Source organism: Equus quagga, chromosome 16 (genome assembly GCF_021613505.1).
Source record: "Equus quagga isolate Etosha38 chromosome 16, UCLA_HA_Equagga_1.0, whole genome shotgun sequence".
Taxonomy (NCBI): domain Eukaryota; kingdom Metazoa; phylum Chordata; class Mammalia; order Perissodactyla; family Equidae; genus Equus; species Equus quagga.
This window is the reverse complement of record NC_060282.1, coordinates 35,117,141-35,261,319: the sequence shown is the minus strand read 5'-3', so window position 1 is coordinate 35,261,319 and position 144,179 is coordinate 35,117,141. Positions and strand designations below refer to the sequence as shown.

Here is a 144,179-nt window from a genome sequence, read left to right as displayed (position 1 = left end):
CAGGGAGCCCTTGGAAAGAGGCTAGTGGTATATGAAAGGGATAGCAACCCTGTTGTTCTCATCAGTGATACATTGACATGGATCTTACTTCTTCGTGAGCCCAGTGGCACCACTCTGTGGGGCAACTGGCCCAGGGAGAAGGGAGTGCAGTCAAAACCCAAGCTCCTCCCTCTCGCCTGGCGCTCCCATGTCTGCCCCTTGCTCCTCTCTCTCACCCTTTGCGCCCAGGCACTCAAGCTCCCCGCCCCTCCCCTCCCAGCCCTCCTCTCCCTAGTCTATTTCAACAGCCTCCTGACCGGCCTTCTTGTCCCGCTCTCTGCTCACCTTCAGTTCACCCCAGCTCCGCTGCCAGAGGAATGTCAAGTCACTGCTCACAAAGCCTGAAGAGCTCCTCATTTACCCACAGAAGAAAGTCCCTTTGTTCAAATTGCATTTTTTTTCCTCCTTTTTAATTTAGCTTCTCCATGTCTTTTCTGAAAGCAGAATATTGTTTAATGTTTATTTTTTAATTTGACCAGAGTCTCTTCAATGGGGGAATATACACTATGGACATTTGTTATGAACGCTGTAGTGGTCTGCTTTTCTCTTCTGGCCCCTCAGAGCTGCCATGTCTGCCAGGGTCAGATCTGTGCTCTCTCCTGGTGTGATCTTGGACAGCCTGACATCCTGGGGTCTGAACTGGTTTCCTCATCTGTAGAAGAGGGATAATTATGATATCATCGGATTATTGGGAGGATTGAACCTCATGGTATGTACAAATTCTGGCAAGGTCCATGGCACAGAGGAGGATTTGACATGGTAACTGCTATTTTTATGGTTAGTATTATCCTTTTTTATACTATTTGATTTTCATTTCTTTTTTGCTTTTTTCTGTGTCTTATATGAATTGAAGTTAGTTTCCCTTTAATTAAATCTATTTAGAAGGCAAATAGCCCCATTAAAAACCCACCAGGATCATATGGCCATCAATTCCACTCCAAGATATATATCCAAGAGAACTGAAAACATACATCCACACAAAACTAGTACAAGAGGTTCATGGCAGCATTCTCTACAGTAGCCCAATAGTGGAAACCACCCAAGTGTCCATCAGCTTATAATGAATGCATGGATAAACAAAATGTGGTACATTCACACAGTAGAATATTATTCAGCCATAAAAAAGAATGAAGTCTCCATCCATCCCACAACATGGATGAATCTTGAAAACATTATGCTAAGTGAAAGAAACCAGACACAAAAAGGCCCCATATTGTATGATTCCATTCATATGAAATGTCAGGAATAGGCAAAACCAAAGATACAGAAAGAAGATAAGTATCAGGCAGGGACCAGGAAGAGGGAGGGGTGTGGGAGTGACTGCTAATGGTACCCGGTTTCTTTCCGGGGGAATAAGAATGTTCTGGGATCAGATAATGGTTGCACATCTTTGTGAATAGACCAAAAAACATTGAATTGTGCACTTTAAAGGGGTGAATTTTATATCTGTGTTATTTCTCAATTTAAAAACCTACCAGGGATTAAGTTTTTTACAAATTCTCTCAATTCTTTGCTCATATGTTTATATATCAATGTAGTTTTTAAAAATTAATTTGAGGGCCAGTCCCAGCGGCCTGTTGGTTAAGTTCAGCGTGCTCTGCTTTGGCAGCCTGGGTTCAGTTCCCGGGCAGAGACCTACACCACTGTGTTAGCAGCCATGCTGTTAGCCGGCCATGCTGACCCACATGCTAAAAATAGAGGAAGATTGGCACGGATGTTAACTCAGGGCAAATCTTCCTCAGCAAAAAAAACCCAAACTCACTCTTGCCCAAAATCCCTCAAGAAGAGTGCTCCACTGTGTGTGAGGCACTGCCCTCCGCCAGTCCATGGATTGCTTTCCCTTGAATAAAGAACATCAAACTCGTTACTAATTTTTTTCTTAAGAAAAAAACTTAATTTGAATTCCCCTTTGTGAGGAGTTTTGCACTTTAGTGTTTTACTCCTTTCAATACCCTTGCTATTTTTTCTGAGGTTTTATGGTCTCCTTTTCTGTCCTTTATTAAAAAAAAAAAAATTTATGTTTTCCTTCGTTCCACTCGTCATCCCAGTTAGGCTTGGCTGCAGCGGTCCTCAGACCCTCCTTTCCAGCAGTTACCCCTCTGGTTCAGGGAGCTCGCGTGTCACTGGCAGTCAGGTCCGCCGTCAGCACTCACTCCCAGCAGTGTCGGGGAGAAGATAAAGTGTCTGGGACTGCAGTGCTCTGAGGATCCCTTCCCGCTGCGTTAGTGTATATGGCACCGACGGCTTGTCTAGGCGAAAGTATCCATAGTTCCTTCCTTCCTTCAACAACCAGTTACTAAATGTGAACGTTACAAGTTCCTCGAGGGCGAATCCTCATAACTCAGCAAATATTTATTAGTTGCTGAATTCCTAGGTGCTGGGGTGAGAGCATTTAAATAAGGAAAGGGAACCTGCCCGCAGGCCACTTCCCCAATAGTGATTGATAGGCAACTGACATGTAACAAACAAGACCTTTCACCTCTGAACCTGTGACGTGATAGACAGTGACCTGAACTGGTAGGGATGGTGAGTTGTGCCCTGGAAGATGCCAGCCATGTGAAGATCTAGGGAAAGAACATCCCTGGCTGAAGAGAGAGCAGATGCAAAGGCCCCTGAGAGGGAACCAGCTCAGAGGCTTTGAACAGCAGAAGGTCCGCATGGCACCAGCTCAGTGAGGGAGGGGTGTAGAAAGTGCAGCAAATGCGAGTGAGGCAGGATCTTCTAGACCATGGGGAAGAGTTTAGATTTTGTTCTAATGACAAAGAGAACCCATTGTGGGGTCTGATTTACAGTTGTGACGAACCACCCAGCAGGGGTCTGACTCGTGTTTGTAACCCCAGTTTCTTAACATCGTGTTTGGCACCTTCATAGGAGGCCCTGGTTCATCCAGGGGGTGGGTTTATTGAGTATATCCTGTGCCGGGAAGTGTGCCGGACTCTGCACCCGCAAGCTCTCCACCTTGTCACTCGTTGAGTGTTTTGCAAACACGTTTAATGCTCTCCTGCAAATGCTCATAAAGATCCAGGGAGAATTCAGTAATTTGTACACTTTATTACTGATTTCTTTTGCAGCTGCCCTGATTTCTTTGAAATCATAGTCATTTCATGTTTATGAAATTAGTTGGCATTTAAATCATATTTGGTACCTAACTGGCTAATTGTAGCCCTAAACTAGTCCCACAGTAGTCCTTTTAGAATAGCAAACATATGACAACAGGGTTTTGGGGGGTAGGGGCATTCTGGTTTCCCTCTCATTTTCCCAGTATGTCTGTGTTTCTCAGTTCTGCATTCCTTAGAGGAGAAAGTTGTCTTTTTGCTTCGGACTCTTATGGCCGTTTGCTGGGAGAAAAGAGGCAACACACTCTAATGATCAGCTCAATACGAAAAGTGTAAATCTGTCATGTAAATTGTTGCTACTCCAACTTCCCTCGTGCTTCTGCCTCTTAAGTCATTTAAGGTGTCCGTTTGGCTCGGCCACATCAGATCCCTAACATTCTTTCAGGGGAAATACTGCAACCTGGGAGAGACGGGAACATTGTGCTGTATGAGTTGACTGCCTGAGAAGCGTTAGTGTCAGCTCTGGAATGGGGCCCATGTAATTAGGTCCTTAAGTTGAAAGGAAGCGTCAACTTTTCCATAGTCAGAGCTTTCCAGATTTTAATTGGCAGCTTGCCCTTGCATCAGAATTTCTTTTCTAAAATAAATGATTTGGAAGGCTCTTATCTTTACACCCAGACACGCAGCTTCAGTTCCTCCTGCCTGGGAAAGTTAACTCTCCAGCTATAATATGGGATGCAGTGCTGTTCCTGTTTAATCAGCCTCCAAAAACTCACTAATTCCCACATTTAAATTGTAAGGCCACAGTAACATTTATTAGACTCTTCTTCCCACCGTCACCCTCCTGTGATGCCATTGTTTATTTTGCCTTTTTTGGTTTCCTAGTTTCCCCCCCTATTTTTTGCTTCTTCATTTTGTTTGGTCAGAATCTTTTAACATTCGGGGTCCCTTTTGACTGGTTGACCCTGGTAATTCTTCTGTTTATTCTCTCTTCTTTTTTTCTCCCTTTGTTTCAGAACCCCTTTCCAGTGAACGTGCTTTTTCTCCTGTCAGGATTGCAGTTTAAAAGGAAGCCTACTTGCCTGAAATTCCATGTTGCTAAGCAGCCATTTCAAATCCTTTCTGAAGTTATATAAATATCTATATATATCACATGATGAGATTTATTATAATGAATTGGCTCACACAATTATGGAGGCTGGAAAGTCCAGAATCTCCACAGCTGATGTCCCGGTTTGAGTCTGAAGGCCAGAAGCTGCTATAGAGCTGGGAAGAGCTGCTGTCCAGTGCAAAGGCCATCAGGCAGGAGAATTCTCTCTCCCTTGGGGGAGGTCAGCCGGTTGTTCTAATCAGGCCTTCCACTGTTTGGACGAGGCCCACTCACCTTAGGGAGGGCAGTCTGCTTTACTCAAGTCCACCAATTTAACTATTAATCTCACCCAAATATGTCCTCACAGAAACACCCAGAATAACATTTGACCAACTATCTGGGCACCTGCTGGTCCAGTCAAGTTGATGCATGTAGTTAACCCCTCACAGGCAGCTCTTGCTTTCTCAGGAACTACACACACCTGGGCTTGGGCTGCTTTGTTGTTTGATATACACAGAAGTTGAACCAAAAGAAAAAGGACTGAAATCTCAGTTGAGCACTGTGACTATGAACGTTATTATTTTTTAAGTTGTATACCACTTTGGTTTTACATCCTGGTTATATACCTTTTATCATGTTCTCTGCATGGGTTTTTTACTGGCCTCTGGTCAACTGTCTCCCATTCCCCACAGGAATTGTTCCAAATCTCCTCCTTTCTCAAGGCCCCTTCCCGACTCCTGCCCCTTTGCTCTCCACTTAAGACCTGGCCTCCTCTTTCACAGATGGGCAAAACAGACTCAGAGTTACTGTGCGTGAGGTCACACAGCTGTCGATGGTCAAACTGGGCTTTAATTGGAAGCAGTTGGGCTTGCTAGTTCTGGGAGCCTGCTGGGTACTCAGCACTGTGCCAAGTGCTAAAAGCCCTCGTTTTCCCAACACCTCCAGACTTCTCCCTGCCTCTGTTCTTCCCGTTTCTGGAAAGGTACATCCTGCTCCACCAGTACTTCCCTGCCCCCCCACAGGCAGGGCTCCGCTCGGACCTTACCGCGCAATGCCCGCCCCTCGGTGCACGGGCCTCCTGCGCTTGGTTTGCTCCTGTAAGTTTCTCCTCTTTCCTGGTTTTCCACTTTACATTTGTATTCTATAAGCATAATTCTGTTCTTTCATCATAAAATCTCTCCCTTGACCCTGTGTCCCTCTCGAGCTACTACCGATCCCTCCTTTTGAAAAGCTTTTACTCCCCATTCTTTATTCTTTTTAACTCCAAATAAGCCCTCCGCTTGCTGAAAGCCACTTTCCACCTGTCCACTGGAACTGTTCTTGGAGAAGTCGCGGAAGCATCCTATGTAGTCAGGTGTAGTGCCTGCCCTACTTGATGCCATAGCCTTCGTCCAGAAACTGTCCTCCTTTCTTGCGCCGCCCTCCTGTGTTTTCTGTCCAGCCCTTCCACCAGTGGTTCTCACACCTGACTGAGCTTCAGGATCACCTGGAGGGCTTGTCACACCACAGCTTGTTGGCCCCACCCCAGAGCTTCTGATTCAGCAGGTCTAGGGTGGGGCCCAAGGTTTTTCTTCTAAATAGATTCCAGGTGATGCTGATGGATTCCAGGCAATGCTGATGGGTCCCAGGTGATGCTGATGCTCCAGAGACCACACTTTGACACTGATATCACTAGTTTTTCAGAATGTTCTCTTATTGTGAGCTCTCCTGAGTGTCATCCTGTCTGTCTCATGGATTCTGTTATCATCTATTTTCTGAAATTGTTGCTTACTACCACATCTCTCCAATCTGGCAGGTGGATGTCCTTTGAGATTGTCTTCAGTATTTGTCGGAAGGGATACTTGGCATCTGGGAAGTGACAGTTCTCTGTGGAGTGGGACTGTCCTATGCCTTGAAGGGTGTTTGGCCCTACCTAGTCACTGGAACAACCAAAACAACGCCCGCCCCACCCCCCCCCCCACCCCCGGAATTCCAAGTGCCCCCAGGGGTGTGATGCTGTCCTGGTTGAGAAGCACCAGCTTCGCCCCTTGCCTGCCTCCTGTGTCCTAGCACACGCCTAGTCCATCAAGCAGAGACCTCTCCCTCGTACCTCAGCCTTCCTCACTTTTAATTGGTTACTAAATTCCATCCATTTATTTCTAAAATAGCTCTTAATTCTGTTCCCTCCTCTGCATTATCCATAGCATAGTCAAAAGCATAGATTTTAAAGTCTGGCTCCTTGACAGGAGTTCAAATTAAAATCCCAATTTGGGCATTTAGCAGCTGTGTGACCTTAGGCAAGCTAACTAACCTCTCTGAGTCTCAGTTTCTCCAATCTGTAAAGAGAAGGTAAGAACTCCTTCATACAGTTATTGTGAGGATTAGTAGTGAGAAGCACTGAGCACTTTTTCCTTGACCCAGGTGGGCCCTCAGTGAATAATAGCTCTCTCTGTGGGCTTGACAATTGCCACCTCAGACTACTGCAGCTGCCCCCTTCCTGCTTCCAGGCTCAGTGCCCCAACCCTTGCTTGGTACTGCTGCAGAAAGTAGCTTTCTAGAACGCAACCTGGCCAGGTCACCCTCTGCTTAGGAATCTTCCTGGATCCCCATTGCTCGTAGTAAACTTAAACTCCTTAGCGTGGCCTGCACAGCTCTGTGGAAATACGATTCCAACCTAGTTTTCCAGCCTTACTCATGTCTGTCGAAGCTCCTTCAGCTCACCCACCTCCCCCAGCACTCTCTCTCTGAAGGATTCACAGCCCTCCCGCTTCGCCTCCTGTCTGTCCTCCTTTGCCTAGGAGGCGCCTGTTCCTCCGAGGGCAGCTCCAGGCGCCTTTCTCTTCTCCATGGCACCTTTTCCCTCTCTGTCTCCTTTTGCTCTCGGCCCCCACTGTGTGATGTCTCTTTTGGCGTGTGTGTTGTCTTTAGCTGATTTCGGGTTTCTCCTTCACTTGCTGACTGTGATGTGGTGGAAGGAGCCCGGGACGACACCCACCTTGGGCTGCACCCTGCCTCAGCCCCTCTGGAGGCGTGAGACGTAGGCACGCAGCCCCTTGGTGAGAAGCGTGTGGGTTCTCCTGTCTGCCTCTCAGGTCAGAGGAGATCACATTAAGGCACCTGATACACTTCTCGGGGTGAATACGTTTAGAAAAACACTTCTAGGGACTCAGACCTTTCTCCTTTGAGAGTCACTAGCCAGGGCCATGCCTGTTGAATTAGTTCTCTGTCACTGCCATAACCAATTACCACTAATTCAGTGGCTTTAACAACATGAGTTTATCCTCTTACAGTTCGGTAGGTTGGAAGTCTGACACAGTCTCATCCACTAGATCCAAGGTGTCGGCAGGGCTGCGTTCCTTTTCGGAGGTTGTGGGGACCATCCGTTTCCGTAGTCATTTGGGTTGTTGGCAGAATTCAGTTCCATGAGGTTGTAAGACTGAGGTCTGAGGTCCCCATTTCCTTGCTGGCTACTGGCTGAGCGCCCCACCCACCCCTCCCCCTTAGCAAATAGCAGTTTCTCTCTGATCCTTGCATGTGGTCCCCTAGAACTTAGAACCAGCAAAGGAGGGTATCAAATTCTTCTCACTCTGCCACCTCTGATCCACCCTTCTCTCCCTCTTCTACTCATACGGACCCTTGTGATTACTTTGGGCCCACCTGGATATTCCAGGCTAATCTCCCGATCTCAAGGTCCATAACCTTAATCACATATGTAAAGTCCCTTTTGCCATGAAAGGTAACATAGTCACAGGTTCCAGGGACTTTGGTGTAGACGTCTTTGAGGGGCCCCTACTCTGCCCGCCACATTTCTCATTTCTCTAAACTCTGCAATATCACTATGAACATTATTCCCTTCTTTGACTATCCTGTAGTCATTTTTTCCGAAGAATCCTTTCTTTCTGTGACACCAGACTGCTCTTGTGCGTGGTGAGTGAGGTGGTTATTGGCAGCCCAGATCTGGTCCTCCTTTTTTGGGTAATGGTACCCCAATTCTCCTTGGAGGAACTTCCCAGCCCCCTTTCTCAGTGTAGTTGAGGTGCTGTTGACCCAGCAGGCTAGCTCAGAGGTGGGCCCTGACAACGAAGCTTAAGAGTTATTGGGCCAGGAATAGGGGACCTGACCCACACCCGGTCAATAAGATGCAGTCCTGGGACTTTTGCTGGAATTGTTGGGAAAGAGGCCTTTCTCCTTCCTGTGGGATAGACAGCTGGATAGAATGTCAGCCCAGAGATGGAGGTGGTTATCTTGACATCACCAGGGTAGAAGAGAGCATGCCAGAGAACTCGGACAACACAGATCAAAGCAGACCTAAATAATGGAAACTGGTAGATTCCTGCTGAGTTGGTTTGAGCCCCTGGATTCAGAATTGCCTGAAGCCTAATGAGCACCTGGACTTTTAAGTTACATGTGCCACTAAATTCCATTTTTAGTAGGTTTAAGTTGGGTTTGTGATGACCGGGTGTCCTGACTAAAACAGTGAGTGGAGGTGGAATTACAGGATTTATGTGTTCAGGTAATGTAGCTCTGTCTTCCAGGTCTTCACTGAGATTTTGTTGAATGACCTTATACTGTTTGTGGTGCTTGTTATTATTTCTCTGGAGTTCATCTGAGGATCAACAGCTCCTATAACTTAGTGGAAGAACCTCTTTATTCCCTGCTCCAGCCCAGGTAGAATTTTTTAAATTTTTTGATGAATTTTTAAATTTTTAAATTTCTTGATGAATAATTCTGTGCCAAGCTCAGGAAGGAGATGTGTCTGCTTCTGGGGCACTGTCAGCAGGGCAATGAATGCTTGTACCCATGAGGCAGGGCAGGGTTCTGAGGGGCTGTCACACCCAGCAAGAGGAGAAAGGTGTCCTGCCCACTCCCCCCACTGCCTGTTCCCAAGGCTGTCGCTAACCAGAGGCGGCACTCACATGCACACCTGGAGGGACGCTCAAGTATAAAGATAACATCCATCCAGGAATCTCCCACTGTGTGAGGAAAACCAACATGGTATATGGGAGGCACCAAACGAAATGAACAGCAGGGAAGAAAACATGAATCGCTTAAGTAGAGTAAGACTTTTGAATATGTATAAGAGGATATCACATTTATGTTTATGGGCAAAAGCTAGGTTTCTTGGGAAGTGTTAAACATTAAAAAGTGTTGATTACTAAGAAATAATTTACTCTCAATCTAATTTAACATTTTAACAAATCCTCCAAAAGCATGTGGACATAGTGTGCTTGGCATGGTGGTTTGCACACATGCTCCATAAACATTGGCCATTATTCAAGTTAATAAATTTAAAAAAGCAAGTTGAAGAACAATATTGTAAATGTGACGATATTATTAAAACATAGAGCAAAACTCCAACTTTCTATGTAAACCCCTGTGTGTGTAAAGGCTAGGAAAGACCTGGAAAGAGTCAGTGTCGGGGAGAGGCCCCGGGTGGGAGTGGAGTGGGCCACGAGGACCTTGCCTTTAGCTGTATGAGCACAATGCCACTGGATTCAAGTCCAGTATAATTATTATTTTAAAGAGTTGTTTTGTTTAAGTAAAGGAGTAAGTAATAAAATCCCACAAAAGTCTGCTCTTAGAGTATAGTCTATAACCTGGGAATTAGTTTATCCCCTTAGCACCAGTATTATAAGTGACTTAAATATCCTTTGTGTTAATCCTTGTTAATTTATAATCACCATTTGATCCAGTGTTTTTAAGATGCAGGCCAAGATCCATTAGAGGCTCGTGACAGCAGTGTAGGGGTTTCAATCAGCACTTGCTTAAAAAAAAAGAAAAAGGAAAGAGAGAGAAGGAGGGAAAGGAGGGAGGGAGGAAGGAAAGGAGGAAGGAATAAAAGAACAGGATAGAATAAAGTAAAAACCATTAGCACGCTTCACAATCGTAAAGGTAAACACTGTTTTGTGAAACTTTATGATGTGAAATGTATTTCTTGCTATGGCTCGTGGCCCAAAAAGTTTGAAAAACACTCATTTAACCCATTTTTTCCTGACTCTGTAAAGTGGCTAAACAAGACTGAATTTTTTCCTTGGCGTTTTTGCAGTCTACGTTATCCTGAATAATTAAATACTGAAGGGAAAAGCAAGCACTGCAGATATCTTCTTGCCATTTTCTTAGTAAGTTCAACTTTGAAGGGCAGGGGGCAAAGGAAGTTGTGACTGTTGACGTTGGAACGTAGACTGCCCCTTACACGTGCTCACAGACGCCCTCAAAGCTTCTCCCTGTCGAGGCTCAAGAGGCTTCTTCTGGATTCTAAAGTGAATCATTCCTTTGTAACTCAGTGAGGAGCGAGCCAGCAACTAAATGACCTGCCAAGGTTTCTGTTAGCCTCAATTCCCTATTGCAGAACATCAAAGAGACATTCAGAATCACGAGTATTTCAGATTTGTCAATAAAGGATCAAGAAGTCATAGCACATAGATGGAAGCATTTAGAAGGTGATTTTCTGAAGTCATGTGTCAGGACAGGCATACAGTTTGTCTTTGTTGTGCAACAATATAGTTATATTCATGTGAATATGAGTATGGTTAGTAAGAGAAATTTCCAAGCTGACACACATGACATGCATTTAAACAGGAGATTGAACTGTGCCTTCTCTTGCTGCTTTCCGTGATCCCAGTGGCTCACCTTACTCGTCCTCCCTTGGAGCTCGGTCAGCTGTTGACAAGTCCACTGCAGTGCAGGACTCGAACCTGGGGCCTGCAGAGCCCCGGTGTGAGGGAGGGGAGGAGGCCCTAGCAGAAGCTTGCTCCAGTATGTCTGCAGCCAAAGTCATTTAGTTGTCTGTCATTTCTGTTTTCCACAAAAGAGAACAGCTTAAATAATCCATAAGCCCACATACCTGTATTATTTTCACATATTATATATGATACATGTATGTGTGTGTGTATGTATAGTGTAGTTGTGATTATTTTTTATGGCCTGTTAGGTGTTCTATTTTCACTTGTCTAATGCATTCTTATTTAGTGTGCTTAATTATCCTCTCTTAATTTTACTGCGAGTGTTTGGGCTGTTTCCTTTTAATAGAAAAGGAAACGGAACTAGAGATGATCATGTTATTCAAACCTATTCTTACTTACTGAAGCAGTGCTCCTGCTGTTTGGCTCTAAGAAACAGTGAGTCCTACATAGAAAAGCAACAACTCGTCTTGCCTTCTTTCCTGCTGAAGTAAATTCCACGTACCAGCATTCTTAGAATCAAGTTCTATTTCCAGTCCATATTATTCCTTGGGATATTCTACTTATTCTGGTGATTGGAAACAAACTTTGGGGAAAACCTTCAATTCTGAATTCGCACTTCTCATGGTATTTTGCTCGTGGTCATTTTGATGGCAGACCTCACATGGCTAAGAGCCTTCGATGTTCTGATATGATTGTTTGCTTAGACAATGGGAGCTGGGGCGCCCCTGTCTTGGCTTGAAGGTGTAGCAAGGAGTTGAATCTAGAGCAAATGCTCGAGTTAGCCCTGCCCAGGTACACGTGTGGAACGTGTCCCTCCCCCAGTGCCATCACCTTGATAGGTGTCTAGAGACCTCCGTTTCTCGAAGAGGCTTTATGTGTGTCCTGAGACATTATAATGTAAGTTATAAAGGGTCCAAGTCTTGGGCCCAGACAGGTGCCACCTGTCTAATGGTACATGGAGGATGGCTAATGGATGGCAGCCAGCCTGGTATCAGAGAGGCTGGTCATACACTGTTGGTTGTCTCTCAGTAGTGTAGTCCAATTCCTTTTCTCTGCATACCCTGTTGGAAGAGCTCATCTCCCACAATAGAGACTGAATATGCCAGATATTCTCAGCTTCCATTGCAACTAGGAGAGGGCATGTGACCCAGTCTTAACCGATGAGGTGTAAGGAAAATCTGCTGGAGACAGTCTAGGAAAGATTTTCCTCTCTGCTGAAAAGAAACATGCACAAGAAGAACTCTTCTTCCCTGTCTCCTTTCATTCTGTCTTTGGATGCAGTTAAATGAAGATGTGATGCTTGGAGCTCTGGCAGCCATCTTGAATCCATAAGGTAACAAGCCTAGGAAAAACTCCAATCCTATGAGACAGCAGAAGAGAGCCTGGGTCTTTGATGATACTAAGCTGCCAAACCAACCTTAAGACATCTTTCTTAAGACTTCATATGTGATGATTAAGTGTCTCTATTGTTAACCTATCTTTAGACAGATGTATTACTTGCAGGCAAAAGTGTGGTAACAAGAATTCAATGAGAAGGACATCTGAGAACTCCTCAGCCCTGGTGGTGTTTGGTGCTCACTGGGGTGGAGGCTGAGGGTACCGACTTAGCTCCTAAACCAAAGGCCCTTTCGGGTATAAGGGCCCCTTGTTCTGGGCTCCGATACCTCTCCCTTTGTTCCCCTCATTCCTGTTGCTCTCCTCATCTCCACCCCCAGCAGCCTGGGTGATCTTTTTGTGGTTTGAGGGTGTAAAAATCTGGCCTATTCTCATGATGAATTTTCTGTGCTCTGAATTTTCTCAGAGGCTAGTCTTTTAAAAGTAAAAACAGACTCCTTTTTTTCCTTCCACTGTAGCATTTTTCAATTTACAAAGTAGTGTAGATGCTTAAATGGGGAAAAAGCCAAGACGACGTAGGAGGCTGGAGGCTCCCAGGCCCTGCCCCTCCCTCAGAGAACAGCAGGGTGGTGACAATGAGGCTTCTGCCGTGGCTAGTTCTGGTTGGTATCCGTGTAGCCAAGGGCTCCAAAGAACCTCAGGTACAGAGGTGCAGCGAGAGGAGGCTCGACCCTTCGTGAGGAGATGAGGAGGATGGAGGCTCTTTTCTGGGGAGGCGGCTCTAGAATAATCAAGAAGCATCAAGAAATCCCAACTTACCCCACTCTTGGAGAGCATGCCCTGTTACTGTAGAGAAGACAGATCTTCTCCTGTTCTTAGCCGTGTGGGACTTATTCTCCTGGGTTAACCAATCCTTCTGAGCCTAGAAGGCTCCAAGGAGTTCGTCTGGAAATTGGATGGAAAAAAACCCAAAAACCGTGTAGTTGGGGCTCCTCCGACAGTAGGGGGCTCCAGTTGCCCATACGACAAATGTAAAATAAATATTTTCACCAAAGGAAGTTTGTTTTGGTAGCATATTGGACATAGAATTTGACATACATGCTTAAATATCTTTTACAAAGGGAATCTTAACAGACTGTCATTATAGACGGTGCTTAAAAAGTAAGACCAGAGCCATTACTTACAGTATCCAGTATCAGATATGTAGCGTGAGATAATTATTGAAAATTTAGAATATTATCGGCAACATTTATAGAGGGTGAATAAGCGTCAGGCGCAGTGCGCGGTGCTCTGCATCCGTTATCTCGTTTACTCCTCATAACAATCCGGTGATGATGACCGTGGTCACCTGCCCAGACAGGGCTCTTCCCCAAGCCTGCCTTGGCCCCAGAGCTGTGTTCGTAGAACCACTTGAACTCACTACTTGGGAAATCATTCTTTTCCTTATAAGTGGTCACAGGTGTTCTGGAAACCAGCCACGCCTTTTACAAGAAGGCTTTTGTTTTGGACTTTGAGGGGCAGCGAGAGAATGTTTATCACAGTCTGAGGTATAAGAAAAAAAGAAATGTTCTCATTTGTTCTGAAATCTGAAATCAAATGTCCAGTGGTCGAATCATTTCAGCCAAAGAAGATTTTTGTCCTGTTTACTTGGCCTGCTTCAGGTGTATTTTAGAGATCCGTGTGTTCAGATCCAAAGGTCCTTTTCCCTCTCTCGTTGGTTCAGGATTAGGCCAGGAGGCAGGAAACCTTGGATTCTGGCCCAGCCTGCTCTCCGGCTACCTTGGGTCAAGTCCCTCAGCTGGTAGAATCTTAGTTTTCCTGTGTGTGAAGGGGGGCACCAGAACCGCCTCCCTCAGAACTCGGGTTGGAAATGTCAAGTCTACGCAAACATGCAGCATCACTGTTGTCAGGAAGACGCGGCGAGGGGGGGCGTTGGATTCAGGCACCTGATGGAGAAGTAGCTGTGCGCAAGATCCACGAAGGCTTCCTTTTAAGGGGCCTGAGTGAGGGAACGGGCACGCTGCTGAGAGTGGAAAACCCTGCAGAGGTATATTTTTGAGACTGATGCAAAATCCTAGGCAGTGACGTTCCAGTGACTCAGCCCAGTGGGTGGAAGTGATTTTAAATAATGACAGTATCAACCGTCTTCCTCCTCCCTCGGTGTCACACATCACCAAACACAAACTCTCCAGCCCTGCACCCACTGAGTCAGCTACTCTCTGCAGGGCTGCAACAAAGTGAACGACGCGTGTATGTCACAGCGCATCCCTCTGAGCCAGTGGGGTAAAATGACGCATCTGTGGAGCACTGTCCTTCTCACCCCCAGAAACAAGTCCAGATAAACAAGGGGTGACACAAAGGTCACCTTATACATCCCCCACTTTTAAACAGAACTCTCGGAGTTAAGTGAGGCATAATTATAGCTGCCACCATCAGGAAAGAGGCCATTTGAGTTAATTAGAAAGGGAAGCCACCCAATTTCAGTTAAAAACATTTAGAAAATGGTAGCATTTTAGAGAGAAAGAAACTGTAGTAACTGGATGGGGCAGCTTACAGACATCTCTTTTCTGACAGAACAATGGGGGCATCAGCTCAGGAAAGACAACGCAGGTCATGGCTGGGTTTGGATCTAAGGAGCTTCTCTGTGAGGGGCGCAGAGGTTGACTCATGGAGCCAAATGGGCTCCCGGCCGCTGTGTGAATCTTGTGTTGTCCTCGACCCCGGGTGCCTCCAGAGTGAGGGGTCAGTTAGGGATTTGCTGGGGCTTCTGAAGGATTGCAGGGGCCCAGGCAGAAGTCAAAGCCCTGGAGCTAGCAGTGGGGGGAAGGAGGAGGGGGGTTTCTTAGCAGCAGCCACTTCATGAATAAAAATGAGCCGGAGATGGGAAGGGTTGGATGGAAGAGAAATGCTGAGCATGGAGTCCACCACGTGAGCCAAAGGTTGCAGGGGTTGGAGCCTTTGGGTCCGTCTCTCACCTTTGCTCACCCCAAGGCCTGAGGCTCCAGACTGGGAGCTGGGACCAAAAATGATTTATTTTATGTGCATCATTTTAAGGAACATTCATTATGTATTGTCAGGACAAATATAAATTAAAAACAGGTTCAATTCTCCCTGTTGAAAATAAGGAAGAGATCGCTCTCCTTTTTCTCTGAGCATTGATTTTAGGAAACTTATCATTGTAAGTACCTTCTCCCCTCTTTGAAAGATATATAAATCCTTTTGAAGATTGGATTGGCATTTTGTCAGCTCCCAGGTCCCCGGGAAGACATGCCTGGGTCAAAAAGCTATCTCTTTGAAGTGTAAACATCAAGGGAGAGAGCACCCCTGTCTCCCAGCTCAGGCGGGGGGGTGGGGGGGGCGGGATAGGAGCCAACTTCCGTGTGTGCCTCCTCCCACCTGCAGAATGGCCTCCTGTCATGAAGCAGAAGTTTGTTTTTCCTCTGGATAACGCCAATTAGCTAACACACGTGGTCACTCTAATTCCAGGCAAAGTGAGAATGAGCTATGTGTGACCAATGGTGCCGTCAAGTGGTAGTTGAGGACTAGTGATGGTTTATCTTCAGAATATGTATGGAAAGGGTGGTATCTGCTTGGATCTATAAGAGGGTGAGGTTTCTTTCTGTCTGTGCAATTTTTAGTGTGTTGTCTGTGCTGTGCATCACATTCTGATTTAATGCTTATTCTGTTATCTTTGTGGAGAAGATTTCTGGGTTGGGAGAAGATTTTGTTTTTAATTGTATTTCCCTAACAGTACCCATCGTGTGTGTGTTCTGTGCCTGACCTCCTGCACTTGGTCCATATTTGTAAGTACAATGTATGCCACCTTGACTTTTTATAGCTAAAGTTCTCTTAAGGGACTCAGACATTTTCCAAGAGGTGATCTTAAAGCTCAGCGAAGTAAGAATCAGCTATTACTACTTTCATTTCGAGGTGGTTCCAGAAGGTAAGAGGCTTGTCCAAGCTCATGCAGACTGGAGAAAAGCAAGGAATTGTTAAATTCCTGTGCTCCAGGACTTTCCACACCTGCTGGCATGTCACCCATCCTACAGGAACCCACCCCATTTGAATTTTTACAGTATTATAATTTTCTTTTCTAATCACCTGCAGTGTTCACATTTCCTCCCAATTCCTGGTCATATCTGCATCATCACGTTTGATGACTTCTTAAAAAGGCAGTTTGCTCTACTTCTAGGATGTGTGCAAGAGAAATAAGTGCACATTTCCACAGAAAGACTTGTACGTTAATATTCACAGCAGTTTTATTCATGATAGCCAAAACCTGGAAACAACCCAAACCCCTATCAATAGGTGAATGGATAAACCAATTGTGATACAGCTGTACAATGGAATACTACTCAGCCGTGAAAAGAAATAAACTACTGATACATGCAATAACGTTCATGAATCTCAAAAACATCACATTGAGCTAAAGAAGCCAGACATGAAAGAGTACACACTGTGTGATTTCACTTACATGAAATTCTATAATAACCAGAACTAATCTATACTGATAGCAGCTCAGTGGTTGCCCGGGTGGGGGTGGGAGCGATTGACTGTGAACGGGCATGAAGGAACTTTTTGGGATGGTGGAAATATTCTATGTCTTGATTAGGGTGGAGTTTGCACAGGTGTATCCATTTATCAAAACTCAAACTGCATTCGTAAAATGGGTGTAGTTAATTGTACATAAATTATACTTCAGTGAAGTTTATTCAAGAAATACTAAATTTTTTCTTTATGCACAAACATTGAAATAAAAAATAAATGCAGTCTGCTTTCCTCAGCCAAGGTGGCCTGGTTCATATGGTGATGGAAGAGTGGATCTTCCGCAGAGCACTCTGAATATGTCATGACCTCAAAGCTGGTGTTCAGGGGCAGGCCTGGTGGCACAGCGGTTAAGTTCGTACGTTCTGCTTTGGCAGCCTGGGGTTCACCAGGTTGGAACCCCGATGTGGACCTACACACCACTTGTCAAGCCATGCTGTGATGGCATCCCACATATAAAATGGAGGAAGATGGGCATGGATGTTAGCTCAGGGCCAGTCTTCCTCCCCAAAAAGAGGAGGATGGTGGCAGATGTTAGCTTAGGGCTAATCTTCCTTAAAAAAAAAAAAGCTGATGTTCAGGTTGTCCTAGTCTGTGCCTCATCTCTGAAAAGAAGTAAACAGAGGGCTGGTTCATAACAACATGCAGCTGGGAGTGGCGTGTTCCCAGAGTTCTTCTCTGGGGAAGGCCGGCACTGTCAGAAGAATCATGTGCAGCCCACAGCTGGCAGGGCTTGTGATGAATCATGATGTTTTTATAGGAGTGAAAGGGCTGTGATTCACACGTATCAAAGTTGATGGAAATGTTAAGGCTACCTTCGCCAAGGTGGGGGACATAGAAAACTCTCTCTTTAAATATTACCTTTCTCTTTTTAAAAAATGTCACTTCAGGGGCCTACGCTGTGGCATATTGGTTAAGTTCGGCAGACTCTGCCTCAGCGACCCGGGTTCACAGGTGCAGATCCTGGGCACAGACCTATACCACTCATCAGCCATGCTGTGGCAGTGACCCACATAGAAAGCAGAGGAAGATTGGCACAGATGTTAGCTCAGTGACAAGCTTCCTCAAGCAAAAAGAGGGATCGGCAACAGCTGTTAGCTCAGGGCTAATCTTCCTCAGCAAAACAAAAAAAGGTCACTTCAGCTCCTCCCCACTGATTCACTTGGGAGAAATACCTGTTAGGTTTTGTATTTGGTTAAGTCAGATCCTCCCTCAGAACAAGACAGTGAAGGGTGTAGGAAAATCACCTGACTCTTGTCAGTGTTTACTAATGTGGAGAGAAAACCTGCTTCTCTTTGTCATTCAAGTCGTGGCTCTTGCTAGATGAAGGCAGCAACATCATCCTCCTCTGACAGGTTTTCCCACCTTCAGTGAGGGGTCGGGCACAGGACCATGAGCCTGAATTGTGATTCAGTGTTTTATTTATTTATTTGCTGGGAAAGATTGGCCCTGAGCTAACGTCTGTTGCCAATCTTCCTCTTTTTTTTCCTCCCTAAAGCTCCAGTACATAGTTACCATTGTTCTCTTTCATTAATTTTATTTAGACTGAATCTTGAGTTAGCAATAAAAAAGTGGGTCTCCATTTAAGAAATGCTATTTGCATTCAAAGGAAATGAGACTATTCCTTAAATTGTACTTGGCCGTGATGTTTGTGAATTGAGATGACTGGAAGAGATTACATTTCAGTTATATAGGTCTTTAGGCACTTTGAAATTGATAGGAATGCGTTAAATTGTAAAATATTGTTAGAACAGCTGCATAGTTTACAAAGAATCCAATGTATCTTGAGTCCCACAAATTCTAGTGCTTGAATCTGATACATATTGCTCTCGGTGTTAGGACTTCTGTTATTAGAAATGACAGAAGTCCAACTCGGACTAGCTTGAGCTAAAAGAGAATGCATTGGTTCATATAACTGGGAAGTCCAAAGATGGATTGGGTTTCAGACGTGGCTGGATATGGGGCTGCTTCTCTGTCTCTCAGCTCTGCTAGTTATGTTCCACTTCATTCAACAAACTTTCCTCATACGGGGGGCAAGATGTCTCCTGGCCCCCTCTGTCTCCCACACTCCCTTCTTCCCAGCTCAGCAACCACAGTCTCATCAGTGTCCACATAGACATAAACCTCAAAGACAACTCAGGTCATATTTCACCCCTGAACCAACCTCTTTGGCTAAGAGAGGGGAAGCTCTGATTGGCCATCTTGGGTCATGTGGCCATCTCTATGGAGGGAGGCTACTGCTGCATGGTTGACAGTCCCATTAGGACCTCCCAGAGTGGGCAAGCAGTTCCTCCAGAGGAACTAGTAGAAGGAGGTGGAAGAGCATGCTGTCTTAGCACACTACAAGCTCCATTTTTTTCTCTATTCACAAAGAGTATTCAGTTGGCACTTTCTAGGCCTGGAGTTGAAGTGATACCCCTTCACCCTGTGCCACTATTCTCCCCTCCATTCAGAGTCAGCCTACCTGTCTGAGCCCAGATCATGGAACTACTGGCCTGGAAAGAGAACCTATTTTAAGTGTGTGTAGCTTTCTCCTTAAGGCAGCAGAGTTTATGTTTTTTAATCCATATATCTATTTCTTTACAAGTTATCTATACGTTATTTGCTTCTGGAGAGGATCTAAGGCATCTTATAAAAGCACAAATAGAATATAACCAGTAAGGTGAAGGCAAAAACAGCAAACACCAAGTAAGAAAGGCAGTGGAGAGAGAATCATAAAAAAACGCTAGCTAAAGATGACTCTTGCAATAATATACTTGATAAGGAGTTAATATCCAATATCTATAAAAGAACTCATACAACTCAGCAACAACAAAATAAACAAGTTAAAAATGGCCAGAGGACCTGAACAGACATTTTTCCAGAGAAGACATACAGATGGCCAACAGGCACGTGAAAAGATGTCCGACATCACTAATTATTAGGGAAATACAAATCAAAACCACAATGAGATCTCACCTCACATCTGTCAGAATGGCTGTTATTAAAAAGACAAGAAATAGCAAGTGTTGGAAAGGATGTGGAGAAAAGGGAACCCTCATACACTGCTGGTGGGAATGCAAACTGGTGCAACCACTATGGAAAACAGTATGGAGATTCCTCAAAATATTAAAAATAAAACTGCCATATGATCTAGGTATCCCACTTCTGTGTATTTATCCAAAGAACACAAAAACACAAATTCAAAAAGATATATGCACCCTTATGTTCATCACAGTATTATTCACAATAGCCAAGACTTGGAAATAACCTGAGTGCCCATCAACAGATGAATGGATAAAGATGTGGTGTATACACACACACACACACACACACACACACACTGAAATACTACTCAGCCATAAAAAAAGTGAAATCCTGCCATTTGCAACAAAATGGATGAAGCTTGAGGGCATTATGCTAAGCAAAATGAGTCAGACAGAGAAAGACAAATACTGCATGATTTCACTCATATGTGGAAGATAAACAAACAGACAAACACATAGATCCAGAGAACAGAGTGGTGGTTACCATGGGGGAAGCGGGATCGGGGGAGTGTGAAAGGGGTAAAGGAGGACATTTGGCAATTAGACTTTTGGTGGTTAACATAATGTAGTCTATACAGAAGTCAACATATAATGATGTACACCTGAAATTTATACAATGTTATAAACCAATGTGACCTCAATTAAAAAAAATAAAACAAAAATGACTACTTGCAGTTCTACTTCTGATAATGGTTGAGTAAGCTCTTACCAGACCAAGCCTTCCACATATTGCACCTATAAACTTTGGACAAAGTACAAAAACAATTACCTGAAAGAACTGGAAGGGAACCAATACTTGGAAGATAGGAATGGCATGTGGTGAGTTTTCGGTTTTTATGACTTCTAGACTAAGGCCTCAGGCTGCCCCATGAGAGGTGGCTAAAATGCCAGTAGAAAATCTGAAGTCCTTCTGGCCTGAAGAATCAGATGATAGAGTTCAGGGAAACGGCAACCCCTGGAAAGTGAGAGGGGGAGGATATCCAGGAATGGAGAGAGCTAGAGAGCCTAAATTCTGTATATAAATTTTGCCCAAATATCTGATTGGTTCCTAAACCATACATACACAGGGAAGATTTCAAGAAGCCCAGTGAAAGGTATAAGAACTGAACTGAGATTTGAGCTACAGCCCAAGAAACAGAGTTTGCAGTCTGAATCCAACCAAGTTTATTTCCCTGCAAAAACAAAATTGACACTGATTGAAGGGGTGTAGCAGAATCCAGAGTCTCCACAATGTAGCCTTCACAATGCCAAGGTACAATCCCAAATCACTTAACACACCAAGAAATAGGAAAATATACCCCATTCTCAAGACAAAAAATCATCAGTGAAGGCTGACCCAGAGATGACCCAGATTTTGGAATGAGCAGACAAGGCTTTTAAAGCAGTTATTATGACTATGCTCAATGACATAAAGGAAAATATGCTTATAATGATTTATAAGATAGGAAATCTCAATAGAGAAATAGAAACAATAAAAAGAACCAAATGGAAATCATAGAACTGAAAAATCCAATATTTGAAGTAACTAAGTTCACCGATAGGCTTAACAGCAAAATGGAGATGAAAGAGGAAAAAATTTGTGAGTTTGAATATAGTCCAGTAGAAATTATTCAATCTGAAGACGATTACTTCCACTTTGCAAAGTATAGCTAAGTTTACTGTCAACTAAAGCACAAAGGGAAATGGGATGGGTTACCAACTGAATTACTTGCCTGAAGAGTTGTCACATGTTGCAAGGGGTTCTCACAGCCAGTTCCCTCCATATTCTGAAACACACTGTGTGGCGATTATTAATCTATAGTCTCTCAGCTAGAATGCTTTTCTATACTATGTTCTATGATGCTGGGGTGGGTACTCTGCGAACTCCATTTCTTTTTTGCCGGCTGGTTTCTTGTTGGGTTCTGCCTCTAGGGAGCATGAGAGAGAGACTGGAAGGCTGGCAGATGGAGAAGGGACTTCTTTTCTGTTTGCTCACCATTCCTGTTAGCATTTCTCCTGGCCCTCTCCCCTGGCAGTTGCAATTTCTTGGCTCTGACTTCTTTCAACATTCCACCAGCTGGGCAGTGTCTCCTTCTTAGAGGCCTATTGTTCCAGTTTTGTGGGGCCCCTCTTCTAAGCACGTAATTTCTAATAACTCCAAACTCTTCTCTTTGTTCTCCTAACATTAGGGGTGATAGCCACTGCCTGCACTTACTATCTCTGTGTAACCTAAGTTTTTCTTTTGAAATTTTCATTCTTCTAATACTTGTTTTAAATTTTCTGTTAGAACAACTCATGTGGTTTCTGTTTTCCTGACTGGCCACCAACTGATCCACATCCCTTTGAGACTGATCACCACATGCAAGGCTGGCTGTGGAAGATGAAGTTTGTTCTTGGATCCAGGACATCTTCTTTCAAGGCTCTGACTCCAAGATACTGCAATTATGTGATGTCCCAGGTTCCACACCATCCTGCCAGCCTTAGACCCTTTCCTTTCTGTCATGCACACCCTCAGGGACTGCATTCTGATAGGTAGCAATACATAGTCATGGATTTTGATATGCAAGCTAGTTAAAATGTTTCCGTACCAGATAACCTCTTCCTTGGCTTAGAAAAGCATGCTGCTTAAGAAGATCTTCAGGGAATGTCATAAATGGAGGAAATCTCAGGCCCAGTGGCTGACCAATAGTTTGTATGCACACGGACACAGTCATCTACTCTGTCCATGTGTAAGGTGACATGGCGGTGCTTGGATGTTCCATCTTCCCTTGGGCCGTCTGGGCCGGTGGAAAGATTAAAGGAACTCATGAGTAAGGGCAAAATCAGACTAATGCATTCCAACATTGCTTGGTGTAACAAAGGGAGGCTGCCAGAGCCTCAAAGATGCTGTTTGTTAGAAATACAGCAAGTCATTTTTAGCTGGTACAGATAAATTAGTTTAATTTCTCAAGTAGTCAGTTTAAATGTAATTTGCTAAGCTTTGCTTTGAGTAATTGAATGCAATTTGAGTTATGAGGTGTGTGTAACTCATATATTTGATAATGAACAACTATCCCTACTTCCCCTCACTGTGGAAAAGGACTTTATTTTCTGTGATTCTTTCAGATCCTCCATATTATGTATATTTCCATGCTCAGCTCCTAAACCTACAATCTAATCAACAAATCCAGTTTCAGTATAATACGTGGAAGTCACAAGGCATATGGCAGGTGATCAGTAAATGGTAACTATAATAATACTGTGTCAGATTATATTTTCCCAAAATGGTCCTGATCTTTTCCACCGCATATACTCCTTTAGAACTTTGCCTCTCCCGCATCAAGAGGTGGAGTCTATGTTCCCTTCCCTTGAGCCTGCATCAGCTTTTGTGCCTGCCTTGCCCAACAGATTATGGAGGAAGTGATGCTCTCAGACTTCTGATGCTAGGTCATAAAACGTCTCTCTCTCTCTCTTTCTCTTTCTACCTCTCTATCTCCTTTCTCTCCACTTTCTTTGGAGCCCTGAGCCTCTATGTAAGAAATCTGGCTATTTGAAGCCACCGTGCTGGAGAGTCCATATAGCAAAATGACATAGAGATAGAGAATGATGCTCAAGGATCCCTACTATTTGACTATTGGCTTTGTGAGATGTGGCGGCCTGGAATTGGCCACCCCAAGATATGTCTCTTTGGCATGAGGATTATTTGGGGCTGATTGCTTTTAATAAACTGCAGATGGGAAGAAGGCTCTGAGGAGTGGAACTTGCTTGCCCTTTGTTAGGAGACATTTACATTGTAAAGGAAATCTCCATCTGTAAAGTTGTCTCCCTCTCTGTACCAGGAAGAAGGGGGATGACCTTATCTCTAGAAACTCCTATCAATACAGAATGCAAGGACTTAAATCTGCATAATAATCTTACTCCTGTTTATTGTGCTTGTCTGGTAACCTCCTGTAACTGACTCCCCTTACCCCCAACATCCTCCTTTGTCTTTAGCTGAATATGATATTTAAGGTGGGGGCTTCAGCCATTTTGGCAAGTTGCTCAGCTTGCCTGAGCCTCTCCCATGTATACATGTTATAAAGCTTTGTTTAATTTTCTCCTGCTATTCTGTCTCATGTGAATTTAATTCATTCTCTGGCCAGAAGAACCCAGAGAGGATAGAGGAAATGTCTTCCTCCCCTACAGAGACTTCTCAGCCCGGGTGCCAGACATACAAGTGAATCTTCAGATGGGTCTAGCCCCACTCCCCATCTGACTGTAATTGCGTGAGAAACCCTGAGGGAGAGCCCCCAGATCCATGAGGCAATAATAAATTATTCTTATTGTTTTAAGCCACTGAGTTTTGGGGTGATTTGTTATGTCTCAATAGCTAACTGATACAATATTTAATATTTGGCAAGTACTGTCTATGAGTCAAGCAGTATGATAAATGCTTTTAGGGATTACCTCATTTAATCCTAACTATCCCTATTAGATAAGCATTTTCACTCAGTCTTAGAGAAGTTAAGTGACCTGTCCAAGGTCACACAACAGTGAACCTGGGGTTGCAATCCAGAGACAGTCTGATCTAGGGCCCAAGTACCCAACCAGTAAGACCTCCCAGGTGCAGTGTTCCCTTACTGACGACTTTTCTGCTGGGTAACAGCACCTCCCCTGGTCCTGGCACACCTATTGCTCTGTCCCCCAGTAGCAGAGAAGTGGAGCCAGTGAGCAGAGGAGGGGCCAGCAGGACCTCACAGATCTAAGATGATCACTTCCAGCCAATGCCTGAACCCCAATGTTATAGTTTTATTCCTTTAGCTTTAAGACTGTGCATTGTGTTTAAACAAATCCGCACTGGTGCTGGTGATGGTGGGAGGAGACATATTATGTCTTATTACTCATTTATACTTAGTGAGGATGAGTTTATAGGAAGCTTTCCTATTGGAAGATTTTAATGGCAGCTGGGGTAGCAGAGGGAAAGAAAAAGAAAGAAGGAAGGAAGGGAGGGAGGAGGGAAAGAAGGAAGGAAAGAAAGTCAGCAGTGAAAATGTACAGACACCCAGAAGGAAAAGGGTTCAGAGGAGGTAGGTGCCAGAGGCAAACATTCATTTGTGTACGGACGCATTCATTCATTGTCATTCAAAAATTGTACTGAATGTCCACAACATGCCAGGCCCTGCATTAAATGCAAAGGCCGGGTATTTCCTACCCTCAGTTAGCTCATAGGAATAGGGATGCATACAGTGTATTACAGGAACACTTACTCCTCAATGGGTGGAGAGATCAGGGAAAGCTTCCTGGAATAGGTGACAACCGAGCTGAGGTTTAAAGGACAACAGTTAACCAGGCAAACAGGAGGTGGAAGGCATGGGGTGGAGGGAACAGCATGAACAATGGCCTGGAATGGTATATGTGGAGGTGAGGAGCAGTTTTGCGGTACTGGAAGGTAAAGTGCAAGTCAGGTTGTGCTGAGGATGAGCCCGGCCCAGAGGTCACAGAGAGGCTGTGGTGGTCATCACAGACTTTGAATTTTGTCTTGTAGGCAATGCGGAGCCACTGAGGGTCTTCAGGAGGCTGCGAGAAATCGCTCATCGCCAGCCCTCCCTCCTGCCAAGCTCTGCCCAGCAGGATTTGTTGTTTAAATCCTACAGGTTGAAGACCTCACCTTAAAACCAAACTTGTTCAGATTCTGGTGGCAAAATCAGAGGTGGGAAATGCCTGCCAGGATGAGGAAAACTTCCCAATGGTGTCCATGGGCTCAGCAAGCCCAGCTGGGTGTTCTCCTGGCAGAGTCGTCATTGGTGCCACGGCCAGCTCCATCTAAGGGCAGGACTTCATTGACTTTAACAGCATTCAAATCCTCAGTTAGAAAAACAAAAAAGTTATTAAAAACCAGCAGTGGAAGTGAGATGAGGAAGAGCTTGTCTGTGTCAGGCTGGGATGTGGGTCCAGAGAGTCAGCCACACGCCACACAGGGAGGGCTGGGCAGAGGGAGGGAAGGCCCTGGCTGCAGGCCCCAGCTGCTCAGGGGCTGGGAGGGGAGGGAGAGAGAGGTGGGCCAAGGGAGGGAAAGGCTTAGGGTCTCAAGACTGGCGAGGCCTGAGACTGGCGAGGCCTGAGACTGGCGAGGCCTGAGACTGGCGAGGCCCGAGACTGATGAGGCCCGGTTCTCCAGGAGTTTGGGAGGAGTGAGCAGCCTCCTGATGCAGTCCCCACACTGGGGTAGCTTGCTCGGCTCCTGTCACTCCTCCTAAGGCGTGGGGGCGAGGTTTCCTGGGCTCCCTTCCCCAACTGTCCCTTCTTTGAATTCCTTTGACAATACCCCAGTCACTCATTTGGGACTTACATTGTGTCAGCTTGTATGGTTAATTGATTTTTACTGTATAAACACTAACTCTTGGACTAGACCATAAACTCCTTCAAGGTTGGAGTCTTGCTTTGATCATTTTGTGTCCCCATTTATCATTTCTTCAAAATAAGGTAGGCCAGGTAAGGTGCTCGGGGCTGGATGTGGAGGTAAGCGACCTGGCCCACCTCGGGGACTTCACAGCTGGCCTGGGGAGCTAGGTAAGTAAGCAGAAGGTTTGGGGTGTTTGCTGTGGGTTATAAGCTGGCGATTTGGGTCATCCTGTATCTATCCCCTCACCTTTCATCTCGGGAACCATACCCTACCTGAGAGGCCGCCTCCTCCCAACTTCCCAGGTGGCACGTGTGGTCTAGGCCACAGGTGTTAACAGTTCTGTACTCATTTCCTCAGCTACAGTGATGAGGCATGTGACCAATGAGAGGGGCCTGCTGAGGGAGCCAGGTGTCTGCTTTTCTGCTGAACTTGGACCTGGGAGGGAGTTAAGGCAGGAGCTGCTACAACAGATGCCTCCGGTGCCTGAGCCTGTAAATTCTCCTTCAGCTCTGTCAGTCTGAGCTGAATTTTCTATCCACCGTAGAAAATGCAGAAAGGTGTTATGAGCAAGGGGTGTTATGGGATCATATACGATTGCATGTCACAAATGTGTGTATGTGTCTGTCGGTCTGTCTGATGGCTTCTAGGAGGAAATTACACCTGAACCAAATCTTGACAGACCAGCAGGAGTTAACCAAAGCTGTTCCAGGCAGAGGGTGGCAGGTCTGCGCTTGCATCTTGACATCAGAGTAGGTGAAATTTCAGAAGCCTTGAGGGCCTCTGCACTCTATTCCAGTGCTTCCCCAAACATCTGTGGAGGGAAAACTCTTTCAGAAGATGTTACTGCATAGACATGCAAAGAGAAAACTGTGAACAAAATTCCTAAGAACAAAATCACTCTACTTTCTGCATTGCTGGTTTGCTGTGAGCCGTTACTATGTAAATGTGCATATGACAAAATCCTTTGTCGTCAGAGCAAATTATGCCCTCTGTTGAACAGTTTTGGAAAGTTTATGAAGTGCACTTCTCTGTGAGGTGTGGAGTAGTGAATCATTCAGTAACACTCTCATCCTGCCAGCCTGGGTCTAACTGGTTACACTGGCATAAAACCAAATTACATGGTACCAAAGACAGTACAAACACAATTTGTTGGGTAAACAATAGCATGATAGATTACTGTAGTCTTGCCAATAGTTTCTGCATCTTTCAGCCTTTCTCTGTTTGGCATGTGAATGGCTCTCACGCAGGCATTATTCTGCAGTTCACTGGAGTCCAGTATACACGGCCTGGATCAGTGCAATGAGCGATGAGAGTGTATGCATATTGGCTCAGCTAGTGGGAGGGAGCCAGGCTCTGAGAGATGAGCCCATTTTTATTAATGAGGCCACGGGTATTTGCAAAGACCCAGCAAGAGGGCACCTGGATGGGCGGGCCGTGGCAGGAACAGGGAGTTGGGATTTCATTCACACGGTCATAGGAAGCCTTTGGAGGCTCTTAATCGGTGCAGTGCAATGATCAGGTATGTTTTAGAAAGCTCATTCACAGTGGGAGAGGATTCGAAGTGGGGTTGTTGTAAAGGCAAAGAAATGAGCCAGGAAGCTAGTTCAGTCACGCAGGAGAAATAACGTAGGGGCTGAACTAAGGGGGTGGAGATAAGAAGGGAGAGAAGGCTCAACCTGAGAACCAGCTAGGAGGCAGATTTGGTTGACTTGGCTCTGGAGTAGCTGTGGGGGTGAGGGGGTGGAGTTGGGGAAGGATGACCCGTGACTTCTGGCTTGTTCAACAGAGAACAGCTGTGGCTCTACAGTTCACAGACCGCCTAGGACAGCGGGAGCCATGCAGAATAGAGCTCAGTTTGAATCCTGGCTCTGTCAACTACTCAGTGCCATGGTCTTGTGCAAGTCGGGTAACGTCTCTGAGTTGGTTTTGTCATCTGTAAAATGGAATGATAATACCCCCATCTTGCCAGTTTAAAGTGACTGGCACATGGTCTGTGCTTAAGAAGTGGAAGCTACTGCTACTGAGATGGAGAACACAGAAGAAGCAGTTTAAGGAGAAAGACAGTTTCATTTTAGAAACGTCGCACTTGAGGTGACTTAGGCAGTCACATGGAGGTGCCCAGTAGGATATTAGTTATATGGGTATGGAACTCAGGAGAAAGATCTGAGCTGCAGAGAGAAAGTGGGGACTATCAACCTTCTGGAATTAGACCAAGGCAAGGAAGTAAATGTGAACAACTGGAGAGAGTACAGAGAGGGAGAGAAATGGAGGAACTGAGAGAGAACTTCGGGAGCATCAACATTCGGGAGCTGGGTGGGGGGCGGGGAGGAGCTGGCAAATAGGCATGCAGGGATGAGGAATTAGAAGGAGGCACACACGGACTCAGAAGACCTGGGTTTGAGTCTCAGCTCCTTTGCTTATTGGCTATGTGATCCTGGGCAATCCATGTAACCTCTCTAGGCCTCAGTTTTCTTGTCTGTAAAATGGAAATGCTACTGATAATGCCTACTTCAGGAGCTAAGGTATGTGGAATTGTTTTTTAACCTAGAAAGCCTTATAAGAGGCTCCATGTGGCCATTTTTTCCCCAGACTAAATCAGCCTGGGTCAAAAGACAAGGCAACTTTTGGAAGGATTCAATGACTCTAGCCTCACTTGCTTGGCAGGAGTTCCAGCCCACACCTTCCTAGAAGTTCTGGGATTCCTGGGCAGGAGGTACCGCCGAAGAGTCTGTTTTGCTCTGAGCAAGGGGCTCAAGCCCCTGCTGAGGAAGTGGGCCCACAGGTACAGCTCCTCCCACTTTCTCCTACTTAACCCCACCACCTTGGCTACACCCGGTGGGACTAGGGCTAGGCCCTGCTCCCGGGGCAGCTGACCGGCCAGCAGCTCCCCAAGTCTGCCGAGGGGGCCATGCGCTTGGAGACCCTGCCCCCTTCCTGTGCAGAGGTTTGGACTCAGGTGCACCAGAGGAGCCCAATAACTGATAGGGGTGGGAGCCGAGGTGGCAGCGTGAGGGTAGCTGAGGATGTACCTCCCAGTGGGTGAGGGCCAAGGGCCGGATGCCAGGGCAGAGCTCACTGCCTCCTGCCTCTCTCCAGCTGTTTGCAGTTTCCTTTCTTTCCTGCCTTCACAATAAACCCCCACTGGTCAAGGTAACCTGAGAGTGTTGCCATGTCTTGCAGCTTAGAGGAGCCTAACTGTCATAGGGAGAATCTCAAGATCCCTCTGGAGGGACTGGACTCGCTCAGGGTAAAGCACAGTGGCTACCTACTCAAAGAATGGAAATGCAGTTCAGTCTATTGACCAGGGACTCCTAAACAGGATCAGGGCATCCACCTAACAGTGGAATCCTGCAGCCGGAAAACCAAACAAGGAAGCTGTTTGTGTGCTGACATGGAGAGATCCACAGGACATCTTCCTAAGTGAAAAGTGTGAGGTTCAGAACAGTGTATGTAATCTGCTCTCACTCGGGTAGCAAAACGAAATTCATAAAGTATCTCTAGAATATCATACACAATCTAATGATGCTGGCTGCCTGTGAGGCGGGGGGCTGCGTGTCTAGCAGCAGTGGTAAGAGAAGGAATTTTCACTGACTTTCTTGTAATAACTTCTAAATCTTGAACTGTGAAATTAAATCACCTACTTAAACAATCAAATCAGAAAAAAATTTTTAAGAACTTGGCCCATGAAGTTGAGCAGTCCTGGGTTCAAATTTGGCTCCATAATTTATTGTTGTGTGATGTCAAAAAAGTTACTCAACCTCTCTGAACTTGGTCTTCTCATCTGTAAAATAACAGTAATGCCTGCCTGACAGGACTTATAACACTACCGTGTGGGGCCCATAGTAGCCATTCAACTTTAATTGGCTGTTGTTGTCCTGGCCAATTTTCTCACAAGGCATTTTCTATTTCCCTCTTAGCCTGTCCCATGCTGCTTAAGCTACAACACTTCAAAGCACTGGTATCTTTTGTTTGCATTTTTGCTCTTTTTTTGTTTTTTTGTCCAAAATTCTCTCTAAGATAAAGGCTATGGGGGTTGGGCCAAGTAAATCAGAATCAGCCTCTGCCCTACTCAAAATTAGCTCTTCTCTTTGAAACAGCTCATTGTCTTTGTACCCAGCCTATGCCTGACTCTCTCTTCCTTCTTCCTTTAGAGTGAGTTCTTCTCCCAGCCTCAATTGGTCCCTCCTGCAAAGAGTCTCCTGACAGCCCACCCGTGGATTCTCTGAGCTTTTCTAAATTCCCGCTGAACAGCCTACATTAAGCTATTATATTAGTCATTATTATGGCTGCCACTCCCTATCTTCTTCCATCACAGTAGTTTGTGCATTGTAGTCACTGAAGTGTGACCAGGATTCCAGCACAATGATGACTCCAGGGCACAGGGGCTGGACAGACTAGGGCCATGCTATGTTCTGACAGGAGACAGACAGCACCCAAGCCAACTCTGTCCCTATGTCTTGCTGGCACTAGGGCGTGCTGTCTTGTTTAGCTATTGTCTCAGTTTTGCTTTAGCATTTCAGTGGATGGGCCTGCTGTGTTTATACCTTGATGAGTGGAGAGTAAGATCTACAGGAATAGGATCGTGGAAAGGAAAGCCGGGTCCTATGTGTCTGGTTTTCCCTTTGTGGGGAGTGAGTGTTAATGCAGATTCCCAGACTCAACCCCAGAGCCTAGGCTCTGCAGGTCTGGAATGGGACCCAGGAATGTGCATTTTAGTAAGCGCTCAGGTGATAGTGGTACATGTGTTCCAAAGGCCGGACTTGGGAAAGCAGCACATAGGTTTTTTTAATCTCCTTTTCCTATCTTCTTGTTAAAATGTGTCTGCTGACTCACTCATGATGGCGTTGCCCCTCCTGGGCCTGCTGATCTCTGAGTGTGTGCTCATGTTTGTTAGATCTTCATCCGTGGGAACCTTCCAGGTTTAAATTGGGGGTGTTCTCTTCAGGGAAGATTTGTATCTGCTTCTGCCAAGAGCCAGGGGGCGCTACCAGCTTGGCACCACCTAGACCTCTTGCAGAGTTCTGGCTTAATGGGAGAGTCTGGGGTTCCTCCCTCTCCTTGCTGCTTGCCCAAGGGTTAGTATCTGGATCACGCCACTGCTGCCATCGTTTGCTCCCAGGGCTGTTGTTCCTCCCTTCGTGATCACTGCTTCCAGCTCTAATTGCCACTTATAGTTTGCTCGTTTTGGGGGTGAGGTCTCTTGGCAATTTCCCCTATTTCCTAAAAGCCCAACATCGCGTCAGTAAGCATGCTTTATCTGGGATGTGGTTGTTTTGCAGCATGGGGGGCCCACCAGGAGATTGAATCCAACATGTCACCAGTGGAAGCCTTTTTGCTTTCAAATGCAGATGTTCTTATCTCTGTGAGATGAAAGGCTAATACATCCATTGTGGGAGACTTATTCATCAAGCAAGCAGAGGCAGTGTGGCATCCCACACTGGCGGAGGGTTGAAGGAACACGCCTGGTTATGGTTTGTGTTACTTCTCATATAATTGCTGGTGTATTGCATTGTGTTCTGCTCTGGGTATCTTGTTGAGGCCTGACAAGAAGCAGTCATGACGAGTTCTACAATTCTATTTGTGTCTGCACCTATCTTTTTCTTCCTTCTTGTTTCAGTGAAGGACATGTTCCTCCCATATCAAAGTCCATGCCCACTCCCTCCACTGCACCATCAATTTCTCCCTCTCAGGTAGACAGTTCTCATCCCAAATGTGCTCTATTTTCCATCTTTAAAAAACCCGCCTTTGACCCAAACTACCCTAACTCACTTTTCTATTTTCCATTTGGAACCAATATCTCAAAACATTGGTCTATACCTGCCACCATTACTTCTTCACTTTCCATTTACCCCTGTTTTCACATGGTTTCTATTCTTAGCGAGGTGCTTCACATAATATTTTAAAGAGTCAAGTAGTTCTAGAAGACTTGTTATGAAAAGCAGGAGTCCCCTGCTCTGCTTCCCCCATCAGAGACTACTTATAACTCTTTTAGCTGATTTTTCTTTTTGGCATTTAGCTCTGTGTTTTTAAATAAAATGCTACTATTGTGCTATTTCTTGATGCCTCAGTTTTAAGTAGTATCCACTGGTCTCCCCTTAGAGAGCATGAGGATTTAACTCTCCTCTCCCACAGCACGCAGGCATCCTCTTCCCACCCCTTTACACACTGCACAGTTACATCATCATTTTGCTCGGTTCAGTAATGAGTGTTTACTTTATTGATCATATAGTGATATTGAGAGCTGGGCCATGTAGTAAATCTAGATTACTTTTTCTTTCTTATACAACTTTTAATTTTCCTTGGGAATAACTTTTTTTATTTGCTTAGTTTTCTATTTACTTATCACCACTTCAAATTCGAATTCAAGGTCAACTTCAAATTGTCGTTATTTCACTCTCCTCTCAAAATGTGTAGATTTAGCTATCAATTTTATCCTCTTGAAGAAATCTCTTCCAGAGCCTTCAGACCTTTTCCAATTTAGGGCTTCTCTAGTCCACCCTCCAGACCTGGGACAGCACTACCTCTTAGGTGGGCCCTTCACCGTCATCCTGGGGATCCTCTTCATCTTTTTTTGGGGTCCTGACTCCAAACTCTTTCCTGTTTTTGTGGAATACATCTTCCAGTTACTTCTTGAGAAAAGTGTATGGGAGGCCATTTTTTTGACACCTTGCAAGTGAAACTGCCTGTATTCTAACCTTTTACTTAATTGATGGTTAGGCTGGAAATAAAAAAACCTCTAGGTTGGAAATAACTTCTTCAGAATTTTGAAGGCAATGTTCCACTGTGTTCTAGCCTCTAGTATTTTGATTGAGAAGTCCAAAGACATTCTGATTCTTAATCCTCTGTATGTCACCTATTTTTCTCTTTGGAAGCCTTCAGGAGCTACTCTTTGTCCCCAGTGCTCTGAAATGCTACAATGTGCTTTGGGATAGGTTTACCTTCATCCATTTGACAGTTCAATTCTAGAAAATTTTTTTGAATTATTTCATTGATGATTTCTTTCTCTCTCTGTTTTCTTATCTCTTTCTGTGACTCCTTTTTTTGGGGGGTATTGGACCTCTTAGACAGGTCCTCTCATTTCCTTCTCTTTTCTCTCCTGTATTCCATCTCTTTGGCTTTTTAGCCTCAGTTTTGTTTTTCTAACCTTTCTACTAAGTTTTTCATTTCTGCCATCATATATTTAATTTCCAAGGGCTTTTGGTTGTTGTTGTTTGTTCTCTGAGGGTCCTATTTTACTTGCATCTGTTCTTTTTTTCATGATTGCAATATCTCCCCTAATCTCTCTGAGGATATTAAATATAATTTTTTGGAAGTTTTCTTCCTCTTGTATAGTCTCTATGTTTTCCAAGTAGCTCTTTCATATTAAAGGCCTTCTTCAGATATCTTAGAATATTGCTCTCTGCTTATACTTGACAGCAGGGACCAGATAGCTGATTTGAAGCTTTGTTCTCCAGTGGAGCTTTTCAATGGTGGGCTTCACAGGAGGGCAGTTTGGCTTGGCTGTTTCCTTGGGTAACCCTGATGTAAGTATCTTCCCTCCGGACTAGTTCATTTCCCAAGAGAATTGTCCCTGTCTGTGCTCTGGAAGGCGAGGCGGGGAAGAGCCTTGAGGAGTCTTGGCAAAGTAAGCATGCAGTCTCTCAGTCTTCCCACTGGGTACCCCAGTCTAGGGGCTCGTTTTATCTTTCCAGAGAATAAATCCAGTCTTCTGCCAGGATGGGGAAGAGCAGTTAAAAGACTATTCAGGGTATGGTGGGGTTTCTGCAGATATGATTACTTCTTAAACTGCTTTCAATCAGTTCTCCTTGCTTCAATGCCAATTCCCAGCCCCCTTGCCTCTCCCCCTCTTTTAAGATTTCCTGGTGCCACCAATTCCTGAGACTTTGAAGGTATAAATTGTGTTGGTTTTAAGTTTCCTCACTACTGACTTAGGATTCAGCTTTCTTCAGTCTGCTCGGTTACAACTTACCTAAATGGTTTTTAGCTTTCAAAATTTTGTGGTTGTTTTGTCCTCACCTCTTCTCACCATCCTTCCGGGTTTATGTTAAAGACAATCACTTTATTGTTGTTTTTGTGGGGTTTCAAGAAAGAGTAAAATTAGATGCATGTGTTCACTCGCTCATAAACCCACTCGCTCCAGCTCTGACTCCACCCCTCCGCTGAGATCCCTCTCACCACGTTCACCAGTGACCTCCATGTTCTCAAAACCAACAGACTGTTTCTCATCCTTGACTTACATGCCTTCTCAGCAGCCTTAGTCAAAACTGAGCACTCTCTTCTTGGCAAGTACTCTTCTCTTTGCTCCTGGGACACCACACTGTTAGGTTTTCCTCCTGCTTCTCTGAGTTCCCCTTCTGAGTTTTCTTCTCAAGTTCATTTTCCTCTATCCGTCCTCTATAGAGTGGTTTCCTCTGGGCTTGATGCCAGACCATCCTCTCTTCTCTCCCTCAATACTTCTACTTTAGGGAGTCTCACACTTTCTTCATGGCTCTGCTGACCTTCCTTTGATTTCTTATCTTCTCTATCCAATTGTCTCCTTAACTCCCAGGCATGTTTAACCTTAAAATATCCAAGACAGAACTGCTGATTTTTCCTCTAAATTTATTCCTCATCAAGTTTTCCTCACCTACTCAGATATATAAGCAGAAATCAGAGAGTCCTCCTTTTCTCCCTCTCTCTTACCCTTGACATCCAAAACATGAGTTGCCTTCCTGAGTCTACCTTCATAATATGGCTCAAATCTATCCATTTTCTCCATCTTCTCTGCCACCTTCCTCAGTCTATAAGCCACTGTCAGCTGTCTCTTGCCTTGACTATTGCAACAGTCTTCAAACTTGACTCCCTTCTTTTTCTCTCAGCTCCCTAAAATCAGTCTTGCACACAAGCAATCTTTTAAAAACTGAAAACCAGATTATTCTCTCTTCTGATAAAAATACCTTTCATTGCTCTTAAAGCAAAATCCGAGCTTGTTATCATGGTGTACACCAGACACCATGGCTTATCTACTGGGCACCTCTGTCATTTCCCCGGGTGCCACCACTTCTTCTGGGTACTGCAGTCTCCTGCTGGGACATGGATCCTAGAGGTGCCAAAGCACATCTCTCTCCTATTTCTGTATGTGTCTCATTTGGTTGGAAGAGTGCCAAGGGAGTGAAATCTGTGCTCTAAAATCAAACAGCATAAAAACTCTTTTAAAATTTTATTTATTGAGGTATAATTGACATATTATATTAGTTTCAGATGTACAATATTATGATTCCATATTGGTATATATTGTGAAATGATCACCACCATAAGTCTAGTTATCATCCATTTACTCTCTTAGCAACTTTCAAATATGCAGTACAGTATTGTTGACTGTAATCACCATGTTGTTAATTACATCCCCATGGTTTATAACTGGGTTTCATAACTGGAAGTTTGTACCTTTTGACCCCCTTTACCCATTTTGCTCACTCCCCAATCCCCTGCCTCTGGCAACCACCACAAACAGCTTTGAGTGAAACTATTTTCTAGTTTTGCTTACAGCCTGCTCCTTTCTATAGGATTTGGACACAAGTTCACAGAGGAAGGGAGTTTGGAAGACTGGAGGCCTGAGTGAGGCAGGAGGTGAATCTGAATAACCTGCTCTAGGCTGCACTGAGAACGTCCCTCTTTCTGACAGTGAAGACCTTGCTTTTTGAGCAAGCTTGCTTCCCCAAATCTTCCTCCCAGAGGCTTCTCAGTCTCTCAAGCAAAGAGAGCCCACCTGAGCCCTTGTCCAGACAAGTTGGATATATTTGAACAATTTAGCCTTAACTTGTTCCCCCCTACCACTGCCACCTACTCTTCTTTAATTCTCTAATACCCACCCTCCCCACACCTTTTCCCGCAAGAATGTCTACATATGTTCTATAGCGACGAAAAGAAATACACTGTTCTTTCCGTATAGGGCTTATTCAGTAAGGAGTTTTTTGTTTTTTGGGTTTTTTCCCCCATGATCCTAAAATTCTGTTCTTATTTGAGATGCTTTGATAAGAGTGAAACCACCTGCTGCCTGGCCTGGGTGATGCAGCGATTCTCTGAGATTCGAAAGTGATTTGCCTCCTGGTAGCTGAGAACTTAAAATGCACATCAGTTAATTTAACCTTATGAAGGAATATATCCGGAGGTAAAATCAACAATGCAGATAATTTGAAACGTTCTCTCAGCCCACACATAATTTTCACTCGCTCATTTCTCCCCAGCACTGTGAGGGTAACACCCTATGCAACATAGATAATAAACAAAATCAAATCATCCTTCTTATATTCATGGCTTGTTCCTGGATTTGGTCATATGATTGTTTATGAGGGAGTTCTAAAGTGTAGAGGAGTATTTTTCACCCTATTTCCAGTAACTGTTCTATTTTTCTCAATTCTGAATAGGATTACTCACAGCATAGACACTCCTTGGAACTGGAAAATTACTTCCAAGCCCTTAATAATCCTCAGTTTTCCCTCCTGTGAGCAGTAGGAGAGCACATGTAGCTACCCCACAATGGGGTTGCCCCTGGAGAAGAACTCACGGGTTCTCCATCTGAGTCTGTGACATGTGCAGCTCCTTAGATGTTGGCCAGTAACTAGTCCCAGGGAACCAGCTCTCAAATGGGAGATTGACATTGCGATCAGTGGTGTCCTATAGAACTGGGTTTAAATCCTGGCTCTAGTGTTATGGTTGACATTGGATAAGTCACTTAACCTCCCTAAGTTTCAGGGTTCTCATTATGAAAATGGGGCTTTTAAGAACACCTACCTTCTAGCATTGGTGTGAAGATTAAATGAGCTAATCTGTGTTCAAAGTGCTTATTATACAGAGACTGGGACGTATAAGTGCTCCATAAATGTTGGCTATTATTAGTCATCGTAGCTGGGTGGAGGACCACCTCCTCCCTCTGAGTGTTCCTGTTCCAGCCTGGGAACCCTGTCCGTGTGCATCAAAGGTCCATCTGATCTCTGTTTATCAGAAAGGGGGTCCTTGCAGGACTGGACACCCTCCAGTGTCCCCTGTTGGTTTCCATGGTCACCTCTGGTGCAAAACCCAGCTGCATCTGTGCAGAATCCTGGTTCTGCTTGTGAGCTCTGTCTCTCTAGCCAGAGGTGGAGACACAAAGAAAGGGAGGGGGCCTCCACATCTTTGGAGCCCCATTGGGGATTAACTTAGCTTGTCCACACATTTTATCTTGCTCTGAGGTTGTCAGAGTGTTAACGATGTTGTGAGATAGAGCACGCAAGGTCAGCCCTGGAACGTCAAAAGCAGGACAGAAAGAAGACCTGGCCGTCCCAGTCAGTCAAGGAATAATAAACATTTTATTTTATTGTTATTGTTACTTAAAAAATAAAACATTTTTAAAGAGTGAAATAATAGCTACCATCGACTGAAAACTTGCTGTGTGTTAGGACTGTGTTCAGAACTTTCCACGCACTGCCCACTCTTCTCAGCAACACTGTGAAGCAAGTACCATGCTTACTTCCATGTCACAGATGAGACTAAGGCACAGAGAAGTGCCTATGGTCTCACAGGAAGCGTCAGAGTCAGAATTTGAACACAGGTTTGTTTGAGGGGGAAAAAATGCAAAAGACATTGAAAATCATTGATTTATTATCCCCAAATACAGGCAGAGTCAGATCAACCCCGCTAACAGGCAGTGTCCCGGGATCTTCCTGCATATGGACAACTTCCACCTTCAAAATGCTCTGCCGGCTGCCTCGTCTTCTTTTCCATCAGCTCCTGAACGACTGGCTCTCTGAGGGGGCAGTGTTTTCACTGGGGAATTACAAATGACAGACCTGGTTGTCTGCCCTTCTCATTTTTTCTCTTCCCCCTGTTTACTATAATCAGGAAGTCATGTTTTTCATTTAGGATAAGGCAATTACTTTTCCGTTGACTGAAGACTAGTGGAAAGCAAACTGAGCCTCATTTCCACAATAATTTTACGGGGACAGGATTGAGAATGGCTTGACTTCCCAGCATCTCACCCCCTCTCTTCTGTATCTACACCTTATCTGATGAAGGCACCAATCACAATAGCAACAGCCAAAGAGGCATTGACAGTGTAAATGACTGTGGTCCTTTCCCTTTGTCTGGGAAATGATGAGTGAAAGTCACCACCTGTTCCCCTGAGCTTTGCTGTGGCGTGGTCTAACTTACACAGTTAACACCTACCACACCCTAAGGAGTCTAATAAACGTGAAAATAAATTTGTATATTTTTACTTGCCTGACACTCATTTTTATTTGCTCTGACTGAGTACGCAAGCGACTCTTTGCAAAGGGAAATGAGTAAGATATACCACATCTCTTTAATAATGGGAGGTCCAGGTTAATTGTCGTGTAATTAAGGAAACAGCAAACAAAAATTGTCTGAAAGTGCTTTCTTTTCTTTCAAAGAATCTCAATTATCTGGCCTATTTTGTGCTACACAAACATTTCTGAGAACCTTCAAGAGCCCCAAGAAACAGTTTGCCTCCATGTGCCAGGCCATGGAGGCAAATGGGGAGAACATTCTGTTCCACTCCGCAGGCTTTGCCTTAGAGACCCAAGCCCTGCCCTCCTGGGCCCCTGTGCAGGAGAGAGCATCTTACTCTGTGACTTTGGGTGATTCCACAAACTTCTCTGAGCTGTGATTTCCTAGTGGGTAAAATTAAAGGACTGGACCAGCTGATCTCTAAGTTTTTCTAGGTTCAAAATTTCTCTGAATTTATGGTGTTGTATAGTAGCAAGAAGAGATTACATGAAAAAATAGACTATTGCTCTGTCAATAATGATTATCGACATTGGGAATGGTGGTAAGAAATTTTATTTGCAGGAAGGTTATCGGCAGTACCATCACAAAGGAAGGAAGAGGGAAGCAGGGAGAAGAAAAAGACTACCATTTACCAAACTTCTGCTGTGTGCTGAGCAAACTCACAGACATTATCTCATGTGAAAACACATAATTTCAGAAATTTCCTCTTTAAGGGAGAGAGAGAGCATTGTCTTTGCCCCCAAAGTGCAGTGATAGCCAACATTGATTGAGGGCCATGTGCCAGGCACTCTTTCGAGCACTTTACACACACTCACACAATGAACTATCCCCATTTGCAGATGAAGAAACTGAGGCACAGAGGTTAAGTAACTTGCCCAAAGTCACCCTGCTGGTGAGTGGCAGAGCCAAACTCCAAACTCAGAGAGTCAGGCTCTAGAATCCATGCTTTTAACCACCTCCCCATATTGTCTCTTGTCATTCACTCATTAAGCAAATCTTTGATGAGCACTAACTATATGAAGGCATTGAATTAATCCTTTTTAAGGATTCCAAGCTGAATGAAACAATGTCCTTGTCCTTGAGAAGCTTAAAATATATGTGGCAGATGTTCAGAAATGTGTGTGGAATGAGTGACCACACTCAACCCAAGAACTTTACAGCTTTCTCCTGTATTCTGGAAGTGTTCACACTTCCATTCAAATCAGTGGACAGTGCCTGGCAAGAGGGACCCCTGCTCCAGGCCCCTGCTCTAGAGGCCCCACTTTGGTCCTCCCTATCGGCAAGGAATCCAGGGGCCATAGGAGGCACCCACCTGGATTCTGATCCCCAGCCCCTTCTAATCTCCCTGCTAAGCACCTGAGGTCTTTCAATTCCCTGCCCCAGACTTACTTCCAGGGCTTGCATTGGGAAGCAAGCCTTTTGAGGGCAGACCGCATCACCCAGGCACAGATTCCTCAGCCAGAGGAGTGGCCAAGGGTAGCTATTTATAGGAGGGGAGTGTAGATGGAGCTTGGACTTGTGGGCTCACAAGGACATGTGTCCACAAGGACCCTGGCAGAGCAGGACAGACGTGGGGGCAGGAAGAGGAGTCATAGATTGGGTCAACTCTGCCTGCTCTGCTACCTTCAGTGCAGAACTCCAAGACTCAGAGAGCCTACATTAGAACCTGGCCTTTCAGGTCATTATGAAGACAATTTGTCAAGGTAAGAGGGTAGAACATATCTTCCTTGAATTTGTTAACTTAGTTTATAAACTTTGAAAATGTGGATATATGGTACACGGGTTTCCACTTGTATGCTTGTCCAGGCCCCTCAGGCCTGCCCGCAGGTATCGAATGAGCAGTTGCCTGATCTCAGCACTTCTCAGCGCTCCTTCTACAAGGGGCTTCAAAGGCCTGCTGCTGCTGGCTCTAGTCATCACCCCCTCTGCTCCCAGCCTGCTGCCTAAGGGGCCCCACAGTGAAAGCTCCTTGGCCTCCGTGTGGCCTCAGGACCATGGCTCTCACCGCATCCTCCTCCTCCAGCAGCTCCCTCCCATCCAGCCTGGGTTTCCTGTGCCACCATTTCAATCACTTTCTGGCCCCTCTGTCCTTCCTCATTACCTCCTCCTAGGCTTCGCTGAACCCTCACTCATCTGGAACTTGTACCCAGGTAGCCGAACGCTGCTGAGGAAGCTCCACAGTCGGCAGAATAAAGTCACCGGCCTCAACTGGTCTGAAGACCGCCCCCAAATCTTACAGCTTGGTCTCCCCGTCTCTGCAATAATGATAGAACTCTTCTCTACTTTCCTCAGTCTCTGAAACCCCCTCCACCTCACTCTCAGGGGCCAACTTTGCTTCTTACTTCACAGAAAGAATAAAACCCATCCCTCTGGAAAACTCTCAACATCTTAGTTCTACATCTGAAAACTCTTCCAGCCCAGCCTCACACTGTTCCTGTTCTGATAGTGCAAGTAGAGATGGCCCCTTCCCCTGGGGGCCAATCCCGTTGTACTTCTGCAGCTCTCCCCCTTCTGCTCACACACTTCAGTATCCTCACTCCCTCCCTTAGCCCTAAACATGTTCTAGTTTCTTCAATTAAAAAAACTCCTTCCTTGGACTTTCTCTCCAGCTGCTACACTGATGTCTAATTCCTGGCCTCTCCTTCACTGTTAAACCCACTTCAGTTTGGCCTCCACTCCCAACACTGCGCTAAAACTTGACCTCCCTGATGCTAGATCCCACGGCCACTTCTCAGTCCCATGTTATGCAATCTGCATTGTGTGGACGCACAGTTGAAACTGTCTCCTCTCTCAGAGCCTTTGACATGCCACTCTCTGCAGATTGTTTCACCTCAATTTCCTTTTCTGGCTCTTTCCCTCTACTCACCCTCCGAATGTTGAAGATGCTTCGTGCTCACTCCCAACCTTCTTCTCTTCTCATACTATCTCCCTAGGATCTCATTGACTCCTGTGGCCCCAGCCTGGACCTCTCCTCTGTGCTCCAACTTTATACTTCTCTAACTGCTGACTTGACATCTTCTTTCAGACATAACCGGGTCAGCTTAAAGTCAACATAATCAAATTTCACCACACCCGCTCCCTACCCTGGCTGTGACAACCCACATTCTCCTGATACTCCCTGTTTTCACACTCACCACTCCAGCTCAGTCTTATTTTCACTCTCCTCCCAGAGCCTCAGGAAGGCTGGGCTGGAAGAGCACCTTTCTGAGGTGCCAGTCTACATGGGGCACTGGAGCATCGCTGGAAGAAATCAGAAATGTGGTGCTGGCGTATGTAGGTTTCCAGTCCTGTCTCCTGTAACTGGCAAAATGTCAACTCATCCCATTCCAATTGGTACATACATTAAATATCTTATTTTGAATTTGAATATGTGACAAGAAAAAATGATTGTTATATATTATCCTCCACTGCCTCGTAATGGAGGATCTTTCAAAGGTGAGTGTGGACAGGATCTTCATCCTTCAAGTCTCTGACACACTTGAGGAAAGAGTTAAGCAGTGGTTGGAATGTCAAAGTTGGAGTCAGATGCTGGGACAGAGAAAAATTGCTTTTTATAAGAAAGGGAGCAGGCTGGGGACAGGAGAGACTGAGCTGGAAGCCAGGAGGCAGGAATTGGGAAGGTTGAGCACTAGAAAACAAAAGCAGGAAAAGCCATGATATTTGGGAAAAGAGACATTTCCTCAAATATCTTTCATATGCTGATGCCTCTGAAATTGATTTTTCTAGCTGAGACGTCTCTCTTGAGTTCCAGACTTGGAGCCGTGTGATAATGAAAACTTGCATTTATAAAACTACTTTTGCTGCCTTCTGGCAACTAAGCTAAATACTTTACATATGTGAACACAAGTCTCACAGGCATCTCAAATTCAGCCCAAACAGCCCACCATTTCCAGACCTTTCTGCCCTACCACGTTCTCTAGTATCCCTCTCCTCAGTGTTGGCAATCCTATCCACCCAACTCCTTGCATCCTCCATCATTGCCTCTCCCTCTCCAGGAGCCTCTTAATGCCCTCAGAACCCACCCTGGCCTCTGTGCCCACCCGTTCTCCACCTGCCTCCAGAGTGAAGGTTTGCTAAAGCAGATCTGATGCTGGAAGTGTGTGGCTTAAAGCCCTCCAGCACTTCCCACTGCTTCTAGGCTGGAGTCCAGATCCTTTTCTATGGTCCTATCCATGCATGCACTGGCCCAGCCTGCTCCTCCACCACCTCTCGTGCTCACCTCATGTCATTTCCTTCACTCACCGTGCTCCAGCTCCCAGGGTTTTCATTCATTTTCTAGAACTCCCTAGCACCTTCCCAACTCAGGCACTCTTTCTGCGTGGAGTGCCCTTCAGGTGGTGACATTAAAGTAGCTGGTTATGAAAGGAGCCCTTCATCCTAGACTTGAGGGAAGCAGAGGCTCCGCGAGAGATGCTGAGAATTCTCTTCCCAGAGAGCTAGTTCTTCTTAAACCAAAATATTCAGGGGGTACAAAAGGGCACAGGACAATTGAATTCCAATGGGCTGGGGAAACTACCACATGCTGGATAACTGCACCACCTCCACCTCACACAAAGGGGCAAAGAGATCTGCTGGGGCCTCCTTAAAAGGAGAAGCAAAGGGGCCAGACTGGCGGCATAGTGGTTAAGTTCCCGTGCTCCACTTCAGCGGCCTGGGGTTCATTGGTTTAGATCCCAGGCGCAGACTTACACACAGCTCATCAAGCCATGCTATGGTGGCATCCCACATACAAAGTAGAGGAAGATTGGCACAGATGATAGCTCAGGGACAATCTTCCTCACCAAAAAAAGAGAGAGAGAGAAGCAAAGTCTGCAGGGGAAGGGTCAGCGTGGGCCCTAGGGTGGGAGGGAGCTCTGGGCTCAGCATGAGGGGGAGGAGCCCCCTTCTTGGCTAGTGGGCCTTTGCTGACTTTGCATTACAGAATCTGATTAGTGCCACCAGAAGGATGCCTAACAGCTCTGCCCTAAACTGGATCTTCTGTAGCCCAAATTGCAGTAATTAAAGTGAATTGAATTACCACAAAAAGATTATTTTTCATTCAGTGGACCTACTGTGTGCCAGGAATGTAAATGTTATAGACAATGGACTGTAGCCTACACTATACATTATATAGGATGTAATGAATACCTATGTTCTGAAGACTTTATATGATGTATTAAACAGTACACACTACAGTCTATATACAGTGGGTAATATACACAATATATTAGATGGATATTATATCTACCAGCAGCATTTTGCCATAATAGGTACTTAGTAAATATATGTTGAATGAATGAAAATAATACTTATTCAACATTCAACCTCAGAGCCTGGTCATTGAGGATTTACTCTTCCCACACTTCTCCTTTCTTAGCTGTCTCTTTAAGGCAGTTTCCCTCTTTTAGGGCGTTCTGGCTTTTCTGGGACAGGTAAATTCCTTGGCCCACCTAAGTCTGAGCTCTAGTGTGCTCACATGGAGCACACGGCGCTGTGTGCACCAGGGAATGAAAAGCTGACAGCAGGGCAGTGGACCCTGGGAAGGTTAAGGCCACCCCTGGGCTTAGGGCAGACGGCCATGCCTTCCAGCCCCACGCAGAGACTGTGGCCTCCCAGGTGTCCCTTGGTTCCTCGTCCTATTTTTCATTCTTGAGAACAAAGTTCGAAGTCGCAGAATTAGAAAGGATGTTAGTGACAAAGAGTCAGCCCAACTCTCTCAGAAATCATAGGCCCTACTTCCTACTCCCCAAACCAGCTAAGATAGGCACAGGCTCTGACTGCTCCTTAATTCTTAAAGGCAATACTTTCTCCTCAGTTTTCTGCGTTGTCTCCAGCTTCACTGCTGTTGAAACAAGTGGCCCAAAAGCTTGGGGTCCCTTCCTAAGCGCTCCACTTCTCTCCAGGATGGATGAATGCAACAAAGGAGGAAGGAAGGAAGGATGGAAGGAAGCTTGGATGGATGATTGGATGAAGGGGGTTGCGGGGTATAGACGGAGGGATGCGCAAGAGCCTAGGAGCGGTACCCCAGGCCGGCCGGGCCGAACCCCTCGCGGGACTCCCCACTGTGGGTCCCAGGCTGCCGCTCCGGCGCCCCTACGCGGGCTCGGGTGCACCGCGGGAGGGTGCAGGGTTGCTGGGGGACTTGGGGCAGGGTGGGGGAGCGGCGAGGGCCAGGGGAGGTGGGAAAGGAGCGGTGGGGAAGGGGAGGGCCTTGGAGGCGGAGAGGAGGGGCGCGCGGGGAGAGGGCGCGGCGGGAGCTCGGCGCCTCGTTGCGGACGGGCGGGCGCGGGGACGCGATGGCGCCGCCGCCGCCTCCTCGCCGGCCAGGGCTGCACCGCCGGGGCTGAGCCGCCGCCCGAGCCGTGAGCAGAGCGGCCGCGGGGCGCGCCCGCATCGCGGGAGGATGGGCTGTGGCGGGAGCCGGGCCGATGCCATCGAGCCCCGCTACTACGAGAGCTGGACCCGAGAGACCGAGTCCACCTGGCTCACCTACACCGACTCGGACGCGCCGCCCAGCAGCGCCGCCCCGGACAGCGGCCCCGAGGCGGGCGGCCTGCAGGCGGGTGAGTGAGCCCGGCGCCCGCAGACCCCCCCAGGCGCTGGGAGGCCGGGGTCACAGGAGGGGGAAGCAGGAGGGATGGGGGGCGCCAGGGGCAGCCCCATCCCCCAGAGAATTGAGGGGCAGGGAAAGGAGAGAGATAGACAGACAGACAGACTGACAGACCCAGGCCCAGGGAGCCCGGTCAACGAGAGACCCTTAGAGACCCTAAGGCTGAGCTAATCTGAGGCTCGAGGAAACTCAGCGCTCCTTTGCCTCTGCCAGTGCAGGTTGATGGGCCGGGGACGGATGAGGTGGGACGACAGCCCATCCGGCACGCACACCTGTCCCTCAGCCTGCCCACGTCCCCGGGCCCCCTGGGTTCGCCTCCGCCGCGCTTTGGACCATTTCTCTCTCTGGAACCCTGGGTCACTTCTCCACCCACTGGCCACCTGGCCCCTCTCTCCCTTGACTTATAGACACGGCGCCTGACCCAGATTGCCTGGGTGGAGTCTTCCTCGTCGCTTCCCCTTGTCTCCCTGCTGGGAAGGAGTCCTCTCGCGGGCTTCCAAAACCAGAATTCTGGTTCAGGGCAAAATAAATGCCCGCTAGCCCTATCACTAGCTCTGCACTTAAGCTGACTTTTCAAGGAGCTGTTTCATCGTAAGGACTTCCCTCCCTACCCCTTGGGGCCCCGATGCTTTACATGAGGCAGGGCAGAATAGTGGATTATGACTGTAAATTAAATACTCCTACCATTGTCCCTCTAGCAGAAATCTGATAGAAGGATATGCAAAGAACTTTCTGGTCCAGTTACAAATCAGGATTTCTATTTCTTAAGCAGACACTAATAATTGTAGGATAGAGATGAAAATAGACTAACTGTTGCCACAGACTGACCTTTAATCATAAAGGTGTGGGTGATGTTAAAAGGAAAAAACCTCACTACTTATTATATGGATGTTGTCAAAAGCCAGATCAATATTCGGATAAAAATGTTTTAACTATCTCCTGAACCCTTTATGTGGTTGGCATTTTTGAATAATGAAATCTAAAATGAAGACTGAGGCTAATTTGAAGCATAATGTATATTGTAAGGAGGAGGAGAGAGATGTGAACTACTCTTAAAAGATCAATAATCCTAAATCCACGCCTCCTAAATAAGAGCTGTCTCTTTAATCTTGAGAATAGGTTTCTCCATCTTTTAGGACCAAAGCGGCTCCTTTTTCACAGGAAATTTGCAAGTCCCTTTTATGCAAAGCAAGAACAGTCAGTGAAAGCTGTACAAGGCATAACACTATATTTGTCTCTAATTTTTCTGACTCACAGTAGCAGTCGTAATGGCTATTTTGTGTTGCTGATGCTTTCAGCAAGTTTCCAAATGATGTATTAGCTGAATTCGGTGTCAGAATGTGGATAAGACATAAGCCTTCAAAAGGGACCTGGTAAATGTTAGACGTAACAGCATTTCCCAAGGAGGTGTGGTACTTCTCAGCAGAGAGTCAAAGGCCAGAGCGGCACTCCAAGGAAAGAAGGTTAAAGAGACCTAGTATGAAAAAGAACAAAGTACACCTCCAGGGAATGGTTGCCTTGGTGATGGAGTATATGGGGTGTGTGTGTGTATGTGTGTGCACGCACACACATAAGTATGGGTATTAGAGTTATTAGGGGATGGCTAAATATGTACAAAGTTATTCGTTTACAATGCTGATTCATTTATTACTCTGTCATCCAGAGTCATATCCCATCATGCATCATGAGATCTGGTTCCTGCAACAGGTGGGACCTGGGACAAGCATGCTTATTTATAGTCCTCTGCCAAACATGGGACAGCCCTGCCATGAAGGTGGCCTGAAGACCTGCGTCTTTCACAGGAAAGGCTCAGCTCCATCCTAGTACAGTGCCCTAAAATTGGCTAGAATCTTAGATGAGAAGGTTCATTTCAATTCTCTAGAAATTTCCATCAGCCTCAGGGGAGAGGGACATTTCTGAAGATGAAGATGGAATCAAGGCTGCTCTTGGAGTGCATTGGCATTCCCTAGGGCCTTTAGAAAAGTGGCTTGATTCCCATGGATGTTTCAGACTGGGAACTGGACGTCTTTAGTCAGAGTGGGTCATCGGAGGAAGCTACAAATCTCCTGGGTTTCAGCCACCCTGGGAGATTGGCCAGGGTTCTTTCTTCTTTTCTTCCTCCCTGCTCCCCGGCCTCACCCACCCCCTGCCAGTGCTGCACCCGTGAATTCCACCCCAGCCTTCTAGGGGCACCTAATGGTCCACAGTGACTGTGTTGTGATAGGAAGCCAGAATATCACTTTTTCCTGTTTCCATGAATGCTTTTCTGATGGAGGAAGAAGGAAAGGCTAGATTCAGGAGAGTCCAGATTGTAAAAAATCACAAAAATGGCTTCATTACTAGAATTCTGGAGCTGGAGAGGGTCTCTGGAGGTCACCTATTCAAGGCAGATGGGACTCAGTTAAATTGCCCTGGTCTGGATGTTCTCTCGACCACGTCACAGCTCTTACTTACCTGCAGTTCCCTCAGTCCTCAAGAGTCCTTTCTCTCTGGGCCCCTGGTCACTCTCCTTCATGTCTAATTGAAGCCACCGTTCTTCTGGTCAGCCAACCTCAGGAGCTACGAGGGCAGGCAGTAGACTAATTCATGTTCATGTCTTCTGTGCTAGCACCCTGCAGAGTGCGTGTGTGACCCCTGGTCGGGATTTTATGAAGGTTTTCTGAATGAATAGGCGCTGTGTCTAAACCTGCCCTTCATTCCCATCAGCTCTTCCTAGATTCCCTCCTCCTTTTCTCTTCCTTGCAGCCCTTGCTATGGAAGTTTTCCCACTTAAGTCAGTTTAACCAAGATTCCTCCAAGTGCCTTTTGGATGCCACAGCTTCTCTTTAAAAAGTCCCTTCAACTTTACCCTATCCATGGAAACACCCGGCCCAGCTCAAGGATCCCATTTCTTCTGTAGCACACACCCTCCCCAAACTCCACACCCATGTCTGCTGAGAAGCCCCATTTAAGCATATCTGCTGGTAAATCTCACTTCCGTTTCTCTTAGTCCAATGCAGATTGAGGGCATAGCACATGACAGGTGTTCTGTCAATATTTGTTGGAGGAATTTTGTGTTTTACTGCAGGAAAAGGGGCATGTTTTTCTACCAGTCCCACAAAAGAAAGAGTTTCTTGCCTCCTCCTTATTCAGCGATCCTTAGCCTCTGGTTCCTGTTTTTGGAGATCATCTACACTAGCCAGCAAATTCAATTAAGTTTTGACATTCAGCTATTATGTAGGTTGGAATTAAAGACTTAACTGAAACCACAGTGTCTGATATCCATCGCTACCCTGTGTCACTGAAGCCTGTCTCTCTGTCACAGGAGGAAATTAAATTGGTTTGGCATGATTTTTTCCTCATAAAATCAGTTTGCTGGATTGATTTTTGCTTCTGTGGTCTGATGGGGGTCTCCCAAGAAGAAAGGGTCTCTGAGGTTGCCGTGCCCCAGCTTAGCTCAGCCATTCCGTGCAGTAACAACATCCTGGCTTCACCTCCATTCAATCACAAGTCCTTTAAATTACATCCTTAAATATCTCCTTTTGTACTGTTAGTTTTTTTCCTAATTTCTCTACAGAGTAAAACATTTCAAATTTCTCTGAAGTGCTTCTACTTTATCATTTTAAATCGCTGTAATAATTGCTGTAGTGAATGCAAGATGGAAGATTGCAGAATTAGAGACTCCCAGCAAAATGATTTACCTAAGTAAATTGAAATATGTCAGATAAAATGACGAGCACTTAACATTACTGTTAGCTAACATTTATTGCTGGCTTACCACAGGCCAGGCGCTGTCCTCGGCGGCCCTTTGTGTAAACCATCTCGTTGAATCCTCACAGCTGGGATGAGGTAGGAACTTTTACTATCCTCCTCTACCAAACGTGGGAATGAGGCTTAGAGTGTGCAGGAATTTTCCCTTCCAGGACTGAGATCCAGCTCTGTCTGAATCCAAAGCCCAAAATGCTGCCTGCCTGACTGATGGGGAATTAACTATAGAATTCCTTTTTTTTTTTTTTGAGGAAGATTAGCCCTGAGCTAAGATCTGCTGCCAATCTTCCTCTTTTTGCTGAGGAAGACTGGCCCTGAGCTAACATCCATGCCCATCTTCCTCTACTTTATATGTGGGACGCCTGCCACAGCATGGCTTGTCAAGTGGTGCCATGTCCACACCAGAGATCCAAACCAGCGAACCCCAGGCCCCCGAAGCGGAACATGTGAACTTAACCACTGCGCCACCGGGCCGGCCCCTAGAATTCTTGATTTTACAGCTGATGAGACTCAGAGTCTAGTCTGATCTCTTGATATTCAAGGCTGGTCTCAGACAGCACAGTTTTTTTCCGCAGCATCCCTGAGGATGGGATATCTCTTCCTTAGGGAAAGAGGCCCCCCATACCTTTGTAGAACAGTTCCCCTTGCGAGAAACTCTTCCTGCTGCCTTGTAATTTCTTCCTGGTGAACTCTGGGCCCTTAGAATCAAGTCTTGCACAGACAGCTCTTTCAATATTTGAAGACTGCTGTTGCGTCTGCTCTCACCATTGGCCCTTCAGGCCAAACACATGCAATTCCTTCAGTCATTTCTCAGACCTCTGTGGGCTTAACCATCTTCCTCCAAACACACTGTTGGGTTTGTCAGAGTCCCTCTTGATACAAGGGACCTATGATTAGCTCCAAATTACTGATGTCAGCCGAGCAGCGTAGGGCGACACGAGGCACATTGTGATGTGGGCACTGACCCTCTCCTGGTGCAGGTGAAACCAGGTTAGGATGTGTTTGTTTTCCTGCTGTTGTTGCTATATTACCCGGATGGCTCACATGAAGCTTGTGATTAGTTAAACCCTTAGATCTTTTTTTCTAGTCGAATTTAAGTTCTGTGACATCATGGACGTTGTCTCTGTTTTCACTGCTATATAGCCAGCACCTGGAACATGACTGGAATATAGGTGGCACTCAATAAAAATTTGTTGAATGAATTTTTCCCCCGTGAATCCTGCATTGGTACTATTGATTTTAGTAACCCAAATTTGGAGTTTTTGTATTTATTCTTGTTAAAAGTAATCCTGTTGGTTTCAGTTTAATGTTTAAACTTGCTGACCTTGATTCATTTTGATAGTGCCACGAAAACAATATTCTAGATCTTTATTTCCCTATGTTGACAGGCTAAAGGTAAAAGACATTTATTTGCTCTTTTGCTCACTTAATATACATTTGGCACAAAGATAATAATCATACAGGGGAGACAGACAGAAAGGTGGACACACTTCAGGGCAGCATGGTCCGTACTGGAACAGCAGGAGGGAGAGTTCCTGGTGGAGTGCAGGAGACTGAGCACTTGGTTCTGCCTGGGGCGGGGCCTGTGTGTGTACAAACCTGCAGGAGCCCAGCGGAGGAAGCAGGACTGTTGCCGCAGGCCCTCACAGCCCGGAGACGTAAGGGAAGCTCAGCCTGATTCCTGCCCTCAGAGGGACAGGACCTGCGGAGCGCCCACCTGGGGCTTCCTGAGGGATAAGCCTCCTGCCACCCCAGCTCCTTCTATGCCTGCCACACTTGTGGTTATATTTTCTTTTTTTTATTTAATTAATTTTTTATTTGAGGTAACATTGGTTTATAACATTATATAAATTTCAAGTGTACATCATTATATTTCGATTTCTGTGTAGACTATATCATGGTTACCACCCAAAGTCTAATTGCCATCTGTCACCATATACATGTGCCCTTTAACCCATTTGCCCCCCTCCCCCTTTCCCTCCAGTAACCACCAATCTACTCTCTGTGTCTATGTGTTGTTGTTTTATTTTCCACTTATGAGTGAGATCATACTGTATTTGGCTTTCTCTGACTTATTTTGCTTAGCATAATGCCCTCAAGGTCTATCCATGTTGTCCCAAATGGCAAGATTTCACCTTTTTATGGCTGAGTAGTATTCCATTGTATATACGTGTATACCATATCTACTTTATTCATTCATCCATGATGGATGCTTAGGCTGTTTCCAAGTCTTGGCTATTGTGAATAATGCTGCACTGAACATGGGGTGCATATATCTTTTTGGGTTAGTGTTTTTATGTTCTTTGGATAAATAGCCAGAAGTGGAATAGCTGGGTCATATGGTAGTTCTATTTTTAATTTTTTGAGGAGTCTCCATACTGTTTTTCATAGTGGCTGTACCAATTTACATTCCCACCAGCAGTGTATGAGTGTTCCCTTTTCTCCACATCCTCTCCAACACTTGTTATTTCTTGTCTTTTTAGTAATAGCTATTCTGACAGGCGTGAAGTGATATCCCATTGTGGTTTTGATTTGCATTTCTCTAATAATTAGTGATGTTTAACATCTTTTCACATGCCTGTTGGCCATCTGTATATCATCTTTGGAAAAATGTCTGTTCAGATCCTCTGCCCATTTTTAATTGAGTTGTGTTTTTGTTGTTGAGTTGTATGAGTTCTTTATATATTTTGGAGATCAACCCTAACAAGATATATGATTTGCAAATATCTTCTCCCAATTCTTAAGTTGTCTTTTTGTTTTGTTGATGGTTTCCTTCGCTGTGCAGAAGCTTTTTTGTTTGATGTAGTCCCATTTGTTTATTTTTTCTGTTTCCCTTGCCTGAGGAGATGTACTCAAAAAGATCCTGCTAAGACCAATGTCAAAGTACATACTGCCTATGTTTTCCTTTAGGAGTTTTTTGTTTGTTTGTTTGAGTTTTGGTGAGGAAGATTGGCCTTGAGCTAACATCTGTGCCAATCTTCCTCTATTTTGTATGTGGGACACCACCACAGCATGGTCCCATGAGTGGTCTGTAGGTCAGTGCCCGGAATCTAAACCTGCAAACACCAGGCCACCAAAGCAGAGCCGGTGAACTTAACCTCTATGCTACCAGGCCAGCCCCTCTTCTAGGAGTTTTATGGTTTCAGGTCTTATATTCAAGTCTTTAATCCATTTTGAGTTAATTTTTGTGTATGATGTAAGATAATGGTCTACTTGCATTCTTTTGCATGTGGCTGACTAGCTTTCCCAACACTGTTCATTGAAGAGATTTTCCTTTCTCCATTCTATGTTCTTGGCTCTTTTGTTGAAAATTAGCTCTCCACACACGTGTGGGTTTCTTTCTGGGCTCTCATTCTGTTGCATTGACCTGTGTGTCTGTTTTTGTGCCATGTTGTTTTGATTACTATAGCTTTGTAGTATACTGTGGTTATATTTTCAAATAATTATTGACTAATGTCTGCCCCTTTGAGGATGTCAAGCTCTGCTAGTTAGGTAAGGGGTCTTTCTGTTCACCACTGTATCCCTGTTTCTACCCCTACTATAGCTGTCCTGGCTATAGTAGGACCTCAGGTGATCTCTCTTGAATGATAAATCTCCTAAAGCTTCTATGTGTCCATCTCTTTCTTCCTCTAGTCCCCAGAGATGATGTTTTCTTTACTCAATTGTTCCATCGGCTCATCCTTTTTGGATTCTTGTCTACCTGATTGGTTGCATAGTAAGAAAACTTCCACCTCTCTATATCCTCTTTTGCCAAACACAAGCCTCTTTGTTATAAGGGTTTTTTTTGCAAAAATAACTACAAAAAAACAGTGGGTAACAAACCTAAGCAGTTTATAAAGGTTTAGGAAGTCTCATGTTCTCATGGCCCTTGTGTTCCGGGCAGAGTTATCATGTACTGCCACAGGCTCTCGGGGTCATTCATGCCTCTGTCACTCTCTCTAGTTAGTCTGTGAGTTCTGCCAGGTTGGGGACCACGTTATTGACATTTGCAGACTTGCCATCTGCCACGTTTGTTGAATGACTGTAAAAATGAATAGATGGATGAATGATCCAGCTATGCAAATGAAGTTTTATCTGTCTGTCTTGTACTCTCTTTCCTGAGTCTTATCTTAGATGACTTTGCCTTAGACATCAGTCCACTGAATTATGTCTTTGTTGGACACTAGGTAAAGCTATTCTGACTCTAACCAGGGATGAATTTAAGGTTCCAGGCTTGGGCCCCGGTGGGAGGAAGATAGTCCCCGCTCAGTCGGCAAGGAGTATTTTCCTGGGTTGTCCTGCACTCAGCAATCTCTCAGGCTTGGACCCCTGGAGGTCCTGCCTTCACCCTGGGCTCTGTGCACCGATGACCCACAGCACATTCCTGCTGAGAAGGCCGTTCTGTCCTTTAGTGAGGTTGGGTGTCTGAACTGTTGTTCCTGGCCAGTAGTGCCTGGGCTTTCCTCCCAGGAGCATTTCCATGTCAGGCCCATGACCTCCAGCCACTCTCAGAAGACCATTTGGTTTGGTTCTCTGGCCAGTCTGAATGCCAACTTTGTTTCCAGCTGTAGAGCAGACAGTGGGTGTACCTGGAGTCACATTGTGACCTAGCCCTTTCTAGCTTAGCTACCAGCAGCATTTACTTCCTCACATGCTCTCCTCCCACCCTGTCCCCCCGCCCAACCACCTCCATCTCTCTGGAGATGAAGCTCTTTTAGAATGTTGTTGTGGGCTAATTGTGTCCCCAAAATTTATGTGTTGAAGTCCTAACCCCCAGTACATCAGAACGTGACCTTATCTGGAGATAGGGTCTTTACAGAGGTAACCAAGTTAAAATGAGGTCATTACGGTGGGCCCTAATCCCATATAACTGGTGTCCTTATAAAAAGAGAAATTTGGACACACGGGGACACACATGGGAAGAACGCTATGTGAAGATGAAAGCAGAGACCAGGGTGACGCTTCTACAAGCCAAGGGACACTAAAGATCGCCAGCAAACCACCAGAACATAGGAGAGAGCATGGAACAGATTCTCCCCTACAGCCCTCAGAAGAAACCAACCCTGTCGACGTCTTGATTTTGGACTTCTAGCCACCAGACTGTGAGACTAAATTTCTGTGGTTTAAGCCACCCAGTTTGTGGTACTTAGTTACAGCAGCCCTAGAAAACGAATATAAATGTGTTTATGTGCACAAACACTGAGCATTTGGAAATAACGAGACAGGATTTCTATTGTCACTACCTACCTCACACTTCCTTCTGAGATTGGTCTATTTCCTTATCATTTAAATTCAAATAGTATTTATTGAGCACCTTCTGAATGTGAGAATTTTTCTTTTGGACATTAGTCTACATAACTCTCTAAAATAACCTCATAAACTGTTGTCATCACCTTTTATCAGATGAGAAAACTGAGGTTCAGTGAGATTAAGAGGCTGAGCGAGGTCACCCAGCTGGGGAGTCTAAGAGCCTGGATTGGAATTCAGCTGGTGTCTTGTTTCTAAATCCAGGGCAGTGTCCTTTTACTGTAACTGCTAAGCATGAATTTAGTACCCTCCTCCACCCCATCTGCCTTTGGCTTTTTTGGAAATATGAAGCACTGGGGTGGGAGCCTCCTGCCAGCATTTACAAGGCTGAGGACACAGTCCTCGAGGAGACACCAGCAGCCCTGCAGCCTTGATGCCGCCCCCACCCTGTGCTGAGTGCCCCTGCAGGACTGCGAGGGGTGCTCAGAAAATCACCTGCATCCTGATCAGCTGACGAGCTTGTTAAAGGTGAACAGTCTTTGGGAAGAAGAATATTTTTTTCTGGTTTCAAATGCAATGCATGTTCCTTATAGAAAATTTAGAAAGTATAGAGAGGCACACAGAAAGAAAGAATGCCTCTGTCGGCTTTCAGGTTTCATCCGTCAGCTCCTGGGTCTAGATGTATAGGGTGCACGTTGCATCTTCTGTGGAGATTATGTTTAAAGTTTGAGGGGTATGGGGAAAATCCCTGAAATTTCTTGGAAGCTCAAAGGCCAAAAAAAACCCCAACAACTTGTTTTATTTCTCTTTATGTTTAGGAAAATATTTGGAGGTAGAGGCAGCCAAAGTCTCGTTTGAATGGAGGAAGAGCAGGGGGAAAAGGCCGTGGAGAAGTGAAGGGATTTTTCTCCCTGTCTTTCTTTTAATACTGAGCAAATGTAGTTGAATTCACGTAAATTACATACAGGGCAAATCATATTGTGACTCTGCTGTATATAATTCCCCCACGTCCCCCTCCTGCCTTCCCTCCACCCTCCACAATTGGCTCAGGCTGAGCATGCTGTTTTGTATTCTGCCCAGCTGTTTTCTGGGATTTACAGTTGCTTGATGGATTTAGAAACTCTGTGTGTGTGTGTTTGTGGTGTGTAGGGACCACTCTCTGTCTGAGTCTCAATGCCCATGAAGTCATGCAAGTTGGCTGCCCAGTGTTGATGTTAGTACAACTCCATACATGTCCAGCTCTGGGTCTCTGTGTCAGATGCAATAGGTATCGAGTGTCAGCCTACGTCTTGTTACTTGGCTTCTGTGTAATGAAGTAAAGGCAGAAGCTTCGCTTTAGATTTTTCTTAATCTAGCTCCATCTGCTTTGTGAATAGTGCTAGTTTCTCCCAGATTCTGGGATTGGGTTGTCTATTAGTCTTCATTTTGGATGATATTGTGAGTCTTGGTCTTTTTCTGTCTTCATAGGCATTTTAGTGGGCAGCTGGGCAAGACTGAGTCGGCGGCTCCTAGCCAGACGCCCTTCAGCCTGGAAGTCCAGCCCAGAGCCTCTTGACCGTCTCCTCCAAGCGCTGCACCAGGCTGTGATACAGCCACACCCACTGGACCACACGGCCAGACCTGGTCTTTGTTTACAACTTCATACACTTCCTCCCCCACAGTGAGCCAGCTTCTCACGCCCATCATGACCTCCAGTCCCTGGACCTTTCTGGGCTCTCTTCATCATCAGCAGCAGCACATTCCTTGTTAGTTTGCTTAGAAATAGTATAGTTCAGTGGTTAAGGAATTACACTTTCACAACAGACATTTACCAGTTGTGTCATCTTGAGCAAGTTTCTTAGCTTTTCTAGGTTTCAGTTTCCACCCTGTAGGATGAGAATCATTGCGGGATTAATGTGTTCACAAATATGAAGGCAATAGTGTTTCACTGCTGCCCATCCTAGCACTCGGGATCCCCTCATCTCCTCAATCTTGCACTCAGCATGCCAGTTTCAAAACTGGGGTCACCTTCCCCCTCTGTTCCTTACATCTCTGTTTCTGAGCTGCCAGCCGTTGCCGGAGAAAGTCGTGAACTGGTGATTGCATCCAATAGCGACTGATGCTCTAGAACCTCAGTGTTCTTACCACCTCTCCACAATTCTATTAATTCCTTATTAATCTGCTGTGATAGTCCTCTTATAATATCTCCCAACACAATCCTGTTTTTTCCCTCTGAATACTAAAAAATCAAAGACTTGCTGTGAATCCTCCCATCTCTCCCTCTAATCACCTGTTGTACATCTTTCTTGCCACCTCAGCCTTTTAAAAACATCTTTAGCCATCCTCTCCCCCAGTCTGCCTTTTGGATTAAGTGCACTGATGAGGTTGTTCCCTGTAACCATGTGTGAGGACATCACAGGCTGTTCCATTTGGGTGAAAGTCTGCGCTGCATCTCCAATGGCCTTACCTGAGCCCAAGCCACTGTCATCTTTTACCTGACCTCTGTGATAGCCTGCTTCCATTCCTGCCCTTGACAAGTCATTCATTCTGTCATAGGGAGAACAATCTTTTAAAAACATGCATCAGGTCCTATCACTCTCTTCTTTAATACCTTCTGTTAGCTTCCCATTCTATTATATGTATAATAAAACCCTGGCCCCTTTCCTTGGCCTGCATGGCCCTATCGCTGCTGCTGCTCCAGCTTTGTTGATCCTCTTTCCTGTCTCTCTCTCAGAGTGTTCCAGCCTCCCTGGCTTCCTCTGTTCTTCGAACACCCCACCACTTTCCTGTCACCAGGATTTTGCACTTGCTAGAATGTGCTCCCCCTCCTCTCACTCTTTACATGGTTGACTCCACCTCATCCTCAGCTCTCAGTTCAGATGTCACCTCATCGGAGACGGTCTTTCCCAGTTACTGTCTGGTTATTTGCCTCCTAACACCACAGCCTGTCATTGTCTTGTTCATTTATTTTTTCTTTACTCAGCCTGGTGCCCGGCACAGAGTAGACACTCAATCAATATTTGTTGAATGAATACCCTCCTCACTTTTGTATCAGGTGGGAATTGTGTTTAGTGGCATGAACAGAAACCAGACAAATGTGGCTTAGCAAGAAGAGGGTCTATTTTTTGCACTTAACACAAAGTCTGGAGGGAGGCAGCTGCGCGGCTCCAGAATGCTATCAAGGACCTGGGCTCTTTGAGTTTATTGCTTTGCCATCCTTGGTGTATGGATTTCCTCCTCATAGTTGCAAGATGCTGCAGCATTCTTATTTTATTTTTTTAGAATCGGTAATTTAATGTTTATTTCTTTGATGATGAAGTCAACATACATTGGAAGATGTATACTTTTATCTTTAGTTCAGACCTCTCTCCTGACTCTGGAAATGTTTTCTTAAAATACAACACACGTCTCGCTCTCACACGTTACCATCGTGTATCTTAGGTTACCATGAATTCAGTTCAGAAAACACAACACATTTGCATTCAAATCTAATGACAACAGAAAAGGAACATTATCTGTCTCCAAAGTTTTCCTCCTATAGGTAGATTTCTTTTTTGCTCAATGGTAGCAATCCGGTAGTTTACCATAAATTCTCTCTCCTTTATCATCTGTTTTTCCTTCCTTTTTTTCTTAAAGCTTTTTTTGAGGTAACATTGGTTTATAACATTATATAAATTTCAGATGTACATCATTATATTTCAATTTCTGTGAAGACTACATGGTGTTCACCACCCAAAGGCTAATTGCCATCCGTCACCCTACACCTGTGTCTTTTACCCCTTTCACCCTCCCACCTCCCTGCCTCCCCTCTAGTAACCACCAGTCTATTCTCTGTATTTTTGTCTGATGATTGTTGTTGTTTTTATCTTCCTCTTATGAGTGATATCATACAGTATGTAGCTTTCTCCATCTGTCTTAGTTCACTTATCAGCATTCTTATTTTAGATAGGAAGAAGGGGGAAAGGCAGAAAGGAGCATTCCACCTGAGTCTGTTCCTTTTTATCTATAAAATAACAGCTTTCCCAGAACTCAGTAAGCTTTGCTTGAGTCTCATTGGGCAGAACTGTGTTACGTGGCTATCCCTGGCTGCAAGAGAGGCTAGGAAATCAAGACTTAGCTGGACATGTGCCACCCTAAAGTATCAGAGACCTTTTGGCAAAGGAAAAAAGAGGAGAACAGATATTGGGTAGGCTGTCAGCAGGGTGACGGCACCTTTAATCCTAAGGCTATGTCAGAGAGGAGAGATTAGCAGGAGCAAGGGGGAAGGAGGAAAGGAAGTAGGTGGTGAGGCGGGGGAGATGGCCTGCCAGAAATCATGGGTACATAATTAAGATTTTGCTATAATAATTATTATTATTGTGTTTTTAACATTCATGTGTGTCAAGTGAGTTCATAAAAGTAAATGAATATTTACTGAGAAAATTACATGTGCTAATATTTAAGCAATTTTAGAAATAATGCAACAGTAGCCTAAACTTACATCTTTTAGAATGGTCTTTTGACATCAGACTCGGTGCTGTGTACACGAGATGCGTGGTGAACATTCCTTTGTTTTCTGTTTCATTTTCCTGCAAAGTTAATGCCAGCCGGAAACTGATGTGCCAGCTGATATTCTGTGGCGCCAATTTTTAATTAGTGGGAACGTCTGTGGAGGCTCGCTGTGCCGGGTCACGCTGATGCTCAGGCCGCTTGGTGGGGGCAGTGCTTCTGTTGGAAACGCAGCAGACAGCCTAATAGACAGCTAATTTAAAGAGTTGACAGTATTTCCTGTGGAAGTTCAAAAAAATCACCCTGCTATTGTCTTTAGGGCTTGTGGTCTTTAGGGCATGAGGAAACCAAAAGGATTTGTAGAAAATGGCAGGGCTGTTTGGGAAACTGGTTGTCATAACAACAGAGCACAGCAGCAGTTACGATGGAAGTGGCCATCTCCTGCACACCCTTCCTAAGAAGGACAATTCAGGTTTAAACACCTCAATAAACAGCAGGCATGTTTCAAACTGAGGCCTCATTAAATTATTACATCCAAGAATCACTTTCAAGGACAGTCTTCAGAGCAGCCAGGCTCAGAATTGCTCACTGGGGTGATAAGTGATGTGTGTGCAAACACAAATGAACAGGCCGCTGCCTCCTGAGCTTGGCTTCCATTAATTGCGTGCCCAGCATGTGGCAGGCATTGCATATTTAGTACCTAATTCTATTATCCCCATTTTACAGGTGGGGGAAGTCAGAGAGGTGAGGTGACTGGCTCAAGTGCATGCAGGTTGTAGGCTCGTGGCTGAGTGGGCTCTGGAAGCCAGGTCTGTCTCATTCTGAGCCCCGAGGCCTTTCCCATGCCAGCCCCTAACTGATCGCCAGCTCAGGTCCTCACTGCCTTTCCCCTAGAAATTTGCAACAGCTTTCTGACTGGTCCCGGACCTCCAAGCCACTGCCACTCCAATCCCTTTCACGCCGTTGCCAGGTTAATATTCCTGAAGCACAGCTGGGATCATTAGCCCCCGGTTTATTCTCCTGCGCAGAGCCTTTCACGATTTTGCTTTGCCTACTGAATGCAAATGTCTTGCCCTGGCATTTAAAGCTTCTCTCCAGTCTCATCTTCCACTAGCTGTCCGCAAGTCCCCTCCACTCGCCTGGCTCAGGGGCCTCCCCTTACCCGAAGCGCCTTATGCCCCCGCCCCCACCTCCTCCTAAAGCCCTACGGCTCCTAGGCTCCTCGCTTCCGCCTCAGTCACGTGTTCTCTTCTAGCACACCTTCTGGGACACTTGGTCTGTTTGAATTTTCTGATTTATGGCCATGACTTATTTCAACTATCACACTGTATACTCTTAAAGACTGTCAGGAAATAGACTCTGAGCTTTAGGGAACAACACCTGCGAGGGCTGAGGGAGGCGGGACTGGGCAGAGGGAGAAGTTGAATCGCGGTTGCGATGGGGGCCTCAGCTCATCCCCTGGGGAGCTCTGGAGCCGGAATGGCCCTTCACATATTCTAATAAGGGGCGGTTTCACCCTATATCAACCAGGTATCAGATGCAGGCTGCCCCCAGCAAAGGGAAGTGACCTGGGTGGGGCCACTTCTTCCCATGGTTGGCGCTTCCTAGAGAGGCCCTCAGCTGTGAGCCTTCAGCCGTCACCCCTCCCCCGCTGGGAATCCGCTGTCGGGCCTGCGGGAGATCCTGCGGGGCACCACAGCGACCTCTACAGGCAGAGACCACACACCTTATCCATCGGTCAGCTTCCCTAGTGGCTGCGGACCTCAGATAAAGGCCGCACCCCTGGGACTTCTGATAAGTGGGGTGGGGCAGAAAACCTGCATGCTTAACAGGTTCTCTAGGTCAGTGCAGAGTGGGATTCCAGAGGTCTGGGTGGGGGTCTGAGAGTCTGCATTTCTAACAAGCTCCCAAGCGATGCTAATGCTGCTGGGCCATGGACCCCTCATAGGGAAGGGAGGTTCTAGATCACAGGTTGGCAAGCCTTTTCTGTAAAGGGCCAGATGGTAAACATTTTAGGCTTTGCGGGCCACATGATCTCTTGCAATTACTCAGGTGTTTTTAAGCGTCAAAGGAGCCATAGACGACACATAAGCGAATGAGCGTGGCTGTATGCCACTGCCTTCTTCTGTCCTAGGTGGTTGTTCTGAGGCCCAGCCAGGTTTAAGAGCCACTCTCTTTACCTCTGCAGGCAGTGTGGAAGAGAGAAAGAACAGGATTTGCAGTTGCTAGTGCCAACCCTCAGACACACCTTTAAATAGCTTCACACATACCATGCCCTCAAACAACGTCTGTAGAATGAACAAATAAATGGGATTGAGTGTTTCTCACCTTGAAGGCAATTTTTAAAGATTATTAAAGTATCTCTGATAACATTAAGTCATTAAGGTATTAGATATTTTATTATGCAGATCATGCTCTTGAGTTGAGTGGGATCTGGGAAGAAAACAGTATCATGGCACCACCCAGAGTAAGGCAGGGGGTTTCTAGTTCTCTCAGGAGCTCTCTGCCTTGGCCTCCCGGGACGTTGGGATCCCTCTGTCCCTTCATCACAGGTCACTATTGATTCAGAGCTGCGAGGGCAGCTGCCATGGCTGGGGTTGCTTTTCCCAGCTGGCCCTCCTCGCTTCTTCTAAGAGTGTGGAGCTGCTGCTAGGAGGTGTCAGGAATAAGCATCTCCCTTGTGTCTCTCTGAGTTTCGCTCACCTTTCTCCAACTCTCAGTTACCGCCACAGGCTGTAAGGCTGGGCTGCGAGTGTTTAAAAAGTCGCCGCACGTCTGGTTGGTTGTGGGTCTGGGCAGCTGATGAATGGGTTGCTGTTATGGTGTTTACTTTTCTGAATCAGGTGTTCCTCTGTAGAGACCGAGCTTCTAGCCGTTACGTAAGGCTTCAGAAAACACCCAGTGAACTTAGAGAAAAGGCATCATTTAAATAGAAGCTGCCAAAAATGTTAACAAAGGGACCCAGGGAGAGTGTGCCCATGCCCGTTAGCCTTATTTTTTTTTCTTTTGTACATGAATTCAAAATTCAAACACTGACTGTTCTTAGAATCCCAAAATCCCATAGTCATAAGCAAAAACTCAGTGGGAAATGTAATAACAACTTTTATGAGAAGGTGATTTAAACACATGTGCAGGCGCACACACACACCCCCTAGACATTGTATCTTCAAGTGAGCATTGTCTCTTCCCAGCAGACAGCAACTGGTTGTAATTGCTTAAAACAATTCTGGAACCCCTTAATTGTAGCCTCAGGCATTTTTAACATAACATTTCAAACATATATAGAAGTTTAAAACTTTAAAACTACACAAACACACATATTTCAAACGTATATGTAAATTGGGAGAATAGCATAATGAAACCTCACATACCCATCATTCAACTTCAACAGTTATCAACATGTGGAAAATCTGTTTCATCTCCACCTCCATTCCCCTTCACCAATTGGGTTATTTTGAAGCAAATTCCGGAAGTTGTGTAACTTCATCCATAAATACTTTGGTGTGGATCTCTAAAAGGTAAGGACTCCCTTAAAAAGGATAGAAGATTGAATCATATGAAATTGTCATTTTTGTATGTTGAAATGATGAAATATCAGCAATTCTATATGTTTCAACCTAACATATAAACACAATACTGTTATCCTACCTAAAAATTAATGAAAATTCTTTTATTCTCTAATATAACCAAAATTCAGTCTTTGTCCCAGTTTCACCAATGGTCTCATCAATGTTTTTTCTACAATTAGTTTGTTTGAATTGGGATACACACAATGTTCGCACTGTGTGTTTGGTTGATATTTTTCTTTACTTTTAATATATTGGTTTCCCATTTCCTCCCTCCTCCTTTCAATTTATTTGTTGAAGAAGCTGGGTTTTTTTTGTCCTGTAGAGTTTCCCATTTTTTGGAATTTGCTGGTTGCATCCCTATGGTGTTGTTTAAAATGTTCCTATATTCCCTTAGTAATTAGAACTACAGGCTTGATGGGGTTCAGGTTCAGTTTTTTTGGCAAGAATACTTCATAGGTGGTGATGAACTCTTTCCATGGCAGCACGTCAGGAACCACACACTATCTGGTTCTCTCATTTTCGTAATTTTGAGATCGTCTGAGACAACCCAATCCACCCATTATAAAGTTCCTCATCAGCTTTCAGTCATTGATAATCATTGCCTACATTAAATATTTCATTAGGAATTACAAAATGGGGATATTCTAACATTTCTTCAACATTTATTAGCTGGAATTCTTTTATAAAGAATAACTTTTATTGCTCAACTGGTTTCCCTGAAAAGGCAGAGTAAATGCCTACTTCTTCCCCTTAATTATCAGCTTGTTCCCTAGTTTCCTCCAAAGGTGAACAATGAGTATTTTTCAAACTGTCATATGAAGTCATGGATTTTACCATATTTGATAAGTTTTAATTCATTGCACTTATTATTTTGTGAGTGTGTGTGCTCAAATTGTCCCGTCTTTGACTAGTGGGAGCCCCTCAGTTTGCTTCCTGACTCCTTTCTACACAGCTCCAGTGGTCTTTGATAGTCCTTGCTTTCTGTATGATAGGTCTTTCTAGGCTCGTCTTGTGTTTTTCCCATGCTAGACTTGGAATTACTCATTTCTTTAAGGAGTCCTGGTTCCTTTAATTGAAATATGATATTTAAAGACTACAGCCTGGGCACCTGGGATGCTCATTGCTATGGGATTGGTTCTTTATAGACCTTTTTAGTGGACAGAGCTAGGAGTTATTTTCTTTTTTAAAGACACAATATATTTGTATTGATATTATCAATTCAAATTTTCATTTGTAGGGCTTTTCCTTAATTTTTTGATTTTGTATTCTCTTTTTTAAAATGTTTTATTTTTTTAATTGCAGTAACATTGGATTATAACATTATATAGCTTTCAGATGTATATCGTAATGTATTTCAAACTCTGTGTAGATTACATCATGTTTACCACCCAAAAACTAATTATAGTCCATCCCCTCACATGTGAGCCTCATCACCCCTTTTGCTCTTTTTGCCCTCCTGTTCTCTTTTTTAGATACTGAAAATCTTGGTTTCTAACAACATTATAAATACTTATTTACTTTGTCTTATTTACCTAGCAATACGATTACTGAAAATATTTTAAGATTTTTGTGTGTGTTTTTGTCCTTATATTCCAATAGGGATGTATAATTAGATTGCTATGTTTTTTGTTTTTAAAATTGGCCTTGAGCTAACATCTATTGCCAATTTTTTTTTCTCCTTCTTCTCCCCAAAGCCCCCCAGTACATAGTTGTGATATTCTAGTTGTAGGTCCTTCTGGCTGTGCTATGTGGGACACTGCCTCAGCATGGCTTGATGACCGGTGCCATGTCGGTGCCCAGGATCTGAACCAGCAAAAGCCTGGGCAGCCCAAGCGGAGCATGTGAAGTTAATCACTCGGCCATGGGGCCGGGCCCTAGATTGCTGTTTTAAAGTCATTTGAAATAATTTCTTGCTGTGTGGTTAAGACATCAACTTGCTGTATAGGTAGGTTCATTTGTTTCATTTTGTGGCAAAATTGTTTCTTTCATTTCAGTTTCATTTTGTTTTATATTTAGGTAAAAAATTTACATGGTTCCAATGACAAATTTATAAAACAGGCTACATTTTAGGAGTCAAACTTTCATCTCTGCCCCCTCTACTCTGTTTCCTTTGTCTTCCTATAAATAACCATCTTATTAGTTTTAGGTTTATCTTTTCATTAAAAAATATATATACACACATCTACATGTGTATGTGTGTGTGTGTATATATATATATATGTAGAGAGATATATATATATATTCATGTACTCTCCCTTTTAAAGATAAAAGGTAGCATACTGTACCCTCTGTTCTGTACCTTGGGCTTTTCACTTAACAGTATGTTCCAGAAATCACTTCATTCAGAATTCAGATGAATTCCTCATTCTTTTTTATAGCTCCACAGTGCTGAATTGTGTGGATATGAAATTGTTTATTAAACCAGTCTTCTACTGATGGCCACTGGGGTTGTTTCTAGACTTCCGCTATACAAATAGTCTTGTCCATGTGTTTTTTCATTTTTGCCAGGGCATCTTCAGGTAGATTCTTAACAATGGCATGGGTAGGTCACGGGCTGAATGCAGATGTGATTTTGCTCAACATTGTCAAATTCCCCTCCACAGGACTCGTACCATTTTGCATTCCCACCTGCAGTGTTTGAGAGTGCCTGTTGTCCCATAGCCTTGCCAACAGAGTATATTGTCAGACTTAGGGGTTTTTGTCACTTTAATAGGTAAGAAAATTGTAGCTTAGTTTTAATGTGCATCTCTGTGAGTGAGGTTGTCTTTTCACATGATTATGAACAAATTGCCTTTTTCCTTCTGTATACAATCTGTTCACATCTCTGGGCCTGTTCTTTTGATCATATTCAATAGTTGGAAATCTTCATCCTTTGATGATGACTGAGATATTTTGAAGAGCAAAAAGTCCCTAAAGCTATTTGGTGAATACACTTGGGTTTTTGCTCTCAGAGGGAGTAACTAGAGGCTGGCTGGGCATCTTTCTTTCTTAGTCCAGTCCCAGGGCTTCTCCATGTGGTCTTTCTGCATGGGCTAGTTTGGGCTTCCTCACAGCATGGTGGCCTCAGGGCAGTCACACTCTTTATATAACTGCTCTGAGCTGCAGCACATGTGCCAGCTAAAAAGGCAGAAACTGTATATCGCCTCTCATGACCTAGCCTTGGAAGTCATGCAGTGTCACTTCTCCTGCATTCTCTTGGTTACAAGTGAGTCACAAGCCTGCCCAGATTCAAAGGGAGGGAATTAGACCCCACCTCTTGATCCAGGAATGGCAAGGTTCTAAAAGAGCATAGCAGTTTTGAGAACTGCAAAGGGTGTGAGATTTTACCCAACTAGTTAGCCTGTGACAGTCCTGGAAGCTGGTAAAACATGAGACTCCTGGGTCAGAAACAAAGGACTTGATTGCTATGGCACAGCAAGCCTCGTGAGTATTAGCATATTTGCATCAGGTCTCCTTTTCCCCAAGTCTCATAAAGGCGACCCAGATGGGTCCAGATGGATTCCTGCATATGTAGGAGATTGTGTTATAGGAGATTTCTGTGCCTACTCATCTACTGAAACTCTCCTCACAAAGTGATCTTGTCAGTGCACAGTCAGTGCTTCTTGCCGTTGACCTCTCTGCAGCTTTTAGCACCGTGATCTGGCTAATCTCTTCTGCCCACACTCTTCTCCGCACTTTGGAAATCAACCTTCTCCCTCAGTTTCACCCAGCCCCCACCCCCCTCCACTGGTGAGATTCTCTTCTTCCTCTGATGACGTCTTCTCTGCCTCCTCCTCCTTTTTTTCTCCTCCTTCTGGGTCCCCTTTACCTACCCCTTGCAGATGTGTAACTCTTTGCGTCCTTTTGCCAGCTCCGTCCTCATTCAGCATGCTCTCTCTGGGTGACCTCATCCTCTCTGCTGGCTTCAGTTATCTTCTTGCGATAGCTCCATGATTCTCCCTCCTTATTCCAGATCCACATTTCCAACTGCTCGCGAGCCATCTGACTGCTGCCAGCCAGGTGCCTCAAATTCAACTTGCCCCAAACCAAACGAACCTCTTCTTCCACACATCTGCCCCTCCTAGTGTGTGTTCCTCTCAATTTACCACAGTCATCCTCTGGTTGTCTAGGTGCAAGAGTTTGGAGTTATTTTTTTTTCCTCCCATCTTTCTCTCTGCACATCTAATGTGGAACCAAATCCCACAGACCATCTTGTGAAATGTTTCTTGTGATGAATAGTTTCCTTCTTTCCAGTCCCAGGACTACTGCCCCAGCTCAGGCCCTTCTTAGTACTCACCTTCCAGTCGCCTCCCGTTGACCTTTCTGCACATGGGGCACCTTGAGGGCTAAACAGGCATGCCCTTCCTCTCTCACTGCTCCATGCTTGTCTCCCCCCAAACCACAAGCTCAGTTGAATTTTTTGTGTTTCTCAGAGAATTCCCTTCTTTTCTTCCTCCGTTCCTTCCTTCCCACAAATATTCTTCAGCACCCACTGTGGAGTAGGCACTGTTTTCAAGGTCATAGCAGTGAACAAGATGGACAAGACTCTTCTCTTGGAGCTTACATTTAGCTTGGGGGTAATGTGATGGGCAGAGAAATAAATATCCAAGGTAATTTCAGAATTTGTAAATACCATGAACAAAACAATGTAATGAAGTAGGGAGTAACTGAGGGCTGGCAGATTGAGTGGTCAGGGAAGGCCTCTTTGAGGAAGTGATATTTGAGCTAAACTGTGAGTGAAAAGCCAAGGGTGGCCTTGAAAACATTAGGGGCCAGAGCGCTTCTGGAAGAGCCACCAGCAAGTTCAAAGGTCCTGAGGCTGGAGTGGGCTTGATGTGATTGAGGCAAAGAATGGGGCCAAGGTGACTGGAGGGAACTGAGAGAGGGGCATGTGGTAGGAGAGGATGTGTGTAGGGAGATTGACCATGTAGGGCCTTGTGGGTGGTGGACAGGACTTTGGGCTTCATTCCAGTGCAGTGGGAAGCAGGGCTAGAATTAGGTGCGCCTCTGGAACCTCTAAGCCTCTTGTTTGCTTCTGACCTTTCCTTCATTCCTCACACTCTTGCCAGAGAGCCTTTCTGGAGCATGGATATGATCCTGTCACTCTTGAGACTAAAAACATTCCATGACCCCTGTTTCCTTCTGACAAATGATGAAATTTTCAGCATGGCATTCCAGGCCCTTGGCCATCTGGCCTGAGCCTTCTGCGAGCAGTTCCACACTCTAGAGTCCTCACTGTTTTCTAAGCCTGACATTTCTTTTCTTCTCTATGTCTTTAGGTCTTGCGATTTCCTCTGCTGGAACATTTTATGTTCACACCTGCTCATTGTATAAGTCTAACCCCGAAGCTAGCCCCTCTGCAAAACCTCCCTGCGCTCCCCTCGAGTGAGGCTAATCTCTGTTTACCCACATCGCTATTCTTTTTTCTTCTTCTTCTAATCATTTCCACTGCTCTCTCGTCAGCTTTGGGTACATGTGCACAGGTCCTCCCTTCCACAAGAATGAGGGATTCTTGGGGGCGGAAATTGTGTCTGGCTCACTCTGTCTCCTATGAAGTCTTGCATGAAATAGGAGTTCCATTAATGTTTTCTGGAATTGACAAGATAGGCACACACCTACTTTGCTATTCCATCTTGTATTTGACGAAGATGATGAGCTGTTGATTGGTTATAAAACTGTGGGATTTGGGGCCTGGCTCCATGGACATTTAGCTGTGTGGTCGCACAGCTGCATAACTGCATGGCTGCATAGTTGTGTGGCTGTTTAGCTGCATGAGTATATGGAAGCATGGCTGTCTGGCCATAGTTTGCATGGCTTGCTTGCCACTTTACCATGTGGCTGTGTGGCTGCATGACCATGTGGCTCCATTGCTTTGACAGAAAAGCTGACCTTGGCTTTTCTGTGAGTTACAGCATGATTTCCACCAACATTCTGAGGTTGGTTGTGTTTTCCATGAGGGAGCCATTGCATTTTGGGTAGGGCTGCTGCATGCATTGATAAACGTTAAGTATCCCTTGCCACCAAATGGCAGTATGGCTCCCTTGTCATCAAGACAACCAAAAATTCCCCTGTATCTTTCCATACTCCTCCCCTTCCCACCTGAGACCTCTAGATCATGAGCACAAGGGATTACAGTGAAGGAAAAATTACAAAAAAAATTGTGCTCATCAGAAAAAGCTTATAGCTGAAAGGGATCCAAACAGTTGTCAAATACAAACCTTGACATTTATATGAGGTAATCAGGACCTGAGAGCTTAAGGGCCTTGCCTGAAGTCCCACAGCTTGTCAGCAGCAGAGCCCAAACTAGAATGTATTTTCTTATCTGTGATCTGTAAAATGAGGATTGTTTTTATATAACAAATACTTGAATATTTTACTTACATTGGGCCAGACATTATTCTAACCATATAGCAAAACTCATTGAATACTTGTAGCAACCCTGTGAGGTCAGATAACCCCACTTTACAGATGAGGTCACACAGCACTCAATCTCTTTACGCCACAGTTTTCTTCTAATAAAATGCACCCCTAGAACATCGTGGAGTAAATTGAATGGTATAATGTATGTCGAGGACTCTGCTCTCAGGAAAAGCTCAATAAATGCTAGCCATTTATTATTATGGCTGTGACATGTCCCCTGTTCTCCTCCCAATGTACTTCCCTCATCTAGGTTGTACCAGCTCAATTCATTTCAGATGTGCCCCCCAACTGGCATCCTGTAGGGCCTCCATTGTTTGCTTTTCCCTGAAATGACCACACATTGTGGGTACAGGACACAGATCTGTCTTGGGGAGAGGAGGTCATCTTTGCACAAGGTCATTTAAGGACCCAGAGTTTGAACTGCTGCCGCTCCATCTGGTGCTGGATTCTTCGAATCCACTTGCTTCTGTAAGCACAGAAACACTTGTTTCTGCCAGTCTGTGCTGCTGTAAGGCTGTGGGGCTACCCTGTGGTTGTTTTTGTTCCAGACAGTGGGAGAACAAAAGAGAAGGGAGGCAGATAAAAAAGGAGGCAGAAGCAAAATATTCATCATTGAAAAAGAGAGCAGGAGAAGGCCCTGCTTCCCCAGCCTGCTTTTTCAGGCCTCAGGAATACTTTCTTTGTTGCCAGGGACCTCCTTGAATCAGGGCTTGAAATGGAGAAGATGTGTGGGTGGCAAGAGGGAGGGCCTGAGGGCAGATACCATTTTTTAGAATGGGCAAGGACACAGGTAAGGAGATTCTCCCATAGCCAGCATGTTGGGGAGAGGGAGATAGTGATTTTACTGTTATCCTGAAAGACCTGATTTTATTTTTTAAAAAGTCTCTAGAGTGCTTAAATAAATATATTTGAATGTGTTTCTGGGTTGTTGAATTTGTTCAAACCCAATGAATGCATTAACCACTAATGAGGCGCTTGTGCCTCTTTGAAAGCCTGGTAACAATCCTCTTAAAAGAAAATCATACCTATTTAATCTCTTTCCTTATGTGTAATGCTAAATACAGCATCTAAACTGGATTTATACTCCTCGATGCCCAAAGTGACGTAGCTTGCCACAGTCACAGGACACATCAGGATGCTTTAAATCTAAATGAACTCTGAAAATACAAGTCTTACAGGTTAATTTTAATGATTGGTTCGTAAGTCAAATCCAGAATCTAATTCTAAGAGTGATAACTGGGGTGAAATGTAACCCTTTTGTCTTCCTGAGTCATTTAACTCCACTGTTATGCCCCAGATGGTGCCATGAGTATTTATTTATTTTGTTACCTAAGTTTTAATTTTCTTGGATGCAGATTTTGCTATTGAGATGATACAGAAATAGATTTTATCGAGGAGTTCGAGACTGGGATAGACCAAATACTGATATTCTCCCAGTCAGGGAAGTGACCTTACTTTTTACCCTAAATGAATGAATGAATTTATTTATTCAACAGTGATTTAGGGAGAACTTACAAAGTGCTAGACATAGTCCAAGGCACTCAGGATAGATCCATGAAGAGGCCATGTGGAGTTTACAGTCTAGAGCAGCGCTGTCCAATAGAATTTCCTGTGGTGATGGAATGTTCTATATCTGCACTGTCCAATACATAGCTGCAGCCATGGATCACTTGAAATGGGGCTAGTGCAGGTGAGGATCTGAATTTTTCATATTCCTTAATGTTAAATTAAATTTATACAGCTCAGTGTAGTTAGTGGCTACCATATTGGACAGCGCAGGTAGGAGAGACAGATGACAACCTGTTTCACGCAATTAATTAATTACAATTGTTATAAGTGCTACAAAAGAGAAGCCAGGTACTATGGGAAAATAAAACTGGCAAATGTAACCTAATCTAAGTGTCAGCTAATACTTCTCTATGATATTGACATTTTGTTAAAAACTGAAGAATGCTTGAGATTCACAAGGTTGGGTTTGGTGTGGGGAACAATTTTAGCAAAAGGAACAGTATGCACAAAGGCCTTGCAGGCAGGAAGAGCTTGGTATTTTCTAGCCAATGTGACTTGCGCATCGTGAGTGAGGGGAGGCAGGACTGGGGAGTGGGCTGGGCTGGATCACCACGTAGTTTCTGTAGGCCGTGTTAAGGATCTTGGATGTTATCCCAACACCAGTGAGAAGCCTTGGAAGAGTTTTGAGCAGGAACCTAACTTGATCCAACTACATTTTTAAAATTTTAAATTATTTTTCAGTTATATGTGCATGGACTTTAGAATCAAATAGTTTCTACAGGACTTGTTATGAAAATCAACAGTGTCCTGCTGTGCCTCCCATTTTTCAGTTCCCTAAAGGTAATTACTTTCAACTTTTTAAGCTGATTCTCTTGGTATTTACTTCCATGTCCCTACATAATATGCAAATCTTACTTTTTCTTGGTGTTTCAGTTTAAGGCCTGATCTATTGATTACCCACATGGAAGGCAAGGATTTCGCTCTTTTACCCCCACCTATACCACTCCCATAATTTGGTTCAATCAATGTTCATTGTATTGTTATGACTTTGTAAACACTATTCACAGCTGAACTATATGATACACTGCCATTCCTTTTCCTTCTATACAATATATATATATTTTTTAACTCATCACTAATTGACATTAAACTCTCTTCTTGTTGTATAAATCTCCTTTCCACATGTTTAAGCCCATTAGGAATTCTATCAATTTTCTTCTTTTTGGAGAAATTGCCCTTAGAGCTTTCTGACCTGCTCCACTCCGGCTGGTTGCTCTCCAGGCTAGCGCCCAGCTCTCGGCTTAGAATCTGTCTTCACCATTAACCTTAGGATCCCCTTGACCTCTCTCTTGTGTTGAATTGGTCTCGTATTTCCTGGATCCTGTGTCATCTCCTTTCTTGGTTGCTTCTTTTTATTCGGCCAAGAACATCTTCAAGCAGCTTCCTGTGTGGGAAGTAACTTTTTTTTAGACTTTGCATTTCAAAAAATTTTTTATGCCTTCTCTATTTAATTGATAGTTTGGTTGGATGTAAAAGTCCAGGATAGAAATCATGTTTCCTTAGAGTTTTGAAAGAATTACTCCAGTCTTCTAGATTCCACTATTGCTGTTGAGAAATCTGATGTCGTTCTGATTCATGATCCTTTGTATGAAATTTGTTCTTCCCTCCTCTCCCCCCGCACCTTCCTCTCTTCCTTCTGTGAGACGTTTTTTTATCTGGAACCTAAGAGCCTATTGTGGAACCATTTTCTCAAGTTATTTTTTTCTCCTAACCTGATCCTCTAATTTTCTTATCTTTTCTCTCCTATTTTCCATCTCTGGTTTTTTGCTCTACTTTTTAGAAGGTTTCCTCAACATTATCTTCCAAAGTTTCTATTGAATTTTTCATTCTCCTACCTTATTTTTAATTTCCAAGAACTTTCTTTTGGTTCTCTGAATTTTTTTTTTTTTTTAAAGATTGGCACCTGAGCTAACAACTGTTGCCAATCTTCTTTTCTCTTTTTTTTGCTTTCTCCCCAAATCCCCCCAGTACATAGTTGTATATTTTAGTTGTGGGTCCTTCTAGTTGTGGCATGTGGGATGCCACCTCAGCATGGCCCAATGAGCAATGCCATGTCTGCGCCCGGGATCCGAACGGGCGAAACCCTGGGCCACCGAAGCGGAGTGCGTGAACTTAACCACTCGGCCGTGGGGCTGGCCCCTGAATGTTCATTTTTATAGCACTCCGTTCTCATTTATTCTAGATGCAGTAGTTCTCTAATGATGATTTTTAGTTAGATTGTTTCCCCTGTAGAGTCTTTGTTTCTTCAGATTTATTTTCCTCTGTTTGTTTTGCTGCTTGTCTCTCATTTGGAGGCTTTCCTCAAATGTCTGGTGGTCCTTGGCCGTCTGCTTGTATTTAAGGAGAGGGCCCTAAGATGTTGGTTGGAAGCTCTGTGCCTGAGGTTGGAGCTTGACGTCTCTCGTCTTCACTGTAGAATATCTGGCTGCATCATTCCTTTGAGGAGCTCTTGAGGTTTGTATTTTTAGCCCTTTTGTGAGGAGGGAGTGAGCTGATTCAATTGAGCAGATTCTTCCAATTTCCTGCATGAACGGTATCTGCCTGTCTGATGTCTGGTGTCTCAGTGTGCCCTATTTTCAGTACAATAGCCCTGACTTCAATTGTTCAAAGTGATCCTCAGTCTAGAAATTATTACCAGAAAATAAAACTGCAGCCTCTTTCAGGGTAGAGGAAGGACAGTCAGTCAGATCTGCTTCATTGGGGAGAGAATCTGGGGTTCTAACTGCTTCTTAAGCAGATCTTCCACAAATCTCTTCTCTTCCCCTTCCAAAAGTATCCAGTGTCTCCATTCCTGAGTTGTTTGGAGATATAGGTATATAAACCATGTTGCTTCCCAACTTTCCCCTCTCCTGCTTAGGATTCATCTTTCTTGGATGGCTAACCCAGTAACCACTTGCTCATCTTCTTTCCAGCTTCCAAAATTTGTAGTATGTCTTCTCTTCCCTTCTCTTTGTCTTTATGGGTTTATACTTTCATAAGATCCCTTACATTTGTTTTAGTGGGACTTGGGAGTAGAACAGAGCTAATTGCAATTATAAAATTTTTCATTTAAAAATTGGAATTCAATGAGAGTGTTAAAGAAAAAAAAACCTTGGTCATAGTATAGAAGATGGAGTTGATGGCTCCTGGTGGTTTTGTATTGGATGAAGTAGTGGGTAGAATTGTGTCTCCCAGAGAGATATGTTAAGTTCTAACCTCCAGTACCTGTGAATGTGACCTTATGTGGAAATAGGATCTTTGCAGGTGTAATCAAGTCAAGATGATGTTATAGTGGAGTAAGGTGAGCCCTAATCCAATGACTGATGTGCTTATAAGAAGGAAGTTTGGACAGAGACACAAAAAGGAGAATACCATGTGAAGACAGAGGCAGAGATTGGAGTGACGTGTCTACAAGCCAAGGAACAACAAGGATTGCCAGCAACCACCAGAAGGTCAGAGAGAGGCATGGCACAGATTCTCTCTCAGGGCCTCCAGAAGGAACCAACTCTGCCAAAATCTTGATTTCAGCCTTCCAGCCTCTAGAACTGTGAGAGAATACATTTCTGTTGTTTTAAGCAATCCAGTTTGTGGTGCTTTATTACAGCAGCCCCAGGAAACTAATACCGATGGATATTAACTTACATGACTTAGTGTTCTTAGAAATGGAAGGTGCTTTGAGAAACTTTTCTTAGAAGTTAAATGTGCTTTGAGAAACGGACGATGATTTTCCCTGAAACAGGAATTTGTTCTCTATATCATTTGTTATCTGGCAGTTTCATTGACTACATGTCTTAATTTTTCTTGAACGTTATAAAATTGTCATTGTGTAGCACACATCTGTATGTGTCTTATTTTTCTGGCTAACTTTAAAAATGTCTCTCTGATTTCTTTGGAAAACCATCAAGCCAAACAGAGCCAACTGAAGTTTAGGAAAGCCAATCAGGAAAGAAAAAAAAGAAAAGAAAGAAAGAAAAAGAGTTCAAATTTATCTCTGTTCATTTTGACACAAACACAGGAAAATCTTCCAGCAAGAATGAACCCAGTAGGATTTCCTCCCCTCTCTCCTGTTGCCTCTTCCTCCTGAGGTTACTGGGACCCTTCAGAATCCAATTTGGGTCCCCCAAATTCTTCCATGCAGTCCAGACTCTAGTCCCTCCACATGGATTCTTCTAAGGACCTCCTGTTACTTGTATCAGTTAATCCTCCCACCATAACTAAATCCCTCACCTGGGCTGGTGGCCATTGCTAGGCTCTCTCAGTTGTCCTGGGAACACTAATTTTAAACGACACATTAATAAATGCTGGGTGATCACAGGTACCTATGGAGAGCAGAGAGCAGCAACGAAGAGACAAAAGCCTCAAGGAGAGATCCCACTAGCAGACTCTCTCTCTCCCCCACCTCTGTTTACCTCTCAGGTCAGAGTGAGGACTTGGCTGAACTCAGGAAACCCAGGCAAGATGGGCTTCCCACCCAAAATCCAGATTTCACTCGAGAGAAGAGCTGGCTCTCTGGAGTCCGAAGACTAATTCTTTGCACATAAATTTGCCCATTCAGTGAACTCACTGAACACCGAGGGGCTTTCCTCCGCTTTTGGTTCTCTCTCAACTTCGCTGCAGCTGCTTTATCTTGGAAGTGTTAGTCCAGGAATCTTTTAAGTATGAATGACTGGGCTTTCCTTTAAATCATTTTTGCTGTCCTGCCTCACTCTTTGGACTTCTGCTCAGCTCCTGTTCCCTCTCCAACCCGTGCCCCTGCCCTTGTCTGCTTCTGCTCCTGCAGGGGACAGTGTATGGTTCCAGCATGCTTGTCTAGACTGCATTTAAAATAGTTGTTTGACAGTGCTTGGGGGATTGTTCATTGGCTTCTTTTTTTGCAGGGAGAGGAGTATTTGTCTAATTAGCTTTTGGCAAATTGATCTTTCAGTGAATTGGTTTTGGGCGAATTATTTTTTGACAAAATGACTCAGAGGCCAGACATTGTATCCGAGGAAGCATCTTTTGCTTTGGGAAGTCAGTAGATGGCTGTGAGGATTACGTAGACTGAATTCTATTCTGCCCTGCTTCTTACTTGCTGAGGCAAATTTCTACATCTCTTAAGCTCCAATTTTCCTATAAATTGGGGCTAATAATGCCACCTTCCAAGGTGTGAAGATTAGTTGACCCCAGAGATAACTTGAACAGCTTTTAAAATATATATATAATTTACTTAAAAATGTACACTTTAAATTAGATAAAGCTACTGCTTACAGCTCATAAACAGTCATAAAACAAAAACAGTATACAAAGGAGAGACCCATAAAAGAGAAAACAGTAACATTCTGAATAATAGCATTAATTTAACAGATAATTTATTTTGTAGAAACTGAATTACAACTGTTGGTTTCACCGATAGAAAGATGTATTTGCTTATTTTCTATTTCACTTTTATCCACTTGATGCTTTTGATTTGGGAGCACGGTGGACCATCACTGAGTCACCACCATTATTGCAGTTACTTTTCATTTTAACAGTGATGCCAGCTTTCACCATCCACTACACTTACTGCAATTTGGTCCCTTTAAGGATGAGGTCTGTGCGTCACATCTGCTGACAACGGGCATGCCATTGTTTCTAGCTAAGCACCCCCATATTTCCTTGCGTTGGGTGAAATTCAAGTCTCTCACCTTTTCTCTGTTTAAATGACTCAGAGGTCTTCATCTATGATTCCATTTCCCCTTCATGTACGTAGTGCAGAAGTCTCTTTTATATATTCCTTTCTTTATACTTTAAGGCTATTAGAGGAGTTGGTGCCATCACAGCCTTAAAAACAGTACAAATGTGGGCACCAAATAATGGAAGTCTACTAAGTTGAAATCATCCGGAAGATCATAAATATGTGTATCATACTTTTTTTCCCCACAATTATCATCCAAATGGAAGCAGAAGAATATGTCTTCAGTTCTCCCAGGAGTTTGCTGACCCTTGCATTAAGCACATTGACCTGAATGTGGGAAAGCATCCAGCATGTAGTGGGCACTTGGTAAAGGAAAGCCTTTATGAAATTTACGCCAAAACCATCCACCAATGCCAGAGACTTCCAACCTGTATATTTAAAGTTAAATCAATTGGATTTCAATGATCCCATGTTTCAAAAAATTTAAAAGGGATGAGGAAAAATATTACTCAAACTAAACCTTGACAAACTTGAATTTCAGTCTAAGTAACTAGTAACAGAGGTGGCAGAAGTGAGTCAAGTCATCTGCAGAATGCAAAATTAGTTATGGCCTTGCCCCAACAGTGCTGCAATTTACATAGGAACCAGAAGGCCCTTGCGAAATTACTTTAAAAAATCTATCACATAAAGAAGGAAGATGCTATAAAAAGGATACCATTCTCACAATGGCTGAGAGTTGTCCTTGTGGAGAACACTGGTGGCCCTGATCTATAAACAATCCAGAGAATGAAAATTGCACAGCCAGAACACAGCACAGCCTTCAGAGGATTCACACCCCAGAAACTGATGTTCATTAGCCTCTGAAAGGGGTCCGGATCCTGAATCTACACCTCCAGCCTCCTCCATCAAGATGGACTTCTTGCAGGAAAGGACAAATACACAAATTCCAATTTGGTTGTCAGGGAAACTCCTTTGACCTATCACCAAAAAACAAAGTGCCAGTGTGTTCTGGAAATAAAGGAGAAAGTCATTTGTGTGTTTGGTGAGAACAAACTGAGACGAGTCCGCAGCTTCTCATGTCAGGCACAGCCAGGGGCCTGACAGCAAAGCACGCTTCATGCCTAGACCTGGCAAAGGCTTCCTCCACAGTGCTCATGGCACAGCTGCTGCTCTTCCAAGAGCTTGAGCCTCTGCTAGAGGGATGCCAGCTAGCAAATTTTCAGGGCTCACTTCATGAACTGCAAAGATGCGGAAGAGAGCCAGAGGAAACCCTGGATGAATGTGTTTGGAAATGTGTAATATGCAAAGGATGACTCAGATGTTTGGACCTGGAAGAGACCTGAGGATACAGAAAAACATTTCTTTCGGCTCGCTCCAGGAAGGCACCTGGACCGTGCCCTGTGGTTAGATGTGCTTGGGAAATGTTCCACACTGTGAACTCCTCTTAGAGAGTCACAATGTACATTAGCACGTTAAAGGCTATGCAAGGCCCTACTGTAAATAAACCTGTTAACCTGAATAGTGTCCCCAAGGCTAGGTCAACAGTCTCAATCCCCAGAACCTGTGAATTTTACTTTATATGACAAAAGAGTGAATATTATCTCATATGGCAAAAGACGTGATTAAAGGTTTTGAGAGTAGTAGTTTATCCTGGATTATCAGGATCTCTAAATGCAGGCACATGTATCATTAAAAGAGAGAGACAGAGGGAGTTTCAACCCACACCACACACAGAGGAAGAAGGCCATGGGGAGACAGAGGCAGAGACTGGAGTCTGAGGCCGCAAGCCAAGGAATGCCAAGGAATGTTGGCAGCCACCAGAAGCTGGACGAGGCAAGGAGCACCCGAGAGAGGTGGCCTTGCCCTGCTGACACCTTGAATTCATAGTTCTGGCCTCTAGAACTGTGAGAGAATAAAGTTCTGTTATTTTAAGCCGCCAAGATTGTAGTAATTTGTTACAGCAGCCTCAGAAAATGAACACCCCTTTGTTTAAGGCAGAGTTGTCCAAACTTATAAATTTGTCATAACTTTTGTTGCAGAACACCAGTTAGCATTCTATGTACTTAAGGTTCTGAGGAATCCACTCTGGGCAACAACACTTGAGATGACTTTGTGCATGACCGATCCACAGTCTGGGTCCAACCCTAGGCTACTGGAGTCCACAGAATGGCCATGACTCCAGGCCATGCCACATGCCTTCCTTTGGTGCCCGTATCAGAAAGGGCATCCTGGTATTTCTCGCTGCCTCTTACCCATCTTATCAATTTGTACTGTTTTGTATCAATGAGATGTCGTAGTCAGAGCTTGCTGACATTTCCTGCTATCACACAGGTCATAAATGTTCTCACACTCTTCAAGTGTTTTTGCGATCACCCAAGGTGGTTTCGTAGGGGGAATCCTCTTTCTAATGATGGACTGCACAGAGAATGTCAGGGTGCCTAGGGACAGAAACTGGTCAGAGGGTTTCACACGGTCTTTTATTCCCTATTGAATTCAGTGCTCAGACTGTCCTTAGGTATTACTTGCACTGCTTTCAACTCTGCCTGGAGGCGACCACTTCAAGGGACTGTGTGGTCCCAAGCTCTGAGGTGGTGCTGCTGTCTCAGAGGGGATCTACGCCCACAGGTGGGCCTGTCCAGAGGACTTCTGGGTCACCCGCTCAGCAACTTGTCTCTTTTAAAACCATTCTGTGGGCTATGAGAGCAGAGGTTTTGAGTCATGACCCACCAGAGAAATGTAGATGCTTCTATTTGGAAAAGTATTAGGTCACTTTTATTAACAAACGGTATTTGTTCTAGCACCATTTTGAGTACAGGATTGTTTTATAATGTCAAAAAACTCAGTGTTCAGTATAATGTCCCAAACTTTCAGTATTCAATAACTGAGAAAAATTGACAAAAAGCTATTATGAATTCAGTAATGGTTTTAAATGAATTTCCTCCCCCACCCCCGACATGTGGAAAGCAGTAGTTAACGTGTAACACATAGCATTTAGTCAATGTACAGGCAATGCTTAATATGTATTTGAGTTTGCAGATCTTGCCATAGTCCCACCTGGGCAGTGGTTCCCAAACATGGCATGTTGACCAGTATCAGGCCTGACCAAGTTACCACTGACTTGCAGCAAAACAAGATACAGAGCCAGTGTAGTGAGCTTTTCATAGTGTCACCTCAGTGTTAGTCCTACAAGGGTAGGGGCCATGTCTTCTTTGTATGTTCTGCTCAGTGGTTATTGAGTAAATGAGAAAAATGTATTCAATTTAAAAGACAGTTTCTTATTCTGATATTACCTTTTTTTGGTGAGGAAGTTTCGCTGTGAGCTAACATTTGTTGCCAATCTTCCTCTTTTTTTTGCTTGAGGAGATTAGCCCTGAGCTAACATCTTCCTCTATTTTATATGTGGGTCACCACCACAACCTGGCTTGACAAGTGGTGTAGGTCTGTGCCCAGGATCCAAACCTGCAAACCCAAGCTGCTGAAGCAGAGCATGCTAGACTTAACCACTATACCACAGAGCTGGCCCTCATATTACTTTCTTATAACAGTAATATTACTTTCTTGTATAGTCATGCACTACATAATGACGTTTCAGTCAATGACAGAGTGCATATGCAATGGGAGTCTGATAAGATTAGTACCATATGGCCTAGGTGTGTAGTAGGCTATACCATCCAGGTTTGTGTAAGTACACTCTAGAATGTTCACACAATGATGAATCACCTAATGACACATTTCTCAGAACATGTCCCCGTTGTTAAGTGATGCATGACTGTGGTGACAAAATAAATAAAAATCCCTGCCCTCATGCTTAAATTCTAAGGAAGGTGTGATAGATTAAAAAAAAAAAGAAGGAAAGTACATAGTATGTTAGAAATGAGTGCTACAGGGAAAAAATAAGGCAGGGAAGGGGGATACAGTCATGTGGGAGAGGAAGCCCTTGCTGAAGAAGGCGAGGAAGCACACCAATCTTGCTAAGGAAGGATGTGGACAGTCGTAGCGCCCACACATGCTCACTGTATGAACTCACTTTTCTCATGGTTACCAGCACTGGGGAACTCGCCCCTGTGACCTGATGTTGGAAACCTCTGCCCTGTGCTATCCCAGCTCCATGGAAGTTGAGAGGGGAGGGACAGGTGAGGATGGTTCAGGCTCTGCTTTCGGTTCATTTCCTCCCAGCCTTTTCTAACCGTGGGCTTTCAATTCCTAGGCTATTGGTTGGCTGAGGTTTTATCTTCCCTAAGACATGATCCAGGAAGTCTTTCATTATGCCTCAGTGTCAATCAGTATTTCAAAGGAAGAACTGTGAATCAAAAACTTTTGCTTTTGGAGAGCAGAGGCTCTGGTGCCTTGTCCTGCATTGCTACCATGCCACCTTCCCTTTGCTAGACTCGCCAGATGAGTTTGAGCGGTGAGTGCTGCTTTCTTTCCCCCATGTGTTTCCAGCTTCGTGTGGGAAGGAAATTTAGACAAAATATCCTTTCATTCATTTTACAAAGGTTTTCTCTGGATTTTTGTGGTTGAGAAGGATATTTCTCAAATTCTAGAAATAAGATGGTGGGAGTATTTGGATCTCAGAATTTTAGTTTCTCTTGACAGCCACCTATCCCGTGCAAAATTCCCCATCTTCTCAGCAGCCTGCATACCTCTGGAGCCTGAGTTTCTGGCTTTTACTCTGCGTATGGCTGCCCAATATTCTCACGAAGTGAGCAGAGCAAAGGTAATACTTAGAATCAGAGTCCAGAACTCTAATCCTGACTCCGCCTCTCACTAAACTGAGACTTTGGGAAAGCCACTTGACCTTTCTGAACCCGGTTTTCTTATCTGTTGTACTGGGATAATAAGAGTACTTCCCTCGTAGGGTTGTTGTGGGTATTAAATGAGAGAACATACCATAACTAAAATTTATTGATACTTTATTCTGTACCACACACTATTCTAAGTGCTTTGTGTGTATTAACTAGTTGAATTTTCCATAAACTCCTTGAGATAGGAGCTATTATTGTTTGCATTTTACAGAAGAAGGAACTGAATCACAGAGAAGACAAGTAACTTTCTCAAGGTCACTCTGTGTTCCTGGCACATAGAGTGATGATTTTCATTAATATAGTCTCCAGTGGGGGCTGGCCTGGTGGCATAATGGTTAGGTTCGCTTGCTCTGCTTCGGTGGCCCAGGGTTTGCTGGTTCAGATGTTTGCTGGGGGTAAAGTCTTCCTGGTTGAGAACCACTATTCTAGACTCTTGGGCCGAAAGAGCCAGAAGACCTTTAGGTGAAGTTAGGAAGTGCTCCTAGCATGGCATTAATCATCTTTGGCATTATTCCGAAGTTTTAGATAATTGTTCTTCACAAATAAAACTACCAATTTCAGGGTCACTGTGCTGGACAGAAGCACAATGCCCTCTATCGGGGGTTGGAGAATTTTAGCAGAACAGGAACCTTAGAGTTACACTAGTCCTGGTCCAACCTCCTCATTTTACAGCTGAGGAATGTGGGTGGAGATGGCTTCCCCAAAGGCAAACAGCTAGTTCATGGCAGAGTGTGTTCGGCTAACCCTGTCTTATTCCAAAATGAATTTGCGGCAGTCATTATGGAGTCATTAAAAGTTTGTGAGTGCCAGTTGTGTGCCAGGCACTGTACTAGGCTCCAGGCTCGGAAGATGACTAACACTGGGTTCCTATCCTCAGGGAACTGATAGTATTACTGGGGAGATGAGGCTGTGGGCAAATAACTGGGGACGAATATTCATCAGTGAGTGGAAATGGTATGGAGGTGAATAGGGGCAAGAGAGGGTCATGAAGGCCTTAGGGTCTCAGGGCTTAGGGGAGTCTAATGAGGACTAGAACTCCTAGTTCCAGGATTAAAGAGAGGTTGCTATATTCACTGCAGGAGCCCCAGGTTGTTGCTCCTGGCCCAGAGGGAATGTGAGGCCTGACAGCCAACCTGCCCACAGGGCAGGCCCAGAAGAGAATGCTAAGAGAGGACTGCAGAAATGGGGAGCTGTGAAGAACAAGGGAGCAGATTTATAGCCAAGAGATAAGGCCAAAGAGGACAGGGTGGGCTAGTGAGACGACTGTAGTTCCAAGATGGAGAACGGAAGACAGCGGGAGCCCGAGGAAGACGAGAGAGCAAGGGGCTTAAACCGCCGCAGTGTTTAGAGCACGGTGGTGCCAGTGGCTCGTTGTTACTAGTCATTCTGGGTTCTCTGGGAGCTGACTGCACAAGCTGCGCACAGGAATCTGAGCCTGAGACTTCCAGGCTGTCTGCCCCAGGGCTCGTGTGCTTGGCCTCAGTGAGGAAACAGCTTCTGGAACTGGGACTTGGATGCTAATCTCCGAACAAAAACTTGGCAGAGTGTCAGTCCAGGCCTGGTTGGCTCAGGAGCTGCTTCCAAGATGTTTTACATGCAGAGCACCGACCTCACACACTGTAGCAGTTAAAGGAAGGGGGCCTCCACCTTCAGCAGCCTTCAAGCCCCTGCCTCCCTCCTCGTCATTCACTGCAGGGTCCAAGGACAGGTAAACTGGAAAATAGGGACCAGTGGGGTTTCAGGCAAGTGTCAGACAAACAAGGAAGAGAGCAAGGTGCGGGCTGCGGTGCTGCCCAGAAGTTCTTTGGAGTTCCGCAAGCTTTCTTGGGGAAACCCTTTCCAGAAAGGAGAAAAATATGCTGAGGTGTATTTGTAATGATTATATGAAGATAAAGATAGCACTGAAAATGAACCGAGATGACGGTTTTCAGATCCCCAGATTTTATCAGCCCAACTTTTTTAAGGCAGTTGACTCTGGATGATCAAACATCTATGTAGTGGCTTTTCCGCTCTCCTTTCCTTTCTGGATAGTTAGATTAGAAAACTAGCAAACCTCAGTAACAGCATCCCTGAAACAAAGCTTGATAGGGAAAGGAGAAGAGAGCCGGTTTTCCCCTCCCTGGGAAGTAAGTGTGGAGTTTAGGTTTGGCCCTGGGGTTCTAAGGCCTTACTGGAATATTTAAAAGGAAGAGACATAATTCTTAGGACAAAGGGTGAAGGTGCAGTAGGCACTGGCTCTTCCATAAGGGTCACTCCCTACCACTCCCCTTTGTCATATGGAGGTAGGTGGTTATGCTGTGGGGGTGGAGGGAAGGGAATTGGTTGGTGGGAGGTTGTAATTTGGGAGCATTAATCTTTGCATAAGTTCCCTGGGAGGGTCAGGCTGTGACTAGGGAGTCGCACAAGTGGTTTGAGGCAACTCCATGCCACTAACTAATAAAATTCCCCATGTGCTGTAGCTAAATGGCATCTTAGTGTAAACTGACTTCCCCAGGACCTAGGGGCCAAGCTACAGGGGATTTGGGCTTGATAGCCATTACAGAATAAATGAGAACTTGGTTAATAGGAGCTCATATAAAAACTAACATTTCTTAGCACTTTCTATGGGCCAAGCAGGCTGCGTGGATTATTCCGTTTGATTCTCACAGCAATCCTATGAAGTAGGTGCTATAATATACTCATTTTATAGACAGGAAACGAAGGATTAGTGAGAGTAAGCACCTTACCAAAAGGTCCCACAGAGTAACTGGAGGAGCTGAAATTCAGACCCTTTAGGACTGGTGATTTCTCTGTTGCTGGAAGAGGCTACAGTCAACCTTTGCTTTGTGCCTTTCCTGACTGACTTGGCCCACCCGGCCCAGGATGACCCTTGTTCAGACATGGCTTTGCGCTGCTGCCCACTGGCGGCGGGACCTGCTTTGGTATCAGGTTAAAAGTTGCGACTCTTTAACCTGGGTCTTTGCAATAAAGTGAAGTGGGGAGCCTCCAAACCTGCCTTACAGAATAAGCCTCATGCTGTTCACCAGAAGTTCGTGCATATAACCCTCTTTATATACTGGTGGATTTTGCAGTGTCCTTCTGGGACCCACTCCCCGTCACCCCTCCTTCATTTTAAATGAAGTGCTTAGCTGGTCATGAAACATGAAATTTCCTTTCTGCTTCATCCAGAGCCTTTTCTCCTTTCATCCTCCCTATTCTGCATCCTTTGCTGTCTCATGTCACACCATGGTTTGCCATCGAGTTAATCCAAGAATTCCCCATTTCTTCATCCGCAATTGAGCAACATCCACACTCTAACTACATTTTCTGAGGCTATTTCGTGAGGCTCCAGCCAGCTCCCTTGCCAGTTTGCTATTGTTTAGATTCATACAATTCTAGAAGTTTTTAGCATTTATTCGCCCTTTGAGGTGAACCCTGCAAAGCGCCTGCTTCAGCTGTGGTGCCCATAGCTTTTCTTGCTCTCTTCCTCACTTTACAGTGTGGAGAAGAGGGAAAGAGAGGCTAAGAAGGTGATTATGTATGGGCCACCTGGGCTTGCAAGATAGCAAGTTTGCCATTTGAAAATCAATGCTCTCTAGTTGAGGCTTAAATTGCATTAAAAATTAAGTGGCAGGACTCACGCGGTATTTTCACAACTTCTGGAATCCAGGGGTGAGAGCAGGTAGGAAGTGACCTCCGCCCTCACAGCATTAGACTGAGGTCCTGAGGTAGGGACGCTGTCTCATTCATTGTGCTGTCCACTTAGTTCATGTGTCTCCATCCGGAGGCAGCTAACTGACCAGGATTTCCTGAGGTCTACATTAATTCCCCAATCCTTATCAGTAAGAGAGCTTGTAGCTGCAGGTAACAGAAGGTCCTACCAAAGGCTGCTAGACTGTAAGGAATTTGTCCTCTCCCGTAGCAAGCAGCTCGGAGGCAGGGTTCCTCCAGGGTTAGTTAGCTCCACAGCACAGCGAGGGCAGGCTTCCGGGTCTTCTTCCCTGTGATGATGGGTCTTCACTCATTCTCCTTCCACACCCCTTGGGGGCAGAACAGGCAGTTTCCTCCTTTGTCTCTTTCCCAGAAGCCCCTTAGAAGATGACCTTTACATCTCATGGGACAGAACTAAATCACATGTTCACGTGGAACAAATCACTGGAAAAGGAGAAGATATTACCATGACTATCTCCAACCAGACATGTTTCATTCCCTTGGGCTGGGGGAAGGGCTGCTGGGGAGCTGGGAGAGCCAAGGTTGGCATTTCAGCTTCTATCACAGGAGATGGGGTCTGCCAAGATGGAAGAGAATGACTGTTGGGTGAGCAACCAGCAGTATGGCCAAGAGTCCTTTGGGAGAATGCCAAAGATGGTGGGAAATGGAGATAACAGGGGATGTCTTATTTCTCTTTCAGACCCAAACCACTTCCATCACCAAATCCCCTGTCCTCATTCCTCTGGTTTTGGCCATCCACCCTGTGCCCTCTTGCCTTCATACTTGAACAGGGAGACAACAGTCTAAGGGCTCTGCTGGTTCGAGAAGTGCTGTGTAGGTGGCATGGTCACACACCTTGTGTAGGTGGGAGAGAAGAAGATGGGAGGACTGGATCTGGGCAGGGAGCACCAGACAGCGACACAAGGACCAGGTGATTCATACCTTGGAGAGCCTCTGGCCCGGGTGTCACGAGGCATGTTTCTCTGCAGCAGGTGGACGTTGAGGCTTCAGTACAGGGGCCACAGAATTACTAGCAGTTCTCAGTTCTTTTCCAACACAGAGGCTGGGATGAATAACAGTCCAGCTCCACCACCACCACATTGGTCCCAGGGATAGAAGTCCTGTTTGTGTATTGGAATACCTAAATTTGCAGAGCACTGTTAAATACTCACTGAATTCCCACGCGTGGTCCCTGAAAGCAGGATGGGAAAACTCCCGTGATGCCAGGTATATTAGTTGCCTGTTGCTACTGTAACAAATTACCACAAATTTAGTGGTTTAAACAACACGAATTTATCATCTTCCAGTTCTCTAGGTTAGAAGCCTGACTTGGTCTCGCTGGGCTCAGGTATCGGCAGGGCTGTGCTCCTTTCTGGAGGCCCTAGGGGAGAATTCACTTCCTTGCCCTGTCCCGCTTCTAGAGGCTGCCCACATTTCTTGGTTTATGTCCCCTTCCTCCATCCTCAGAGCCAGCAACACTGCATCTCTCTGTGCCTTTCTTTACTAGTCACATTGCCCTTTGATTCTCCCTCACCTGTCTTCCTCTTCCACTTTTAAGGACTCTTGTGATTACATTGGACCCACCTGGATAATCCAGGATACTCTACTTTAAAGTCATCTTAAAATAGCAACCTTAATTGGAATTACCAACCTTAATTCCATCCGCAATCCTAATTCCCCTTTGCCTTGTAACCTAATATAGTCACAGGTTCTGGGGATTGGGTGGACTTTATCTGGGGGGGGGGGCCATTATTCTACCTTCCACACCATGTCACCAGTCAGAGTTGTGGTCAAAATGTAGAGAGCTGCAGAGGAAGAGATCTGCCATTTATAGAACACCTACTGTGTGTCAGAAAGTAAACTAGGTGCTTGATAGATGATCTCATTTAGCTCCAACATTCAATCCCTAATTTACAAGTGAGAAAATTCTGGCTCACAGAGGTTTAATGACTTACCCAAAATAGCTGGTGACTGTAATTCTGTCCCTAAGTCCTCCTCCTGTTATGCTTCGCTCCCTCCCAAATAGGCCCAGGGGCTTCAAAATGTATACGAGCACATGCAGGTGTATGTGGGAGTGAGGGACAAAAACATAGTAAGAAGTGACCTTCTGAACTTGAAGCTAAGGAGAATCGACTTAAAATAGATGAGAGCAGCAAGCAGAAGCGGTGACTCATCCAGGGAGAATTGGTGGCTGTCGGCTGCTGGCAACAGAAGGCCCTCAGGGTGCAGGCTCAGGAGACCCATCTGGAGTAAAGCACAGAGAGCTGTCATTTACTCAATCAATTTATAACTTGCCTGACATGGGGTACCTTTGGAGTCTGGTCAAAGCGGGTGCTGAGTAATAAGAACCATTTTTTCATCCAACTTTCTGTAAAGGGAGGACACAGTGTAATGATGGATAGTAGAGCAATCTTCCTGTCCCAGCGTCACCACTCCAAAACGGGGTGGAAGAGCCTCAAAACCTTCTAATTCTGTACTCACCAAGCAACTTTCTGCCTGATTTGGTCTTTTGCAGCTGATTGGCTCTCCTGCAAAACCATGATTATAAACCTTGGCCAGGCCCTGATTGCTGTGAGGTGATCATTTGGCAATCTAGACTGGCCTCTTCTCTCATCTCCTTTGTTTAATCATTCCAAACCTTCATCACCCTGCAGGTCCCCACTCCTGTCACTGACCCATTGTCTCAGGGGAGTACCGAACTTCCTATTTCTGCTGAGAAACTGACATAGGAAATTGTTTGAATTTTCTCCTCCTTTCTATTTTCTTTCTCTGTTTTCGTCTTCTTGTGTGTTTTTTACTCATTTATGATGTTTTCCCCTATCCTAGTTTGATATTTTTTCATTCTGTTTCTATTTTAATGGTTATCCTAAAGCTTTAACATACATAATTTATCAAAATCTAAAGTTTATTAATACCTTTCCTTGTTCCTATGTTAGCTTACTTCTATAAAAAAGACACTGGCACTTGGGAGTGACACATGAGGCTGTGCCCTAGGCCTCAAAGTTCAGTGATTCCCAAGAACCTGTGATCACAGACACTTCAGTGGATGATCTGGGGAGATTGGAGAGACTGGGATTATAAACTGGAGTCTGTAGGATATCATACTTCTTCCCTCTCCCAAACAGGGCCATTTTCATTTGAGAAAGGATTCAGCCACCTGCCACCACCTCTGTTTTCTGCTGGTCCTTTCCCTTTGATTACTAAATATATTCGTTTCTCAGGGCTGCTGTAATAAAAGTAGCACAAACCGGGTGGGTAAAACAACGGCAATTTACTCTCTCCCAGTTCTGGAGGCTAGAAGTCCAAGATCTTGGTGTTGGCAGGGTTGTTTCCTTCTGGGGACTGTGAAGGAGAATCTGTTTCACTCTCTCTCCTAGGTCTGGTTGGTTTGCTGGCATTCCTTGGGGTTCTTTGGCTTGTAGAAGCATCACTTCGATCTCTGCCTTTGTGTGGTTTCTCCCTATGTGCGTGCATCTGTGTCCAAATTTCCCTTCCTGTTTTTTTTAAAGATTGGCACCTGAGCTAACATCTGTTGCCAATCTTGTTTTTTTTCTTCTTCTTCTTCTCCCCACAGCCGTCCAGTTGTATGTTCTAGTTGTGAGTGCCTCGGTTGTGCTATGTGGGATGCTGCCTCAGCATAGCTTGATGAGCAGTGCCGTGTTCACACCCAGGATCTGAACTGGCAAAACCCCAGGCCACCTAAGCCAAGCGTGCCAACTTAATTGCTCAGCCACGGGACCAACCCCCAAATTTCCCATTTTGATAAGGACACCAGTCTTTTAGGATTATGGCCCACTCTAATGACCTCAACTTAATTTACGTCTGCAATGACCCTATCTCCAAATAAGGGCACGTTCTGAGGTCCTGGGGATTAGGACTTCAACATTTGAATTTGAGGGGAACACAATTCAACCCATCATACTACATAATACTTTCTGATGCGTTTGTGAAAAAAAAATCACAGTGTATCTAAAGGATACTTTTGAACCTAAGGGTTTAACCCCAACAGCATTAATAAAGCAGTGTTCTTTATTTTTTTCCAGTTTTATTGAGCTATAATTTACATATAACATTGTCTAAGTTTAAGGTGTACAACCTGATGATTTGATATACATATATATTGCAAAATGATTACTACAATAAGGTTAGTTAACACATCCATCGCCTCACCTCATATAGTTACCTTTTTTGTGTCTGGTGAGAACTTTTTAAGATCTCTCTTAGCAACTTTCAAGTGTACAATATAGTATTGTTAAATATAGTCACCAAGCTGTACATTAGATTTCCAGTACTTGGTCATCTTATAACTGGAAGTTTGGTTACCTTCAGTCCCACCCCCCAGCTACGGCAACCACCATTCTACTCTGTTTTTATGAGTTCAGTTTTTTTTAGATTCCACATATAGGTAAAATCATACAATATTTGTCTTTCTCTAGTCTGACTTATTTCACTTGGTGTAATGCCCTCAAGATTCATCCATGTTATTACAAATGGTAGGATCTTTTCTTTTTATGGCTGAATAATATTCTACTGTGTGTGTATATAAAAAAATATATAGACTACATTTTCTTTATCCATTCCTCCATTGATGGACACTTAGGTTGTTTCCATGCCTTGACTATTGTAAATAATGCTGCAATGAAATGGCGGAGCAGATATCTCTTTGAGATAGTGATTTCATGTCCTTCAGATATATACCCAGAAGTAGGATTGCTGGATCATATGTTAGTTCTATTTTTAATTTTTTATGGAACTTTCATACTGTTTTCGTAGTGGCTGTACCAGTTTAGATTCCCACCAACAGTGCACAACAGTTCCCTTTTCTCCACAGCCTTGCCAGCAGTTATCTCAGTGATAGTCAACAGGTGTGAGGTGATATCTCATTGTGGTTTTGATTTGCATTTCCCTGATGATGGTGATGTTGAGCACATTTTCATGTACCTGTTGCCATCTGTATGTCTTCTTTGGAAAAATGTCTGTTTAGGTCCTTTGCTCATTTTTTAATCAGTTTGTTTGTTTGTTTGCTATTGAGTTGCGTGAGTTCTTTGTATATTTTGGATATTATCCCCTTATCAGATATATGAATTGCAAATATTTTCTCCCATTCCATAGGTTGCCTTTTTATTTTCTTGTTGGTTTCCTTTGCTGTGCAGAAGCTTTGTAGTTTGATGTAGTCCCACTTGTTTGTTTGCTTTTGTTGCTTGTGCTTTGAGTGTTAAATCCAAAAAGTCATTGCCAAGACCAATGTGCAGGAGCTTTTTCCCTATTTTCTTCTAGGAGTTTTATGGTTTCAGGTGTTATGTTGAAATCTTTAATCCATTTTGAGTTAAGTTTTGTGAGTGGTGTAAGACAGGGGTCCAGTTTCATTCTTTTGCTTGTGGATATCCAGTTATCCCAACACCATTTATTGAAGAGGCTTTCTTTTCCCCTAAAAGCATTATACTTTATGTCAAGGCCTCCCTACCCAGCTAGGCTGCATTACTGCCTCACAGGTGGTTTGGGAGAACAGAGACCACTGTGCCCTCCATCAAGAGCCAGGTGTGCACCCTTTCCTTGCTCTGTTCTTGAAGGCCAGCTGCATTTCCATGGAAGATGTCTTACCTCCAGGGAATAGCTTGGCGTTGCAATTCCATAGGTACCATCTGTGCTTACCTAGAGGTCTGTTTTATTATGTACACCTACCTTAAATTTGTGTTTGTTTCTTTCACCTTCCCCAATACACCTGTGACAAACAGTGTCTTTCTCAGAAATTGTTGAATGATGGGGCATCTCAATCCTTGAATTTTGTTGTGCACTCAAACTGGAATGGAAACCCATCCCTCATCTCTAAAGAGAGGAGAGAAGACTGGGGCACTTTATTACTTCCTGCCTGTACTGTTCAGTTACCTAGAAAACATGTTTCTTTGATTCTAAGAACTCTGCAGATTGTGGGATCATTTTAATAACAGCTTTTAGGAAGGAAAACATGAGCAGATTAAATATGCATATCCATTTAAAAATATACTCTAATTTTGGAAACAAGAATGTGCTGTTTGGAGTTCACATTGCACTATTTCTGATTTCTTGTAAGTTCCAGTGCTAATAGTATAGTGGAGAGCAAGTCAGACAGTCCCTGCCCTCATGGGGCTTGTCCTCTAACGCTGGAGACAAACATTAACCAAATCATTAATAAAATAGTCACAAGCATGTATAGGGCTTTGAACTTGAGCTACAATGCACTGTGGGAGTGGACACCTGTGGGTCCTAGGGTTCACAACTTGGTCTCCTAGCCACTTAGTACCTGCCTAGAGAGTGGGGCCTGCTTCCATTTCTTTTTGTATGAGACTCTTTTCTCTTCTCTGCTTATTACCAGGGAATTGTGTTAGTGCTCACAGTAGCCCGTGTGTCCAGTTCTATACTTGCACGCAATTTAAATGTTTGTTGAATGGGGTTCAAGAAGGAGATGTCAAGCTGCTTCAGGGCAAGGACCAAGCCTCATTCATCTGTGATTCCTCCACAGGGCCCATCAAGTAACAGCACCCAGTGATCACTGTCCACTGAGCGAATGTCCAGGAATCACCTCCTGCTTCCCTTTATGGAAGGTCAGCTTGCATGCAGGAAGGCACCTACTAAGTGTCAGGCCTGCTTTAGGCGCTTTATTAGATGAGGAAGCTGAAACTTAGAGAAGTAACTTGCCCAAGATCATATAACAAGTAGGTGATAGTGAAGGGATTGGACCCAGCTCTCTCTGATGGCAAAGCCAATTCTCATTACACTACCACCTCAGTGGCAGATGTAGAGGCCAAGAAAAATGTGGGGAATAAATGGATTTGGTTCCTTTTGAAAATTCCCAAAAGGCCTTGCTTCTTGTCACCAAGCTCCACTTCTGTTGCTCATGAGGATTGTTTACTGTTGGTCTCAAAGCCTCCTCTTCACCCAAGCTAATCCTCCTGTCGCCCTGGAAACTCTTGATTAAATTTGCCCAGGAAACACTGTCCTGCTTTCTCTGTCCCCAGTACACATACTGGAATGTCCAAGCCCCAGAAATAGAGTCTGGAGTTTATTACACTGAGGCTGTGGGTAAATTTACTTGTGACTGAGAGAATGGTGGTGAGTAATTTTGAATCAAGCCATTTGATATGGTTCATTGTGGGATTTTCCACATTTAATCCAAATGTCCTCAGGTCTCCCTGGCCTCTGGGTACAAATGGGCTCACATCAAAAGTGAAGAGCATATTTCACTGTTTCTTGCCACACTCATTCTCTCAGGACCCGAGCCCTTTGCAGTCTCCTAAAGTATTTCAGGGGATCCTCAGGGTGTGGCTCACAAATAAGATGGGCCAGCCGCTGTTCTGCTACCATGGGGTATGTTTTTGCTTTTTGTTTTGTGACTTTCTGTTTAAGAAGCTGCCCCCTCCCTTGCCGTCCCTCCTCCCTCCCCAGCACACATATCCTGGGCGTTGGCATATCGTCCAGGCACCTTTATTGCTGCAGAATTTATTTTGTCCACTTGCAGTGGGCACTGAAGTCCCCTCTTAGTTATTGCCACAGCCACTAATACTCTAGAGCAGTGATTCTCAAACCGGAGATTTTGTCCCCTAGGGGACATTTGATAAGGTCTGGAGACATTTTGGGTTGTCACAACTGGGAGGCAAGTGTTACTGGCATCTAGTGGGTAGAAGCCAGGGGTGCTGCCAAACATCCTGCAATGCTCAGGACAGCCCCCCACAACAAAGAATCTTCTATCCTCAAATATCCGTAATGCTGAGCTTGAGAAGCCCTGCTCTAGAGCCAGGATATCCAAAATAGCAGGGTCATGCTATAAAGCAGGAGAGAAGACCTCCCCTTTCTCTGTCATGCTGTGATTTTAGAGGGGCCCCAAGTAGCGTTGTTTGTAACCCATGTCTTGGGTAATTTTTTCTCAGCTTTCTGAGTTTTTGCTTGTGGCCCCTCCTCTCTATGGGGTCAGGTTGTGGACAGAAGACAGATCTGGGGGACAAATGCTGATTCTCTTTAAAGTTACTCCTCCCCTCTGACCTTGAGGCTTGGCTTTTCTCAGTTATGGGGTGAGGGCTGCTGGGCCTGGCTCCTCTTCTCTTAGGACAAGTTATTTTCCACAGGTTCCTCAGTCCCTAATGCAGATATGCTGCTAGCACCCACTGGTTTGTCTTGTCATGACTGAACTCCAGTGCAGATCCCAGCTTAAGCTCAAACAGAGACAGTCTTTTCTGACTTGATGTCCAGGTACTACAGAACTTGGAGGAGTGCTATGGAAGGGCAAAGCTTGGGGTTTACACTGTGTATCAGTTAGGACTCTTTGGTGATGAGTAATAAACAAACAAGTCAAAATCCACCAAAACAAAACTATAAGCCAAAAAAGGGACTGTATTGGCTCAGGTAACAGAGAGGGCAAGTGTAGGGCTGACTTGGGGTGAGGCTGGGTTCAAGGCTCATACAATGTCAGGGACCCCCTGCTCCATCCCCATCTCTCAAGCCCCTTTTTCTGTGTGGGCTCCACTCTCAGAGAGGCTCTCCCCTCACAATGGCCAGACCACTGCCACAGGCCCACCTCAAAGCTCCCAGACTCAAGTCTAATGGGAAAGAGAGAGCCTTTTTTCCAGGAGCTCCTACAGAGGTCCTGAGATTTGCTGACTCATGTCATGTGATACCCCTGAGCCAATCACATGGTCCCTGAGAATGCAGAGTGGTGACTGGCTTTGTCCTTGGTCAAGTGCGCCAACCTAGACCACAGGGTCTGAATGTGGGAGGATGGGGTTACTGGGAGAGAGATATTCCAATGGTGGGGGACAAGACCACTGCACTGATTTAAAAATCTTCAATTCTGTAGAATGGGCTGTGAGAGTATTAGGTAGGTCAGGAAGGGAATCTCTAAAGAAGAATATATCCTTTCAAATAAGAGAAAGGATTGATAATTTTGTGTTTAAGCAAGTGGGAAATACATGCTGCGGGGAGGAGAGGGCCTGGGAAGCGTAGGGAGTTCTAAAGGAACCTCTGATAGAAAGAAAACATTGCCTGTGTGTTCCTCCAGTTATACCGTTTATAGCCCCGTGATCAGGCACACCCTCCTCTTCCTTGGCCTTTCAATACCTGAAATTCATAAACACTTTCTCTGATTTTTGCTTGATAATATGCCAAGATATATTCAACTGTGATGAGTACTTATATTTTTCTATATCTTAATTTATTCATGTTTTAGATTTTTCCTAAAATTGCTTGTGAAATCTCACATCTTTATTTTTGTAGGCAACTTTCTAAAACGTTTCATTATTTTCCTTGAACAGTCAAAATGCAGCAATTGAAGTACTTTTAATTTCCATTAGACTTTAAAGTGTATTCAACTTCATATTCAAGTACTATTTTTAAGCATAACTTTTAAATAAAAATCAATTTTTAAGGGGAAAAATGCCTTTGTACGTGTCTCAGTACAGTTGTGAGGCTTAAATAAAATAAAGCAGCTAGTTCGGTGCCCGACATGTGGGGGCTCTCTAGAAGTAGAAATTCCCTTCTGCTTATTTTTAGGACCATTAAAAACTCTGATGAAGAAAAAAATAGGAATATATCCACTATAGTTTGTAGTGATGTTTATATTTGTCAAGAGGCTAAAAGACAAACCTAAGTTATAGTTTCGCCTTAAAATATATAATTTAATAATTAAAAATGAATTAGAGAACAAATTGTGTGAAAATTTGTTTAAAAATTGTTGTTGTATTTCCCATGCTCTATTTGAGAAAAACATAGTGTAAATGAGAGCAAAAACTGAAATGCCAAAGCTTCCTTGAGATCCCAGGTTAGCAGAGGTAGCCAGGCAAAGGGAGAGACTTTGTTCCCAAGGGAGTGAACATCCTAGCTGGGGAGAGAAGACTGGGCACTTGGAATAAGCAAGAACTCATTGAGTGCTAAACTGTGTGATGTTGACTACAATGCAGATCTGTTGAGCAAGGACTGATCAGTGTCGCCCCTCACCAGGTTGGAAAGGTGAAGGAGGGAGGAAGAGCATTGCACATAGGAGATCATCTTGAGCAGTATCACCGAGGTGGGCCTGAGCCTGGCACTTATGGGGAACATAAGGATGCCAGCCTGCCTGGAGGGTAAGGTAGGTAATTAGAACCAAGCCAAGATAATTGCACTGAGTGCATATGATGGAGCACTGGAGAGCTGGGCACAGGCATTTGGATCTGATGCAATGGGGCAATATGGTGTGAGGAAGAAAGCCGTGCTTTGGGAAGATTCATCTTCCTGTCATGATATGGATGAGACTGGAATCAAGGAGGCCAGCTGTAGGCTATTACAATAACCTCGAGGTGAGGTGAACTGGACCTCTCCAATGGGAGCATAAGTGGAGAGCAAAGAGCTATTTGGGAAGATGTCCTCACATGACAGGGCTTAGTGTCAGACTTGATTACAGGGAAAGAAGGAGAAGGGAAGGGAAATGATAACTCACAAGTTTTTAAGGCCAGAGGCTAGAAAATTGGTGACATGACTGACATAAATGGGAGAGTCAGAAAGGGGAAATGGATTGAAAGTAACATGATAAGTTCCATTTAGACATATTGAGTCCAAAGTATCTTGAGAGACCTTCATGTGGGAAGGTTAGACTGCAGCTGGTTCTGAGAACTGTCGACATCACTCCTGAATCTCTCCCTCTCTTCTCCCCTAACTGTCTCTTGATCCATCCTGTTTGACCCACCCCCATCCGATTGTTTGAGTTAAGGTCCTCATCGCCTCTTGCATCCAGATAGTGTAATAGTCCTAACCAATTTTCCTTCCTCCAGTCTCATCCTTTTTAATCCATCCACCTCCATGTCTTTGAACTTTTCCTTATACTTTCATTATGCCCATAATCTTGTTTTCCAGATTACTAATTCAATATTTATCTAAGGATGGTATAAAGTGTTACAGTGGATTATGAATGAAACTCCCTTTGTTTTTTTCTAAGAAAAGCAAGTAAAGGATTTAGATTACTTTCTAATAACTTATGAGTGTTGAACGTTGTTTCTTTCAACCTAATGTTATTCTGAGACTGAACCACAGGATGACTTGCTTTGTAAGGACTGCATTGATTTCTATTTCTGACTCTCACTAGATGTGAGTACGTGCAGGATGAGGACTGTAACTTATACCTCTGTGAGTCATCAGAGTCTGGTGAAATGTCTGGCATGTGTTGCGTTCAGCAAATACTGCATGAGATGAACTGATAGGAGCAGAGAGTTGGGTATCAGATGTGAGCTAAATTAGTGGAGATGGATGTGGTCTCTGAGAGAGGAATATGCTAGAACAAAGAATGGAGAACAAGATTTTTAGAGTGGCCATCTTCTCAGTGATGTATGAGTCAGCATGTGCTGATTTTTCTGGATAGAAACTACAAAGCCATGGGTCGGTAGTGTTGGGACTGAGTAAGCCAGTTCCAGTACTGCATCTGTCTAAGTCCCTGCTTGACTGTGGGTTCATGAAGTTTTCTGCAGGGCTACCTACCTTCTTATATATCCCTGAGGACTGATCCAGATATTTAGAATGGGAAACTGGAAGAAAAATCAGTTTTGCTATTGTTTTACACTGAAGAAAAACTGACCAAGAGGAAAATCCCTAGAAAGGATTTTGATTTTTCTCAGGCTTCACATCCCCTGGTTCTATCATGCCAAACCCAGCAGAACTTCTGTTTCAAGATGGAATCTGTGCATTTGGGGTGGAATCAGGACACACCAGCAGGTTATTGACTTTATGGATGATGTTGTCCAAATCCCTCCATTGGAAAAGCCACTTCCTTCTGTAAATATCAGGAACGGTAATATGATATAAAGCAAAGCCAACTGCTCCTACTCCCAGAACCTTGCAGGAACTTGTTGAAAGGGGGGAACTTGAACTTGGCTTCTCAGAAGAAAAAAGTAAGCTTAAACCTGCTTTTAAAGCTATCCAGGGAAAGCTGCAAAGACAGGAACTGGGGATTTAAGAGCCAATTACTGCATTACAGAAATACAAAATCAAATCAGCCCAAGTGGAGATTTTATTCCTGCTTCTGATAGAAAACCCACAGCACTTCTACCTTATGTAGCTGCTACAGCAGAGATTTTGGATATCACCAACTACTTAAACATTAACAGTGAGCTACATGGTGAGTAGGTTGTCAAGCTTAATCCTGTTCAGTCTGGCTGTGTATTTTTTGAAATTCTCACTGAAAACCTTTTCATCTAGATTGTGGTTATGGATGATTATCCTAATTAATTTACTATTGTTTTTCCTATTTTCCCTTTGCTTTCTAAATACTCATCTACACTTGTCAGGTGTGTATTTTGGCAAAAGCCATCTTTCTGAAGTGGTGTAATTTCCAATTGCAGCCTTCTGAGAGTGGTTTCCAATTTGGTGAGTCTGGCTGTGAAGATAACCATCTCAAAAATGCATTCAGGTGGCTAAGGGAAACTCTAGAAGGAGGCAGAGCCCCAAAGGCCAGGCTCTCCTCATTGGACTCCCTGCCACCGGGCTTGAGCCCTTCAAATGGATCCTCCACACTGTTCCAAGGCTGCCATTGCCCACAGGACACCACCCAGACTTCTTAACAAGGTACCTATGGTCACCCATGATTTGGTCTCTGCCTCTCTTTGGCCTGATTTGTACTTTGCCACCAGCAATACCTTTTAGACATCTCCCTTCCCCACAACTCAGATATCACAAACTGAATTTCTCTTCTTCACTGCTGCATCCCCAGCCCTAGATCAGAGCCTGACCCATTGGAGAGGTGCAACAAATATTCATGACTGCATGAACTGCTCCCGCATGGTCTGTTTTTCTCTGGCTCTGTCCATTTCTCTTCACAACAAAGGCCCAGTAGCTGGCCAAGCCCCAGATTATCTGTCCTTCTAAAGAAGGTGAAGCACAGAGAGGGCTTTTGAATACTCTGTGTATCTTTTATCTCTGTCTCATGTGTCACATATCTGCCCTCTGATAACATGCAATTTACAGCCCCTGATGGAACAGCAATCTGCTCCGTAAATCTGGGGCTCCCACTTCAGTTCAACCTTCTGACCTCTTGTTTGGCCTCCTGGGGCCCCTTGGTCTCCGGGTCTTAGACCCTTTGGGGGTTGCTATGCCCTGACCTGATCTAGGTCCAAGTTGTGGACTTGGCAAAGCTGATCTTTGAAGATACTTTCTTGTCCCTGCGTCTCTTCTGCATTTTCTTTCACTCACCCAGCACCCTCACCTTGCTCTCAAGAAAAGATCTGAAATCAGCTATTTGCACCTCGTACCTGGGGGAGGGAGGTTGTGAAATTAGCCCTGACTTTGTGCCAGGCTCAGAGCCAGGCTCACCTACTCTATATTCCTTTGATCACCAATCTTTGATGTAGACATCATAATTCTCTTTTTTTTTTTTTTGAGGAAGATTAGCCCTGAGCTAACTGCTGCCACCAATCCTCTTTTTGCTGAGGAAGACTGGCCCCGAGCTAACATCCGTGCTCATCTTCCTTTATTTTATATGTGGACGCCTGCCACAGCATGGCTTGCCAAGCAGTGCTGTGTCTGCACCCGGGATCCAAACCTGTGAACCTTGGGCCGCCGAAGTGGAACGTGCGCACTTAACCACTGCACCACCGGGCCGGCCCCCATAATTCTCATTTTATTAAGGAAATTGAGGCTTAGTGATGCTAAGAAGTAGGGCAATGACAAAGACGGTGGATGGGAATAAGATGTCTTTGGAGTTACACAGATCTGGGTTTTGAGTCCCAGCTGTACCACTGGCTGGTTGTTTGTCTTTGAGCAAGTTATTTGGCCTCTCTGAGGCACTGTGTTCTAGTCTGAAAATGGGAGTGGTCATAGCAGAGAATTTGACATTTGATAGGCAAAAAGAAAGAAATGGCAAATGTTGTTATTTAGTCACTTCTGAAAGGTCACACGTCTTGCAAGGGGCAGAGCTGGGATTTGAACCCAGGCCTGCCTGGCTCCAAAGGCAGTGCCCACCCCACCGTAGCATACCCCTCCAGGGCACTCATGAGGTGGCCACCAGTAATGCTTGTTGAATGAGCATGAATTTAAGTCATTCAGCTCACGGACACTGAGGGCCCCAAGAGGTTCAGTCTCAAAATGGAGTCAGATTCAGAGATTCGGAATGAAGGAAAAAGAGAAATTCAAATCTTGCTCTGTCTCACAAGAAAAATATCACAAAGGAAAGAGTTTACTTTTTTTCTCAGCTTTATTGAGGTATGATTGACAAAATTGTGAGATATTTAAAGTGTACAGTGGGATTTGATATATATATGCATCGGGAAAGGATTCCTCCCCGCCCCATCAAATTAACACATTCATCACCTCACGTATTTACCTTCCTTTTTTGTGTGAATGTGAGAACACTTAAGTTCTACTCTCTTAGCAACTTTCAATTATACAATTATACAAGTACAGTGTTCAATTCAAGTACAGTGTTATCAACTCTAGTCACTGTGTTTTACATTAGATCCTCAGACCTTATTCCTCTTCTAATTGACAGTTTGTACCGTTTTACCAGCCTCTCCCTGTTTCCTCCACCCCCAGGCCCTGGCAACCACTGTTCTCCTCTCTATTTCTATGAGTTTGACTTTTTTAGATTCCACATATAAGTGATACCGTGCAGTATTTGTCGTTCTCTGTTTGGCTTATTTGACTCAGCACAATGCCCTCCAGGTTCATCTGTGTTGTTCCAAATAGCCAGGTTTTGGAAGGAGTTTCCTTTTGATGCACAACAAAACCTTTGAAATTCTCTGACTCCCAGACTTCCTCACAAGCTGGGCAGTGGCTCCTCTCTCCCCTAAATCTCTTTCCTTCCTCTTTCTCCCCCGACACCACTCTTGTGCTTCCTGTCTCTTCTCCACGTAAATCCTATTAAATAAATCAACTTAATGTCTCTCTTTTCTTTGACTTCCTGCCCACTGGTTAATTACTTGGATTCTTCAACCCAGGGGCAAGCTGTGAGGTCATTCTCGCACACAAGAATTCTCTCAGCCTTTAAAAGATGGGGAGAAGTGGAGAGAGGTGAATTTAAGTTATCATGTTCTCTCTCCTGGAACTGACCAAATTTTAGACCTTAGTGCTAATCATAGTGTAAATTCCTCGGTAAGGAATTTCAAGCATCAGTGGAAAGGAGGGAGCATTTTAGAGGCTGGGGACTCTTCCTCTTCTGTACAAAGTTGGCCTCGTAGACCTTCCATCCTGGAATCGAAGGCCCCGGGGTCAGGCCCCTCAGCGCCTTTCCAGAGCCCCATCATCAAAGCTCCCCTTGCCCGTGGCAATGCAGCCATCTGTAGAGAGAGGAAAGGAAAGCCCAGTGTGGCTGCCTCTCCCTGGTACCATCAACAGCCCCCAGGCAGCATTGCCCAGTCCTGTCGCCAGCCCTTCCTAGAGCTGGATTCAGAGTCACCTTCCTGAGCTGAGGTTGCTGGAGAGCTGCTTTTGCCAGATGTTTTGCTGGGACGTTCATGATAAGAAGCTGTCCCTCCTTCCTGTAGCACAAACCCCAAAGGGCAAATGAAATGTGGGAAGACCAACAGTACTGTCTTCGCGTTTGCACTCAGCCCTGAATCCTGGATGGACACCAGCCTTGATTGGGAGCCCCTGGGAGCCACAGCAACCTGGAGAGGTGTGTGGGGTGAGTGGCTGGAGGCCGAGAGGCTTAGGTCTCTATCAGGGCGATTTTACTGTCTATGTGAGCTCCTCCTTCACTCCCTGATACTCCACAGTAATGGGAAGGGCAAGCGTGCTTCATGTTTGCACTTACTTCCTTTGGAATTTTAGCCATTTGGTACATCAAGTGAGAAAACACTTAACACATAGAGGTCTACATGGCAGCTTCTTCTTGCAGTAATGACATTAGCTCTGGCAACCTGCTTGATTGTTCAAGACTCTTTCAACAAACATTTCTTGAATGCCTAATATATGCCAGCCATGGTAATGAGCGAGATGGACATGGTCTTTGTCTTCATGGAGCAACTAGGCTGGTGGGGCGGCAGGTGTGCGTGGAACAAAAAGTTCCAACAGCAATGAATGCTCCAAAGAGGAAGCACAAGGTGTCGTGGGAAGGGAATGGGGAACACAACCTAGTGTGAGGGAGGACTCTGGGTAGGTCCCCCTGAGGAAGTCATGTTTAAGGTGAGTCAGAGAATTAGCCAGGCCAGGGGGACAGCATTCTGAGTAGAAGGGACAGCGTTGTAAAAGGCAGTGAGATGCCTTGAATATCCAGGAAGGCTGGACCATAGAGAACAGTGGGGAGAGTGTGAACCCGTGAAGCCAGAAGAGGCAGGAGAGCTCACAAAGAACATTGCAGGGCATGTAGGGATTGGGGAATTTATCCTAAAGACATTGAGAAGTTGATGAAGGGGTGAGCCAAGATCAGATTCATAGTTCTAAATGATTGTTCTGGCTGCCCAGTGGAGAATGGAATCCACAGGCTGCAATCCCTTCTCTTCTTAGTTTGGCAGCCTCTCTCTGTCCCCTTGACTGGATCACCAAGTGTCTGTAACACCCTGGTTTTGAGAGCTTCTCTGGAATTATCTTCTACCCCAGAGCAAGTAGCCATGATCCTGCCTGGAGTAGAGATTGCTCAAGACCAACTGGCTGCCCTCCTGAAACGGGAGCTGTTGAATACAGAAAATGAGCCTGGCTGTGGCTTGCAAGTATTAGAGGATGGATGATGAATGGGTGACCCAGAGGGCTGAGCACCTGGCAGGAAGACCATTTCAGAGATCTGAGGAGTAGAAAACGCACCAAGGTAGTTTAATTAAATACCCTCAGCTTCTCACTGTCTGTACTTCAGTATGACCTACTTGATTCTGCTGGCAAGTTACTTGGATTCTAAAGTATTCTGAAGATCTGCTCTACCCTGGAGGATTATCTTTAAAACAACAAATGAAAAGTTTTTCATTTACTTGATGACTCCATACATCTCCTTATTATCTAGCCCTGAAAAGGGAGAACGTGATTCATTGTAGATTTTTTTTTTTTTTAATGATGTGAGTAAACACAAATCCCTGTGAAAGCAAAGGTTTTAGAGTCTGGCAGACGTGGGTGGAAGCCTGGCTCTGGCACCAGCTGTGGGACCTCAGGGAGATTGCTTAACCTACTTGAACCTCAGTTTCCTCTTCTGGAAGAAAAAAAGGAGGCTCATAACACCTACTTTCATGGTTGGTGGGACAAAGAAGTAGAGTTGGGGATCAAATTCCAACCCCGTGCTCTTAACTACCAGTCATTTCAGGAGTCTTTCAATCTTTGTGTCCTAGCTCTGAGCTAGAGGTTGGCACTCAGCAGGAGCCCCACAAATGTGAGTTTCATTTCATTTCTTCTGTTAACCTTCATGCTAACAACACCCAGTCTTTCCTTTTAAACACTGCTCAAGAATCCTCCTCTCTGAGGACTACCCATGCCTGATTTCAGTCACATAGGTTACCCCCAGGTTCTTACAAACAACTAGAATTTGTTCCATCCACTTTTAATGTCAGGGTGCCTCAGTGAACATTACTGACTGTGCTACAGAGAGCCAGACATCCCATCTCTTCATTTTAAAATGTTGAACTTTCTTTGTGGAATAGGCTAATAGCAATGTATTTTTGTGTGTCATTCTTGTTCTTGTTCTTGTGTGTCATTATGTTTGGTCACTATTTTTGATAGCATATTTGATGATTAAATGTAATCAAATGACTAAAAAATACACAGCAAAATACCGTGTGGGTCCAAAGCCGTTACTAATGAGAAGAGGCAAAATATGACATAGCTCTATTTTTAAAAAATCATTTTTATTTCACAAATAATGTATTAAAAAGTGGAAATGTTACAGATAAGGCCCCGTTAACCACCCTCTGATCTTGGTCCCCTGCCTTTTCCCCAGAGACATTGTTATCAGTTTGTTGTGTGTACAAACACAACACACATGCACATGTATATATACACACACACACATATACCTACATAAAGATATATATTACATACATACGTGTGTATGTATTCCTATGCAAAAAAATACAATAATAACATAGTATGTAGTGTAGTTTTTTTCCCATATAAAAGCTGTCATTTGTACATATTTATTCTCCACTTTCTCCACTCATCATTATATATTGGACTTCTATCTATAAAAATCTTTATACCTTTAAATTGTTGTATAGAATTCCATAGTATAGGTAAAATACAGTTTATTTAGTCGTTACCCAAAAGATGAATGGCAATGTTGATGCATTCTCACTATCACAGTGGTGGAAAGAACGTCCTCAACAGGCCTCTTTGTGCAAAGGTGAGAGGATTTCTGCAGTAGATGCTGAGGGCTGGCATTGCTGAGTCATCATGCTGCTCACATTTTAAACTTGAATAGATTCTGCCAATTGTCCTCCAAAATAGTTCTCTTTGGACTCCCACCAGCAATATATGAGAGAACCCATTAACCCACTCCCTTTCAACATTTAATATCATCTTACTTCCTAACGTTTGCCATTTTGGTGGGTAAGAAACGATATCTTGTTATTTAAATTTTTCATGGCTCTATTTTTTCAGTAATTCTTAAATAAGCTAAGTTCCCAGTTAAATTACAGAGGCATAAAGGATTCAGGGAAGTAAGTGTTTGATACCCCCTAATAGCAGCCCAGTGCTAGGCACAGGGTAGGCACTCATAGATACTAGAGGATTGGCTGATTGCTTCGGGTGATTTTTAAATTTCAAGAATTAAAACAATTCCATTGACCTAATTCTCCTAATTCTGATTGACCCAAATATACTCGTTATATGTGATAAAGATGTATCACCTAATTTCTAATGTCCACCTAAGAGAACAATCTAGTGCCAGCTACAGCCGGCATGGAAAGAGCCTGCTGAAGAGGCTGGTTGTACTAAGCTCAGAAAATGTCAAGGAGTGAAAAAACAACCAGGAAAGCAGCTGCCACTTCCTTAAAAGGCTAACCACCCCAAAAGTGATTGAACCAAGGAATAAAAGAAAACAAGGAGGAAAACTGCATTGGAAGACTCTGTCCCTAAGGGAAACTTTCACTGACCAAGCAGAAGAGTCTAAAGGGCAGGTGTGAGCCTAGCGTGGGGCCAGGCACCTTCGGAGCAGTGTAAGGGTGTCACCCCCAGGGTGTTTTTAAATCCCTGGCGGATTAGATCTGCTGACTTTGTGGAAAGAAGCCAGGCCACAAGCAGGATACCTTGTCTCGACACGTAAAGAGGTGGGATAAAAATAAAAGATCAAGGTAAGCCTCCCCATCTGAGCAGAAATGGGGCTATGATGGGCAGGATTGCACTAGCCGCTGGAGGGGCCTCCTCCTCCCAGCCGACTCTGGGGAGTCTCTTCACAGGCATCGATTTGTTACCCTGGTAGGATGTTGATGATAAGAGCACTGCTTGTCAGGGTGCCTGGGACTGCTCAGGCAAAGAATTCCTTGGAGAGGCTGTTTTAGCCTGAGTAAGAAGGTGGGATCCAGACTGGGTCACACGGAAGAGGAAGAGGGAGTTAGATACATGGATGGATAAGATTGTCTTCTTAATATTCTCTGCCTTGCCTCACCCTCCATCTCTCACAGAGAATTGTGTCAATGGCAGTTCAAATTCTTATCTTCCTCCTCCAATGAGAATTCAATCTTTGCCTTCCATCTCCCAGTTTCCTCTCTGGTGTGGAACTGGGGGACCAGGTAGAGACTGGGAGGAGCAGGAAGAAAAAGAAGGAGGGTAGAGGGGGGATTTAGCTGAGAGCCTGCGACTCTACTGGACCATAAGCCTCAGATGTAACCCTAGTGCCTGGCACATAGTAGGTACTGAATAAATATTTTTCAAATGATTGGCTAATTGAAAGACAAATGATAAAAGAACGATGAGGAAGAAGCAGATGAAGGAAGAATGAAGCTGTGTAGAAATGTTGATAGATAAGGGGGAAAATGGAATAGTAGTATGGTATGATCTCATTTCTTGAAAATCTATGTTTCTGTGTCTATGCATTGAAAGAAGTTTGAGGAAAAATCAACTTTATTGACACATTAATCTCAGACTTCTAACCTCCAGAATATGAAAAAATAAATTTCTCTTGTTTAAACCACCCAGTCTGTGTACTTTGTGTGGCATCTCTAGCAAACTAATACGCAGGGAGACATTTTAAAAGTTTATAAGAGTTGTTCAAGGAGAGACAAAGAGGAAAGGGAAGAGCATGAGAACTGTTTTGAGCAGTTTGGGAGGCGGGCTCTGGAAAAGTACAAGGTGTTATGGTCATAGCAATATTGCATCCCTTTGAAACAGGAAGATAGGAAGTACGTTTGGTGAGAGAGAGAGCTGAACTTTTATTACACGGTTGGGACAGCCCCACAGTAATTAACAAAGAGATATGGCGGGTACCCACCCTGGAGAATGCTCTGTGGTGATCTTGGCGCAGAGGTGGAAGCTTCAAGAAAGGGAGGTGCCCCTGAGGGGATCAGAGGGAGAGAGGGAAGCGTCAGTGAGTCCTCAGAGAACACGAACAGATTCTAAGGGTATCAGTAGGGAGAAAAAAAGTGAGATTTTGATTTTTTTCTTTTGTCTGCCTGCCAGTTTGTTAGCTTGTTTGTTGTCTCCTGGGTGTCTCTTTGGGGAGAGGAGAATTCAGGCCTGATTGCACCAAGGACAGACAGTACTCTCCATGCTTCCTCTTGCGGTCCTTTCAGTTCCAGCTGCTGCTCTCAGCAGGCGTCTTTCTTGCACGCTGCTGGGTACGATGGGGAACCTGTTTCCACCAGCAACCCTGATGGCCAAGGGCAGATGTGACAGGCTGGCTCTTCACTCAGGGAACAGTAGCCTTCCAATGCCCTCCTCGTGGCCTTTGAGGACTGTCAGCTAGTACTGCTCTGTCCTTCTAGACTGCTCATTAGTGAATCTCCTGCCCCGACCGTTGCTGTTCAAGTCTGAATGTGTTTCATTTCCTTTAGTCAGTATAACCTTCCAAAATGTGTTGCTCACCATTTTTTAAATTACAGCTTTATTGGACTATAATTCACATACCGTACAATTGACCTATTTAAAGGGTAGAACTAAATGGTTTTGTTAGTTGTGCAACCATCCCCACAATTTTAGAACATTTCCATCACCTTAAAAAGAAACCCCATATCTATTAACAGTCATTCCTCATCTCCCCTCAACAACCCCAACTCCAGGCAACCACTAATCTACTTTTCTGTCTATAGATTTGCCTATTTGTGGACATTTCATATAAATGGAATCATACAATATGTGACCTTCTGTAACTGGCTTCTTGCACTTAGCAAGTTTTCAAGGTTTATCAATGTTGTAGCATGTATCAGTACTTCATTTTGTTTATTGCCAAATAATATTCCATTGTATATATAAACCATATTTTATTTATCCATCCATCAGTTGATGGAGATTTGGGGTGCTTCTACTTTTTGGCTATTATAAATAATTCTGTTATGAACATTCATGTACAAGTCTTTGTGCAGACATATGTTTTCATTTCTCTTGGGTATCTACCTAGGAGTGGAATTGCTGGGTCATATGGTAACTCTGTGTCCAACCTTTGAAGGAACTGCCAGACTGATTTCTAAAGTGGCTGCACCATTTTACACTCCTACCAGCAGTGTATGAGGGTCCCAAATTCTCCACATCTTTGACAACACGTGTTATTATCGGTCTTTTTTGTTACAGCCATCCCAGTGGGCTTGAAGCAGTATCTCATTGTGGTTTTGATTTTTATTTCCCTGCTAGCTAATGATGTTGAACATCTTTTCAAGTGTTTATTGGCCATTTGCATATATTTTTTTTGAGAAATGTCTATTCCGATCCTTTGCCCATGTTTTAACTGGGTTGTCTTTTTATTATTGAGTTGTCAGAGTTGTTTGAGAGTAAGAGTCCCTTATCAGCTATATAATGTGCAAAACTTTTCTCCCATTCTGTGAATTGTCCTTTCACTTTCTTCATGGTGTCCTTTGAAGCACAAAAGTTTTAAATTTTGATGATGTCCAATTTATCTATTTTTTATTATTGTTGCTTGTGCTTTTGGGGTCATTTTTAAGAAACCATTGCCTAATCCAAGGTCGTGAAGATTTACACAGATGTTTTCTTTTAAATGCTTTATAGTTTCAGCTCTTATGTTTAGATCTTTGATCTATTTTGAGTTAATTTTTGTATACAGTGTGAGGTAGGGGTCCAGTTTCATTCTTTTGCATGTAGATAGCTGGCTGTCCCAGCATGCTTGTTGAAAAACCTATTCTTTCCCCATTGAATTGTCTTGGCACCCTTGCCCAAAATCAATTGACCGTATATGTAAGAGTTGCTCACCATTTTTAAAGAATTTTCTTATATTAGCCATACAAAAAGTCACATATCAGCTTCTTTTTTTTTTTTGAGGAAGATCAGTCCTAAGTTAACATCTGCTGACAATCCTCCTCTTTTTGCTGAGGAAGACTGGCCCTGAGCTCACATCCGTGCCCATCTTCCTCTACTTTATATGTAGTGCGCCTACCACAGCATGGCATGCCAAGTGGTACCATGTCCACACCCAGGATCCGAACCGGTGAACCCCGGGCCGCTGAAGTGGAACTTGTGAACTTTGCTGCACCACCGGGCTGGCCCCACATGTCAGCTTCTTACACATATTGTGTGCTCAAAAATTACTCATTAGATTGAAGAAATGACAGACATCTTCCCATTCTGGTTCATTTTGAAAAATGAGAAATGAGAAGACAAATTCTTGGTAAGTGGTTGGGTAGTTGCAGTTTATTTAATTTATACCTCAGGCCAGACAAAGTTATGGTCAGCTGTCGTGTTCAGGGCCTGAGCCCAGGCAGTGTTTGATGAGCCAGAGATTCATCTAATGTGACATTAGGGGATTCTTCTCAAATAGACTGCTAATGTCATACTTTGATTTTCTGTCATTGAGGGAAATGACTTGCAGGGAGTTTCAATGACTTTGGACAGACTCTAAGATCGCCTTCACCAAGGAAAGCTAGGTGCTTAGGTTAAGGAGGAAGTGCCCTTTGGCCTGCTCTCCACATGGCTTCCAGTTATCATTTTTCATTTCCATACTCTTACCCCCTCCCAGTTCCATTTCTAAAATAGCAAGAAACTTTGGCAAGAAGTCATCGGTTGCAATTTATCAGCAAGGTTTGAACACAGCTGTTTTTCATCTTTTGGCAAAGTCAGTGATTTGGCTTGTCTTCTGGATAGAATGAAAATTTTGTGATGAATGTCAAAAAAAGACATACCCTAGGGGCGCACAGATGTCTCTCAGTTTGCTACTACAGAATTCACTCTGGAAAGAAATCTAGATGGGCATTTTGCATACAACCCTCAAAACTAGCATGAGTGTCCATCTTTATGCCAGCAGCCCTGAAGTGCAGTCTTTAGAATTCCCTGCCTCAAAATCACTGAGGGTGGAGTGGTGGGGAGGGAACTTGTTAAATGCATATTCCTAGGCCTCTACTGACTCAGAAGTTCCGGGGGTTGGGTATAAGGATATGCATTTTAACTGACACCTCAGGTGGGTCTCATGCTCACAAAAATTTGATAACTGCTTACTTGGGAGTTTTTTCTTGAAGGAAATGTAAATACTAAGACCACAAGCTTTAAAAACATGCAGCACCTGGGTTAAACTTGTTTCTTCTCCTGTAAAATAAGGGTAACTCTCATCTCCCAGGCTCGAGAGGGGTGGCTTGGAGTGGACCTGCAGATGGAGCTCAAGGTTTAGTACTATGCAGCTTTCACAACCATGTCCTCCAGTCTGGGGACCTGATGCCCAGTAGGGTTGCCAGATAAAGTTCAGGATACCCAATTCAACTTGGGTTTCAGGAAAACAACAATAATCTTGTAATATAAGTGTGGCAGTGCTGCTGAGGCCAGTTTCCAGGGTCCAGGCAATAGTGGGACAAGCTCTGTGGAAGGATTGGGACATTGTTCCTTGAAAGATCACTTCTAGCCCTCCCAGAAAGTCTGTGAGCTTCCCAGATCATTTAAATGAATCACTTTTCTACTTTAATTCACCGGAGTCCATTTCTGCTGCTTGCAGCTAAGAACCCTGACTGATACAGCATCTGTAACTCCCTCCTCAACAACTTACCATCTGTCCTCTGTTCCCACCGCTCCTCCAAGCTCCCCCTGAAGCTGTCAGGAACCTCCTGATTGCACAGCCTCTTGGGCTTTTCTGGGTTCTGTACCCTCTTCTGGTGGGGGAGTGTATAGAGGACACAGTGCACCCATGGCAACACTGCATGGCGGGAGCCCGGGGAATAAAGACTCGACCTCAGTCTGCTACTGCAGACGCCTCCTCTCAATAGCTAGTGACACCCATTGACAAACTCAGCTAGAAGCCAGTGGGCCAGGGAGCCTGTTGACATGGTGCATTCAGGCCAGTGTCCTGGGACACAGAGCTGAGTGGAGAGGAGGGGAGAGTGCGTGTGGAGGGCCAGAAGGAATATATCCAGGATGCAGGGTGCATCTGCTGTCTTAGATTCTGTTCTCTAGATGCAGAACCTGACATGGTGATTTTATGCAAGTGACTCTTGGAGACACTCCTGGGAGGAGAACTGTGCGAGGGAGGGAGCGAGGAAAGCAGGATGGGCCAGGGGAGGGAGCTGGGCAAAGATGTGGTTTCTGAATTAGTCTAGCCTCAGCCTGATGCCATGGTTTGCTTTGGAGCAAAAGGACAGAAATTGTCCCATTCAAAGGCAAGGGGTCCCTTCTACATACACCCCCTACAGGCGCACACACACACGCATAGACTTTTAGTCAGTCATTGGCCATGGGCTGCCCCTGGTATAACTGGCCAGGCTCTCCTGGTGAGAGGGCTTCCTTCAGCCAAGGGCAAGCCTTAGGAAAGGGGGCAGGTGTGAGCCATTAGCTAGCAACATCCACGGCAACTGGGGGACGGGTGCAGGGGTCAGGTCAGTGGACCTGCGCGGGCACCAATAGCATCTGCTGGAAGGTTATGCATCTCCTTGTTAACAGGGGACATCTCTGGGTGATGAGGTAAAAATTATTTTTCTTTTGTGCTTTTTTGTAGTTTACAAGTTTTCTAACATTGAGTCTATGATTTTAGGAACTAGAAGATACAAGTCAAATTAAATCCATGCAACGAAATCACCTGGTTTATTACAGGCAGAAGTAACAGTAAATGACCCCATATTCCTGACCCTCTGCAGTGACCTCAGCCACCCTGGGCAGATGACCCCTGCTCACTGTTTGGCAGTGTGAGTCCCCAGGCCCAGCCCTGTTTCTCTGCTTGTCATCAGAGCTTCTCTGCTTGTTTGTCAGGCTTGGTGGGCCAGTCATTTAGCAGTTAACAGGTGCTGATTGTGTGACTAGTAAACCAAGAATGTAACTAAAGTGGCTAATGGAGAGGGGCAGCACAAGGAAACAAGGCAGCTGGTGTTGGGCCACAAATAATGATAAGTACAAGGTATGTGCCAAGCACTGTGAACTTTTATATATATTGTCTTGTTTAATCTTTATATCAGCCCCATGAAGAAGGAATTGTTATTCCCATTTACCAGATGGTGACATCCCTGGATTGGGGATTAAGAAACCAGAGTTCTAACTTTTGTTTAGCCACAAATGAAAACTGAAAACACTAGACCAAATGAGTGACTTTTGAAACTGTGTTTCTAGGAGTCCTGAGGTTTAACAGAGATGCCCAGGGAACGGAGGGGCTGCTGAGAGGGAAGGACTAGACATTTGTACCTCGGCCACAGCAGCTCTGCCTGATCTCTAAGTGTTGGCAGGACCAGCTTCATGGGTATGTGACAGTGCAGCCACTCAGAGCCTGCTGGGCTCAGAAGGGGCCCTGTGCTTAGGATTTAATACTCTGCAGGTGCCATCTTGAAATTTTTGATAATTTTATCTTTGAATTTGTGTTTTGTAAGTGAAATTCTATGGGACGATGGAGCATGTGCCAGGGCTTGGAGCTCGGACTCATGCTTGGTTCCATTTCCTGTTACCTATCCACCCCCCCGGGATGTGTTCTCCGCTGCTTGCTCTTGGCTTCTGCTGCCCCCAGCCTCTCCTTCCTGCCTTGCCCCCCTCCTCCTGGGTCAGCAACTGGGTTGCAGGGGAGTGAGGGGCAGGGAGGGAGCTGTATTCCATGTCCGCTAACCCTGACAGGGGACAGGCCATGGGCATGGGGAGGATTGGGGTCAGGTATACTTCTTGAAGTGTCTCAGAATGGGACAAGGTGGTGGCCATCCCTGCTTTCTTAGTAGGAATTTTCGTTTTCTCTCAGGTGTCACCAGCCTCTGAGAGCATTGCCCTTCTCTCTGAGTCAGGTCCTTCCCTGTGCTATTTCTACTCAAAACACTTCTGATACCAAATATGTGGGGGTTTTTCTCCCTAAATCAACCAATTATTCAACTCTCCAGAGACCAACCGTGCGTACTGCCATTCAATTCAATTCTGGCACTGACTACGTTTAGTTAGCCCAGACCCCACAGTTTAAGGGCTCAGTTCCACAAGACTGCCTCCCACTTCAGATGCCAGTTGTAGGGCCCAGGTTGCCACTGGTACTTCTGACCAACTGGCTTTAAGTCACGGTTCCTTTGTCCCCTCCTCAGGTTCAGTAATTTGCTATCTGACTCACAGAACTCAGGAACACTTTACTTAAATTTACCAGTTTATTGTAAAATATATTATAAAAAGATACAAATGAACAGCCAGATGAAGAGGTACATCAGGCGAGGTCCAGAAGAGCCCCAAGTGCAGGAGCTTCTGTCCTCATGAAGCTAGGGACAGAACTCCCAGCACACGGATGCTTTCACCAACCTGGAAGCTCCCTAAACATGTCATTTAGGGGTTTTTATGGAGTTTTCGTCATGTAGGCATAATTAGTTACAAACTCAACCTCCAGCCCCTCTTCCTCCCCAGAGGTTGGAAGGTGAGGATGAAAGTTCCAAGCTTCTAATCAAAGTTAGGTCTTTTTAGCGACCAGCCGCCATCCTGAAGCTACCTAGGGGCCCACCAAGAGTTGCCTCATAGAACAAATGGTGCTCCTGTCTCTCCTATCACTCACAAAATTCCAAGGGATTTAGGAACTCTGTGTTATGAACTGAGAGCCAAGACCAAATATTATACAAAAGATGCTCTTATCACCCCAATCACTCAAGAAATTACAAGGGTTTTAGGAGCCCTGTGCCAGGAGCTAGAGATGAAGACCAAACATGTATTTCTTGTTATATCCTAGTGTCCCACCCTCACACACTGCTCCCACCATCACTGCTCACTGGCCTCAGCTGGTGGAGAATGGCCACCCTGCCTGGCTGCTCTTGGCCTCCCTGTGGCTATCACAGAGCTTCTGCCCACGTCTTGTACTCCACCTGGATCTCCTCCTCGTGCTTCCTGGGCTGCCTCTTCTCTTTCCAGTCAGATGCTCTTCATCCATGATTTCTTCGCTGCAGCCCTCCTCTTGCTTTTCAGTGAGGCTATTTATTTAAACTTCATTCTATCATTTCTTAGCATTTGTTATGGGAGGCATACATGCTCACTCTAATACCTTGAGACGGAATTATGCAAAAAACTCTGTATAACCTTCAAACCAGTAATCCCACTTGTAGGAATTTATCCTAAGAAAGTAATTAAGAATAAAGCTTTACCCATAAGGAGTTTCATCACTGTAACATTTATTATGAAACAGTGAAGACAAATATCCAATTAGAGGGGATTAGTTAAATAAATGGTGACACATCCAAACAACGGCAGACTGTGTAAGAAATAATATGGCAGAATGTGTAATGGCATGGAAAAATATCATTGGTGTATCATTAAGTAAAAATTTCAGGTAACAAAATTATTTTAAAGTCTCATTTTGGTTAAAAAAAACCAAAAACACATGTTCTTATAGAAAACCTCTGCATGGTGGGACTTCTGGTGAATCTTATTTCTTCTTTTTGGCTATCTTTTTTTCCACACACTTAGGGATTGTTTGCAGCAACTGCCATGTGCAAGACTCTAGTGCCATCCTCTGCTTCCCTCCCCTAGGTGTGCTGGAAGATGGACTGTCCTCCAATGGTGTGCCTCGATCCACAGCGCCAGGTGGAGCACCCAACCCAGAGAAGAAGATGAGCTGTGGGACCCAGTGCCCGAATCCCCAGAGCCTCAGCTCAGGCCCTCTGACCCAGAAACAGAATGGCCTTCGGACCACAGAAGTAAGTGGCAGCCACAGAACTGACCTGGGACTGGAGAAAGGGGGAGAAGCTTGCTTCAGGGCAGGGCCAAGCCGAGCCTGTACCCAGGGAAGGAGCAGTGACGGCTTGCCTTGCCAATGGAAATTCTCCTCCCTACTCATGTAAAAAGTGTTGCAAACAAAAATGGCAAGACCCCACCGCTACCCCAACCCCTATCTTGAAGGTTACTGTATTTTTTTTGAATCAGTGAAAATGGGTTCTTGATATTTGCACTCTTGCTTAAATACAGCTTTGTTCAAGGGTCACCTCTTCTGTCACAGCTCTCACCATCTTGATAGGACTCTGCTGGTTATAGGAACCAGTCTTAGGCCAGGCAGTTGGCCAGTCTCCAGGGTTGGCAGGATGGGGAGTGGGCAAGGAAGAAGAGAGAAAACCACTGGGGTGGGAGACAAGCCTGGCATTTTACCTCAGACCTTCCAACCAGACAGGCAGTAGGAGGGTCCCCAAGAGGTGCTCTGCTTGCAGAATGTGGTGGCAGCATCACCCCCAGACTGTTGCTCTTGGAGAGGAGTCAGGGCTATGGCATTGCTGGACGTAGCTGGCATCTTTTCCCATCCTTTTCTTTCTCCCAGAGCTGTTATTGGGAGTGCTCCTCTTGCTGCCTCTGGCTCTTCCTATGGGAACGAATGCCCTTAGTGGGCCAGCTCAGGGGTCTGCAGTCTCTTCCTCCCTCCCACTTCCTCATCTTTCCCATGCCTCATACCCCTTCAAAGTCCACTATTTACCCAAAGCTCCAGACCCATATTTCCCCCTCTACCCTGTCAAAAGTTACTGGTCCTGTCTCCTCAGGCCAATGCTACCTGCTTTCTAAGGGTACACCTCGTTATCTAATGATGGAATTCTTGCTCACTTCAGTGAGTTACTTCTCTAAGCTTTGGTTGGAAAACCTGTTGCAAATTCAGCTCTAACGGTCACTAACTAAATGGCTTTTCAGGAGTCACTGAATCTCTCAGAGTCTCAGGTTCCTTATCCACACAAGAGAAATAATACCAAAATGAGAGAACAGGTGGGCCTGTTCTTTGTAAACTGAGAAGTGCTGTAAGAAAGACAGTAAGGATTAACAGGGGTTGGTTAGGCACACAGCACCATAACCCAATTAAATGAAACACTGATGGTGGCCCTTCAGCCCATAGAAGGTAATGGGTGGAGGGTAGATTTGAGGGTAGTGGGGGCCTTCCTAGGATCCTGTATTCCCTACTTTTCCTGTGCATAGCTGGCCTTCTAGAGGTCTCATCATTGCCATCTTCCAAGACAGTCTGGGCCCCACAGAACTGCTCAGAAGCCTAGTGACTGCACTAGTGCAGGCCCTGCCATTTGTCTCCTAGCCTCCTCCCCACACTTGTGCTGTCACCTTTTGAGCCTGATACACCATGGTAGGGAGGAAGCAGCATTGCCTGGTGTGTGGCATGATCCACATACTTTCTTTCCATCCTCACTTCCTGCCCCCATCATCCATCACTTTAAAATTGCGTCCTGCAATTTACAGAGTTCTTTTAGGTCTCCTGGTTCATTAAGTCCTCCCAAGAGCATTGTGAAGTGAGCATCATCCCCATTTTATAGACAAGGAAACTGAGGTTCATATGGTTGTATGACATGAATAGGCTGTGTAAGTGCTGCAGATGGGTGTCAGTAACTTCAATTTGCTTCAGGTGATGACTAGAAAGGTGGAGCATACAGATCTTAAAGTACTTTTTTATTGAAGAATAATGTATTAGTCAGCTATTGCCACAATAATGCTGCATAACAAAGCACGTCAACATTCAGTGGCTTCAGATGACAATCTTTTTCCCCCCTTACAATCAGTGTGTTCCATGTTTATTATTTGGGAATCAAGCCAAAAGAGCAGCATGTATTTCTGAGGTATATTCTTCAACATTTATGAGGTATATTCTTCTCATGACTATGGCAGAAACCCAAGAGTGCAAAACCAAACTACTTAAACACATTTCATGTCTCTGTTCATGTCATACCGACCAACCTCCCATTGGCTGAAGCAAGTTGAACAAGCCCTACATGAATAGGGGAGGGAAGTAGACTCTGTGCCCAGGGGAGAGAGAGCAAAGGATTAGGGACAATAATGCAATCTACCACATATAACATACATACAGAAAATGTACAAGTCAGTCATACATTCAAAGAATTTTTATAAGGTGGCACACCCATGAACTATCTTCCATATGAAGACATAGAACATTGTCACTACTCCACAAATCCCCCTTGTGCCCCTCACCAAGGCAACTGGGATGTGCCAGTCACCATCCGACCCCACAACATAACCACTCTTCTGACAGTATAGTCACTCATTCTGATACTCTTCTAGCATTATAGACCAGTTTTTATTTTTGAGACTTTTATAAATGGAATCATACAGTACATGCTCTTTTGTGTCTGGCTTCTTTTGTTTAATGTTATGCTAGTGAAAATCATCCATGTTGTTGTGAATTGCAAAAATTTCCTCATTTATTTTGTTATGTATATTCCATTATTTGAATACACTGTAATTTAACCATTCTACTTAAAGGACATTTGGGTTATTTCCAGTTTGGGGCTATCGTGAACAATATAGCTGTTAACATTCTCGTGCATGCCCCTTGGTGGACATTCACTTCTTTTGGGTATATACCCAGGAGTAAAATTGCTGGCTCACAGGATAGGGATATATTCACCTTTAATAGATACTGACAAACAGTTTTCGAAAGTGCTTATGTCACTTTACCAGCTAACCAGCAGCAGATGAGTTCCAGTTATGAAACATGAGAATTTAAAGACAGTAAGTTGTACTTAGCCCTTCTTTCTTAGGCCTGTGATGGCAACCTTCTAGGCAGAGCATAGCATGCTGACCACTTCATTATATTGTCTCGCTTAATCCTCACAACTCCTCTAAAATGTTGATATTGTTGTCTCCACTTTAGAGATGAGAATGGAGACTCAGTGCTAAGAAAAGCACTCCCCCTGGACACGCACACGCCAGATCCTGTGTGGAAGTTAAAATGGGAGCAGGTAGAGCCAGCCCCCGGGGCTCCAGCTGCAGTGGAAATTGTCACAGGAGAGTGAGGACCACACAAAATGCACCTGACCAACGCAGCCCCACGGGGCAGATGGGCATAGCGATAAGCCGGCCACTGCAGCTTTTGTTTGCACAATTCAATGAACAATGGCTGCTTTGTAACTATTTCCAAAATAAGATCAGGGAGCAGATAACTTCCGCTTTAAGTGTTCAGACAATTGCTGAACTGCATCAGCGGTCTTTGCATCCTGAGACCTCACCAGCCAGCAGATGTCAGGGATCCCTTGAATCCCTTAAAGGCCTTAGCAAAGGTTTTCTATCTAAGGTGTCAGTTTACAAGCGAAGTTTACGTCTAATTCAAGCTTCTCTCAGCAGCACAGTTCTCAGCTGCCTGGAATCTGCCTAATGAAAATAGCTTTCTTCCTATTCCCTCCAGGACCTTGACATACTGTCCCTTCCTAGCTTGTCTCTCATACTCTGGGCTAAAGCTTCCTGCATTTTCAGTGTGGCTCAGCCAGTATCCACCTGCCTCTGCCAGTCCTCTGCTTCCTCGAGACGACCTACAGCATTTCACAGCGTTCCATCTGGCTGATGGTTCTTTGACACTTTTTTAAAGCTTTCCTTCTCCAGCAGAACCTGTTCATGAAGCGCGTATCCTCACGCGCATGCCTACTGCAGTATTTCCATTCAGATTTACAAAACAAGTTTGTGTGTTAAAGGCAATCCTGCTGGGCCTGGAAAATTTCCTCACAAGTGCCTATAAGCACTCTTTGGATTCATTCATTTAATGTTCATTCACTCAGCACCATCTAGGTGCCAGGCACTGTTCTAATGCCAAAGATCCAGGAGTGGAAAAGGCACACGTGCCCTTTGCTCTGAAGCAGCTACCAATTTCAATGGCGGTGAGGGTGGAGAGTCCGATACTATGGAATAAATGAACATAGCATTTACAGATTCTGCATGGTGCTATGGGGGAACTAAAAGGCCACTGGTTGGGGATAGAAACTACTCTATTTAACACAGATGCCTCCGCACAGGTCAAATCACTTTTTGAAGGTGGTGAGGGGCAACTAATGTTGCTGTGATGGTGAACAGCAGCATCTCATATTCTGAGCCCTTCTCTGCTTCATGTCCCGTCAAACAAACCTATTTTCCTCCTTTCACTTCCTCCTGGCCCCTGTCTTATCCCTTGTGTTAATGGGTGCTAACTGGCAAAGAGAATGTGACAAAAATGATCTTTCACAAATTGGAACTGACTCACTCAGTGGAGAGCTCTTTCTCTATTGCACCTTGATTTCCTGTAGTCACTTGGGACCTTTTTGACTCCGCAGCATCTGATAAATCATTGACTCCATCTGCTTCCCCAGCTTCTTCTCCGAGCTCAATAAATAACACAAGAGGAGGATCTGTAGTTGCTTGTTCTCTCCTCCTAATTAATTGTTCAGGAACTCTGGGCTGCCTCCAAACACTTACTCTCCAACCTGATTGTTTCCCCTGGTGTAGGACTCTTGTTTTTCTCCCCTAGAACTACCACCTCAAGTATTTAGCTAAGGTGGAAATGTCTTTGTGACTATAGCTCTGAGCAGTATGTGGCTGGTCTCTCTCCCAAAGAGCCTTCATCTCTTCAGGAGCTGCATCTTTTCAGGTTGCTTTATTATTCTCGGCAAAGTGACCAGACAAGGCTAAAGGAAGTAGCCAATGCTTGGACTGATTCTCAGCTAAGGTGCTTCTTCCTTCTGCTCTCCCTTCCCTGTTCTTCCAGTGTCCGATTGCTGGCAAGGCTTGGTCCAGTCCAGGAAAGATGAGTGAAGCCTCACAGAAATGACTGTAGCCAGAGAAGGAGGCCTGATCCAGAAAGGAGGATAGGACCAGCCCAGAATTCCTCCTGGATGGCAGTAAGATGAGATATATGAGAAGAGTTTGGAAAGTAAATATGACTTTCTCCTAGAAAAACAAGAACATGATATTAAAAGGAGGGAGAGAATGAAAGAAATCCTTGGGGAAAACCAAAGAGAAGGAGACCTCTTAGAAGGCACTTGGATGCACTCACTAGTTCAAGCCTGGCAGTATGTGGATGTCACAGTAGGGGATGGGCGGGCAGTGTACGTGGATGTTTGTGTGTGTGTGTGTATGTAGTGATTCCAAAATGCATCTATATATTGGCTGCTACCTTATTTAGGTGAAGAATTGCAAGACTCACTATTCATCTAAGGGTCTGCAGAAAAACCAGTTCAATTAGAAGCCACACAGGGCAGCAACCTCCTCATTCTTCTTTGTAGTCTTCCCTTGCCCGCTGAGCCTACTTCAGGGTTATGCACATGGTATGTACTCTCTAACCACATGTTGAGTGAGTGAGACCAGCCTAGTACTTCATTGAGATTAGAAAGGTTTCCCATGGCTCCACTCCCACGCGCCACCCTGCAGCACCACCATCATGTGATTGATGACTGTTCTGTGGGAGCCCAGTTGCTTTTCTAAAGCAGGTTCTACTGCGTTCCTAGTGTTTGATTTATCTGAGGTTCAAGTTGAAAAGTAGCAACTCCTTTGGCACTTGATACCTGATACGATAGATACACCTGATACGTAGTCAAGTGAGTACCAAGCATGGGGCTGTGGTCTGTACAGGATTTGCTCCAGACTTGGGGAGTTCTTGTGAGTTTTGCCTGAGGCGTGGTCTCACTCCTGCCTGTGGAGGGTATCCTCCTGGCCTTTGGTGGAGTTGCTGGAATCAAATGTTTCCTAACTGACCTCGCATTAATGCCATAAAATTCATGAAGCAGCAGCAGATAAATTCATTAAGTTTGAGAACAGCCAGACATTTGTTACTGGCTGTCTCCCTTTAATGGAACTTGACTGGAAAGAAGAAAAATGTCTTGAGTTGCAGCTGACAAGGCTTAATCTTTTGGGAAGGAGGAGAGGAGGGAACTAATGTTTTCAGTGTCTACTGTGATCCAGACACACTTTATATGGCATCGTCTGTAACCTTCATAACTCTAAGTGGTGAGCAGCATCATTCCCCACCTGGGAAAACAGGCTCAGAAAGGTTAGGTATTTGGCCAGTGTGGCATGCAGAGTAGTGATTTGGCTGTGTTGGAATTCAAACCCAGGTCTGTCTCCTCTAGACCCCATGTTCTTCCTTCCCATTGCCTGAAGCAAAATGATGAGAATTTAGAGCGAGCTCTGGCAGAGTTGTGGGAGGCTGGCTGTGGGACCTGGGGCCACCATCTTTAGTTCTACTCACCACCTAGACTGACATTGGCCTTGGGCAAATTGCGCTAGCTTGAGTGACTTCAGCTGCCTCATAGGGAAAGTGAACACAGTAACGTTCCCAGTTGTCTCTCAGGGATGGTGCAAGAACAATCAATTATAAGCATGATTGAAATCCTGTAGGAAAGTTCTGTGACATTTAGGCAGGGCGGTGTACACAGGTTCTGTTCTTAGGGATTTTTTTCTCTCTCTTTCTGAAGGTTTATCTTCACGTATGTGTTCTTTGTCAAATTATTCATTGGGTGTCTATTATGTGATAGGCACTAAGATTCTGGCGGTGCTGTGGCGAACACAACAGACTGGGTCCCTACCTTCTTGAAGTTTATAATCCAATGAGGATATAGAAAATAAGCAAGGAAGAAAACAAATAAATATAGTATCCAAACCACATTTAAAGGCCAGGAAGGAAGTAAAGAGTTTCAGGAGAGTGAATAAGATGGGGCTGTATGCTTGTATATGTGTAGAAAATCCCTGGAACATTCGGTAAGAAATCATCAGCCATGATCACCTCTGGGGCAAGAATAAGCATGGTCGGAGTGTGGGAACAAGGGTTACTGTTCACTATGCCCTTCTTGACTCTCTGGATTTCTTTTACCATAATTATCTATTGTTTTTATAATTAAAAGATTCTAGTTATACAGAAAAATTTGTTCTGATAAATCATCATCTCAGTAAGCTTTGCTTTTCTTTGTTGTCCATAAGAAACTGTGAAAAGGTTTGTACAATCCCTTGTTAGGTGTAGATATATTTGCAGAGTCAACGTAAGGCTGAGAACATCTCCACAGCCACGCGTTGCTTAATGACAGGGATGTGTTCTGAGAAATGCGTCGCTAGGTGATTTCGTTGTCATGCGAACATCACAGAGTACTTACGCTAACCTAGATTGTGTAGCCTACTACTCATCTAGGCTATATGGTACTAATTTTATGGGACCACCATCGTATATGTGGTCTGTTGTTGACGGAAATATCATTATGCAGTGTTGAATGTCTGTATTTCCTTTTGGGGGAAAGTGAGAAAAGGCTGAGCAGATTTAGCTACACTTTTGGGTCCAGGCCTCCATGGAGCGGCCAGGCTGCCCCTACTTCCACAAGGAATGAGCTGGATCGTTGACTTCTAAACCCCAAGAGAAACGAGTCCATCTGGGTTTGAGGCTGCCAGGAAGTTATCACAGTCAATCTGGTCACCCTTGAGAAACGGCAGCCAATAAATTACTTTTAATTAAAGAGGCAGTATCAAGAGGACTAAAATCTATAATTCACAGAGTACTAAACCTACAGAAATTAAAATGAGGCAAGGGAAGAATAGAAAAGCTGTAAAACTGGGTGAGAAACAAGACGTGGCCCATTAGCAAGAGTCACTGGTGATAAAACTCACAGAAGAAGAATTTTAGAAATGAAGGAAGGACTGAATTACCAGGCAGCCTTACAAGCAAAAGGTGCCAAACAGGCTTCTCTCATCATTGAGTTGGGAACTGCAAGGGTTTTTTTTTTTTTTTAAGCCAGTAATTGCAATAGGGACATGTTTTCTTTTCCTGTCATTAATTAAAGAGGGTGGAATGTTAAATAAAAAGGTTTGGCTGACTGCAAACCACATCAGAGTGGAAAATATCTATGTTATGCAAAATGCCATAGGCCTCGAGGAACAAAATGGTACAATTGTTCTCTGTATCTATATAGCTCTCTTCTCATAGGAGGGCAAAGCAACTTATTTCTTGGAACTTCTAGAGAAAATATCTGGCATTGTAGTTCTCTTCCCCATCTTCTTTCTGCCTCTCATTTGGGCTTGAAATCTGAGGTTTCCACGTTGTAACTAGATTGCCGCAAAAACTGACCTCCTGAGTATCCTGCTCCTATAAAAGGGGTGGGCACCCTTCCGCTGATGTCTCAGACTTGAAAGTTTCTCTTTTATAAAACACTTCCAAGAAAATGTATTGTTGTTCTAATTGTTTAGTATTCTAAATTTAATACAGCGTAATTATTTGAGAAGCGACTTGTTTATGGCTTGGACCCTTCTGTGCCCATCATTGGAATACAGAACTCCAGTTTGTCCTTTATCCACATGCATATCTTGTAGAGTTATTATTATTGTTGTTGTTATTTAGAAGTAGTAGTAGCAATAGTCAGAGTTTCAGTAGAAGAAGGTTTCAATTTAAATTTGGTATGTTTGACTGACATCGTTTTGCAAATAGAATTAATGTGAATGGCTATAATTGGGGCACCTAACTGTCCTGGTTTGCAGGGGCCTGAGGAGGTTCCCTGAATGTGAAACTTTCAGTTTTAAAACAGGTCAGTCTTGGGCAGACTGGAAGAAGTCAGTCACCCTATTAATGCTAAGTGACACTCTATTAATGCTAAGTTAATTATCTCAAAAAACCTAAGAAGCAGGCATTATTTCCCCACTTTCAGGTAAAGGAACTGAGATTCAGAGGTTAAAGCAACATGTGTTGTCACAGCTAACTGGGGGCAAAGCTTTGCGCTAACCCCAGGTCTGCTTGGCCCCAAAGCTTGTCCTCTGCACATCTCCATGGTGCAGGCTTTGATACACAGATTTCACAAACTGCCCCATTGTACTCGCGATTCAAACCATGCATATTCTGTGGCTGTCCTGGGAATGCCTATTTTGTAGCCTTTGACTCTTTGGGCTAGGACAGTAAGAATCATCCAATTGCTGAATACTTGCTTAGGTTTTTAAGCTTAGAAAAGCAAAGCATTTCTTTGTATGATCTTTAATAACCTTTTGTGAAATCTTGCCAATAACTCTAAAGAAAAGCAGTTATGCAGTTCGGAAAGTTTACGTTTCCATTCTGGAAAGCTCCCTTACTGCCCATCAGCTTGAGGGGAATGCTGTTGTCAACTTGGCTCATTTCAAATAAGGCTCCTGTGTGTCTCTATGCCGTGCCCCAGTCCTCAAAGCTTTTATGCAATAACGCCTGAAATGGAAATCTGATGGAACTAGCCTCATAGTTGCCACACTTTTCTTTAGGAAACAAAATTGGTTGTGGGATTTTATGAGTTCTCTGCTTTTAGGGAAAAATAAACCCATGAAAGTCACTGCCTGCCCTGCTGCCAGTTCAGGCTTGGAAGAGGTGAGTGTCAGACTGAATCCTTCGACAGCACTGACTGCTGATTGTTAAAGCACGGGTACACCGACAGATGAGGTGTGCTCATTCGTTCCTTCATCCATTTACTCATCCAGAGTTAAATTGAGAACCTACTACGTCTCAGACTATGCTAGGCACTGGGAACATGAAGAGGAAAACAGTGAAATCCTATGTCATGAAATCAATGGATAAGGCTAAAATTGTGTATGGTCACAATTATCTTTAAACATCCCTCAAATCACCCATGAAGTATTACTTTAGGTCAGGTTCCCTAGAAGCAGAGCCTGGGATGAGGATCCTTGTACAAGGAAGTGATGGAAAGAGTAGTCTCCGGTGAAACCCGTAAGGTAGTGGGGGAAGCAGGGTGGGGCAGGACCAAGTTCCCCAAACACGTGAGCTCAACTGAACAGCGGTAGGGTTGCCTCAGCCTGATCCTGCAGGGAGCTCTGGAGCATGAATGGCATCATAGATTCATACCCCCTTGAGGCAAAAGGGCCAGCCTTTTGTATCCCCAACAATCAGGCATTGGCTTTGGGCTGTCTCCAGGAATTAGGGTGTAACCTCTGGCGTTTCTCAGGGAGGTGGCTCCAGTCAGATGAGGGCAATTCTCAAGAACAGGGTGCTGCTGTGAGCAGTTAGCAGCCAGAACTCACAACAGCTGGGGAATGGATGTACCGGCCAAGTAAAGGGAATCTGAGGGGGGCATTGCCAGCAGCTACTACACAGGATTTATGTGACATGTTAGAAACCTACATATCATTTGTTAATAAATACAGTGAAAAATTAATTTTTCTCCAATGGTACAATATTTCACCATTTCTTCAGATGCACTACAGATGAAGTAGTTGGCTTGTGTTCAGGGACCATGTTGTATGAAAAATATGCCTCTACCATCACAAGACTCACACGCAGCATGGGGAGATGCTCACGCTGTGGAAGATTCTCCCACAGATCTCAGACTGACTCTGCTTTCCAGGTAGCACACTCTGAGATGTCATTATATAGGATGTTCACTGGGAAGTGCCCTGTCAACACCTGTGGGAAGGAGGGCTGAAAAGCAGGAGTGAGCAGAGGGACAAGTCGAGTCACAATGCAGGCCTGACAACAGCCTCAGCTGACGCCATCCACTGGGGAGCTCTGAAGCTAAGTGGCTTGTCTGAGCTGGCCTGCTTTGGGCCAAATGGCCAGGCCTTGATACCCCTGCATTTACCCCCTCATTGGGCCACCTCAGGAAGGGCAAGGCCCTGGGTGAAGTGGCTCTCTGAGGCCACCCTGAGGGGACAACTGGTGGCTATTTGCTGACTGCACTCCCTGCAGCTGGACCGCAGGGCCTTCCCAGAATGAGGATTGGGTGGCACATGTCTTTGTCCAAGATAGAGATGACTCAAGGCCCATCTCATGCTATTCTAAGCATGTGATCATTGAGTGGGATGGGTGCAAAATTACCTCCCGCTTGCAATTGTTAAAGACTGGACGCTGCTCACTAGCCGAAGTTGCTTCCCTTGAAGGGGGTTGGGGGGATCGGGCACATATGGTTGAAGAACCCACAGTTTAGTCAATGCTTTAGTACTAGTGTGAATTCTGGACTTTTGTCATTGGTGTCTCTTCACTTAGAAGAGGATAATCTATCCTACTTTTTACTCATTGTACTTACTCTTTTCTTTTTCATTTTGATTTAGTAACAGGCATTGTGCTAAGTACCTTACATGCATTACCTTAATCTAATCCTTACAATAACCTTATGAGGTAGCTACTATTATTATTCCCCAATTTACAGATGAGGAAACTAAGAGTTAGAGAGGTTAGAAAAAACTTGCCCATAGTGAAATTATATAGTCAGTATTTAAACCAAAGTCTATCGGACTGGAAAGCTCAAACCATTAACCACTCTACTAAAACCAGCGAAGCCTTCACATTACCCTTTGATGGACCTCAACTAATTCATTCATTCATTCGACAACATTTTACTGAGCATTCCTTATGCCAAGCTCTGCTCTAGGTTGGAATTAGAGAGTCAACAGAGAAAGGTACGAAGAGGAGTGTATGTGCCTGTGTTCTTGTGGGTCATTTTTCCTGCCCCTCTCTCTCTGTGTATGCGTGTGTAATAACCTCAAGAGATTAATGCAAATATGAAGACCTTTGGATATTTCCCAGTAACTCAATTCACTGTGTTAAACTTTTTAACAGACTAAAAGAGATGCTAAACGAATGTCTGCAAAAGAAGTCACCATTAACGTTACAGACAGCATCCGACAGGTGGACAGAAGTCAAAGAATCACGAAGAACTGCGTCAACTAGCAGAGTGTTCAACTAGAAGAACAGATGGTCTTCTTTGGTGCCCTTCACATACTGGATGCCATCAAGGAAGCCTGAGGAAGTGGATGCCCCTTGCTGAACGTGAATGTTGCTGAGTGCCTTGAGAGACTGTCTCACCTGGCAGCCAGTGGCCGTCTGAGCTGTCATGACACTCTCAGCCTCCTATTTATCACGTCAATGTATTGGCACGGCACTCACGTATGGTAATCGACTGCAAATGTACAGTTCTGCTTGCCTCCTTGCAGCTCCTGCAGTACAGTCTGGTGTAAAAGTAGTGAGCTAAAGCCACAAACCCATTTATGAAGCACAGAGAGGTAGAAGGGGCGGATTGATTCCATGTGTGATAGATTCACACGTCGGTTCTAAGCGCTCCTGGCCACGGTAATGTGCACTGCTTCAGGCAAGCTTTTTCTTGTGTTCTTTCTTTTTGAGTATCACCATCACAGAGCTTACCATGTTCACTTAAAAGGTTGCTTTCACCCAACTCTAAACCACTGTTTCTAAAGCAAGAAACAGCAAACCTCCGTGTTATTCTTGTTTCCTTAGCTCAGTATGAGACAGAGGCAGATGCAATTTCACACAAACTAACCCCGCCAACCCCCACAGTGGCGTGTCTTTGGGAGGTCTCTATGATGCAGTCACACCCACTTCTCTGTCTTCAATGGCCCCCATGCTGATGTCCATGTCAGCCTCTGAACCACAATATCACAGTTGTTGTGGTTGATGCATCCAACCTGGGATGCCTAGGATGCATTTTTCGTAGCTTTCCAAATTCCTTTGCTTGTATTCTTCAGTGTTTTCTCTCTCTAGTTGGGTCATTTGCAATTGTTAAAGACTGGACACTGCTCACAGGAGGGAGATAATCCAGAATATGTTGGCAGCTTCCCTTTACACAGCACAGGGCTTCCCTTCAGCCTCTCTGTACACAGCCCCAGGACGATGTCCTTTTGGTACCTGCAGAGGAATCACTTTAGAAAGTCAGTAGTACCTGGTTGATGCACATTCACACTGACATTGGACTGGCATGTACTGTGTTAGAGATGAGGTAGCTGATGCAGTAAAAAAGAAAAAAAAGTGTTTTGATAGGAATAAAATTTTCTAGCATTTTTTTAAACATGTTAAGGTGGAATTATTTTCCTCCACAGTAATGTAGCATGATTTTTAAAGGACTGTTAACATGCCTGGGGTTGGGAAAGGTAGGACTGAAATTGTACCAAATGATACCAATAAACTCCATGTTAGCAGATAGATGGTGTGTGTTTATATCACAGAGTTCAGAGAATTGACATGAGCAGGGTAGAACTCAGATACTCGGCCTCCTCACCTGCCAACTCTTATTCCCCAAACACAAGTGGGCAGTGTCTTTTCTTTCTTCCTTCCTTCTTCTCTTCTTCCTTCCTTCCTTCCTTTGGTAGATTGCATATTTCTTCCATAACATTAAATGCCATGTGTCAGGAACCATGCAGATGCTGAGAGATTTGGAATCTGGCCAATCAAAATTGTATATCCTGAATCCCACAGTGGTCTTAATAACTAGGAGACCAACTTAGATGCTAAGGTATAGTGTGTGTTGTAGATTGCGCTGCAGTGTAATCTCACTTTTATATTCAGGATAGGTTTCTGTCTCAAATTCCAGATCTGGGTGTTTTCTTAATCACTATGAGACTTTACGAGACACAAAACTATGGTTTTCCCAATCCTCTATTATTTTCTGATTCTTTGAAAAAGGGCTTTTCAGGAACTTAATGTTCTTAAAAAATTTTTTTAAATAATAAAAGCAAAACCTGTGACTCCTGTGTCCCCAGTGGCATTACTCAGCAGGAGCCCCCAGCTGCCAAAGCTTGGCATTGATCCTGCCAGTACAAGGGCTCGCTCTCCCAGGGCACGTGCTTTGTGTTTTATGTAGGGTATTCCTTTTCCAGTCCCTGTGCTGTCTGTCAGCCATGGGCTAAGCCTAGTTTCTCTTTACAACCTTGTTTTTGCATCACTTAAGTGCTACATGTTGTTTGGAATTTATCAACTTGAGAGGGTGCCTCTGTTTTATATAGAAACAATTTCTCACTTCTGAGGGAGAAGGGGACGAGGACATACATGATCTTTCTGCAGAACAACCTGGATTTCACCAAGACAGTGACCAGAAGTTAAAACATGTTACTGGAAATTCGTCTGGCAATTTTTTCATGCGCGTATGATACGGGAACTGAGTCTTACTATCCTATCGGCATAACACTTTCTATTGCAAGTTTGTGTCAATAAAGTCATCAATTTCAAACATATGGACAGTTACAGAGACTCTTTCCTGGAACCTTCAATTTGTATGTAGAGCTGCTTAGATTTTTTTTTTTCTTTTAAATGAAGGGTTTTTACATAATTGATCCCTGTGAATGTTTCAAAAAGCCTTGTACAGTAAGTAAGGAGAATGCTATCAGCTCCAACTTACAGTTATAAAAGTATTTATAGTCCACTCAACCACTAAGTGATGGAGGAGGGATTCAAGTGAGGGAAGTTTGCCTGCACATCCAGTGCTTTTTCCACCGTATATCATGGTGCCTTTCCTGGCAAGAAGGTCTAGCATGGCTAGGAGACTCGGCCATTTGGAGAGGAATTGTGACAGCCTGAGACTAGGCTGAGCCCAAGTCTAAGAGTGACCGGCAGTGACTAGAAAGGGATGGTGAGCTCTTGGGGAGTGGGTCTGGCTAGGCTCCCTTATCCCTCCAGAGAGGATGACCTTGACCTGGTGTGAGAGGACACCTCCAGTGAAAGTCAGAAAGAGGAGAAACTTCACAATTCAGAGGAGTTTGGAATTGTACCCTCAGAAGAGCTGCTAAGACCCAAAGGTGAGTGAAGTCATAGCAGCCAGGGACCACCTGTTCTGCAAATGCCCCAAGAACTCCTTGGATCTGCAGGCGAGGGACTAATCCTCCTCACTGCCCCCCTGCTGCTCACCTGCACAGTGCTCCCACGTCCAGCCCCAGCCCCCAGGCTACCTGAACACACACTCTGGTTTGCAGTCTAAGCTCTGCTAACCTTCACCTGTTTATGCCCCTCACTGGCTGCCCCACAGGCCACACAAATGTATCCCATCCAAATTTGCTCCTCTATGCAGGATTCTCAAACTGTCACTCTGCTGAACCAGATGGCAGACATGCTTTGTTTGGCTGTCATGGTTGTAAAACTGGAGAATGTCACAGAAAAAGCAAGCTCTAGCAGAGACTCCTAGTTTAGAACTCCATTATCCATTTTCCCCTTCTTCCTTGGCTCGGCCCAAGCCCACTTAAAATAGAGATTACAGTTTCTAGGTTCCTTTGCAGCAAGGAGTAGCCACATGATTAAGTTCTGTCCAATGAACTAAAATGAGTAAGGCTTGGAAGCTTCCAGGATGCCTCCTTATAAAAGAATGATCAAGCCCTTTTACCTTCCTGCTTCCTGAAATAAGGAGGTAATGGTTAGAGCCACAGTGGTCCACTGGGTCAGGAGCTGATCCTGGGAATGGAAGACATGCCATGCTGAGCAACAAGTTAGAAGAAACCTGGGTCCCTGATTCCACTGAGCCTACATGAGCCTTAGACTTCACACCCCAGACCTCTTTTTGTGGGAGAGAAATATACTTGTACGTCATTTAAGCTGCTGTTTCAGGTCATTACTCACAGCCAAACCTAATTCTAATTGATATATAAACTTTCCATCTTCTGAAGATGTGGAAGATCTTCCACCCCTGGGCCATTCTTGCCACTCAGACACAGTCAGCTGGAGCTGATAAGGCTGTGTTAGCTGAGGCTGGGGGTCTCCAGATTGTGAGGCCCCCACCACACATTGTGGCTTACACGTGGCAGCCTCCCATTTGTGTTACCTGCTGGAACCCTGAGACAGTTGTGTTTGCAACCCTTGCTCCAAATTCTGTTCCCGATGTATTGTTTTCATGTTCTTTTCACGCGTCTTTGAAATATAGAAGGTCCTTTTACCACATCCCACCAATCTGACAAGTCAATCTCAGGAGGATTTTCTGAGTTGGAAAATTACAGATATGATTTAATATTTAAAATTATGTATTCACTCCCCCTTTTATTTACTCTGTATGTATTTATCAAGAAGCTTCAATGTGTCAGAAGTTGGGAGATGGTCAGGAATAAAACAGACCTGGTCCCTGCCCTCAGGGAGCTGGTATTCTAGTGGAGGAAACAGATAATGACAACATAAGAAATAAATTATCACAATAATTTAAGATGGTGATGGGTGCTGAAAAGAACATTCACAGGAGAATGGACGGGAGGGAGGCAGGAATGGGGTAGGGACCCATTTAGGAGGCTGTTGCAGCAGCTGTGGGGAGATGTTAGCGGCAAGGAATAGGGTAATGGTGGTAAAGATGGATGGAAGTGGGTGGATGCTGAGTATGTTTTGGAAATGGAAACCTTAATATTTGCTGATAAATTGGGTTTAGGAAGTAAAGGGAGAAATCAGTGTGATTCCTAAGTTTTTGGTTTGATCATGTTAACCTAAAAATAAAGAGCCAAAATGAGAGGCAGAGAGGCATTTATTTTGGAATCAAAGAATTGGAATTTTGGGAGCACAGATTCAGGTAGAAACCCAAATAATGTCCTGCTAGGGAGTAAGAGTCGGGGGCTTTTAAAGGAAAAGAAGGGAGGTTGTATTACAAAGAATTTTAATTGGAGTTGGAGGCAGAGAGCTAGTCTTGGCTAAACATTGATTGGCTATTGATTCTGTCCTCAGAAAGTCCACAATCCACAGTCTTTGCAGTCAGGATGTCTGTTCTCCTGCTGACTTCTCAAACAATTGCTTGTAAAACAATTGCCATTTTGTCCTAGTCCAAAGGTTTGGCCCAGTCCAAGGTTCAAGAAAGCAAGGCAGTTTCTCTGGAAAGGCAGCTCTGACTCCATTTAAAATGGCTCCACCAAAGTCAATTTTGACAATCAACAGGGTTCCCGGTAAGATAGGGTGAGAGAAGTTTTGCGGCGCGGGAGCTTGGAGGGTGTTCACCCAGCTGAGCCATATTTCTCCATCTCCCTTACAGTTGCTCCTCAACTATTTCAGCAATATTTAATTCTCCTTCAATTACTTCAAATCATTCCCACAAACTATCCCCCATAAAAAACAGAAAAACCAGCATCAGAAGGACTGTATACTTAATTCTCTTGGGAATTTGGAAGTATTAGAAGATTCTGACATGATCAGAGAGTAGATCACCCGATCTTTTTGACCCAGCAGAGAGCCAAGTCTGGGCACGTACTCTAGAGTGAGCTCCGCAGTTTTAGTTTCTTAGCTAGGCGTTCTCCAGGTAGAACTCTGCTTTGAAAGGAAAAGGGCTGAATAACATTGCCCTTTCTGACCCGCACGGCCCTTTTCATAACATTGCCATGTGCCAGAGAGAGAGTTGAAAATGTTTGTTTGCCTTTTGAATTTTATTTCATTATCCAGAGAATATCCCCTTCTGTTCTAATAGATACATCAGCCACGGGATGGCCTATGAAACAGGAGGTGGCAGCCAGACAGCCAGGAAAAACAGAGAACACAGGCTTCCGGGGCACAGGACAAAGGCTCAGCTGGCACCTTATAGCAAGTCCAGGAGCCTCTCAGAGGCTCACTTCCTGTCAGGGGAAATAATAGCATCTTTCTGAGGGTGTGTTGTGAAGATTAAGTGAGATAACAAATGTAGATAACAGTATCCACCACATAATAATAATTACAGCCCTGTGCCAGGAACGGTACTAGGTGCTTGACACACGCTACTTGTAATCAATAAAGCAGTCCTGCCAGGTGGGCCTCGTTAGCCCCACTTTACAGATAAGGAAACAGAGACTTAAACACCCAAAGCCACAAAACTACTAAACAGCATAGCTGGGATCCGAACCCATGTCTACCCGTCTATAAAAACCCATGCTCTGTCCATTGCACCATGAGTAAGTGTTCAACAAATGTTAATTTCTTCCTGTCATGATAGATGGCAAGTGACTTCACAGCCCTTTTTATAGCATCAGTGTCTCCGCACTTCAAAGTTGTCTGTGCTAATGCCAGGATCAATGATAGCACCCCAGATACAAATCTGCGAAATTTTACCTTTGTTTCTTTTAAATTTTTTTCTTCACAGCAACAAAAGCAGTAGCTCTCTTTTGAGTTGTGCCACAATATTAAAAGTCCTTTGAAGGTAATGCTAATAAATTTTGGGGTCTTTCTAAAACGTATGGCAAACCTAAGTATTATAGATCTACCATAGTAATCACTCCTTCCTCTTTGTTCCAGAATAGGAAACTGAAGGCCTGAGCCAGCAGGGTCCCAAGCAGAAAGCACATGCCAGCTCAAAGGGCAGCACTGTGCCTTGTACACAGCGGCCTCTCAACCACTGCTGTGGAAAAGAACAACATGGAATAGAATTGTTTTCCAGTTTAAAAAAATTAGCAGGTAGAAAGAATTATAATTGCTTAACACAATGGCTGGCAGTACAGCTGCACATGGGAATCACACGGGGAGCTTTACAAACTATTCATGCTTGGTCTCACCCTGTGGGATTCTGGTTTAATTGGTCTAGGATACAACCTGGACTTTAAGATGTTTCAAAACTCCCCAGAGGGTTCTAATGCGCAGCCAGGGTTGACAACCACTGCCTCAGCAGATCACGGGATTAGTGTCTCCAGAACTATATGAGGGGGTCTTAAATCACACTCCCTGGGTTTGAATCCCAGTTTCAGCACTTACGAGTTTTGTGACCTTGGGCAAGTCATTTAACCTCTTCGTGCTCCTGTTTGGCCATTTATAAAATGGGACAAATCGTATCTCATGGTAGCAGGAGGATTTTGTAAAGACATATATATATATATATAAATAAAGCACTTAGCACAGTGCCCAGCACATGAAGATAAATGAAAGGTTGCTTATTATTGTCCAACTGTGACCCAGCCATGAAATTTGCAGGACATGGGCAGGGCCTGGCATAGAAAGTTCAGCTCTCAAGGATAAATGTGCTAGAGAGCTGGCTCCTCATTTGAGTACTTTGTTTCTTCTCACGCACCACAAGTGTACATTTTCAAGATCAGCATTTCTTATCCAATATAAAATGCACCTTGGACAGCCTGGGTTGAGGAGCGCAACTATCTTCAAGAATCTTCCTAAGGAGTATGTGCTCGGCCCTGTGCAGAAGCACCGACTCAGGATAACACGGAGGAAGAAAACTTGCTTAGTTGGTTTTGGGCTGTCGAAGCTTTACATTGTTCCTTTAAACTTCTCTGAGCTTTCATTTGCAAGCTCTCTGGAGGGCAGTTTTCCCCAAATTGGTAACTAGCAAGCAAGACAATTTTAGATGTAAAGGAATCCCACTGGAGGAGTTGTATGGCAATGGATTTGGAGTTTCTTCCTTTTTCTTTTTTTTTTTTAAAGATTTTATTTTTTCCTTTTTCTCCCCAAAGCCCCCCCGTACATAGTTGTGTATTCTTCGTTGTGGGTTCTTCTAGTTGTGGCATGTGGGACGCTGCCTCAGCGTGGTCTGATGAGCAGTGCCATGTCCGCGCCCAGGATTCGAACCAACGAAACACTGGGCCGCCTGCAGCGGAGCGCGCGAACTTAACCACTCGGCCACGGGGCCAGCCCCTTCTTCCTTTTTCTTTTGTGCCAATATTGCCCAGAACCTGCCGTCAACTCTGCAGTGCTGTTCTTGAAGAAGGAAGAACCCAGTTCCAGCGTGTTTGACTAAGCTGCACCCACTGCAGACCCACTGCAGGCCCATTTGGTTCTCCTCGGCTGTTGAAGATATCCCAGTTTTCTCCCTGGCTGTCACAATCAGAAAAGACCCGAGTAAATACATATTCAAATACATCACTTAAGTGGGCACAGAAAATTAAATCCTTTAAAAGGAGCTCCTTCTAAAACAGCTTTGTTTGAGATCCTGGGGAGAGGAAGAATAGGGACAATTCACCCACTGATTCTTGAGCAAAATCAAGGCTAGTTTTTGCCCCCGCACAAAGAACACCCGAGTGGATGAGACTCTGGTAACCCTACACTTGCTATTGAAACCTCCATGACATTTACAGCCTCAGGCCAGGGGCCTGGAGGTGGACACGCTGGGCTGAGCTCCAGGCTGGGCTGCTGAGAGTGTGAGCAGCTCAGTGGATGGCACAGCTCGTGGGTCATGATTGCAAGATGGCTTTATTTTTGTCTCTAACAGTCCCTTTAAAATGTGTTCCAAAAAGTGGGCTTTCCTCTGCCGTCTCCAGCAGCCCTAAGGCTTTTCTGGGCATTCATATATAACAGAAAGCCCTACAGTCACTGAAAGTCGCAACCATAGTCTCAATTCAGAAATTAGAAGGAGAGTCCTAGGAATGTATCAACACATCAATCTTCACTCAAAGGTACGATTTCTCTCCCACTTTCTGCTTGCTAGGCCTGTAGGAAGCAGCCAACCTCCCGGAGAGACAGGGCTGTGATCAGCTCACCTCCTCTCTCCTCCATTCTAGTGTTACCGAACAAGGTCCGTTTTTGCCCGCCATCCAGAAAGCCAAACACCAAGACGCCGAGATTGCAGCAGAGGGTTTAATCACAAGGCAGCCATGCAAGGAAGTGAGAGCATGAGTCTCAAATCTGCTTCCTGGAAAATAGGGACTCAGGGATATTTGTGGGATAGGGGACAAGGTGGTCTGAAATATGGAGATAGGCGATGGGAGGTGAGGAGAGGTGAGGTAATTGGTGATCTGCGCAAGCATAGTCAGACTTCATGCCTTTTCATAAGGACCCATGTTCACAAAATGGCTGTGTTAGCATGATCTGAGGGTGGAGTCTTTAATCTCTTGACATCAAAAGGTTGCTTATCAGACATCTGCGTGGACCTAGTTGATGAGTTGGTGGTCCCTACTGGCCTGGAGTGGACAGAGGGGTTCTAATTCCTGAAACACAGCTCGAACACCATTACCGTGGTGACCCAGGCTCCAGGGAGATGTTGTCTATAGGAACCTAGTGGGAGTCAGATAGCATATTGCCTAAACATCACAGTTAACAATGAGTGGGTTAAACAGTTAAAAGCTATAATCAGTAATTGCAAAAGGAAAAAAACCTTTAGTTCCTAGCTACTTAATTATCAATGGCTAACTCTTTGCTAGTTTCACTGGAGTTTGCCAAAGGATGAGGGGAAAGGGAATCAGGAGTTCTTACTCGACAGTTGGAAGCTTACTTCCAGTTCTCAGGGATTTCTGATACTTAAAGTTATTATTTATTTGTTTCTTTGGTGGTTTGGTTTGGTCTTGCTTTTTGCCTGGGCATTTTTCTGTGTCCTCATAAACTCTGTTGCTGGGCTTGTCCAAGAGCAACTCCTGTGCTGGGGGCCATGTGGCCGCTGTTCCCTGCTCCGCCCTGGTTCCAGGGGTCCACTCTGTAGACTCTCTGTTGAAGCCCATCACCCTCCCGTGCTGTCCTCCTGGGCAGGAGTCCAACTGCTCCAGGCCACCTCTCGCTCACCGAGGGGGTTCGAGGGGAGCCTCTGTGCAGAGGGGACATTTGAGCCCAGACCTGAGTGACCAGAAGGAGCCAGAGGCGTGAAAAACTGGGCACAGAGGAGTACAAGCAAGTGAGGGACAAGTGCAAAGGCTCTGAATGCAGCTGAGGATCAAGAAAGTCCAGTGTGGCTCGATCAAAGGGAGAGAGCGGCCAGGGGTGGGAACTGAGAAGGGAGAGCAAGGCAGAGGCCAGATCAGGAGGGCCTCATGGGCAAGGAGTTGGGGGTTTTATTTTTAAAAGGACCCTTTGGTTACTGTTTGGAGAATTAGTTGGATTTGGATACGTTTTAGAGGTTGAGCCCACAGAACTTGTCTTTTGGAGGCCCAGAATTGGGACAGAGAACAAGTGAGGAAATCAAAACGATTCCTAGATTTTTGGTTTGAGCAACTGGCTAGTTGATGGTGTCATTTACTGAGAAAGAGATGATAGGGGAAGAACAAATTTGGGAGAGGAAATCAGGAGTTCTGTTTGGGCCTTTAGGTGTTCAGTGCTTATTAGACATTCGAATGGAGATGTTGAGTAGGCAGTTGGATTTTCAAGTCTGTAGCTTGGGGTGGGAGAGGATAGTCAGGCCTGGAGATACAAATTTTAGAGTCATTGGTTCCAATATGTGGGGGTTTTTTTCACACCACCAAGCAATTCTTCAACACCAGCTGAGTGTCCTTCAATGACACCAAGTAGGAATAATTCAACTCAGTTCTGACACTATCTACTTGGAGATAGCATCAGGTCCCACAGGTTAAGGGTTCAGTCCCACAAGACTGCTCCCCCAGACCACCACCACCATTTCAGAGGCCAATCGAAAGTCTAGGTTGTCACCTGAGCTTGACAGACTGGCCATAGATCAGAGATTCCCAGCACCCCTTCCTTGGGTTCGATTTATTTGCTACAGTAGCTCACAGATCTCAGAGAAACATTTTTACTTACTGGATTACTGGTTTATTATGAAAGGATATAACTCAGGAACAGCCAGATGGAAGAGAGACATAGGGCAAGATATGTGGGAAAGGTGCAGAGCTTCCTTGCCCTCTCAGAGCACACCACTCTGCCCACACACATCTCCACGTGTTCACCAACCCGGAATCACTCCAAACCCCATCCTTCTGGGTTTTTGTGGAGGCTTCATTACACAGGCAGATTGATTGAATCATTGGCTATCGATGATTGAACACAATCTCCAGCTCCTCCCCACTCCCAAGAGGTCGAGGCGTAGCACTGAAAGTTCCGCCCCTCTAATAACAAGGTTGGTTCCCCTGGCAACCAGCTCCCATCCTAAGGTTGCCCAGGGGCTTTCCAAAAGTCACCTCATTAACATAACAAAAGGTACCTTTCTGGCTCTCATCACTTAGGAAATTCCAAGGGTTTTAGGAGATCTATGCCAGAAACAGACAAAGACCAAATATATATTTCTTATTATAAATCACAATATCACATTGGCAATACATGATATTTAAATTCATGGGACTGCAGGAGCTCACCTCAGGAGAGAATGTTCAGAGTAGCTCTTCACCTCATTTTATGGATGTGTTGATGCAAATAATCCATAATCAAGCTATAAATCAAAACTGGGGTGAGTTTATTATGAGCCAACCCTAAGGAGAGTACCTTCACAAAGGAAGGAATCACTCCAAATAAACAGAGTGGTTAAATACCATCTTGGAACAAGGGGCATACATCACATATGATAGGAACTTAGCAGGTTGGTGGTCAGCAGGTCAGTGGTCACAAGGTGAGCACAGTAGGTCAGTAATTAATCCTTAGTCTCTAGGAAGAGATGCTTATCTTTAAGAAAATGCCAATGTAGGCAGAAGCCACATCACTCTCTTTAAGGGCATCATTCTTGTCTTTGGGACATTGTAAATGTTTGAAGCAGACGTACAATGCATGTTCAACAGGCCACCTCAGGCCTTTTTGGAAAGATAAGGTCAGATCAAATTTGTTTTAAACCAAATGGCTTACTCATATACTCCAGTATATCCTATTGCTTGTCATTTACTCATCAGATAAGAAAACTATGCTCAGGAAAGCTGTGTCCCAAATTTTCATAGCCAATCAGTTATAGAAAGGATTGGAATCCAAGTCTAACTCCTGGATGGGGTGACCTCTGAAAGATTCTGGGATGTGGGGCTTTCAGTGCTAAAACCATGAAAGTCTCAGGCAACCCAGGACAAGTTGATCCCCTCTTCCTGGACCAATGATCATCTAGCCATTTTCTCCTTTGGTGACGGCAGCTGAGAAGGAAGTGATTATAGTCAGTGACTTTGTTTATTCTTGTCTTCAAAGGAAGATTGTTTGCATTCTGTTCAATTTTTTTTCTATGTCAATGAAATACTATGTTCATTTGAAGGAGATTTAGCTTTTCCTGAGAGGAAATTGCAGAGCGGTAATTACCATGTTTTTCTGCTCCTCCGGGAATAACAGGAGCAGGAAAGAGAATCGTTCTGATGGTACCACATGATTAACCTCAAGCCGATGTTGAAACCTAAGCTGCTGGGAGAGGAGCAGGAGAGAAGAAAGTTCCCCAAACAGAGCTCAGCCTCTCGCCCAACTCTTTACTCCTCCTGATCAGTTAGGTCTCCTGACCAGCTGTTCCTCCTGACTCTGCTGCTTATATTGCTGTCACCTCCTTTCTCTCCCATCTTTTGCCTTTAGCTCTCCCTTCCTAATACTACTTTCTAGCTCTATAAATTTGTCCTCATCAATGTGCCTTGCGTCTCACAGTCAATGGTCCACTCTCCACCAAACTGCTCATCACAGAAACTGTGAAGTCACCTTTGACTGTTCCCTCTCCCTCTGTTACTGAAACCTGTCTCATACCCTTCCCAAATGTCTCTCACATCTGTCTTTTCCGCTCATGTCTCAGAACCACCACCTTCGCCGAGGCCACCACACCTCCTGGATCTCTGCAGAAGTCTCCTTACCCCCTGCCTCCCAATTTGTCTCTAATCCAAATTCTACACTGCTGACAAAATTACCTTTCTAAAATGCAAATCTGATCATAGAACTTGCTCCCTCAAGATTTAGACTCCAATAAGACTGGTTTGAGACGGATTGACTCCATAAAGGAAGCCATAGGCATGAGTCTGCAGAAGCTGAGTAGGACTGGTGAGGACAGGACATTGGGAGGAGCATCACTCATTTATAGGGTTGCTAGGAGTCAGAGTCAACTTGATGGCATGGAAAAACAACAGGACTGGCTTACTAAATATTTGCTTCAAAATCTGGCTCCTTCCATCATCTTTAGTCCCTTTGTATATTCAGATCAGAAAATCCTTTTGCATCTTCTCATTGGGAAAATGGGAGATCATCTTATGTTTGAGATTGCATTATTTGTGGCAGAGGTTCAGTGGAGGAATGTAAAGGAAACATCCCTCATTTTCTCTCAGCTGGCATCCCAGGCTTCAGCCTCTCTCCCTCCAGTCCAGCCGACCTTGCTGCACAGTGAATCCAAAGGACTGGCTGTGGTGTGGTGGGAGGATCAAGGGACCTCGGTGGAATTGCCTCTCTGCCACTTTCAAGCCGGGCAAGTCATTAAATCTATCTGAGTCTCATTTGCCTAATCTGTAAAATGAGGGCACTCAATCAATGTTAATCAATTCCGAATCTTCCCTGCTCTAAATTTTCAGTAGCTCTCCTTGCCTGACTTGAGGACCAATTTCTCAGTCTGGCTAGTTTTCAAAGCCCTCCCTGTCTTTGCAGCTCTAACCAACTTGCACAGATTTTGTGCTTCAAACCAGGCTACTTGCAGCCCTCTGAATGCCCATCACACTTTCTGCCTTTGGCACAGATCTCCACCGGAGCATCCTCTCTCCACTGCTGTTAGAATCTGAGGTTCAGTTCCAGTGTTACCTCATTCCTCAGTGAAAACTTCTCACTGCTCTTAACCAAATGTAATCTCTCCCTCCCCTGAGTGCCCAGCACTCTCTCTATAGCTTCTGGTACCAGTCTATCCATGTTACTGATGTTCCTGTGCTTGTCTATAAAGCGGTTAGAATACTTCTCTTTATTGTAAGGGCTTTAGCTCCACAGAACATAGTATGTTGCGTATTCTATATGCTCAGCAAATGTTTACTAGGTTGAAAGAATTCGTAGAACATAAGGTATTAGCAAGGTCTAAGCCCTAAATGCTCACTTAGGAATCCAGCACTTCATTTGTTCGTTTATTAAGCATTTACTGGTGCTTTTTAAGTCCTAGGGATATAGCGAGAACTTTAGACAGAGTTCCAACTCTGAATGATCTGATGGCATAATCAGACAGTTAAAATATAATATGATAAATCTAACAGGAAATCAGAAGATAAATAAAGTGTAAATACTTTATTATTACCAACTATAATGAAACACCCATATAGTTTATGTTAGTCTTTGTAAAATCCCGACATTTAGATACATAAACCTGGCCAATCAGCTTAGAAAAGTGAGCAAGGGAGTATTACTGTTGAATGCCTACTAAGTGCCAGGCAATGTCTATAGGTTATCTCATTGTCAGAGATATTGTGGGATATTATAATTATCCCCATTTTATAGCTGAGCAACCTAGATTAAGAGTTGCTGCATAACTTGGATAAGGTCATGCAAGTAGAAGTCCTCAGCCAGTTCTTAAACCCAGGACTCTGATATCAACTGGACTCTGATATCAACATCCCAGGCAAGAATCAGACAGCTCCCCGAGGGCCTGTGGAGAGTCTGCACTTTGTGCACGTGTCTGTTCTAGGACCTTGAACATTGATATGGAGCTGTGGGGATTTGCCTCTCAGCCAGAAGACTTGGACGTCAAAGGAACCAGGGAAATTTGGCCTGGAGACATCAGACCGAGAGGAATCATTCAGCCAGGAGAGGTAAGATGTTCCAGGTGACAGCTCAGGAAAGAATGGCCATTTTGAAGCCTGAACACAAAAGTGCCCTCCCTGGAGTCCTGCCTTTGAAAACTCCACCTCTTCGGGAGCGCCACCCGAGGCTCTCGGGAAGGAGTCAAGGCCTGTTCCTGGTCCAAGTTTTGATCCACCAACCTCAGCTTCCACCCAGCTATTAGAACAGGGGAACGCAGGGAAATCGTAAGCACAGGATGATGTGGTTTGGAGCCCTGCTGACAGGAACACCATGCTCTGATTTTAAAGAATTTCGAAAGGGAAAAAGAAGCTAAACATTCTCAAGACTTAGTCTTCTGGAAATAAAATGTAATAATTCCTAAAACAGATGTTTTTACCATAAAATAGAAATAAATTATACGATGTGAAAACGTTTTCACATTCGTGTACAAAAAAGTGAGGAGGTAAAGAGCAGACTTTGTATTTTTGTCTCTTTACCCAAAAACCTCCAAATTCCACTAAAGGTATGCATTCCGTCGCAGGGAGGGGCAGAGCAGTGGCTGGACGGGCTCAGTCTGAGGTCACGTGGAACGTGGTGAGGACAGTGCCTATTACGGCAGCTGGTACGAACATCACTCCACAAACTTAGGTGTTCAAGAAATAACATTTTTTTTAGTTCTATTTTCTACTATAATCTTCTTTCTTCCAGGTGAAAGAAATGCAATCTTAGTCTATTTGAGGTTCTTGCCTTTCTAAGAGCTACAGCTGCATACTAGGAAGCCAAAACACTGGGGTGGAGGCGTACGTGAGACAGTGCGTGGACATTTGCCATTAGCTATGCTCATTGACATCTGCTGAGGTGTTCAGTGCTTCGTCTGGACTTTGCTGCAAGATCCCTCATTCCAGTCTGCAAGGTCCTTTCTTACCCAGTGGTTTTCGTACATTCTCTTGAGGGCACAGGAAACATTTTGTGGCTTCTAAGCTGTGCTGGGCCCGGGAAAGCAACTATGCTCCTGAGATCCTGTGCAGTTTGGGAGGATAAGATGTGATTCATTGCTCTGTGCTATGCTGGGCTTGGTAGCCTCAGTGGGGTGATTCAGGCCCTGCAGCCCAGATAGACCATGCTGCCCCTTCTCTATCACTGTCTTCCCTCACTTGGGAAAGAGTCTTTAGTCCCCTTGCCCTCTTACTCTAATCCTACAAATCTATCTTGGAGTTCTCTTGACCTCCCTCTCTCTCAGGACTTTGAAACTCCAACACCAGGAAGATACTTTGTGACTGAAGGAGTGGGGAGGTCGCAGGGTACCAGAAAATACTGAGGGAAAAGACGAGGCAGGTCCTATCCCAAAATGGACTCGCAGTTTTCTGTTTTGTTGTTGAGTCTAAATGATCCTCCTTCTAAAAACAAACAAACCAAAAACAGTGGGGTTTTTATTCAATTACAGAGACATATCTCAAAATGTTTATAGCCCAATTTATTTAACTTTCAGGATTTATCATATTTCTGACACTTACAAATACTAATTTTCTCTCCAGGAAATCAAGATGCTTTGAGTCGTTGGGATGTCTATGTTGAGATATTGGTGGGGGGCAACTTATCATGTGGGAACACAAACCCAGGTAGGGGAGGCACATTTTCTTGCACTGTGAGACAGGGTGAATGGCTAGAATTTGGCTAGCACACCTGGATGTCAGTCCTTTCTTGCCCCGGGCTCCGGCATGATGCCTCGAGAGAGAGGGGAAGGCAGCAACCCCACGACCTTAATCTGATAACAGACCTAGCTGGCCAAGTAATCAAAGCAAGTGATTCCATTTACGTGAGTCGAGAGCAATTCGGAGGCCCTGTCTGCCTCAGACATCTTCCTCACCAGCCTGCTGTTGTCTGGCTCTTCCCTTCCTTTGGGGAAGCTTTGTTTCATCAGTTACTTCTTTGGTTTACAAGGCATAGGTTGAAGGAAGCTGCCTGTACTTCACGTGGAGAGAAAGCCCTTCCAAACACTTTTTGTCTCTTCTTGGCACCTGCAGACTGAAGTGCAATCAAAGGAATCGGGATTCTTGCCGAGTGTTTTCTCTTCCTTCAGAAAGAGTCTTCTCGTCCCTCTTCCATTTCCCCATAATAATTCCTCTTCTAAGCCCTCATTGCTTGATGTCTCCATGCTGCAGAGCTGTCTCACCACAAGGATCTTTGTCTTCTATATCCTGACACCTCTGGAAGATCCTGAGGAAGAAATATGACATGTGAGAAACTTCCTGCCTTCCTTCCCGCCTCTGAGGATTCGTGCACAGCACAATAGAGTTTTTTGCAACCAGCTTCCAGCTCCATGCATTCAAAGATGGGAGAACTGCATTCAAGGATGGTAGAACTGGTTAGCTTTTTCTTCCTTCTTGGCAAATTTTAGCAACAAGCGGGAGCGTAATTTCCTTAGCTTTTATTAAGTTTTTCAGAAACATGGGTGTTGATCTTTTCTACTTTTCTTTGGGAAGCAATTTCTGACTTGCTCCAGGTATAAGATGCATTTGCCCATGACGCTTCGGAATTGAACCTCTAGACCACACATGGCGATGGTCAGCAGAAGCAGTGGGGCTCTGGGAATTACACAAAAGGCTGAAAATTCTCTTATTCTGCTGCCAAGTTCTCCATTTACCGCCGAGGCAACCTGGGGAAAATAGTTGGACTCTTTGTGCTCAGTTTCCTACTCTGGATTCAAGTTGGAGAAAACAATGCCGATTACATTTCCAGCAGCTGCAAATAAAATTGGAAGTAAAGCTGTTTTGGTATAAGTGTCAAAATAATTTTTTATCATAATTAATGGGCTTTCACACATTAAGCATTCATAGTTTGAGATCTGTAACAATTTGTTCAATCTGCAACCTTGACATTTAATGTTACATTTAGTGTAGAGCAAAGATTTTCAAATTTTGCTAAACATTAGAATAATCCGGGGAGCTTTAAAAACTACTTAAACCAGGCCCAATCTCAGAGATTCTGACTTAACTGGGTTGGAGTGGGGCTAAGGTGTCAGTACTTTTTTAATAGCTCCCTGGGTCACTATGGTGTGAAGCTGGGGTTGAAAACCACTGATGGAGGAGAAAGAACACAGGCTTTGGTGTTAGACAGACGTTGGTTCAAATCGTGGCTCTACCATTTACTGGTTGTGTGACTTGGAGTGAATTACTCAATGATTTTAAGCCTAAATTTCCTCCTCTGTCAAAAGGAAGATGAGGTAGAGTTTAAGGGCTCGTATTAAAGATTAAGTGAGGTATCAACATATGTAAAAGATGAAATTGCCTGGCACAGAACAAGTATGTTATAAATGTTTGTGCTCTTCCTCCCTTTTATAGTTGATAGTTTTTAACAGATTCCAGTGATAATGCTTCAGAGAAAGAGAGGCAAATGCCGAAGACCTTCCGTTTAGAAGGGGCGTGAAGGCAGGTTTGATGCTGATCAGGGTGGACAGTGAGGGAGGGTGAGGTCAAATCTCAGTCTGCTCTGTGATGGACATCATAGAAGGGCTGCAGAAGCCAGCTCCATAATCACAGCCCTCAAAACATTCTGAGGGTTTTTTTAAAATTAAATCTTGTGGCACCACACTGTAGAATCGATATGTTAAATATTTAACAACCTTCTTCTGAGGTGTTTTTAGATATCATAAATTACTTGGATTTTCTGCTCCGCGTGCTTTTCATCTGCTTGTTCTCCAATGGTGGCTATCAGTAGGAAGTTCACAACTTTAAAGACAAAGCAATGTTTGAAAATGCCCAGTAGAATAAGATAACTTTAGTTTTTTTAGTCTTTGAGGGCTCCATGTGACCTTCTCTGGCAGTGAACACGAGATGCCAGAAAAATCCCTGGACCGTGGGCAGTAGGAACAAGGAGTTCAAAGGGCAGAGGAGTGAGGAAGAGCTGGTTTGGGGAGAGAAGTGGAAAAAGAATAATCCGATGCTTAAGATAAATCTGGTAGAGTGGAACATGGCCCAGCCAATGGTTTTTGAATAATCTTGTAGAAAGTTTGTTAGAAATCAGTTGAGTCTAGAGTAAACAAGTTGGTGATTCTGGGTCAGATCTGTTTCCTCTTAGCACCAGAGAATGAGGAGCTAGTCTGGCACAGGGAATGACTCCTTGTTGCGTTGCTTTCCCTTCCCCTGGTTAGAGGACATAGACATTAGACACCAGAAGGGGAAAAAAATCACGTAGCTAGAAGAGAACATGGGTCATTTAGTCCAGACTTTGTCTCTCAGCAGAGCAATGCCCAACTCTTAGGAAATAAATCCCCAATTCATATTTTTTTAAAAGAAAAGAAGTTAAAACCTCTTTCTCAAAACAAAGCGTTTTGTTTTGTATTTTTGTTAAAGATTGGTACCTGAGCTAACAACTGTTGCCAATCTTTTTTTTTTTTTCCTGCTTTTTCTCCCCCAAAGCCCCCCTGGTACATAGTTGTATATCTTAGATGCTGGTCCTTCTAGTTGTGGCATGTGGGATGCCGCCTCAACCTGGCCTGACGAGTGGCGCTATGTTCGCGCCCAGGATCTGAACCAGCGAAACCCTGGGCCGCGGCAGCGGAGCACGTGAACTTAACCACTTGGCCACGGGGCCAGCCCCAAAAAGGGTTTTTTTATAAAAGCTATGTACACATAAATACATATTTTATGTTACAGAGTGTGGTCTAAGAGCTTGGACCCAGGAGGAAGTCAGATGTCCATTCAAATCCCAGCTCCTCAGTAACTAGCTAGGTTGCTATCACGCTAAGCCTCAGTTTCCTCTTCTATGGAATGAGAATAACAAGAGTGCAAATCTACATCATAGATTTGATGTGAGGATGCAGTGCTGGTGCTGGACACAAAGCAGTCACTCCAAGTGACCTATTGATGTTGAAAATGTAGAGAAAAATTACATATTTAAAATTGATGATATAAGTCCACAAAGCACTTAGAACAGTGTCTGGCGCATGTAGGTGCTAATTAAACCTCAGCCATTATCATCAGTGTCATCGCCCTCCTCCCTGTCACCACCATACTAACCTGGCTTTCATTACTTATGATAATGTTTAGTCCCAAATTAAGCTATTCTTGTGATACTTTTCTTCCTTTTCCCTCTAATTGCCACTGAATTCCTCCCAATATGTATGCTATTTATCCCAGTATTTCCCAAAATGACTCAAAAAAATGTTAATCAGCTCCACATGATCATGAGACAATACTGGATTCATGGTAAATACTTAATGTATATTTGTTAATTAATATTTCAAAATGTTATCTCTATATACAGGTTACTGTATTCTGTGACCCAAAAGTCAGGATACATCATGGTCTCATGGTCTGACAATGGGATAGAACACTTAGACTTGAGACTTCCCAAAATCATTGTGACCATATACTGTGATATAGAAATTTATTGGACTTGACCAAGCTTTGTCATCAAAATTGCTTCCTAATCAAATTCAGCCCTAGGAACCCCAGAGAATGCATCTACTTAAAGATGAGATGGGTCTTCTAAGAGGGAGAATCCTGGTAGGGTCCTCGTTGGTGCAACAGGATGCCAGCCTTCCTCCTACTTGTCTGCTTCCTAGACTATCTGCTCTCAAACAGCATCACTACCTGCCAATATTCCAGAGCCTTGTGAAAGCAGATAGCATCAGTCTGATCTTTTGCTTCCAATAAAGCCCCTGTGTTACTAGTCATTGGCTGAAGAATCTGTTCTTCAATTTCTAGGTACTCTAAATGCTACAGTTGTATCACACTGAATCCAAGGCTATATATGAGTATAATAACTGATGTTTATTGAGCACTAACTAGTGCTAGGTACTACATAAGCACTCCACATTCATTATCTCACTTAATTCTCAAAATACTTCTTTGAAGGAGAGTCTCTTATTATCCCCTTATGACTGACACTGTGGACTGCCTACCCAAAAGCAATTTACATCACTTTCCTCCTTCTGCATGACTGAAATGTTGGTGTGAGGATGAGGGTGCAGCAGCCATTTTGCAACTATG

General features: G+C 44.5%; 1 protein-coding gene across 2 annotated transcripts; it reads left to right on the top strand.

Annotated features, from left to right (window-relative positions):
• The first annotated feature begins 44,601 nt into the window (after nt 1-44,601).
• Nucleotides 44,602-126,171, top strand: BAALC (BAALC binder of MAP3K1 and KLF4). 2 transcript variants are annotated; one of them, XM_046641541.1, is made up of 3 exons: nt 44,602-44,899; nt 111,987-112,153; nt 123,757-126,171. In XM_046641541.1, the coding sequence occupies exons 1-3, from the start codon at nt 44,740-44,742 to the stop codon at nt 123,865-123,867; spliced, it is 438 nt and encodes a 145-aa protein (XP_046497497.1). In that variant the 5' UTR covers nt 44,602-44,739; the 3' UTR covers nt 123,868-126,171. The 2 variants fall into 2 exon arrangements, with proteins under 2 accessions (XP_046497497.1, XP_046497498.1); XM_046641542.1 differs by lacking the exon at nt 123,757-126,171 and adding an exon at nt 122,395-122,537.
• Nucleotides 126,172-144,179: the final 18,008 nt, after the last annotated feature.

What these genes read in the sequence shown, in the direction of transcription:
- BAALC (XM_046641541.1), top strand. Translation starts at nt 44,740, where the DNA reads ATGGGCTGTGGCGGGAGCCGGGCCGATGCCATCGAGCCCCGCTACTAC. An exon ending in GGCGGGCGGCCTGCAGGCGG is followed by an intron (nt 44,900 to 111,986) that starts GTGAGTGAGCCC and finishes TCCCTCCCCTAG; the next exon opens with GTGTGCTGGAAGATGGACTG. An exon ending in ATGGCCTTCGGACCACAGAA is followed by an intron (nt 112,154 to 123,756) that starts GTAAGTGGCAGC and finishes ACTTTTTAACAG; the next exon opens with ACTAAAAGAGATGCTAAACG.